The sequence below is a fragment of the Silurus aristotelis genome, assembly GCF_946808225.1.
Source record: "Silurus aristotelis genome assembly, chromosome: 9".
Taxonomy (NCBI): domain Eukaryota; kingdom Metazoa; phylum Chordata; class Actinopteri; order Siluriformes; family Siluridae; genus Silurus; species Silurus aristotelis.
In genome coordinates this window covers 2,861,893-2,999,392 of record NC_139582.1, presented here as the reverse complement: position 1 = coordinate 2,999,392, position 137,500 = coordinate 2,861,893, and the positions used below count along the sequence as shown (strand labels likewise).

At 39.9% G+C, this 137,500-nt stretch overlaps 5 protein-coding genes and 2 long non-coding RNA genes across 11 annotated transcripts in view; 4 read left to right on the top strand and 3 right to left on the bottom strand.

The window, feature by feature from the left end:
* Positions 1–1,558, bottom strand: part of adamtsl5 (ADAMTS like 5) — a 27,745-nt gene extending 26,187 nt beyond the window's left edge. The window contains exons 1-2 of one of the 2 annotated variants that reach the window (XM_083549991.1): positions 1,320–1,558; positions 721–1,229 (exon numbers count right to left, since the gene is read on the bottom strand). In XM_083549991.1, the coding sequence (XP_083406117.1) occupies positions 721–740 (20 nt within the window). In that variant the 5' untranslated portion in view covers positions 741–1,229; positions 1,320–1,558. The remainder of the gene's footprint in view (positions 1–720; positions 1,230–1,319) is intronic. The other variant, XM_083549992.1, reaches the window with a different exon arrangement.
* Positions 1,559–12,588: 11,030 nt separating this feature from the next.
* LOC310730870 lies at positions 12,589–17,828 on the top strand. The gene is made up of 2 exons (XR_014534992.1): positions 12,589–17,233; positions 17,275–17,828. It is a non-coding gene; the product is annotated as an uncharacterized lncRNA (long non-coding RNA).
* A 128-nt stretch (positions 17,829–17,956) lies between these two features.
* crtc3 (CREB regulated transcription coactivator 3) lies at positions 17,957–50,179 on the bottom strand. Of its 4 annotated transcripts, XM_083549946.1 has the most exons (16): positions 48,627–50,179; positions 44,465–44,575; positions 42,310–42,441; positions 39,197–39,258; positions 32,925–32,987; positions 31,854–31,957; positions 27,618–27,656; positions 27,008–27,093; positions 25,685–25,734; positions 25,346–25,563; positions 23,139–23,350; positions 22,120–22,263; positions 21,772–22,008; positions 21,031–21,114; positions 20,536–20,734; positions 17,957–19,905 (listed from the first exon to the last, which is right to left on the bottom strand). In XM_083549946.1, exons 1-16 carry the CDS (start codon positions 48,759–48,761, stop codon positions 19,700–19,702), a joined length of 2,082 nt encoding a protein of 693 aa, XP_083406072.1. In that variant the 5' UTR covers positions 48,762–50,179; the 3' UTR covers positions 17,957–19,699. The 4 variants fall into 4 exon arrangements, with proteins under 4 accessions (XP_083406072.1, XP_083406069.1, XP_083406070.1 ...); XM_083549943.1 differs by having other exon boundaries at positions 21,772–22,263; XM_083549944.1 differs by having other exon boundaries at positions 20,536–20,731; positions 21,772–22,263.
* LOC310730877 lies at positions 24,585–27,439 on the top strand. Its single transcript, XR_014534999.1, has 2 exons — positions 24,585–27,124; positions 27,179–27,439. It is a non-coding gene; the product is annotated as an uncharacterized lncRNA (long non-coding RNA).
* A 5,872-nt stretch (positions 50,180–56,051) lies between the features above and the next one.
* iqgap1 (IQ motif containing GTPase activating protein 1) lies at positions 56,052–107,620 on the bottom strand. Its single transcript, XM_083549850.1, has 37 exons — positions 107,314–107,620; positions 103,447–103,549; positions 84,598–84,754; positions 84,433–84,510; positions 82,681–82,757; positions 80,922–80,989; positions 78,945–79,058; positions 78,172–78,350; positions 77,996–78,083; positions 77,750–77,913; positions 77,583–77,667; positions 77,338–77,501; positions 77,056–77,216; positions 75,371–75,495; positions 75,106–75,269; positions 70,039–70,129; positions 69,785–69,952; positions 68,702–68,844; positions 67,050–67,220; positions 66,880–66,963; positions 66,712–66,783; positions 65,243–65,312; positions 64,759–65,123; positions 64,497–64,660; positions 64,173–64,397; positions 62,960–63,100; positions 62,663–62,747; positions 61,463–61,695; positions 61,244–61,376; positions 61,048–61,150; positions 60,480–60,615; positions 60,108–60,195; positions 59,808–60,017; positions 59,329–59,492; positions 58,919–59,041; positions 58,291–58,399; positions 56,052–57,313 (listed from the first exon to the last, which is right to left on the bottom strand). Exons 1-37 carry the CDS (start codon positions 107,357–107,359, stop codon positions 57,200–57,202), a joined length of 4,965 nt encoding a protein of 1,654 aa, XP_083405976.1. The 5' UTR covers positions 107,360–107,620; the 3' UTR covers positions 56,052–57,199.
* A 5,404-nt stretch (positions 107,621–113,024) lies between these two features.
* cartl (cocaine- and amphetamine-regulated transcript-like) lies at positions 113,025–114,996 on the top strand. Its single transcript, XM_083551205.1, has 3 exons — positions 113,025–113,218; positions 113,487–113,561; positions 114,418–114,996. Exons 1-3 carry the CDS (start codon positions 113,087–113,089, stop codon positions 114,523–114,525), a joined length of 315 nt encoding a protein of 104 aa, XP_083407331.1. The 5' UTR covers positions 113,025–113,086; the 3' UTR covers positions 114,526–114,996.
* A 20,487-nt stretch (positions 114,997–135,483) lies between these two features.
* On the top strand, positions 135,484–137,074 carry cart3 (cocaine- and amphetamine-regulated transcript 3). The gene is made up of 3 exons (XM_083551203.1): positions 135,484–135,675; positions 135,795–135,878; positions 136,774–137,074. The coding sequence occupies exons 1-3, from the start codon at positions 135,511–135,513 to the stop codon at positions 136,879–136,881; spliced, it is 357 nt and encodes a 118-aa protein (XP_083407329.1). The 5' UTR covers positions 135,484–135,510; the 3' UTR covers positions 136,882–137,074.
* The last annotated feature ends 426 nt before the right edge of the window (positions 137,075–137,500 follow it).

Genomic DNA, 137,500 nt, shown 5'->3' with positions numbered 1-137,500 from the left:
GCTATAGAGCTCCAAACCTATTGAACAAAGAATTGGAATGCTGACTGCTCTTCAGGCTTCCTCACATCACCTATTTTTAAATTCATTTTCCTTTGTAGAGCACTTTTAACAATGGACATTGTCTCAAAGCAGCTGTAAGTTGGTCCCTAATTAGCGGACCAGTGGCGTCTGTTGTGAAGGAAAAACTCCCTGAGATGGCATGAGGAAGAAACCTTGAGTAGAACCAGACTCAAAAAGGAACCTCATCCTCATTACAGTTACTTCATAGTTGAGGTGTTCAGTGATGGGAGTTTGAATACAGAACTGCTCAGAACCGGAGTCCTGAACTAATGGTGCAGACTGTTGATATTAAATAGAGTCTCAAAGTTCTTAAGTTGCTCAGTAACTTCATGGATCTTTAGGCTGTTCATGTTGAACCATCATCAGAAAGAACATCAGCGTCCACGATAAATAGTTGAAAATTGGAAACGTATTTCTGGGAGTTCATGCGATGAGAGAACACACTAGCATTGCAATGAGGAGGTGAAAAAGAAACCTATATACATCTTCTGGTGAACTGGAACAGTCAGCTCAATTCATACCTTTATGGTAGAACAGAAGCCACATGTGCTGGACTGAAAAGAATATCTGGACATCTGGATTGATGCTTCATCTCTGCTCACTCCAAGCATTTTCTTTATTATATCCAAATACAATCAAAAAGCTTTTAAACACACTTACCTGCAGTCCTGTTTTGGCATCCTAGCTCCTTGGCAGGTCAATCACAATGTCATTAATCTTCTACACATCAAACATCGGTTAGAAGTTCAGAGAATTGCAGGATCATGGGATGGTGTTTCTTCTCCACCAAAAACATTACATCCATAACGCATCCATAAACACGTTTCTTGGTGTTTGGTTGGACTGAAAGTCCAACATCTTCTCAGTCCAGCATCTGAGGGTGTACATGAATGTAGAAGATCCAAAACAAGGGGAGGTGTGCAACCAAGTATTTAGGAGGAAATCATCCTAGGTTTTTTTAGAAGGTATAAAAATGCCAGGTGCTCTTTTTCCAGTCGATCTAAACCAGTCCACCTTCAACTCCCCATGACAGCAAGCAGCTGATCAGTGGAAAACACCAGATGGAGCAGGAGAGGAGAACTTGGCATCAGGACCACCAACAGATCTCCTTCCGAATCTAGTGGTGCTTTAATTCTCCTTAGCTGGAGGGTGTGTTGTGCTGTATGGATCTGAGGAATTGAAGAAATTGGTTAACATCAACACAATTCAATTCAATGCTAATACAGAACACATCTGTATGAAATAGAACTATCACTTACAGATGTTCATTGTTGAAATTCAACCTGCTCCGTACAAGTTCTGTACCAAAACGATTTTAACAGGTAAAAAAAAGTTCATAAATCAGTAATAAAGACATCCAGCTCTTCCAAAGGATTTCACCAACGTGTATTCCGTGCACGTTTACCGGCAGTGAGGAACTCAGAGCGCCGCCGCTCCTCACCTGAAACTCCGCTCACTGCTACTCGGCTCCACTCCGGGTTGCCAGATAAAAGCGGTTTCACCCTAACCTTCCCTTAAAGTGGCGGCCCGTGCATTACACACCTATACCTTCAGTGGTGTCCTACCTGAACAAATCCACCTCTTAATAGCATAATTATTATACCACGGCTATAGAAGCAACAGAATGACAATGGCATTATTAAAAAAAAAAAAAAACCTGATAAACTCAATTCAACACGGCTCCTTTCACTGTAGCCGCAGCCTCATCACCTACATACAGTGGTGTGAAAAAGTGTTTGCCCCTTCCTGATTTCTCAATTTTTTGCATGGTTCTCACACGTTAATGTTTCAGATCATCAAACTAATTTAAATATTAGTAAAAAAATAACACAAGTGAGCACAACATGCAGTTTTTAAATGCAGGTTTTTATTATTGAGAGAAAACACAATCCAAAACTACATGGCCCTGTGTGAAAAAGTTAAAATTGTGGTTTATCACACCTGAGTTGAATTTCTCTCGCCACACCCAGGCCTGATTACTGCCACACCTGTTCGCAATCAAGAAATCTCTTAAATAGGACCTGCTTGACATGAAGTAGACCAAAAGATCCTCAAAAGCTAGACATCATGCAGAGATCCAAAGAAATTCTAAAAATAATGAGAAAGAAAGAAATTGAGGTCTATTAGTCTGGAAAAGGTTATAAAGCCATTTCTAAAACTTTGGGACTCCAGAGAACCACAGTGAAAGCCATTATTCACAAATGGCAAAAACATGGAACAGTGAAGAAAGTGGCCGACCGACCAAAACTACCCCAAGAGTACAGCGACAACTCATCCAAGAGATCACAAAAGACCCCACAACAACATTCAAAGAACTGCAGGCCTCACCTGCCTCAGTTAAGGTCAGTGTTCATGACTCTACCACAAGAAAGAGACGGGTCAAATATGGTCTGCATGGCAGAGTTCCAAGACGAAAACTGCTGCTGAGCAAAAAGAACTCGTTTCAGTTTTGCCAGAAAACATCTTGATGATCCCCAAGACTTTTAAGAAAATATTCTGTGGACTGACGAGACAAAAGTTAAACTTTTTAAAAGGTGTGTGTCCCATTACATCTGGCGTAAAAGTAACACCGCATTTCAGAAAAAGAACATCATACAAACAGTAAAATATGGTGGTGGTAGTGTGATGGTCTGGGGCTGTTTTGCTGCTTCAGGACCTGGAAGACTTGCTGTGATTAATGGAACCATTAATTGCTGTTTAGTAAAAAATCCTGAAGGAGAATGTCCGGTTATCTGTTTGTGATCTCAAGCGAAAGCGAACTTGGGTTCTGCAGCAGGACAATGATCCAAAACACACCAGCATGTCCACCTCTGAATGGCTGAAGAAAAACAAAATGGAGACTTTGGAGTGGCCTAGTCAAAGTCCTGACCTGAATCCTGTTTAGATGCTGTGGCACGACCTTAAAAAGGCGGTTCATGCTTGAAATCCCTCCAATGTGTCTGAATACCAACAATTCTGCACAGATGAGTGAAGCAAAATTCCTCCACAGCGCTGTAACAGACTCAGTGCAAGTTATTGATTGCGGTTGTTGCTGCTAAGGGCGGTTCAACCAGTTATTAGGTTTAGGGGGCAAACACTTTTTCACACAGGCCATGTAGTTTTGGATTTTGTTTTCTCTCAATACGAAAAACCTTCATTTAAAAACTGCATTTTGTGTTCGCTTGTGTTCTCTTTTACTAATATTTAAATGAGTTTGATGATCTGAAATATTAAAGTGTGACAACATGCAAAAGAAATAAGAAATCAGGAAGGGGGCCAACACTTTATCACACCACTGTATAGCACCAGATTGCAATAAAAAGAAATTAGTGTACAATGAACTCCATATTTTTTGACACACAAAATAAAAATCAATATGAAATGAATTTCTACTTCATTGCTGGGAAACATTTTTCAACATTTTTAGGATACTTTGACTGTGTGTCATCCAAAACATTTTACAACCATGCAATTTATACAACTAAGAAACTCAAGGGCCTTACTCAAGGGCCCAGCTGGACAGCTCGGTGGTGCTGGGATTTGATCTCATGACCTTCTAATCAGAATTATACCACTTCCTTCGATCTGGCTGATGTTTGGGAGAAGGGAATATTAAATTACATAACTAATTATAGTTTTCATAGATCAGTATTTTTGCATTTAATTTTAAGTTCAGTTTTTTGGAGTCATATTAAATCATGAGATTAGCATTTAACAATAATCACATCCGCCAATAGCATGATGTTGCTGTCTTAGACCTTCAGGTCCCCTGTTTGATTCAATTCTGACCCTGGATTCAAATCTGCACGAAGTTTGTGTGTATGTTCTCTTTGTTTTCTTATGGGTTTGCTTCAGGTTTTTTTTATTTTCTTTTACCAAAACAGAGAGAGAGAAAGAGAGAGAGAGAGAGAGAGAGAGAGAGAGAGAGAGAGAGAGAGAGAGAGAGAGAGAGAGAGAGAGAGAGAGAGAGAGAGAGAGGGGACAAGCCATAAATGAGATTTCTTTACAGCACGTGATTACACACATTTGTTTGGGGAGTTAAAAGTACCAATCTGGCAACCCGTCCACTACTAAACACGCCCTATTCAAACGGTGTAATTTAACCATTAAGTAAAGGTGCAAGATGTAGATACTCTACGTGGACAAAAGTATTGGGACACCTAACTTTTTCAGTTAGATATGGTTCCTCTACAAACACAGTTGTATTGGATGTCTTTGAATTCCCTTCCCCTAAACTAGGAGACCCAAACTTGTTCCAGAACGACAATTCTCCTGTGCACAAAGCAGCTCCATGAACATCTGCTTTACACTGGTTGGAGTGAAAGATCTTTTTTTGGAATGTGTAGATATCATTAAATCCAAAATGAGCCAATATTTGGCATGACATTTCAAAATGTCTCACTTTCAACTCTAATTTAATAGCAGTAGTAATAATAATTAAAAATTCATTCATTCATTCATAAAATGTATATACATATATTTATGAATTATATATAGAGATTTATAATATACTTTATATATATATATATATATAAAATCAATAAAAAAATATCTGGATACAGTGGTAACAATAATAATAATAAATATATAAAATAAAAATTTTATAAATACAAAAAAATTTAATGAATCATGAACAATAAAAACTGACATACAGTGGTAATAATAATAATAATAATAATAATAATAATAATAATAATAATAATAATAATATAATAATAATAATACAATAATAATAATAATAAATATTATTATTATTATTATTATTATTATTATTATAAGTACAATTATTAAAAAATGGAAAATAATTCAAGACAATAAATATATATGACCAAAGTAAACTTTTATCATTTGTCTCCTGTTGTAGGATCTACTCTCAATCTGACACACAAGATACCACTCTCCACTTCCCAGAAACTTTAATCAGCCAAAGGACAAAGGAAGGGCACTATTATAAATCAGTGTTTTTCTAGATACTCAGTCGCTATTTGTAGAAATCAGTGACCCGCCTGCCTGATATATTTCACTCCTGCCCGTAAACACCACAACAATTGACGGCCAGCATGCAGGCTTCTGGCAGCTGTTCCAGCAAATCCTCAGTCATGCCTGATCTCCAGCCATGGAAACCATTCTCAAAATAGACCGTATCAGCCTCAATTCCCCGTCAGCCCCTCAGCGAGCGTTCTCATGTCTATCTTTTTTTTTTTGTTGCAAAAACAAGACTAAGTGCTTGAAGCGTTTCTCCAAGGAGAGAGATTGCCGAGGCACCTGGGCACATCTCCCGTGACCTGTTCCAGCTTGTGAGTGTAGGCTATAATATCTGTACGCTTCTCAGTGAGTACATTTCAGACTGATACCATTCTTAACATCCCAAGTCCTGAAGATGAGTCACAAAACCACACAAATGGCAATCCCTCAATATCAGAGGTCCCCCATTTCTTTAATGGGGGATCTTTAACAAGAAATGATCAAGCTTAGTGACTACCGGTATTATTTGGAAGACTTTATTATGATTTAAAATGTATTCAATATAAAATAAAATTGTTTATATTACAATAGATTAGTTTATTACTTTGTTCTGTACCGAACAGACAAACGAGTTTTGCTTTTCAAGAAATATATCGCTTATCATACTATCATAATAAAACTTTTTTATATTAATTGCTATCGAAATCAATATTGATCTAAATCAATGTGAATCTAACAGTTAATTAGGCTACGTTAATAACTAGAGGTCTAGTGGATTTTACCGAAACTGATAGCCAAGTCGGATCGTACTTACCGATAACCGATCAATCTACCGAACATAACACTGATAGTGGACCAGACCCGGAAAAACTATTGGTATGGATTTTTGATAGTTCCTGCAAAATATGTCTCTGGCATTGATCAGAGGACTGTTCCAAATGTGGAAAAATGAAGAAAAAAAGATTTGTTTGGAATCAGCTTCATGTTGACATTTGCAAAAACCTTTCAAAGAAAACAAGATGATGCCTACTGTGACACATGGAGGAGGTTCCATTATGTTTTGAGGCTCCTTCACTGCGTCTGGCATGAGGACTTCTGAATCTGTGCAGGGCATTAAATCAATCTCAAGACATTATATGGAGAAAAGTACTGTGACACCTGACTTCATACTTTGAGGTTAACAATTGTATAAAATGTCTATTGGATGCTCTAGGAGATACAAACCTGTTCTAGCATGATAATGCATCTGTGCACAAAGCCAGCTCCTTGAAGATATGTTTAACATGGGTTTGAGTGGAAGATCTTGAGTGGTCTGCTACAAAGCTCGAACCTTATTCACCTACATCAGTACCTGACTTTACTATCACCTATGTGTGTCTGAATGAGCACAAATCTCCACAAAATCGAGTGGAACATCTTCCAAGACAACAAGAGTGGAGGTTATTATAGGAGCAAATGGGCAGTTAATGTAGAATGATCGTGTCCACAGATTGTTGTTCTTATTCTGTAGTTTAGAATGGTCTAATATGGTCTAATATTGCTTCCTTTTTTATTTTACAGGAACGTGCCTGCATTGATCACACTTTACTACAGCTGCTGTAAATAGAGCTTAGTTCCAAAAGTGATGACGTGATGAAGTGATGACGAAAGTGAAGAAAATGTAATTCCCCCCCAGGTGTCAATCCGAATTCTTCCTGACACTGAACTAACTAACTAGAAGCTCCACAATCCAAGTGGAGCAATCCAAGACAGTCTGTCATTTCTTCTCCCTTGTATAGAGACCTGGTTTGTCTGCATTACTAATCCTCTGACACTGACAGCTGTCCTCACCTTCTGACTCCAGGAACAGAATCCTTTCAATAATGTGCAAACATCACCCATCACCTCCCTTCACCTCCAAACCACCTCCAACCCAGTCTCAGGGGAGCTGACTGTTTCAACACGAGCACAGAGCCCATGTTTCATCTCGTAATCCTGACGCCTTTTCAGATCAACATTCATGTCATAGTTGGTATGTGTGTGTGTGTGTGTGTGTGTGTGTGTGTGTGTGTGTGTGTGTGTGTGTGTGTGTGTGTGTGTGTGTGTGTGTGTATCTGGAGAGTCTCAGGCATAGGCTGTATTGGGAAAATGCATAATTTGAAAGCAGATCACATTAATATGTTTCTGGTGACTAACAGAAAGACACGAGTTGTTCAGAAAAGGTAGCACAAACTCTATATAGCAATAATAAATTATTTAATATTTAATTTACATTAACTGCACATCTGCACATCTGCATATACCATTTATCAAACTGCATAAAATCTTTTGGATCATTTTATTAACATTTTTGTTCTTTGATTTCTTGTCAGTTCTATTTTCTACTGTTTGATTATACCGTATATGAATAGACGAATGAATAATTAAATAAATATATGAACAAATAAAAGTATTTAAATTCTATTTTATCGCATATTATACAAAGAACAATTTTTTCTTTTTTTGCTCTTTAATTTTTGTCCTATTTTTTCCCATTTTTATGAAGGTGGTCGAAGCCTTTCGCTGATCGTCGTATCGTGGATGTGAGATATGAAATATAAATTCAAAGGCATTTAATGTCCTTTGTGATCGACTGAAAATGTTTTTAATAATATTGAAAATGTTTCGAATAAATAAATAAATTAAATCGAAAAAAAAAAAACGTACTAAAAAAAACAACAGCCTAAAATGCTGTAAAAATGCTGGGGTTTTTTTTGGTTTTTTTAGCTTTTTGGAAGTTCATTTGGAACATTTGCAACTAACAACAACTTACCACAAACTTTGAGGCACACGATTGGACGTCTGTTCCAGCATGACAATGCCTGTGTGCACAAAGCAACTCAATGAAGATCTGCTTTACACTGTTTGGAATAGTGTGGAAGATCCTAAATGGCCTGCTATCGAGCTCTTTAACTCTATGAAAATGGGGACTAAATGTGGTATTAAATAGAATAATAAATAGAAGCACACGCCGATCTTATGATCAGATGTCCACAAAATATATACGATTATATAAGAATCATACAGTTCTCATATAGTTTTTCATCACAGTCTTGTTGACAGTTACATGGTCCCAAAGTAGTGGAAAAGGAAGTCTGGGCGCGGTCAAGTTCCATCCCTGTCTTGGCTTAACGATAAGAAACAGACAGAAAAGACATGGATAACGAGAGCGGACGTCGTATCACCGAACTCGCTCTGATATTTCAACTGCATTATCTATGAGCAGGAACAGCCGACGGCACCAGTCCTCGACATCCTGCCATTCGAATGACTACATAACTTTGAGAAATGCAGAGTTTTATTTAGTCTTAACAGAAATGCATTAATCATCTCAACAGCAGCCACACACGTCTGCCAGTTTATAAACTGTGGATGTTAACAGTAAGGGTTTGTAAGCCTGACATGCACACGATACACACTGTCCGGTGCACGAGCATTCCTCCAGGCCTGATCTCATGCAGGGTTAAGATTAGATGTTTAGACTCAGACAAACATCCACCCTATGCTGAAGTACCCGCAGGTCTGATAGGGTCAACAACCTAAGCGGCTCGAAGTTCACATACAGTATATATTCCTGTATATAACCACATATTTATATATATTGGAGGTAACTGAGGTAGTGTTTGCACCCTGGAGTCAATCTTCGCTCTGTGGAATATAAACACTACATGGTGAACACTTTGTGGAGACCTGACCTGCTATAAGGTTGGTATGTAATCCTATTCAACATTTAGTCCCAATTTACTATAGACTTATACTTTAATGCCGCTTGCGATCCTAAACCATTGTAGCATGTTGATATTAATTACAGCTCAAATCCATCCTCGAAGGTTTTTTGCGTTGCTCAGGAACTTCATGAATCTTTAGGCTGTTTATGTGGAACTATCTTTATATGCACAGCATCCAAGTCTCCAATCGAAGTGGTAGAGCGTTGGGATGAATCGGGCAGATCCGAAAAGAGAAACAGGGACAGGAACTCTGGTCAGTGGTACTTCAGAATAAGGATAAGGATTAAAGACACTGTACGGTGTGATCAGGGTGCAGGTTGGGACTCCAGTAAGATTAGCTTTGGCAGTATAACTAAGACAGAAAGCCATGAGCCAAACACAGACTTGAGGAATCTCTGGGATGAGAGACAGCCCTTAACACCACCGTCACCACATTGTAAAGCATATTGTCATGAAGCCGACTATGTGCACAAGAGCATCATCATGCTGGAGCAGGTTTGGGTCTCCTAGTTGGAACGAATGGAAAAGTTCACATTACCGTAATCAAATACACAATCTTCAAACTCGCAGGCAACAATTTGGAGAAGAAGCACGTACGACTGGAGACGTCGGGCGAATACTTTTGGCAGGGAGCGCACGTAAAAAAAAAAAAAAAATCATATTAAAAGACACGATCGATAAACTCGGAGCGAGCGGGAATTTCGTCTCGGACGATTCGTCAGCTGATTCGGACGATTCGGAACAGCTGCATGGTAGCTGTAAAAACATGCAGTGCGGAAGCCCATCGAGCAAAACAGATGGTTTCCTCTGTGTTTTGTGTCAAAATATGTGTAAACACCACGACAGGACACGGTGCGAATCATGAAATAGGAAACACATGAGCATCTTAAGACCATTTATCCTCCACAATACTAGTGGGATTATGTAGAAAGAAATGCTTCACCTAGAGTCCAAGCATCACCTGGCCTTGGTCTGTACCTTCTCATCTCCTTTGTGGAGCTGAAAAAACATCAAAAAGGGTTAATGGTGTTAATATACATATTGTAGATGGGTATCTTGGGGTCTGTCTGAAGAGATCAGTGCAAAAAAACCCCACAAATAAACCACAGAAACAGAGAAATAGAGTTACACAACACCAGCGCACTCCCCCTGTAATTACAGCGTAGCGTGAACAGCGTTAGTGTGCAGTAGGAGGCGAGTGTTTTGGTCGTAATGAGATAAAGAGATAAAGCTGAAGGCTTTTAACTCGATTCGGATTAACTGCTGGAAAACAAGTCGAGGAAAAAAAAAAACACGCAGGAATGCTGCTCCTTCCCGAGTTCTGAGGTCATTCAGGGAGGCAAAGGGAACAGAAAAACATTTCGGGAGTAACATTATAGTGAAAGACTTTTCTCGAAGGCGCAGAGCGAAACGTGTATAATTTACCACAAACCGCTGAATGTCAAGTGGAAGATGATGCCACGTGGTAACCGGCAGGTTTCAGAGCAAACGTCTTGGGGGGGACGACATGCTAATATTAAATGACCCATTTGCGTTCAACTTTTGCATTTTTTATGTATTTATTCGCTTTATTGAAAGGTGCAAATGCACATTTGCTTGGTTTGGTAGATGCCATTTATCCAGAATGACAAAATTATCTAATTTATACAACCGAGCAGTTGAGGGACGTTGCTCTGGGGCCCTTATTAATGTTAATTTTTTTTGCGTATTTGTTCAGAAAGCAGGGTCAGTCATGAAACAGCGCCCCCTAGAGCACAAAAAGTTAATAGTGCAAGATACTGGGGCTCGGACCCCCGAAGAGTAACCCAGAGCCTTAACTACTGAGCTACAACTTCATTATAATAGTTAAGGACATGGTGCAGTTGCTCAGACTTTACTGTATTTAATGCTGATAACACAATATTAATAATCAGGCATTTATTTAGATTTTGGAGGTTCCTAGAAAGTCCTGATCTGCTCCTCTTAGAAAAATAAGTCAGTGTAAACCGCCATGCACCATGGTGTTTATAAAGACCGGATGACAAACGTGTAACAAAGTCTGCAGCACTTCGGGACACAGGACATAAATCGGGAAATAGTTTACTTCACACTCAGACTTCTGAAGAAGGAAACGGCATTCATCAGAGGAGACCCCAGAGTGCAGTGAACTTGAAAAACCAGGTGCTGAAGTAAGTGATAACCTGAGCCAAGGTCACAACAGCAATGCATCCGGCTCACTCCTGCCCTCATTATACAAAAGAAAGTGGACAAACCATCAATCCTTCAGCAGCCTCAGCAAGGTCGTGTCATATGCTGGTTTCCCAGAATCCCACCCAACCAGATCTTCTGATAAGTGTAGCTCAGAAGGTGTTGGGATGCTGCTAGGCAACTAGGAATATGAGAAAACTAATAGCTGGACACAATGTTCTTGTCCTTGATGCCTCGGCTACTCATCTGTCCACCCTGAAAGCCCATAAATAACATTTCACTTCAGTGTCCCGTCTCCGTAATAATAGAATTCGTTTTACCCCAGACGTCTAGACGTCTCTATTCCGCCTAAAATTTTAAAGATCTGCCCACATTTACAGAGTTTAGTAGACACCCAAATCAAAAGCCACTTGTAATTAATTTATTTATCCAATGGACAGGAGAGGGTTAGGGGCCTTGGTTAAAGGTCCAGGAGTGGCAGCTTGGTGGAGCTGGGATTTAAACTTATGACCTTTCGATCAGAAGTCTAACATCTGGACTGTCTAGACTGGCACAGACACATACACACTTGTACTGCATTCTTAATTACCTCATACCACTCCCATCCAACCATCCTTCTACCATACTATTCCATCTATTCATTCATTAATCCTTCCATCCATCCATCCATCCATCCATCCATTCATTAATCCATCCTTCTTTCTATCCATCCACCCATTCATCCTTTCTTTAATACATCCATTATTCCTTCATTTCAGCCATTTATCTATCCTTGCTTCATTCCATCCATCCATACATCCATCCATCCATCCATCCATCCTTTCATTCATCCATCTGTTCATCCATTCTTCCTTCGATAAATTTATCCATCCATACTTAATTCCTTCCATTCATCCATCCACCTCTATCCTACCATTTATCCTTTCTTCCTTCCATCTTATCATCTATTTATTCATCCTTATATCCTACCATCCATTCTTCCTTCTATCCATCATTTCTTGCATCCATCCTTTCTTTGATCTATCTATCTATCTATCTATCTATCTATCTATCTATCTATCTATCTATCTATCTATCTATCTATCTATCTATCTATCTATCTATCTATCTATCTATCTATCTATCTATCTATCTATCTATCTATTCATCCATCCATCCATCCATCCATTTATCCATTTACCCACTCTTCTATCCTATCATCCTTTTTAACTCCCATCCATTTATGCATTCATTCATCCTTTCTTCCACCTATTCCTTGATCAATCCTTTCTTCCTCCCATCCACTCACCCATCCATCCATCCATCCATCCATCCATCCATCCATCCATCCATCCATCCATCCCTTCTATCCTACCTTTTATCCTTTCTTCCTTCCATCTTATCATCTACTTATTTATCCTTCCTTCCACCCATTTATTCATCCTTATATCCTACCATCCATCCATTCTTCTATCTATCTATCTATCTATCTATCTATCTATCTATCTATCTATCTATCTATCTATCTATCTATCTATCTATCCATCCATCCATCCATCCATCCATCCATCCATCCATCCATCCATCCATCCATCCATTTACCCACCCTTCTATCCTATCATCCTTTTTAACTCCCATCCATTCATGCATTCATTCATTCCTTGATCAATCCTTTCTTCCTCCCATCCACCCACCCTTTCATCCATCCATCCATCCATCCATCCATCCATCCATCCATCCATCCATCCATCCATCCATCCATCCATCCATCCATCCATCCATCCATCCATCCATCCATCCAATTCGTTGAGTGCTGCACCACTGCTGCACATGAGCCGGAGGTTAAACAAGTAGATTTACTAACAGAAGAATGTGGACACACAGCATAACTTTGACTTCATACACGTTTTATGCTGCACTAACACACACACACACACACACACACACACACACACACACACACACACACACACACACGCACAAACACAAACACAATTGTTTAATAATGTCGACTCAGTTCCTGTTTCCCCTCTGCATCGTTAAATGGCTTCATTTTTCTGATTAATTGCTTTATCTGGATGATTTACAAACCCGGGGCCTCAGACAGCATGTGTCATCACACCATTCCTCAAAGAACCACAAGGAAACAATCATCAATTACACAATTATTACAGTTCGACTCCTGCAGGTCTGAACTGTACTGATGACCTACAAAGTGACTCTTCCTGTTTATTATAAAACACTGGATCGGATCCCAAGTCGTATATTTCTTTCCCTCGCCTTGTTTCCGGCATCAGCAAGCCTTTTTTTTTTTTTTTTTTTTAACAAGGTTTACTTAATTTTCTATATCAAAGCCTCAGACATTAAAAGGCCGTCGTGGTACTTAACCATTTTCTGGTACTGTTTTCCAAAAACCCAGAGGATTTACTGTAAATCTGGAGCTTTACATCCCTGAGCCGGACTCGAGCTCGGAGCTGTCAAACAGCTTTCTTCCTCTTGTTTTAACAGCCCTCACTAAACCTCTCCTCACCAAAGAAGGACTTGTTTGATTAAATGCACTTCTCCGAGATCTCAGGAGAGTTCAAGGGAAGGGTTACTTTCATCATCGGAGAGACGTGAAGTGAAACAAATCCTCCAGTAAATTCCCTCGCTGACTTACGACACAAGATAATGGCATCTGAAAAAAAGGGTATAAAAAAAAGGGAATAAAGAAAAGGGACAAAACCAAAAATGGGCAAAAGTATTTGGACACCTAATAGGTGTCTTCAGACGCATGAAATTTTTCCATCACTTGATCTAGCAGACCCAAACTTGTCCCAGCATGACAACGCACCAGCTGCATGAAGATTTGCTTCACATGATTCCTGCTAAAGAACTCCGACCTCAACCTCCTCATCTCACCTACATCAGTACCTGAATTTTCTGACACCCTTGTGTTTCTGAATGAACACAAATCTCCACTAAATCTTCCCAGAAGAATGGACGGTATTATAGGAGCAAATGAGGACTAAACGTGGAATGAGATGTTCAAAAAGAAGCACACAATCTAATGACCAGGTGTCCATCAATTTTTTTGTCTATAGTGTATTTCAAAAGCAAAAACAACAATAATAAAACAGATGTCATAGAAAATAATCAAATTAAAATGGAAATGTATTTCTGTATTGAAATGTAAATTTTTACCATATGTGCAAAGTTTGGTGCAAAAGTTTTATTATGTAAATTACATACTAATTTTAAAGCTTTTTTTTAATTTATGTGTAACACGTCCGAGTAAAAAAAAGTGGTAGCAACATGATCAATTAAATGCATTTGGACTCACGGTTAGGACAATAAACATAATCATCATAATTCAGTGTGTATTTTAAAAACGCATACTGAGCTGAAGGTTTGGAAAAAAGAGGGTCAATGGTCTCAATGCGTCGTCATTTAAGACACTCGAAAATGCAAATACGAATATTATGGTCAGGTGTCCACAAACTTTTGGAACTACGGCGTAGCTGGGAAGAAATGAATGTCGCCTTTCATGTGATCGGAATTGTGTCCCGAGTTTTTGTTTTTCATAAATGCGTACACACACACACACACACACACACACACACACAGACAGAGTAGGGTTTAGTAGAGTTCAAAGCATTTAAGTGAAACTGGAGATCGTGTCTTATGAAAAGAGAAAACAGGGTTGGCCATGAGCCACGGCCTGCTGACGCTTTCAGAGAATACCAGAGCAGGCGAGTGTCAATAACCTCCTCCTTTTCCTTCCCTTCCTCATTCTACTTCTTTTCCTCCTTTTCCTTCCCTTCCTCCTTCTACTTTTTTTCCTCCTTCTCCTTCTTCTTTTCCTCCTTTTCCTTCCCTTTCTCCTTCTTTTCCTCATTCCCCCTGCTCCTTCTTTTCCTCCTTCTCCCTACCTTCCCCCTTCTCCTTCTCCTTCTTCTTTTCCTCCTTCTCCTCCCTCTCCTTCCCTTCCTCCTTCTCCTTCTTTTCCTCCTTCCCCCTGCTCCTTCTCTAACTCCTTCTCCCTACCTTCCCGCTTCTCCTTCCCTTCCTTCTTCTACTTCTTTTCCCCCTTCTCCGTCTTCTTTTCCTCCTTCTCCTTCCCTTCCCCTTTCTCCTTCTTTTCCTTCTTCTCCCTACCTTCCCCCCTCTCCTTCCTTTCCTCCTCCTGCTTCCTTTCCCCCTGCTCCTTTCTTTCCTCCTTCCTTTCCTTCTTCTCTTCCTTTTCTTTCCTCCTTCTCTTCTCTCCTCTCATCTCGTCTCAATTCTCTGCTTGTGTGCCATGTTATTAGCAGTTTTCTTTATTTGACACTTTGAAGTTCACACACTCCATTTTTCATATGGGGGAAAAAACATCACCAGACGCATCATTTCTGTACACAGGTTTTCTAAATGAATCTGAATTTCCGCACTCGACTGAGGGATGTAACCAGATGTTTTCAAGAACTCCCCCCTCTAATAATCAGATTATCATTCGTATTTCAGTTCATAAACCTCATCATAAAAATCAGCATCCGCGAAAGGATAAATATTATCGAAAGCAAGGAATTCCTCACTCCATTCTGTGGACACCTCAGCAGAAATTTTATATTTGTCTGTACGTATTTTTTGAACTGATAAAACGCTCATATGCTCTACCTCCACTGAAGATGTTAATCTTACCTTTTTCATTCAGAAACACGCGTTGGTAAAGTCAGATAGTGGTGTAGATGTGGTGAGGAGGCCTGGAGTGCAGTCAGCGTTCACATTCATGGTTCAACAGGGTTGAGGTCAGAAAGCAGGAGATCTTCTACTCCAAACCATGAAAAATCATACATTCATGAAGCTGGCTTTGTGCACAGGAGCATTGTCATGCTGGAACCATATATGGCTGGAAAAGTCAGGTGTCTCAATCGGTGAATTTTTAATGGAGATGCAGATATTGAAATATAATAATCGTAGAGAATAAAAGTAAATCAGTCTGCTGTAACTGCGTCTTTTTTAAAAGTAAACAACAGCGAGTATATCTGGGGAAGAGACAGTCAGGAGGTTCTTGATTGTTTTTGTTTGACAATGTATATTTCCTGTGTGTCCCTCACTGGAGCTACCGCTGAGCTGAGGATCCGACACTGAAAAATATTGAGCAAGCAGAAGGATTTATCGGGCAATGTCGAATAATCTTCTAAATTCTAAATATCGGCAGATATATCGGCGATATCGATATATCGGTCGACCACTAGTCCCTAGTCCATATCGGGTGTATGATGAAGAAAAGCCTGAAAGCTACAACCTTCTGCATCCATGAACAGGTGAAACATGTCTCGCTGCCGCCATCTACTGGCGACACAACGACAATAAAATACTTTGTATCAGATTCTCAAGAATTCAGCAAAGTGCGTTCGACACGTCATAAAGAGACAAAGTTTTTATTTGTTTATATTAAATCAAAGCACTATACGTCACAAACCAAAAGCATTACGATGTAATAATCGATTTTAATATCTGGAAAAAGAAGAAGAAGAAAAACAATGCTTAAAATGGCATAAAAAAAAAGAAGGAAAAGTAGTAACACTAGTAAACAAGACATCAGTTTCTTTTTAAATAACAGAGCTGTACATTTTTTAAAGGTGACTACGAGTAATAAAAAAAAAATATATATAGTAAAACCACCAAAAAAAAAAAAAAAATTAAACAATTTTTTTTTTCTCTACAAACATTAGAAATCTACCACTATGAATTGTAGTACAGACCAGTAATCTTTTTTATATATATAAAAAAAAAAAAAAAATTTTTATAAAAAAAATTCAGCACAGGGCTTGGAATCGGGGAGACATCACAGTACAATCAGAAGGGACGGTCAAGAGGTCAGAGCCCAGCGACAGTAAGGCAGAAGAAGACGAGGACGAAGGCGTCCTCTATAAAGCAGAGGGTCGAAAGAACGAGCCGCTGAAAAAATACAATCTTCCGTTAAAAGTGTAAAAGCATCAACCTGCATACAAAGTGTTAGAAATGCAACGACGGGCAGTGAAAGCTATAATATGCAGTGTATCAGCAAAAGTATTCAGACACCCAGCTTTCCCAGCCATATGTGGTTCTTCATTGAGGCACACACTTCCGAGTTTACATTTATGGCGTTTTGGAGATAAAAGCGACTTGCATTTATCTTATTTATAAAGGGTTGAGAGCCTTCCTCAGGGGCCCAGGAGTGGCAGCTTGCTTAGTGGGAGTGGGATTTGAACTCACAACATTCTAATCCAAAGTCCCTAACGGCTAAGCTAGCAGTCCCCACACACAGGAATTGTAAAGGACGTCTTGAGTTTTTCTCTGAACTACTCAAACGAGTTCGACGACAGCATGGTGATGATCCTGTGCACAAAGGCAGCTCTGTGAAGATATGCTTGACACCAAATCTCCACAAAATCTAGTGGAACATCATCTCAGAAAAGTGGTGTAAAGAGGTGAGATGTAGAACGGGATGTTAAAAAAAAAAAAAAAAAAGGAAAAAAAAAAGGGCACTATGAATCATATGGTCGGGTGTCCGCAAACTTTTGCCCCCCAAAAAAGAAAAAGAGAAGGAACACTATGCAGTAGAAGAGGCAGTAGAAAGCCTGACCTCTGAGCTGCATCATGCTATAAAACAACAATAAAAAATTAGAGAAATAACCATTTCTTCAAACACAGGTGGACATCAGAATCTGTTTGCCTGCAGGATCTGTCCGGCCGATTCTTCCTTCAAGTGCACAGAGCGTCAGAGCGTGAAATTCCAACTGAACATGGACATGGTATACGCATAGAAGTGCTTCTTCTTATTAATAATCTCTTTTTTCGTTTAACAGAACAAAGCTGAGAGACATGATTTATGATTTGAATGATTTGATCCTAACAAAGAACATTCATCATTCCTGAGCATCATTTCTGCACAGAGACATTTTTTTTTATATATATATATATATATATATATATATATAAAAAAAAATAAAAAAAAAAAATAAAAAAAATAATTAAAAAAATTGGTCTTTTTTTTTGTGGCATAAATAAAATAAAAATGCATACATTCCAAAGGCTTTAGTTTTTTTTTTTGCATACGTCATGTGCAAAATCACAGCTCAAAGGGACTTGAATAAACGCGCTTCCTTCAGACGGATCAGTGCAAACGTTTGACGTGGGCAACCGATGTGTGTGTGTGTGTGTGTGTGTACCATGTCCACGATTAGACCATCTGACCACAGAGGGAATATTCAGAGCCGAGAGTTCAGAAAAACCATCACATATCATACACCGGATAAAATTCTAAGCCTGACAGATGAGAGAAGGAAAAAAAAAAAAAAGAAAAGAGACAGACAGCCAAGACATATTACAAGTCAGTATAAAATGTATAAAGTGAATATATAGAACTGTTTTATAGTATTAAATATACAAGTAAAAGAGTTCATTTGCTCATGATTCTGTGACTCTCACTCAAGTCTTGAGTGTACCCCGATAATAAATTTCTGCATAGCCAAAAAAAAAAAAAGCGCAAAAACGGCTTCACTCGCCGCCGTTCAGACTGGACCATTAAACAGTACAAATATACTCTTTCCCAAAAAACAAAACAAAAAAATAAAGAATTATTTATATATATATTTTTTTCTTAAACTTAATTTTTTGTAAACAGGTTTCCCTTTTTTTGTAAAAAAACAAAAAAAGCAAAAACAAAAAAAATGACGAGGCAATTAACTTTTCTTTCACTTAAAAAAACCCAACAAACAAAACAAATAATGCTCCTTAAAGAAAAACCCTTTTCCCATTAAACTTTATGTAATGAGGGAAAGAATTCATGGCTCGTGCGATGCGGTGTGAAAAAAGGCTCGAACTCGTCCTGCTGGTTGCACAGACACGGCGCATGTGGTGCATCAATATGAGCTGCGACCGGGCAGATTGCTGGCTCCTTCTGTTCCATGGTGGTGTGTATTCTCTTTATCTCTTAATATATATATATATATTTATATACAATCACACACACACTGCAGACAGTCACAGTGCTGGATATCAAGAATGGAGAAAACGCTTCCGTCGAGTCGTCGTGCTCTGAATGCATGCGCGGGGTTTCTGTGGGTTCGGTTGGCGCAGGCGGAGACGTGCGATGCGGTGCAGCTGATTATCACTGATTATTCCGCTGGATTCCTTTTGTAATGAAGGCAAGAATGAAGAACCTCACGACAATGTCAACCACACGAGTGCTGCTGGTGTCGTGGATGAAATATTCAAAATCATATGTGTATAAAACAATGAGCGTCGATGCGTTGATGCACACGTTCTCCACATGTACAATCCTGGATGGATCGATTCCCAGATCTTAAACTGGCCAAAGATCTTTGTTAAATCTTAGACCAGGCTGTTTGTGTGTGTGTGTGTGTGTGCGTGTGTGTGCGCGCATGTGGGGGGGTGTATGGAGCGTTCAGATAGAATTCTGAGCGTGCTCAGTGTGAACATCACGATCATCAGTGTCTCGAGTGGCAGATGGAGGACACGGAGTGAGAATGGCCCCTGAGAGACGACGCTCCTGTGAGTCATAGTAACGTGTGAACATCTCACCAGTCACTGTACATGAAGCTGTAGTGTACTGAATGGCTGATGGGGAAGGGAGGGACGAATGTTTTCGCTGTATGTGTGTGTGTGTGTGTGTGTGTGTGTGTGTGTGTGAGAAAGAGAGAGAAAAACAGGATAGGGTCCTGCTGTGGGAGATTTGCATCGTCAGCACTGGACCAGACATCTCGAGCGAGTTTGTTTGTTTGTGTGTGAGAGAGAGAGAGAGGTGACGAGAGGCTTCAGAGCCTGTCGCTGCGGAAGCTGTCCTCCACAGAAGGGTCCGGGAGGACCATGTTGGGGTCACTGAGCATGCTCAGACCATCCAGGGTGAGAGGTTCTATGCGAAGCTCGTCCTCCAGGGGGAAAACCCCCTCCGAATCGAAGCACTCGGGGACGGCAGACAGGACGCTGCTAATATCCTTGGATAGGTTCGGACTGGACTCATCTGGAAGCAGTAGACAGTAAAGTCTTCGTTTAATACAGTTTACAAAACGGCTCTGCATCCACAGACAGATAGCTGGATAGACAGACAGTCAGACAGACAGACAGACAGAGAGAAAGATGGACAGACAAAAAGATAAACAGACAGACAGACAGACAGACAAATAGATAAACAGACAGACAGAGTCAGACAGACAGACATATAGAAAGCTAGACAGACAGACAAAGACAGTCAGATAGATAAACAGACAGACATATAGAAAGATAGACAGACAGATAGACAGACAGACACAAATAGATAATCAGACAGACAAATAAACAGTCAGATAAATAAACAGACAGACAGAGTCAGACAGACAGGCAGACAGAATCAGACAGACAGACATATAGAAAGCTAGACAGACAGACAAAGACAGTCAGATAGATAAACAGACAGACATATAGAAAGATAGACAGACAGATAGACAGACAGACACAAATAGATAATCAGACAGACAAATAAACAGTCAGATAAATAAACAGACAGACAGATGGTCAGACTGATACAGTATAAACAAACAGATAGTCAGACAGACAAACAAATAAAACGACACAACAGCTGTCTTTTATGGTGGGTTTCTGTACCAGACGTTACCTGTGAGTATGATATTGGGCACTGCACCTCCACAGTTTGAGTACAGCATGTTAGACTTCATCGGCAAGGGGTCATGAAGATTGCCGTGGCTACCGCTCAAGCCCATAAGCGAAGACTGGGAGCAATAAAGGTTGGAGGACGGGTCGAATCCTCCAGCCATGGAGCACATTGCGTGGTCCAGCATATTATACTGGTCCTGCTGCATGAAAAACAGAAAACGCAAATACATATTTACTCGGCAACTGGACAGGAGTTCTTCACAGCTAATGCAACGCAAAAAAGAAATGATCGAATGACATGGATCTATTTTTTTATATTTACTAATAATGTGAAGATATGTTCTTATTCGATACGGAGCACCTGCTTTGAGAAAAGGAAATCTGTGCTTTTAACTGGCCAAAAAAATTTATAAAAAATTGAGTCCAATGGTTTATCTTTGTGATGGAATTTTATTGTGTACGTAAAAAGCCGATGGCACGGGGTGTCGGTTTGCACCTGATAGGGCGGACACTTGGACTGACGACCGGAGAACTGCGACTCCATGAACGGATCGTTGAAGAACACGCCCATGCTGTTATGCTAGTAAGAGGGGAAAAAAAAAAAAATCAGGTTAATTCTTAAATCACATAATGATACATGAACAAAAGTATTGGGACGTCTCACTTCATTTTGTGGTTCTTCACCTAACTGTTACCCCCAAAGTGCCTTTGGATATGGTGGCATTACATTTTCCTTTTACAAACCTGTTCAATGCCCCTGTACAGAAAGCCAGTTTAATGAAGATATGCTTCAACATGGGTTGGAGTGGAAGATCTCCTTATAGAGCTCTAACCTTAACCTAGAACACCTGTGGGATGGGTTGAAACGTTGACCGCATCCCAGACCAGTCCACAAACACCATGCAAAGCATATCTTCATGGAGCTGGCTTTTGTGCACAGGGGGCGTTGCCATGCTGGAGCAGGTTTGAGGCTCCTAGTTTGAAGATAAAATATTTATTTTTGTGAGGTATCTGTGTTGTTTATTTTGTTTGCTTATTTTTTTATTTTATTTATTATTTGTCATTTGTTTTCTATCTTTATGCTTGGAAAATGCTTCAGATGTTACTTTTAAAGCCACTATATAAAATAAAGATTATTATTGTTGTTTTTCATTTAAGACGAAAACAATCGTTAAATATCAATAAATTGTCCCTCTCCCACTTCTTAGTGGAGAATAAAATCATGGGAGGAACTCACAACACTAGAGTTGAAGTCTAGGGGAATGTTCTGCAAAGGAGAAACCGGTTGCTGCCGCTGCTGTTGCTGTTGTTGTTGTTGTTGTTGTTGCTGCTGTTGTTGTTGTTGTTGTTGGTGCTGCTGCTGTTGTTGTTGGTGCTGCTGCTGTTGTTGTTGGTGCTGCTGCTGTTGTTGTTGGTGCTGCTGCTGTTGTTGTTGGTGCTGCTGCTGCTGTTGTTGGTGCTGCTGCTGCTGTTGTTGTTGTTGGTGGTGTTGGTGCTGCTGCTGTTGTTGTTGCTGTTGTTGGTGCTGCTGCTGCTGCTGTTGTTGTTGTTGTTGTTGTTGGTGTTGTTGTTGGTGCTGCTGCTGCTGTCCTCCCTGAAGCTGGCGCTGTTGGAGGCTGGACAAATGGGACTGGGTCGACTGCTGCTGCAAGGTCTGCTGTGATTGCTGGTAGAGAGGGTAGGGAGGCGGTGGCTCCATTGGTAGGTTGCTGGTGTCCAAGGGGACCCCCTGTAGAGAGCGAGAAAACTTCGCATTATTGCGATTTTGTGTGCAGTCTCGCATGTCAAAACAAACAACACGTGGTTTCAGTGATTCACCTCTAGAGGTCGCTCTCGTAATGACAGTGGACTGGAATCCAGGAAAAACTATCGGTATGGATTTTTGCCGATTTTGATTGTTACGCATAAATAAATGTTATGATATTTTTAACAAAAAAACGTTAAATACTGATATCTGAGATTATAAAAAAAAAATGAGAAAATACTTTTAAAGCGAAACTAAAACCGCAAGTCAATAAGCGAATCAAAGCGACTGAATCGAATCATTTATGCAAGTGATTCACTCAGGAAAGCGGTGGTGTTTTACAGAATTATTTTTGTTGGCAAAATAGAGCAAAAACTATCTGATCTAAAATGTAAGTCTCCTGAGACGACCTTCTCGTTTATTCATCTGTTGTATAAAATCAATATCAATATATGATTTCCGGAGAGGAAAAAAATATGACACTTTTTCTGGGATATTGATTAACTAATAAAACAATAAACATTTTCTGGCCACATATCTTGAGTTTCGTGATCATTAGAATAACTCTAGATGTACACGCACGAGTCTAACCTACTAGACTCCATACGTGATGTATCCCTGCACATGGTAGGTGTGTTTTGTTTGGGTTTTGCGATATACTCGATAACGTCAAATCGAAAATCTTTAAAACAACAAACATGATATTTATATAATTCCATACTTTTCCAGACTCAAATATGCAGACTTCACTAAAGATTTTAAAGACCATATTTAACCCGACTATAATAACTTTAAATCTAACATGCGTAGGTTACACACCTCGTTACACCTGTTTATGAGTTGGTGTGAAAGAGCTGTACCTGTGTGATTGGAGAAAGGGATGGAGACATGGTGGGTGAGAGCTGCTTCCCCAGACTGCGGCGCTGCTCAGAGCCAGGAGAAAGGGTCAGGGGGCTGATAGGAGCCGGTCGCCTCCTGGGAGAAGTGGACATGCCCCCTGCAGGAGGGCTGGAGAGCGAGGAAAGCCGCAAAGAAGAATGGATGGAAGGGTTGCTCAGAGAGGACGATAAACCTAAAAGAAGCAGAAGAATATTAATCTCAAGCGGAAAAGAGAAAAGCCACTCCGTTTTGCGGGCTTTAGCTGCATTTCCATTAAAACTACCATGAGTAGAATGTGATCATGGTCCATGTTTGCTGAGCTATTGTGCTTACGAGGGACGTTCGAGTCCAACCGGGACTTTTAAGTTTATAACAGAGTGGAAACTGCGTTTATTTTTCCGACACACTCCCCTGCTACATTTACGAGGTGGTATCCAAAAGTTGAGACTAGTTTTGTAACATGCCACCAGATGGCAGCACAAGGCTGCACGCACAGTCACAGGGAGCACAGACCTTCATTAAGTCAGCTTGCCAAAAGACATCGTCCTGCTATTCTGACCACGTAAGTTACCCCGTCTGGGATTTCAGCAAGTTAGAATGATGAGGGCGAGTCTACCACAGTGACGCTTAACGTTATTCGGCAAGTTTACTGCGGCGTTGCTGCAACGAGTCGTTTAAAGCGTTTTCAAGAGCGGAAGATCGGCACTGGAAGACCACGAAAGATCAGGAAGACATTCGACGAGCTCGACCGCCGAAAATGTCGCCATCTTGTGCATGATGATCGTCGGACATCTTTCAAACGTTTACACCGTTCAAATGTCTTAATGCGGCCGAGCGTCTTGAAGTCTTCTGAAAAAACTTCGTTCGCAAGAAACTTCAGCACCACACTTTGTTCCACGCAACCCACAAACACTTTCGTCTGCCATCTTGATTAACGTACTCTGCACTGGCGCCACCTATCAGTAATAGGACACGCTAGTTAGTACTGCGTGTAGTACTGCCACTCTAGCAGCCATTTTTATTCCTGTACAAATAAAAGTCCCAGTTCGACTTCAATGCCCCGAGTAGGGTTTTTTTTTTTTTTTTTTAAGGTTGAAAAGTTCAGTGCGGTCCTCGCTCGGGATTGACCCGGAAGCCATTAGAATCTTCAAACGGCTTGGAAACGTTGACTGAAAGCGAACAAATCTTAGAGCTCTGCAGTCTCAATCTTTCCCTACTTACTGTCTGAAACACAGGGATCGTTTGTGAGCCACTGAGAACAGGAAGGAAAAAAAAAAGCTATTGATAGCAGTTTAGGAGATGTTGTCTTGGAAATGACTGCGCTGTCCCTCTGTTCCTGCCATGAGCCTGAATGGAAGGTCCAAAGATCGAGAACTAAAAGAGAGCAATCAGATTGGATATTGGGGTAATTGTTTTGGGCTGGGAGGGGGTTGGGGGCAGGAGAAGAGCAAGAGTCTGGCTGCTCTTAGGCACGGATGTGTGCCTGTGCAGAGAACAAGCTGCATTTATTCATCACACTATGTCTAAAAGAACCACGGAACAAAGCGTGAAGTGTTCGTTGGGGCACTTGGGCTGCATGACTTCTGCCAAGTTCAGCCAAGGATTGTGCAAGGATTGGTCACAGATGAGCCTCAGTTTTTTGAAAAAAATCAAAAAAGCTGTTTCGCAGTTCGGAAACAATGTATCTCAGATTACGCTTTAATAAGGTTTTCACTAGAGGTCGACCGTTTTACAGATTTTGCCGAATAATCGTCATAAAGTATACTTTTCTTCAAAAATCCACGTCGTTAGTTTTTCCAAATTGCGTCCGATCCTGGAGCGGCTGAGAAATTCGGCTCGTTACGAGAGCGGCCTCTAGAGGCGAATCACTGACAACACGTGCTGTTTGTTTTTACAAGCGAGATCGGCGCTGCACGGAGAACGCTATATTACATTCATTATTTCTAATTGAAGATTATTTATCTAATTGTTTTGATTAATATAATAATTTTTCCTCATTCAGCACATATTTATGATTCAATACCTTTTTTTTTTTTTTTAATAATAAAGTTCAATACTATTTTTTTTACTATTACTTTTTTAAAATCCAGTATACATTTTAAAAACTAGCGGTTGATTAATCAGTGAGAAATCGGTCGACCTCTAGCTTTTGGCATGTGATAAATTTTACCCCGTTCAATGACCTCACCGTGAGAATTTCCGATTCCAAGATGCATCATGGCAGCGGGCAGGTTTCCTGTACTGCTGCCTCCGCTCAGGTTGGGGTAGCCCCCCTCCTCAGGGTCAAGTGGGGTGGGAAGAGGAGATGGGAAGTGCAGGTTAGTGAGGTCCGGGAGAGAGCCGCCTGTATTTAACGTGCCCTGGTAGTGAGAGAGACCGATGTTCTGCTCTGGAGATGGGTATATACTGGAAGGAAAGGATCAGACACGACTCAGAAGAAACAATTGTTTTACGTGGCAAATAGAACAAAAGTGTTCGTAAAAATCACTATTGAAAAAATGATACAAATTAAGCTCTTCAGACTTACTTGATGCCAGGTACTTCACAAGATTTGGGCCGTGATGAAAGGGACTGCACCTGTCACAAAGAAAGTTTTAAAATGGTTTATATTTTGTTTTTAGTGCAGTAACATACACCAATACAGTACTCCCTCACCGAAAAGCCCAAAAATGCTTTTTTTTTTTATTGTATAAGCCGTAAATCATCCTCCCACACACTTTAAACACACAACGAAAACATTTGTAATTATATTTTTATGAATAAATTTCATTATTTCAACATAAAACTTTAAACCGATTCCCTATACGTTTTTTTTGGTCTATCGTGCTCTCCCGAGAGACCGGGAAAATCAAGCAAATGCAATTCCGCGATAAAACCAGGGGGCGCCAGATTTCAGAAAAAAATTAAAGAATAAATAATTGCCTAAAAGAGATCAGTTATAATTTTTAGAATTTAGCTCCTTATTAAAAGTTGATAAGTTTGCGGTATATCGTCCTTTCTGAGCTCGCCGGAGTTCGTTAAGAAAAGATCGCAGGCCAACTTCGGAGTCATTTTCCTAGTTTCGGGGATGAACTCCTCAAACTACTTCTGCTTCTTTGCCTCCCTTTCGAAAAAAATTTTTTAACACGTTCATTGTTGTACTACTTGTAGTGACCTCTTTTTCCATTATTATGCAAAGTTTTCACTAAGGATCACAAAACTAACATTATGTGGGGTCGTTTTGTAAAACCGTTGGGGAGATTAAAAATTAAGATGTCATCCTCTAGGTGGCGCAACTGAAAACCCTATCCTTTTATAATTTTTTTATTCAATTTTCTTTAAAGATTGGAAAGAGCACTGACAGAAGCCTGGGTGAGAATGGAGCTCAGGAAGATCAAAGCGAGGAAGGCTGCAGGCCCAGACAGCATCAGATCCAGGGATAGGAGTATAAGATGCGATCATCTTCCTCCTTAATATGGCCCTCCTTGAGTGTTTAAAGGCTCTGGCATGGAGAAGCTGGTGTTGGATCTGTGATGATCTCAAATGTTGAGCTATTTTATGAGTTGCTCGGTAGCTCCTGGTTCCATAACTTCAAATGATTGTAGAAAGATCATCACTCATAATCACACACTCCAGTGCTCATGTTAGTTCTCACTCTCCAGTGTTTTGTTTTAAGACAATAATCACACTTTTGATATCACCCAAATAAGGATAGTTCCTCTTTTGAGTCTGGTTCCTCTCAAGGCTTCTTCCTCATTCTGCAGACACAGAGCTGGAAACTGTTCGTTGCTCTCAAACCATAATGAAGCATCATGCTGTTAACAACATATGATGTACTGTGAGGCTTGAATGCATTCACACACACACTCACCTTTTTGGCCTCCCACAGCTGCCTGGGCAACGGCTTACTCACACCAATAAGACTCTCCTCGTTAGGAACCGCAGGGAAAGAAAAGACTGCAGGAAAAAGAGAGAAAAAAGGCGTACAGTATGCATTTGAACAAAGAGGAACACTCAACACAGGGGGGATGTTGATGTGGAGAACATTGTGTTTGTTATAATCCTACAGTACAACTATTTAATGCATTCGATATTTAGAAAATGCATGCGTGTATTATACAATATAAAGATGGGAAGAAATCATATAATTTGATAGACAGAAGTCATTCTCACTGTGCCTGACCAATCTCGCCAGTAGGGGGCACTAACAAACATCACACAAGATCCTCAGCACAGGAAACAACCAAACTGTGGTTATGTAGGTCGTCAAAACCGCTGGGTATTTTAAAATGCAGGAGGGGGGAGGGATAAATAGAAAAAAAATTTCATTCCCATGTAGCAGTGGTTTGGGGTCAAGAAAGTTTAGTGAAGGTTGTGTACAGTGCAGAATGCCACAAGCAAGGTCAGTAACCTAATGCAGCAACATTACCTGCATTGTCCATATTCTGCCCACACACACACACACACACACACACACTTACCATCTCCTGTGCCATCCACCTCCGCTTCATTCATGCTGGCTGCATCGATACACCGACACGGGAAGGAAAGACAAAACAAAAGATCTTTTACAATGCAAATCAATACCTCACTTATTTAGTGTCTCTATATTAGGGCTGTCAATCAATTACAATATTTTAACAATATTGTCATGAGTTAACTTGGACAAATATGGACGCTTTGTCTATTATTATTAAAACCAAACTCGAAATGAAGACAAGATTTTCTTGACACCACATGGAACTTTTGCTATGTTTCCACACGGACGCTTTTTAGTGCCGGATCTGTGCACCATGGCGGATTATGGTGCTCGATTTCACACTTGCCGCATCGTTAACACAAATGTTTAGTGATTACAAACGGTTTTCCGGTAGAGTTTATTATTATTTTTATACCCGAGTAAAGAAAGGACGGCGTGAACAGATGCGTGTTGCACTCAAGGTTTTAATTTCGCAACTTTTATATGCGTTTATATTTTGAATTAAATTGTGCACTGCGTTGATAAAATCTGTGCCGTTAAAACTCATTTTGACAGCCCTAAAAGCCCTGACTTTTTTCCGTCATATGTTTTATAAATGCACGTTAATTCCACAAAAGATTTCCATCTGAATTGTCCGACTGTTCATATAAAAGCACTTTATAGCATTATGTGCTCCATAATCGCTGTTTAGAACCAGTTCAAGGTTTTTTTCTCCATGCGACACACACACACACACACACACACACACACACACACACACGGGAATGTATTTGTATTCGTATTTGTGTTTCTGCAAAAGACGGCTTTAGAGCTTAAAGCCGCATTGGTGGATGTTAATCCTGCTGGGATGGTCCTGACTTCCCAAAGCGCAAATATTTGATTCATACAAACAGAGTCACTCGGAGCGCACCCTTGGCTCCACCCGTTAGAGAGTTCGGGCCTTCCGCTGCAGCCCAGGCCGATTTCGGAGATCACGATACAATGCTGTGTCTCTTCGAGGGGATTATAAGAGGAGCTGCTGTAAGAAGAGGAATGAAGAAGGAGGTTGGGGGGGGGGGGGGGGGGTGTGAGGCTGAGTGACTCCGGGCAGTGTGAGAATCAAAGGAGAGGCATTGTTTAGCATGCAGCAGAAAGAGTCTTTGAAAAACAGGCCTTCTTTCTCCTTCCCCTGTGTGCACTGGGCTAATTCTGGCTAAGTGCAGGATCACCTCAGGCTTTAGGCCAAAACTGTCCAACAGCTTGAGAAGGCTCAGGTCATCTCTGCACCCCAATCAACAAGAACATACACTATATGGACAAACGACAAGGAGTCACCATTTCGTCTCTTTTCTGGTCTCCACTAGATTTTGTGCTCATTCAGCCACAAGGGTGTTTAGCAAAGTCAGATATTCACATTCATTGTTCAATAGGCTTTCTAGCTCTATAGCAGGAGAACTTCCACTCCATCCAGTATTGTCATGATGGAACAGGTTTGGGTCTCCTCTCTTTAGTGCCCTTTGACTTCTAACGCATGGCCCTTTCACAAACAGGCCTCTGTAGTGCAAAAAAAAAAAAATGAAAGAAAAGAAAAAAAAAATGAAAGGAAACCAGACGTTCTTTTTCTGTTCTGTCTGCAGGAAGATGCAGCTCTACCTCTGCCATGTTAATCTGTATTCTATGTGACTCTCAGGACACGCCTCGGTCTGCGTAGTGATACGCCACAGTCACATAGATAGATAGATAGATAGATAGATAGATAGATAGATAGATAGATAGATAGATAGACAGATAGACAGATAGACAGATAGACAGATAGACAGTTTATGTGAAAATGAATCAGTTTTTACAGATACAAATATGTTAAAAACAATTTTTATGTATACACTTTTTCAAATCCATGCATCGCATCGTTAACTTTTATGCCAATGCACCAATAAAAAAAAAAACAATTACAAATATTTACCGACAGGAGCTGTTCTAAGAACAGAGTGAAAAAATAATTCCTTGACCTGATGCATATGCTTGATCAAAGGCTCCGCCAAAATCAACTCTACGATCCTCGGCCCCGAGCCTAAGCCCTAAAGTAAACACCAGCTATATTTACAGGATGCCCAAGTGCCTCACATCTAGTGGTGAAACTTGATAACATAATGAATATTGCTCTAGAGACGCTCGTATAAATAGAACAGCAATCGTTCTTTTTCTATGGGGACGGATTTCACGCGCCGTGAACAAAATCGGCTGGTTTCACTTAACGCCATCTGAAACGTACTCAGTTCTAGCCGCCAAACAGATCTATAAGCTTCTCATCGGTCAGCAAAAGAGGAGAGCTCTGAGCTGCAGGCTTTCAGTCTCCAGGCTGCCCTGGATACTTCACCAAACATCCTGCTTCGACATGTAGACTAAACGGCATTCACAACGCGCTCTGTAAATACTCTTCCTTCATGTCACACAGGAAGCCACGAGTGGTCAATCCACCGGTTTTTTTTTGTTGTTGTTGTTTCAAGCTCAAAAACACTACGTTTGCATTTACTCAGGTTGTCGAGCCAAAGCGATTTTAAATCCAAGTACACAACTGAGAGTTAGAGGTCTTTCTCAAGCGCTTACCACAAAAGATTACTCTTCGCTTTTTTGAGAACAGAACTTCGCTGAGCTTTACCTCAGGTAACTGCTGGATAATGGCGATGGATTTGGACTGTGATTAATATCAACAGCCTGCTATAATGGGCTCAGGATCACAGTTTGCATGAGCAGGTATGCATTTAAGCTCCAATCACTGAACATCTCAACATTGATGGAACTGTTTGTCGACTGTTCCCTTTTGTGTCTGGTTCCTCTGGTGAGTTTCTGGTGCTGGGATTTGAACTTCTGACCTTATGATCCGATGCCTTAACCACTGAGCGACCAGCTCCCCTGATGGTACCCAGGTACTGATGTAGGTGAGAAGGTGAGGAGACCTGGAGTGCAGTCACTCACATTTATTGTTCAATAGGGCTGGAGCTCTATAGCGGGAGATGTTCCACTCCAACCCATGTGAAGCATATCTTCATGGAGCAGACTTTGTGCACTAATGGAACAGGTTTGGTCTCGAAGTTTAATTTAATGACAGCACATCCAAAAGACGTCCTATACAGCTGGGTGCCTCCAGCTTTGTGTTAACAGTTCGGAGAAGAACCACATACAGCTTGAAAAGTCCGGTGTTCTAATACTTTTGCCTATATAGTTTAGCAGTGACCTTTTATGGTCCAGGGTTACAGTAAGGTTACACTCATGGCAGCTTTTCTAGTCTAATAAAAAAAAAGCATTCTGTTGCACAGAACGGCAGAGAGCCAATCAGATTGCAGCGTTCGGGATTCTGATTCTTGTGGCCAGAAAAGTGTGCAAAATCATCAGCATTTTTTGTCAGTCTTCAGAGACTAAACATAATTGTCTGAATAGCCGTTTGGGGCAGCTCGTGGTGGCAGGATAATTTACTCAGACTCTAATTGTGTAAGGTCCTCATGCACGCCATCACTTTTTTTGTTCGCTTTTATTCCCCCCCCGAACGTCTAATTAAAGCCCATGAAAGGTTTGATAATTATCTAACAGCTTGACTCCGGGTGTGTAAAAGCGGGGAAAACAAAGGGATAGTGCAGTGCAGAGGATTCTACTGTACTGTCGTTTTTTGTTTTTTTTTTACCCAATAAACACCGTGAACACGGAAACCAAGCGTTTCCCAGAGGGCCACGTTTGGAGGGATGGTACACGGCTGGGATTTCCATGTTACACTAAGCAAACTTTTTTTTTCCCTGTTAATCAGTAAACCATAGCTTAGTCAATAAACACACACACACACACACACACAAAATGGAGCAAAAGTGTCGGGACACGCATCTGACGCACCAAACCGTGTCTACGTTCTGCTCTTGCGTGAGAAAACAGAACTCTCCTTCACCACCAACAGGTGGCAGTAGTCTGTATTCGACGTCCAAACAGAAAAACCGGAAAAGCAAGGACTGTAAATATCCAAAAGAGAGCGGCGTTTTCACATTCCACGATCGTTACTAATGGACTCGTGTAGCATTTTTCAATCGTGTCTGCTAAGTCGCAAAGGCAAGAGCAAGAATGGTTTGCTCATCATCCATCCACCCACCCACCCCCACACACACACACACATCCCATCCTGAATGCCACCCACGCGATGTTTTTGTTTATTTTGAGTGCTTGAACAGACGTATATTAACACAATAGATTCGGTTTACAGTGAGAAGGTGCTCACCATTGCGCTGAGGTGGTCCTCGTCCTGTCTGTTGGTTCCCGCTGTATGGATCCTGCTGGTTTGGGTTCATCGCACTCGTATGCAGAGCCGAATCCGAGTTGGTTCTGTGATGAGAAGGAAGAGGAAGGAAAACGAGAGCAGAAAATAAAATATATATATAAAAAAAAGGGCATTGGTTATTACCATGTTAGGTCTAAAACCATATAAAAATACATGTGAGTCTCGAGTGAGTCTCATGTGCATGTAGGAGACACAGTTATCCCTGGCTTCTGCTCACTGTTCTTTAACCAGTTACACATGAGATCAACATCGAGGGCTCTTCAGAAAGCTCAGGTGCTTTTCTGGCCCCTCTTCACCGAGCAAACACTGAATACAGAGCTCGAACACTGATCGTTACACATGAACGCTGAATGCGAGGCATTTTGCTTTTGACCGTAGGGAATACTGGAAGAAAAAAAAAGAAAAAAAAAAAAAAAAAAAGGAGTGGAAACATCGAGAATGGACTCGAATCGCAGTTCATTTCCTAATTTAGACCCAATGCTGCAGATAAACCAATTTTTCAAGACTAATATACTGTGGCTGCAATTCAATTAACTGTGAATAAAAGCAGAATTCGTGTAACAATCGGCACAAATCTCACTTTCGATTCGAGAAAAAAAAAAAAAAAAAAAAAACCACACAAAAAAAACCCCGCATTTATCATCACTTACGTTTTCAAGCTCATGCTTTCATTTGCAGCAGAAAGATTCAAGTCCGGTGTATTTAAAAGAAACAAGAGATTAGTAGAAACGTAGAATTCAGGTTCAGGTCTAATTTCAGGTTAGTTTAGTCTAGAAGTGTCTGACATTCATTTATTACTCTTCGAAAGATACAAATATATAAATATTTGAAGCGGTAGGGAAGAAAGAAAAAAGAAAAAGGGCATCATTAATGATTGGGTTTGACTTTGTGCATGGAGACATGACCATCATAATAAGAGGCGTGTGTGAAGAGAAAAGAGGAAAAATATATGAGACAGAAATCCAAAAAGAGCTGATCGGTGAAAGAGGGAGTTCGAAGATCAAGGGTCACCTGTTGAGCTGCGATATTAATCTAAACCCGGGCCGTTTCTCTTCGGTCCATGGCTGCTGCTCCCTTTGGAAATGGAAACAATCAGGGGGTTACTGACCACCACATGTACAGGAGCATGGAGCTCGGGGCTCAGGGGGTTAGTAGAGGGCGAAACAAGCAACAGGAAAGCGAGACGGGGCGGAGAAAGAAAGAGATAGAGAAGCTGTGGAGAGGAGAAAAAATAAAACATAAAATAGAAGAGTGGCAGACTATTGTGGCACTCTGCAATCAGCAGGAACCTCAACGGGCCTGCGGGCACACACACAAACAGAGCCACGCTCGGTCCCCGGTGTTAGCGCTTCCCAGGTACACTTCGCTGATTTACTGCTTCAATTATACTACAGGGATGACCACGTCTGGGAACAGAGCAGAGAACAAACAAAAGTGCTGCAATATCCACACTGAACGGGAGGAAACAAAAAAAAAAATCTAATCCTGTTCGTCGTTCATCTAAAACCTCGAGCCGACGGAACAAAACAGCTACAACAGAACCTCGAACGCACCCATTGACACGAGACCAAACGAAAAATCCGTTTGCATTGCAGCAAATCGAGCATGCAGAGTTTCTACACCAGATGCTGAAGCCATGATGAGGCCAGATGCCAAAACAACAGCTGTATTCACTAAAGGTCGACCAATACCGAAAGCCGGGTTGGATCGTACTTGCTGATTAAATCAACCGAGAGTTTTTAAAATGGATACTGGAAAAAAAAAAATAAAAAAAAACACTCCATGTAAAATAGACTGAATATTATTACAAAAAACAAACAAACAAACAAACAAAAAACAGCACTGAATCACAAAAGTTTTATAAAATGTAATAAATACGAATATATTAATAAATGTAATTATATAATTCATAAATAATAAATGCAAACAGCGAATGGTTTTAGAGTTTCGCCCCTAGAGGCCGCTCTCGTAACGACAGTGGACCGGAACCCGGAAAAACTATCGTTTTGGATTTTTGCCAATAGCCGAAATCTATCCCAGCAATCTAACTATCGTTGCCAAATAATCCGCCAAGCTAATTCATCGGTCAACCTCTACTATACAGTCAAACAAGACAAGCTGTGGAAATATTTGATACCGCACGATTAATTGCCACATTTATGCACGACTTATACATTTATGACATTTGGCAAAAACCCTTATCCAGAGTGACTTACGTTTATCTCATTTGTACAGCTGAAACATGCGGAGGATCCGCTGTGGCGACCCCTAACGGGAGAAGCTGAAAGAAAGTAAATTTTAAATTGTGACCTTCGGATCCAAAGTCCAAAGCTTGAACTGCTAAGCTAACCCCGCCTCCAAAAGGATCTTATTCTCTCCGAACTGTATCAAGACCGTACTTGCAAGAAGGGACATTTGGAGATCTTCCATCTTTTTTCAGATACATTATATAGTCATAAGTATAATAAGTACATCTGACTTCCATCCATATGTGTGGTTCTTCACCAAACTGTTGAAGGCAATCATTTGTTTTGGACATACTTGGATGTGGTAGCATGACATTTTGCTTTCACTTGAACTAGAAGACTCAAATATATTCCAGCATGGCAATGCTCCTGTGCATAATGCCAGCTCCATGAAGATATGGAAGATCTCCTGAAATGTCTCCTGTATGTGAACTCTGACTGCACCCCAGGCCTTCTCACCTCACCTACTGAATGAGCACAAATCTTTTAAAAAATCTAGTGGAGCATCATCTTAGATGAGTGGAGCTTATTATAACAGCAAATGGAAACTAAGCATGGAATGGGATGTTCAAGTAAAGATAGCACACTCAAAATAGATGCAGGAAAAAACCCACGAACGATTGGATAACCAGACAATGATTACTTGGAATAAAAATGATTGATGGCTTCAAAAAGACCCACCAGAGAGCAATTTATTTACATTTGTTTTTTTTTAGTGTCGTTTAAGACCTAAATGCTTGATCGCTACAAGAAAACATCAGAGCCACTAAGGCACTAGACGGATTGTTGAATGAGTGAATGTTGCTATTGGAACGCACTTCCAACACATTATTTCTGAGTTAGATTGCTGTTTTGAGGGTGCCCTCCCACGAGAAGCCTGGCTAATAAAACAGTGAGAGGGTGGAGGGAGCGTGGGACCTGGAGAGCATTCCCGGCCCTGTGATATGACCCGGTCCAGCTGGATTCCTTTGAGAAACCATATAGCCCCTGCCCAGTCCTCCGAACCCGGCCAAAACCATTTAGAAGCCACACTTCAGAGAAAATGTGTTTCCCTCAGGAGAGTTCAATCCTTGCCTACAAATAAAAAACTGGACATGGGCGATTCTGTTGCGTTGAAAGGCTTTAAAACTCACGCTACATCAATGTTCTCATTAAACCGGACTTGGAAGCATCGTGGACTGTTTATCGAAAGCATTCTGGCAAAAAAAAACATAAGAAATAGCAGTGGGTCAACAAATGCTATTCAAGAGCTTCACAGAGGCCTACTCGCTGTTCGGTACCAAACTGAAAAGCCGCAGCAAACCAGGCTTAGATCTCAGAAGGAAAATGAAGAGCCCTCTACATTCACTGAGTACAAACATCCACAGAGTACAAAAGAACCACCCACATTTAGTGGGATGGACCGGAACAGCTTGATCCTGGTCCGTGTATAGACTGCTGATCGGGACTGATGGGGTTAAACGAGTACATCCTGCCTCTAACATGTCCTGAAGTAATACATCGCAGATGTGGAAAAAGTTGTAAACATGTCCGGCTCTCTTTTTTCCCCCCGAGAGGCCGAGCATTAGCATCTTTTTCCCAACTGGACAGAATTCTCCACCTCTGCTGGCCAAATGTTGGTCTTCACTATCCTGGCTATGAAACTCATAACCCACCATCGCTCTTATTGGTACGCACTGGAAAATGTATCCCCTCCTCAGAGAGCTATTATCTCCTCGCTCATCCACAGTGGTGGGCGAAAGCAGGGATACACTTAAATATGTCTCCATTAAAAGTCCCTTTAAACATTTACTTCAGCAAAAGTACAAACGTTTTTGCCTTCAAATGCACTTAAGTATCCAAAATACTGCGATTTTTTACATTTTTGTATCTATTACAATGATCACGAGCCCAAAATCGCAACTTTAAAAAGATCGTGTAAATGAGGTCACGTGTGTTGTGGCGAGTTCGAATCTGGAGTTTCTTCCTCTCTCAATATTCTGTTGAACCGACGCTAAACTGTATGTTGGTGATCAGTAGATTCCACCGAGCGCCAATCAAGACAAGTTTAAAACAGAGGGAGCGCTCGACCTTGATTGGTGGATAGCTGTGTGTTTGACCGGTTACGTTTTTATCCTCGTAAATAAAAAGGCACGACCGATTTCGCAAAATGCAGTCGAGTAAAAATGTAAATATTTGATTCCCAAATGTAGTGAAGTTACAGTAAAAGTCTCCCCAAATGGAAATACTTTACTAAATTACAGATACGTGAAAAAGCTACATTTACTTCCTAACACTATACCACTACTACTGTTAACATAGAACTTAACCACAGCTCATAAAACACTGGCAAGTTGCAGCAACATCCAATCCATTAAGTATAATGCAGATCAAAATAAATAATCGCTGAACTTTTTGCTTCTCTTTTGGCCTTTTCCATAACCGGCTGCGAAACAGTCAGAGCTCGCAGTAAAATATAAACCGGTTACCCCGAGCCTCTAAACAACCATGTCTTCATAAACATTCCCAGCATAGCATCTTTCCTCCTGCCACGCTAAATACGTCCCAATTAATACAGTCATCCCAGAGAGAAGGGAAATCCCCAAATCACCTTCATTTGATATTTGTATCGGTGGTTGCAAAGGGTCGGAAAATTTCTGGTAGGTTTCTGTAAAGTTTCCATGGGAACTGCATCTACGGAATTTGGGAAATCTTCCAAAACATTTGGAAACTTACCAGGAATTTATGAGAAGAAATTTGGGGAAATGTATATAAAACGCATCATAAACAAACATAAATAGAAACATCTTGTTTGAGCTGACGCATGCAAACTAATATAGATTATTTACAACTTCGATTTGATTGTTTGTATAAAAGTTGACGCTGCGATCCGATTCGTCAGAAGGACAAACGCCATTCTGACAGTCTTGCTATTGTTCAGACAAAAATCCCAGCGTTTTCTCAAAACACACACAGCGCCGTGCTAGTTCTGGTCCAATCCTGAAGGTCCTGGGCAGAAAGGAAGTAAACTTCGAACATAGCGAGAGTGCAATCTGTTACGGGAGGCAGCAGACGGCGAAAGCTTGGCGGAGGGCAGATCTGGCAGATTTAGTTAGTGCTGGTCGCTCTGGGGGAGCACACACACACACACACACACACACACACACACACACACACACACACACACACACACACACACAGGAGGAGTAGCTACACACTGATCCTTGAAGAAGAAAGACATGGTTAGATCAGCAAGTGAGGTTTAGTTAGTGCTGAAACTTCCCCAGGAGCTTGTGGAAAAAACATCATCATAAACATCAAAATTACATCTGAAATGATATAAAATGAAATCGCCATCACATGTTGATAAAAGTCACATACAATCAAATCATTTTAATTTATTTTTTTAACAGAAAATACCTTCAAAAAAACGGATGTGGGGTTTGGAGGAAATATCGTTTGTGCACAATTTATCCCAAAAACGCCGCGTGCCTCCTTTGACGCACGACCGTACGGAAGATCGTGTGATTGCAGGCGCCAAGTTGGCCAATGATTTCATGTTCGGTAGTTTTCTGCCTGAGAGGAGATCTCAAATACGGCCGGAAACCACGTCTCGGTCTGCCTCGTCACATGGAGTCCGAGGTGACTAATGAATCCACAGCATTAAACACGATATGGAGTTTTTGGACACCTGAACATACACTAGATCTCCTGCTATAGAGCTCTGATCTTAAACCTACTGAACACCTTTGGAATATATGTGAAGGCTGATTGCACCCTCGGGCCTCCTCACCTTCATCTCCACAAAATCTAGCAGAACATCCTACCAGAAGAGTGGAACGAATTATAAGAGCAAGTTGGGACTAAATGTGGAATGCAATGATCAAAAAGCACACACCATCCTTATGACCAGGTGTCCGCAAACTTTTGGCAATATAGTGTATAATCTTTTTTTTTTTTTTTTTTTGAAGATCCCATTCCACGTTGAGTCTCCGTTTGCTGTTGTAATGAGCTCCACTTTTCTGGGAAGATGTTCTGCTAGATTTTGTGGAGATGTAGGTGAGAAGGTGAGGAGGCCCGAGGGTGCAATCAGCCTAAACATTCGTTGCTCGATAGGTTTGGAGTTATATAGAAGGAGATCTTCCACTCCAAGGGAACAGGTTTGAGTTTTCAAGTGAAGGGAAAAGTTCATGCCACCGCATCCAATTGTGTGGCTCCAAGTTTGTGGGAACAGTTTGAGAAGGAACCACATACGGCTGGAAAAAGTCAGGTGTCCCGATACTTTTGTCCACATAAATAAATAGCGTTAAAGGGGAGGAAAAAAAACCAACCTCCTGGATCTCTAGTTTGTTCTGTAAGCTCATAGCTGTAGCGTAGCACATGGCCGCTACAGCTCTGGTGGAACAGAAGGTCGGGACTGAAGCTGCACTCAGGTGTAAATAGTGAGAAAGGGCGTGGACTGGTTTTGCTTTACACCGTGGAGTACAGTGTGTCACGCAGGTTCACGGTGGAACAGCAACTGAGAAAGAAAGCCGTCCTGGCTGGAGACCAGACCGACATGCAAAACATGTCTGTACAAAAAGGGAGGAGCGGCGTTCAGGTTGTTTTTGACAAGTCACGGCATTTTACTCACTGCTACACATTAGCAGTTTTTTTCTACCCCGGAAACGACGTGCGAGGCAGACACGTTTGGGTTTATTCTACTGAAATTTCGGTAGAAAGAAATACAGCGAGTGCGGCGCTCGGCCGTGTCGCGGCGTCTCGAGTCGGGCGGAACTCGGTGCCCTAATAAATTGTGCCATTGTTTCATATTCCCAAAATAGAAACAGTCAGCGGGTTTCCCTTCGGGCGAAATGAAATGAAAACCTCGTTCGCTCGTGCGTACGTGTTATTAGAGACGACGTCGCAAGAAAACACTCGCATTCCACCCGCCTGCATGACATTCTATACCACACCCTCTGCGTCTGACGGCTTTCGGGTGGGTTTTATTTGTGCGTGTGTGTGTGTGCGCGTGTATGTGTGTGTGTGTCATTAAGAGACAGGTCACATGGCATTCACCTTCTCCAGCTGTTGTCCGGGGGAGGCGACAAGTACACTGTTCCATATGGAGAACTCTCTGCGTACTTCTGTCAAGGTACATTTCTAAACAAACGTGTACTCTTAGTCTACTATTAGACAGACAGACAGACAGACAGACAGACAGACAGATACAAACACACAAAGAGACACAAACAGACAGACAGACAGACACTGACAGATACAAACAGACACAAAGAGACACAGACAGACAGACAGACAGACAGAGATAGATAGAGACCGACAGATACAAACAGAAAGACACAGATGGATAGACAGAGACAGACAGACAGACAGACAGATCATGTAGATGAGGTTTTATTTCTTTTAAACAGTTCACTTTAGACACTTGGAAGGATTAAAGTAAACTCTGAAAGCTCATGAAGTCATGACCGTATGTGCCAAATCCTTCTGTCTGAGATAGGCGGAGATGGAAGGAGAAACAGAGCAGAGTCTGGCACGTTCTGTTTCACATCTGCTGAAGCCTGAAAAAGCAGAGTCATCGTTTCTGCTCGGAGAACATGAATATCAACACTGCGAGTATGAAGACCACTGTGTCCGGTCCTCGCCCCCCCAAGAATCGCCACTAAAACCTGACCGCACAAAATTTCCCCTTTGCCCAAAAATAAACGGTTCTGGTTCAAGGTTCCCAATGCAGCACTTTCACAGGTCTGCCTCGTGCTTGTTATGAAGGGAGGGTGGAGCGAAATGCAGCTTCGACTTGGCAGATAGATTTCAAATCATTTCTGGGAAAAACATGAGTCGATGCTGTAAAAGGCATCGGCAAATTCACTCGAAATTCGAATCCTTTTCTCTCAGACAGAATTTTAGAATGTCATTTATCCCAAAAGAGCCGAGATGTTGAGCTCCATCAAGGAGCAGAACATTTACTTCTGCAAAAAGTAAAAGATTTTTTTTTATTTTTTTTTAAAGGCGCTAAAAAATGCCTAGAAGCGACCCCATTAAGTTGTATAGTTCAACATTTTTACTGTTTTTATTAAATGTACACTTTTTTTAAAGGACATTTGACTTCTAAACATCATCTAAATAAGACGATATTTTTAAATGTTTGAGCTTTAAAACTATTTTTTTTAACCTCATTACTTGACATTATTTCGGTGTTTTGTATTTTGGGGTTATTTAGCCATAGCATGGTTGTTTTCACATTCATACCGCAGGGGCTAATAATTCTGCTATACAAGTTGTTTAGGTTTGAGATCCAAAGATGATGTGTTGATCAGAATTTCCGCACACGGCACCTTTCGTATGACCCTCCAGACATCGAGCAGGTTGGTGATGAAAACCAACAGCAGCTGACAACATCATTTTAACATATGGATGTATATCAGGAAATAAAAGCTGAAATTCTGATTAATCACCCAACAATTGATCTCAAACCCAAATATCTAAATGCCATTTAGCAGAAACCCTCATCCACAGCGAGTTACAATCATCTCAATTATACATCGCGCAGCTGAGGTCATCTATCTATCCATTCATCTACCTACTAATCAATCTACCTATCCATCCATCTATCTACCTATCCATCCATCCGTCCATCCATCTCCCTACCTATCCATCCATCCATCCATCCATCTACCTACCTACCAACCTATCCATTTATCCATCCATCCATCTACCTACCTATCCATCCATTCATCCATCTACCTACCTACCTATCCATCCATCCATCTACCTACCTTTCCATCCATTTATTTATTCATCTACCTATCCATCCATCCATCCACCCATCCATCCATCCATCTACCTACCTATCCATCCATCCATTCATCCACCTACCTATCCATTCATCCATCCATCTACCTACCTATCCATCCATCCATCCATCCATCTACCTACCCATCCATCCATCTACCTACCTATCCATCCATCCATTCATCCACCTACCTATCCATTCATCCATCCATCTACCTACCTATCCATCCATCCATCCATCTACCTACCTACCCATCCATCCATCCACCTACCTATCCATCCATCCATCTACCCATCCATCCATTTATCCATCCATCCACCTACCTATCCATCCATCTACCTACCTATCCATCCATCTACCTACCCACCCATCCATCTACCTACCCACCCATCCATCTACCTACCCACCCATCCATCTACCTATCCATCCATCCATCTACCTATCCATCCATCCATCCATCCATCCATCCACCTACCTATTCGTCCATCCATCTTTCAATCTAATTTTCAGCATTGCACTGGTTTTGGTTTATAATAATGAGAAAATTACATTTGTCTATCAGTCTCTGTGGACGGAAAATATTTAACCCATAAAAAAATGTACCTAAAAACAATTAAAAATTAATTTAAAAAAGTGCAAAAATCACAAAAACAAATGTTAAAGATTTAAAATGATAAGAGTGTAAACAAATCAATTAAAACTTTTGTTATTATTATTATCTTTATTATCTACGTATTTAGATGAGATTCAGTTCCTGTAGTTGCAGCTTCCTGGTTCAGGGCAGTTCATTCCCGCTTTACGGTAGTCTCGAATTTGTGACTAACATTTGTTGCCATGGTTACGAGGAACGTTTCTACTGAAACTGTTACAAATTGTATTAGTTCAGTCTTTTTTTTTCTTTTCATGTTACTGAATTTAAGTCATTAGTCTTGGAATGAATCAAACTCATAGGCGAGGTGTTTATGTTCTCATATTTTACGAGTAAGCATGAACTTTATCCGCCCCTACACAATACCAGAAAAATGTGTATACTGCGACCGGAATAATGGCGAATTCGCCATAAATAGTTGAGATAAACAGCAAACATTACTTCAGCTACACGACTCACCCAAACCAACACCAACATACTTCTGAACAGCGAGACACAGTCAGGACCAGCAACAGACCCTACAGCGTTAAAAACAGCTGCCCACATGAACAAAGGTCAATAAGCACTCATGCATATCACCATTCGCTTTCTCTCTCACACACACACACAAAAATATCCGTGTTCATGCCTAGAAATCTAAAAATCTACGATTCTACCTTTCACATCAACGAAATACCCCGTGATGCCCCCCTATGCTGCACTGGTCTGGAAAAGGCATGTAAAGGATATTTGCCGGCCGTGTTTGTCGATCGGTCTGCGATGTGGCGAGTTGATACGGTTGCGGTCTCTTTGGACCGCTCTCTCGACCAGACCATGGTGCCTGGTGCCTCTCACAGAGTCCAGAGCGGAGGGAAAGTTGCCCTAAAAAATAAATAAAATAGATATTACACTGTTGTTATTCTGAAAACGGTGAAACAGATGGTGAAAGTCAGACTACAAGGATACAGATAAACGAGTTATTGCACACTCTTTACTATTGAGGAGTAAATAAAGCCAGCCAGTCCTTCACTTCTGCCACTATAGAGTTCTCCAGAGAAGAGCCTGAGCCTCCTAATTAAACTGTAAAGTAAAGGCAGCCCTGATGATCCACCTTCCTGTAAGAGCCTGGAGGAGAGTGAACTTCCTGATATGCACTGCACACTTCATTAAGGCCTGTGCTCATCCTCCAGCTCAGCTTCTCCACCCTGTTACAGCTGTGTCATCAGAGAGATCGTGCAGATCAGACGACTCAGTGTCATACCTAAAGTCTGAGGTGTCCATGATAAACAGAATACTGAAAGCCTGTAGTGTTCATCATCAACATCATCAGACACACACACACACACACAGCTGCAAAAAGTGTGTTTGTCAAAACGCCACGACACACTAATCCTAGTCAATGCACATAAATTACCCTGGAAAGGCAAAAGTATTGGGGGACCTGACTATTCCCCTGTGTGTGCGTGCGTGCGTGCATATTATATATATATATATATATATATATATATATATATATATATATATATATATATATATATTTGACCAAGAGTTTTCTTTATTTTCATGACTATGAAAATTGTAGAGTCACACTGAATGGGGTGCTGCGCCAGATGACCTGGCCTCCACAGTCACCGGACCTGAACCCAATCGAGATGGTTTAGGGGTGAGCTGGACTGCAGAGTGAAGGCAAAAGGGCCAACAAGTGCCAAGCATCTCTCGGGGAACTCCTTCAAGACTGTTGGAAGACCATTTCAGGTGACTACCTCTTGAAGCTCATCAAGAGAATGCCAAGAGTGTGCAAAGCAGTAATCAAATCAAAAGGTGGCTACTTTGAAGAACCTACAATATGACATTTTTCAGTTGTTTCACACTTTTTTGTTATGTATATAATTCCATATATAATTCCACATGTGTTAATTCATAGTTTTGATGCCTTCAGTGTGAATCTACAATTTTCATAGTCAAGAAAATAAAGAAAACTCTTTGAATGAGAAGGTGTGTCCAAACTTTTGGTCTGTACTGTATATATATATATATATATATATATATATAAAAAACTGCTTGATTGCAAGTTCCAACCTCCGGCTTTTTAAGCTTCTGAGAAGATGTGCTACAAGATTGCATGGAGATTTTGCGCTCATTCATATACAAGTGTGTTAGTAAAATCGGGTAGGTGAAGTGAGGAGGCCTGGGGCAGGTGCAGTCAGTCATTAGACCTTCATGGAGCTGGCTTTGTGTACAGGTGCATTGCCTTGCTGGAACAGGTTTGTATTTTAAGTGAAGGGGAAAGTGTCTACGATACGATCGAGTGTTTGAAGAACCGTACACGGCTGGGAAAGTCGGGTGTCCTAATACTTATGCTCCTTGGAGGACGAACTCGGATTGATGCGTTTACACTGGTATTGTGCAGCAGAGTGGAATGTATCAGGATGCAGAAGCATGGACAGGTGAAGGCTTTCAGATGGAAGATCTATCCATCAATAGATTTCTCCCAAAAAAAGGAGATGGAGATGTGCAACCATTTTTCCAGCCAGGTTCTTTTGCAAAGCACAGGTTTACCTCAACTGGATTCGGTTTCTGATGACCAGTTCGTCAAAAGAAGCTTTATTCTGTGCAACAAGAGCACTTTCACTCAAAGCTACACAACACTTACTCTCCTGAGGGAACCTAAACAAATACGGTTGTTTGGCTCTTGGAGCACGGCGCCAGATCGGGTTTATAACCCAGATAGTCCGGCTCCGGATCGAGGAAACCGACTGAGATTTGAGTGAACGAGGGGGGAGTTCATTCTTTGCTTCTTTACATGACAGAGATTTGCATTTCCTAAGGTACTATTGAAGCTTCTCCTCAACATCTTGTTTAACTTCTTTTGACTCAGTGAAGTAGAGCAGCGCAGGCCGTTTACCTGGAAATCGACGCTGGTGTTGCCGATCTGGTTGACGTTGGGCAGGGAACCACCGTAGTACTGGGCTCGGCTCTGAGACAAACGGAGCTGCTGGAGCTTTTGGAACTGCACCTACAGAAGAACAAAAGTCAGGCTTTACTGTCGGTGGCGTTACAGGTTTTTTTCGTTTGTTTTCTGCACAATTATAAACTTTGTTGTGCAAAACAGTCAATGCACACGATTTTAGATAATGAGTTTAATTGTGTAAAAAAAAAAAGAAAAAAGAAAAAAGAAAAAAAAAAAACATGGTTTCTGCTGTTTCACCGAGTCAAATTCAAGACCTTTTTAAAAACATTAGGAATTAAATTTAAGACATTTTTCACGACATCAAAAACACACAAACACCTTGTTGTCATTAACCGAACCATAAATTCGTTTTCTTCAAGCCAAATGTCGCTCCGATAACAGAAAGCTGATTGGCTGTGGTCTAATTTGTAGTCGTAATATAAATAAAATAAATAAATAAATATAAAAAGGAGGGACTTCTATCATTCGGATGTGGTTTGGGTTCAGACATTGTCCAGAAAACGGTCGTTTGTAAGGTGTGGTGCAGACAAGCCAAGAATGTGTACGGTTTGCATAGCTTCATAATATTGTCAAAAGTTTGTGGACACCAAAGCGCAAGATTCGCATGCTTTGTTTTTTTTTTTGTTTTTTTACCATCCCGCCCCAAACATCGCAAAGGGTCTTCTCTGATTCCACTGTTGTGCTTTCAAGTCTTGAATAGTCCCCTGGACTAAGAGACGTGTTTTGTGGCTTCAGCAGGTTCCCACCAGTGAAAAAAATCACCTGCGTTTTCTTCAACCCAGACGGATTTCCTGTTCCTGAGTGTGTATTAAAAGGCTGATATCATGCTCACATACACCAGATCTGGAGGAACCTTCTAGCTCCTGTATATTGATATCTGAACGTATACCAAGATCTGGATACTTGATTCCGATTGGCTTGAAGGAAGGTGGTTTCTGTTTCTCCCCTAATTAATATACACTATATTATCAAAAGTATTAGGACACCTGAATTTTTCCATCCATATGTGGCTCTTCTTCAAACTGTTGAATTGTATAGTATCTCTGAATGCGGGAACACAAAATTGTCACTTCAAATAGGAGACCCAAAACCTGCTCGAGCATGACAATGCACAAAGCAAACTCCAGGAAGATCTGCTTTACATGGGTTGGAGTGGAAGATCTTCTGCCATTGAGCTTTAACCCTACTGAACAATAAATGTAAATGCTGACAGCATCCCAGGCCTCCTCACCTCACCTTCATCAGTACCCGACTTTACTCACACTCTTGTGGACGAATCTCTAAAGAAGAAGAACCCAAAGATGTTGGTTTGGAAACCCAACAAAAATTCGCTGATTCTATGAAAAGATTTTTTCATTGATCGAACTGGAAACAAACATGTCGTGCAAAGCAAAAGAACAAAAAGACAGAAATACATCAATCGAGACGTTCGCTCAAACTCCATTCTGTCATCTTGCCTTCATAACCAACAATCAGTAACCGTCAATCACGCCGTCTCCTCTCGAGACAAGTTTCAGTACATCGCCAACCCACGGAGAATATTTTTATGAAAAATTCCTGTCATGCAGAAAAATTGTTCGCTACAATGTTGAGTATCTCGATGTACATGCAGCACAAAGCCATTCATTCTCCCACCTAAACCCCTTTAAGCCCCCCAATCGAGTGAGATAAAATAGTATCCAGCAAAGAAAGGGACGCTTTATAAAAAGAGAGAATCTCTGGAGTCTTGCACGTCTCCTTCTCCCGCGCTCTTACATCGCAAGTGTGAAGCGACGAAAAGGAAGGTTGTGGCCTGGAGGACTTTAAAAGATCTGTGGGGTTTGATAATGTAGCGATTGAAACATTTATATAACAACAAAGCAATTTAAAAAAATTACACTGTCCAAGAGTTTGTGGACACCTGACCATAAGATTTGCATGCGCTTCTTTTTTGAACGTCCCGTTCCAAATAGGGTTGGAGCTCTACAGCAGGAGATCTTTCATTCCAACCCATGTAAAGCAGATCCTCATTGGGGCTGGCTTTGTGCACAGGTCTGGGTCTCCCTATACGATTGTTTACATTTTGGTAACAGCTTGGTGAAGAAAGACATATGGCTGGAAAAATCAGCTGTCCCAATACTTTTGTCCAAAAAGTGTGTATATAAAATTGCATGCGAATGGAATGAAAGTTTTGCTTCTACTTAAAAGTAGAATGAAACATTTTATTCGTTTAATGATTGTTACTGCTCCATCAGCTGTCAAGGTTTATTCGGAAAAGACCGTTACTAAGGAGGATCGTTTTTAGATGAGCTACAGAACGTCAGGTGCAGCTTCGTGGACCACAATGTGGCAGAAACAGAATGTGATAGTAGAAAAAAGCTCAAAATCAATAACTTGCCATTCGCATTACATCATCACACCACAAGGTTTCATTGACGGCACAACGAGAGCGACGTGACGCCCCCTGAATGCCTGGTTACAGCAGCCGTCTCTGAGACGTGCACTCCCTTCGGTGTAACACTAAGGACGGGAAGTCGTTCAGGAAGACCAGACATTAAATGGGAGTCAGGTTTAAAGTGTGCATGGTGAGTTGAAGTGCTTGTTGTGGAGAGAATGTCTCTGTGATCCTACTTTCTCTCCGAATAGAAAAAAAAAAGCACGAAGAAGGATGAGAGTTTAATTGTGACATTATACAAGACCCGAAGCAAATCTGGGGAAATGTTCATAGCGTCTGAGAGCGGAGTCTGAGGAGGATAACAGACGCCCCCTGAAGCAATAACGGAGCTATAATGCAGATAATTTCCTTCCTTTTAGCGACTAAGTGCATGTTTCACATCCATGAACATGATGCATGGTGAGAAGTGCACGCACAGTTACGCTATAATCTGTTTCATTGCATGGAGATCTATGGTGTATGGTGAGAAGTGCATTCACAGTTATGCTGCAATCAGTGTTTATGTGCATGGTGTTTGCTGAGGGGTGCATATACAGTTGTGCTATAATCGGTGTTTAGTTGAATGAAGATGCATAACGCAGAACTTTAGTCAATGTTTAGAGGAATGATGCATTGTTTATTGTAAGAAGTGCATCCACAGTTATCAGTTAATCAGTATTTAAATGCATGCACAATTATGTCCTAATAAAATTTTGGATGCATGATGCACAGAGCATGCATTAATCAGTGTTTGGGTGCATGTTGATGCATGGTGAGAATTGCGCACGGTTCTGTCCTAATCAGCGTTAGGTTGAATTGAGACGCATAATGCATGATGTATAGTTTGAGATGCATGCACAATAATGTCCTAATCAGTGTTCAGATGCACAGTGATGCATCCACAGTTATGCTTTAATCAATGTTCATATACAATGGTGATGCATGGTGAGTGACTACATAGTTATGCTATAATCAGTGTTTAGATGCATGGAGATGCATCATGCAACTCTTAAATCAGTGTTTAGACAGATGATGCATGATGTATGTTGAGGAGCGTGCATCCACAGTTATGTCCTAATCAGATGTATAATGCATGGTGAGAAGTGCATACACAATTGGTGTTTACTTGTATGGTGATGCATAACGCAAGTGTTTAAATGCATGATGCATTTGGTGAGGAATGCATGCACAGTGATGTTTAGATGCATGGTGTAGAGTGCATATACATTTATGCCCTAACCAGTGTTCAGATGCATAATGAAAAGCCCAGATGGTGTAGTGTTTAGATGCATGGAGAATCATGCATCAAGATGCATAGTGCATGGTGAATCATACATGCCTCACCATGCACTATGCATGTGGATGGTGAAGCATGCATTCACAGTCGGGTCTTAATCAGAATTTAGATGCATGCACAGTTATATCTAACCAGTGTTCAGACGCATGATGCATAGAGACGTGCATAGAGTTGCGTCCCAAATCAGTGTAAATAATCATGGTGCACTTTTATACTGTAATCAGTGAGCAGAAATTGTCTCTGAAATGCGTCATTACGGTAAACAGTAACTCCTGGCAGCTCAGGTCCCGGGCGGCACCGACTCGAATCAGAACCAGAACCCCTGCAGGACCTATTTAAAAAAACCTTTACACCAAAATACACCAGATTGCTCCTACACTATTTACCCTTGAGACTGTGAGATCCGTCATGAGCTGCTCGAAGGCCCGCGTTTCCTCCGCTTGTTTCTGGTTATGCAGCGCGATCTTCTCGCTGAACTTCCTCGGGTTGGAGGAGCTACTCGAGCCCGGGGATCCGGACATGATGTAGGCCGCAAGAGTTTTTGAGCAAAGAAAAAAAAAAAAGGAAGAAAAGAAAGAAAACCACAACCAAACCAAGGAAAACAAATGTCCAATGTTCAGCTATTTTCCAGCTCGCAATCCTGAAGAAGCTGTAAAATGAATCATTTTTTGTAAAGGAAAAATAAAATGATCATCAAAATAGTGAGACGTCGTCAGCTGTCAAAAAGTCGGTCCAGGGAGGGAAAAAGTGTTAAAACTAAATTTAAAAAAGAGACAGAGTTAAGCTAATCAACGTGTTAATGGCGTATTGACGTGAAAAATAATTACCATTTATATATTGATGTTAATAAAAAACGAATAATTAAAAGTATATAACTTTTTCCACCAAACTGCGCTGATTAGCTAGCCGGTTTAGCCGCGCTGGCTAGTTTGCTAGCTAAGTCGTATCCGAGCCATTTTTTAATTCATTTGGGGTTTCTTTTGGGTATTTTATATATAAATATAAAAGTTAAGATTATGATTTGGTACTAAATATTGATTATGGCGAAGTAATTTGTGGGCAACTTTCGGAAAATTAGCTTTGAGTCGCAGGAACTTGCTTAAGCTAGTCAGATAGGTACAATTAGTATTAATGGATTATTGTGTAACACCGGATTGAGGTGTGTTTCGAAGATTTATTAATTAATATATTTTAATTGGTTTTGAAATTATTGTTCTGTTTCTCGGGGGGTTTTTCACCATCCAATCGCACCGTGAAGCGCCGCGGATCCGCGGACAGAGCTAGCAGGCAGGCAGCGCTTGGAACTCGGTCAGAACTACCGCAGCTCCGCTCCTTCCTGCGTGAAGTTCTTACGCAAGATTCTAGCGAAATAAAGCGACACTAAACTGGGGAAAAATAACAAAAAACATTCAAAATGTCTTTTTCCGTCTCCGGAACTGCCGAGGATGAACTTTTGTTTCCCCGAAATTTCTTCAACAAGTGGTCCGGGCTGCGTCTCCGGAGCTCCGCCGTGGTCCGCCTATTAATTACCCCAAAGCCCGAAGTCCCGACTCACTACCGCGCTCCAATCCCCGACTTCGATCCGACCCTGGTGTCCGATCGATCCGCTGTCATCTGGAAAAAAAAAAAAAAAAACAAACGCGCGCACACACTCTGTGAAGTGTCAGATTGTCAAATCCCGGCCATCCGATATAATGAAATCTTCCCCCGATCAGCACCGCCGTGGTCACATCCGTGCGGACTGTAAGGCGCTGGGACGCGGGGTTTCGGTTCACACAGAGCCGCGGCCTCACTTCGGGTTCACTCCGGTGCCTTTTATTCGCCGAATGAAATGGAGACAAAAAAACAAAACAAAAATAAATATACACGCGCGCGCTCGTATACACTCGAGCCTTCTTCCGAAGTGGATGTCAGTTTTGTATAAAAAGTTTGTCCGCAAGACGGCGGTGGAGCTTCCTTAAAGAGACAGAACTGTCCAGGGGCCATTAGAGTGAGTGTGTGTGTGTGTGTGTGTGTGTGTGTGGAATCATCTGGGGTACAATACGGTGGAGTGGAGGAGATAAATAAGGCTAGATTGGGCACGGTAGAGTGGGATACAGGTTGGTAGGGTGGGGCAAATTGAGGTAGGGTAAAATTGAGTAGGAAAGGGTGGAGAGGGCTAGAGTTGGGTAGATTTGGTTAAGGTAGTGTAGGGTGGCATGGGGTGGTGTAGATTGTGATAAAGTAGAGTAGGGTGGTGTTGAGTAGAATAGGGTAAAGTTGGTTAGAGTGGGTGGAATGGTGTATGGTACAGTAGAGTAGGGTGGTGTAGATTAGAATAGGGTAAAGTTGGTTAGAGTGGGTGGAATGGTGTATGGTACAGTAGAGTAGGGTGGTGTAGATTAGAATAGGGTAAAGTTGGTTAGAGTGGGTGAAATGGTGTATGGTACAGTAGAGTAGGGTGGTGTAGATTAGAATAGGGTAAAGTTGGTTAGAGTGGGTGGAATGGTGTATGGTACAGTAGAGTAGGGTGGTGTAGATTAGAATAGGGTAAAGTTGGTTAGAGTGGGTGGAATGGTGTATGGTACAGTAGAGTAGGGTGGTGTAGATTAGAATAGGGTAAAGTTGGTTAGAGTGGGTGGAATGGTGTATGGTACAGTAGAGTAGGGTGGTGTAGATTAGAATAGGGTAAAGTTGGTTAGAGTGGGTGGAATGGTGTATGGTACAGTAGAGTAGGGTGGTGTAGATTAGAATAGGGTAAAGTTGGTTAGAGTGGGTGGAATGGTGTATGGTACAGTAGAGTAGGGTGGTGTAGATTAGAATAGGGTAAAGTTGGTTAGAGTGGGTGAAATGGTGTATGGTACAGTAGAGTAGGGTGGTGTAGATTAGAATAGGGTAAAGTTGGTTAGAGTGGGTGGAATGGTGTATGGTACAGTAGAGTAGGGTGGTGTAGATTAGAATAGGGTAAAGTTGGTTAGAGTGGGTGAAATGGTGTATGGTACAGTAGAGTAGGGTGGTGTAGATTAGAATAGGGTAAAGTTGGTTAGAGTGGGTGGAATGGTGTATGGTACAGTAGAGTAGGGTGGTGTAGATTAGAATAGGGTAAAGTTGGTTAGAGTGGGTGGAATGGTGTATGGTACAGTAGAGTAGGGTGGTGTAGATTAGAATAGGGTAAAGTTGGTTAGAGTGGGTGGAATGGTGTATGGTACAGTAGAGTAGGGTGGTGTAGATTAGAATAGGGTAAAGTTGGTTAGAGTGGGTGGAATGGTGTATGGTACAGTAGAGTAGGGTGGTGTAGATTAGAATAGGGTAAAGTTGGTTAGAGTGGGTGGAATGGTGTATGGTACAGTAGAGTAGGGTGGTGTAGATTAGAATAGGGTAAAGTTGGTTAGAGTGGGTGGAATGGTGTATGGTACAGTAGAGTAGGGTGGTGTAGATTAGAATAGGGTAAAGTTGGTTAGAGTGGGTGGAATGGTGTATGGTACAGTAGAGTAGGGTGGTGTAGATTAGAATAGGGTAAAGTTGGTTAGAGTGGGTGGAATGGTGTATGGTACAGTAGAGTAGGGTGGTGTAGATTAGAATAGGGTAAAGTTGGTTAGAGTGGGTGGAATGGTGTATGGTACAGTAGAGTAGGGTGGTGTAGATTAGAATAGGGTAAAGTTGGTTAGAGTGGGTGAAATGGTGTATGGTACAGTAGAGTAGGGTGGTGTAGATTAGAATAGGGTAAAGTTGGTTAGAGTGGGTGGAATGGTGTATGGTACAGTAGAGTAGGGTGGTGTAGATTAGAATAGGGTAAAGTTGGTTAGAGTGGGTGAAATGGTGTATGGTACAGTAGAGTAGGGTGGTGTAGATTAGAATAGGGTAAAGTTGGTTAGAGTGGGTGGAATGGTGTATGGTACAGTAGAGTAGGGTGGTGTAGATTAGAATAGGGTAAAGTTGGTTAGAGTGGGTGGAATGGTGTATGGTACAGTAGAGTAGGGTGGTGTAGATTAGAATAGGGTAAAGTTGGTTAGAGTGGGTGAAATGGTGTATGGTACAGTAGAGTAGGGTGGTGTAGATTAGAATAGGGTAAAATTGGTTAGAGTGGGTGGAATGGTGTATGGTACAGTAGAGTAGGGTGGTGTAGATTAGAATAGGGTAAAGTTGGTTAGAGTGGGTGGAATGGTGTATGGTACAGTAGAGTAGGGTGGTGTAGATTAGAATAGGGTAAAGTTGGTTAGAGTGGGTGGAATGGTGTATGGTACAGTAGAGTAGGGTGGTGTAGATTAGAATAGGGTAAAGTTGGTTAGAGTGGGTGGAATGGTGTATGGTACAGTAGAGTAGGGTGGTGTAGATTAGAATAGGGTAAAGTTGGTTAGAGTGGGTGAAATGGTGTATGGTACAGTAGAGTAGGGTGGTGTAGATTAGAATAGGGTAAAGTTGGTTAGAGTGGGTGGAATGGTGTATGGTACAGTAGAGTAGGGTGGTGTAGATTAGAATAGGGTAAAGTTGGTTAGGGTGGGTGGAATGGTGTATGGTACAGTAGAGTAGGGTGGTGTAGATTAGAATAGGGTAAAGTTGGTTAGAGTGGGTGGAATGGTGTATGGTACAGTAGAGTAGGGTGGTGTAGATTAGAATAGGGTAAAGTTGGTTAGAGTGGGTGAAATGGTGTATGGTACAGTAGAGTAGGGTGGTGTAGATTAGAATAGGGTAAAGTTGGTTAGAGTGGGTGGAATGGTGTATGGTACAGTAGAGTAGGGTGGTGTTGAGTAGAATAGGGTAAAGTTGGTTAGAGTGGGTGGAATGGTGTATGGTACAGTAGAGTAGGGTGGTGTAGATTAGAATAGGGTAAAGTTGGTTAGAGTGGGTGGAATGGTGTATGGTACAGTAGAGTAGGGTGGTGTAGATTAGAATAGGGTAAAGTTGGTTAGAGTGGGTGAAATGGTGTATGGTACAGTAGAGTAGGGTGGTGTAGATTAGAATAGGGTAAAGTTGGTTAGAGTGGGTGGAATGGTGTATGGTACAGTAGAGTAGGGTGGTGTAGATTAGAATAGGGTAAAGTTGGTTAGAGTGGGTGAAATGGTGTATGGTACAGTAGAGTAGGGTGGTGTAGATTAGAATAGGGTAAAGTTGGTTAGAGTGGGTGGAATGGTGTATGGTACAGTAGAGTAGGGTGGTGTTGAGTAGAATAGGGTAAAGTTGGTTAGAGTGGGTGGAATGGTGTATGGTACAGTAGAGTAGGGTGGTGTAGATTAGAATAGGGTAAAGTTGGTTAGAGTGGGTGGAATGGTGTATGGTACAGTAGAGTAGGGTGGTGTAGATTAGAATAGGGTAAAGTTGGTTAGAGTGGGTGGAATGGTGTATGGTACAGTAGAGTAGGGTGGTGTAGATTAGAATAGGGTAAAGTTGGTTAGAGTGGGTGGAATGGTGTATGGTACAGTAGAGTAGGGTGGTGTTGAGTAGAATAGGGTAAAGTTGGTTAGAGTGGGTGGAATGGTGTATGGTACAGTAGAGTAGGGTGGTGTAGATTAGAATAGGGTAAAGTTGGTTAGAGTGGGTGGAATGGTGTATGGTACAGTAGAGTAGGGTGGTGTAGATTAGAATAGGGTAAAGTTGGTTAGAGTGGGTGGAATGGTGTATGGTACAGTAGAGTAGGGTGGTGTAGATTAGAATAGGGTAAAGTTGGTTAGAGTGGGTGGAATGGTGTATGGTACAGTAGAGTAGGGTGGTGTAGATTAGAATAGGGTAAAGTTGGTTAGAGTGGGTGGAATGGTGTATGGTACAGTAGAGTAGGGTGGTGTAGATTAGAATAGGGTAAAGTTGGTTAGAGTGGGTGGAATGGTGTATGGTACAGTAGAGTAGGGTGGTGTAGATTAGAATAGGGTAAAGTTGGTTAGAGTGGGTGGAATGGTGTAGATGGGGGTAGGATATAATAGGGTAGAGAGGAATGCGGCAGGGTAGACTGAGGTAGGGTAGAGAGGAGTAGGGTAGGGTGGAGTGGGGTATTTTGGGGTAGGGTAAAGTAGAATGGATTGGGGGTGAGTGGGGTAGAAAATTATAGAGTGGGGTGGAGGGGGGCAGCATAGGGTAAAATATTGTAGAGTGGGGTGGAGGGGGGAAGGGTAGGGTAGAATATTATAGAGTGGGGTGGGGGGGGGGGAAGGGTAGAAAATTATAGAGTGGTGTGTGTGGGGGGAGGGGGGAGGGTAGAATATTATAGAGTGGGGTGGAGGGGGTGAGGGGGTGCAGGGTAGAATATTATAGAGTAGGGTGGGGGGGGAGGGTAGAATATTATAGAGTAGGGTGGGGGGGAGGGTAGAATATTATAGAGTAGGGTGGGGGGGGGGTGAGGGGGTGGAGGGGGTGGAGGGGGTGCAGGGTAGAATATTATAGAGTGGGGTGGAGGGGGGGGGCTGTAGGGTAGAATATTATACAGTGGGGTGGAGGGGGGTGAGGGGGTGCAGGGTAGAATATTATACAGTGGGGTGGAGGGGGGTGAGGGGGTGCAGGGTAGAATATTATACAGTGGGGTGGAGGGGGGAGGGGAGGTAGAATATTGTAAAGGGGGGTAAGTGGACATCACTCATTAGGAGTGATGAGGATGGACAGGGAGGATGGAGAGCCCTAAAAGAAAGATAAATGACAGGAAAAATGACTAATGAATGCAGAAATGCTTAAATGTACTGATCTAATTCCAATGCTACTGTAGATCCTGACAGAAATCGACCTTTAGTGGCTCCTTTTAACCTTCCAGCTCTGCCTGGTTAATTCTCAATAAAATATCCAAAAGACGTGTCAAAGTTTAGGGAAGAATCACGTATGTGTGGGGAAAAGAAAAAAAAAAAAGTGTTCCAATTCTTTTGTCCATATAATGTTTTAGAACGTGCTTCTGATTAGAGTCTTCTATTGCTATGTTCAATTTATTATTAAAGATGTTTTTTCTAAAAAGCTTAGGACTAAATTTCTATTAACTGGGGGGAAAAAAAGAATAAAAGTTCTCAAAGGGGTAAAAGTTTTACAGTCCAGACATTGGTCATTGAATTCCAACAGGGTGGGTATTTTTTGGGGAATTTTCTTCTGATAATTAAAGTGTGTTAGTTTTCAGTGTCCTATCCCGGTATCGTGTGTAAATAATTGAATCCCTGTGATTGTTAAACTGAAATTTTTGTTCCCAAAATCAAGATTTATTTAATTTGTTGTTTAGGCACTGATCCCATTTATCTTCGGTGTATGCGGTGATGGTCTCAGATCTGTGAAAGGTATAAAGCATTTTTCTCGTTCTGTAGATAATTTTTGCCGGCTCTGTCTGCTTGATCCTTACCAGAGATCCCTGGATGTCCAGGTTGACCATGGGATGGTTTTCAGAGCTGCTTTGAGCATTCCAGAAACTGTTCCTCACCTGCTATTTTTACACAACAACAATCTGTAGCCATTGTAGCACAAGAAATGGAATGAAGATAAAAACAAATCGTCCAGGGTACATAAGTTTTGCAGTCCTTGTCCACGACAGAGATCATAATAGAATCCCAAAGCTGGATTGAGCTGACAAGAGGGCTACGCTAACTCAAACAATCACTCTGTACAACCGTGATGCATCTCAGAATGCACAGCACGTCCATGGTGATAGAACTGGCTGCAAAACATAGGACGTGGGTATTGGATTCAGGGAGGTGGGAGTTTAGTGGTTAAGGCATTGACCTCTGGATTGGAAGGTCACAAGTTCAAAACCCTCAACCATTTATTTGTAAGCATAATTTGTAATGCTAGAAATGGTTCTGAGAACTTTAAAAAAAAAAAAAAAACCCAAAAGAACAAGCAGGAACCAAAGCAAAAAATTCAAGAAAGTAAAAGAATTTACAAAGATATAGTTATTTATTTATTCATTTATTTTCCATCCAGCTTTTCAGTGATTGTCCTATACATTTTTTTTTATTTTTGGTGCTGAGGGCTATGCAGTACCCGCTTCTTCTTCTTCTTTTTTTTGTTTTTTTGTTTAAAGGCACAAAAAAAAATAATAATAATCACACTTCTCACATCTTACACATTTCTGTAATATCAGCGATTCAAGTGCTTCTGATTGTACAGTAAGTCTTAAAGGGGGAGAGAAACAAAAAAAAACAACAAAACAATAAACAAAATCTCAAAACACCAGCCTACCATGACGCCATGCAGAAGGATGGAGTGTTCACACACCACCGAAATTCTTTGAATTTTTTCAGGTGTTTGGGCGGTGCAGAGGGAAATAAGGGTAAGAAAGAAAAAGTGAGCCGATTTATATGATCGTGTACTGTAGAATTTACGTCTATAGTCCTTCCGATATATAATTAAAGGAAGTAAAAAACCCAGACTCCATGTTTTGCCTTTGGCTGTCATTAATACGATCGCTGTGTGATATCTGAGCACTTTACACCCAACAGTCTATTCGAGTTAAGACAGTATAAAATAAATGCAAAGGAAAAAAGAAATAAGCCGAAGAAATCCATAAATCCATACAGCATCTGATAGAGGAGAGGGGAGAAATAGGTACATCGATAGATATCTTTTCCAATAAATTACAACTCTTGACAAAAACAGTGACGTTGCAATTCCCGAACGTGGAGAAAAAGCCAGTTGATGTGGATTCACTGTGATAAATATCATTTTGGCTGCATTTTTCCTCTATGACAAACATAGTGAGAAACATGCTTTGTCCTCTCAAGGCATAAAATTTAAAGGTAACCCAAAAATCATTCTCTTTACAAATTCAAAACCCGTCGCAGGAATTTTCCTGCTGCGCAAATCGGACTAATGGATGTACATTTATCCCTTTTAAACCGTTTGTAGGTACTGTCGCCTAGCGACACGTTTCTTGACAAACAGAGGAGTATTCGGAGTAGTGCAGGGGGATAACAGGAGTGTATGCGGGGGGGGGGGGGGGGATGGTGTATTTGGGGGCAGATGATGTGGACTCTGAGCACGGATTTGCACGTAACAGTTTATAAGGTCCTCTTCAGAGTCTCTTCTATTTGCCGTAGAATTTCTTATTAAGCAGGAAAATGAGCAGGTTGACGTTGACAGTGGCTCGATCGAACAGCTTCATGACGGCCACACCCTCGTACTGTAACTGCAGAAGATCCTGCGAATGAAGAAACAAACAGGGTTTGAAACAGCGATGAAGATTATGATCCACGTGCATGTGAAAAATGATATAAAGAACAAGCTGTAGTTATCGTATCGTCTTTCAAAGAACAAGGAGTGAAGTAAGTAAATAAATGAAAAAGAAGTATATGAATGAATTAATAATCAAAGAATCATACCAGAGAAATGATCAGGAAAACAAAGAGCAAAAAAATAAATGAATGAATAAATAAATTAATTAATAAATTAATTAATAATAATTAAAAAAAAAGGGGATGAGGAAAGAACAGAGAAAAAAAACAAAAAAAAACCCAGAAAAGGTGAGAAGGAAAAAAATAAGATAAACAACAAAAAAACAAGAGATAAGAAGCAAAAGGAAAAAAAGGAAAAGGTAAAGAAAAAAGGTAAAGAAAAGATCGGAAAAAGAAAAAAGCAAAGCAAGAAAAAAAAGACAAAAAAAAGAACGGAACAAAGAAAAACAGAAAATAGGAGAAAAGGGGGAAAAAGAAGAACAGAACAAAATAAGGAAAGTCAAGTAAAGTAAAAATCAGAAAAGAAGAGAAAGCAACAGAACAAGAAAAGGACAGCGAGAAGAGAAAAGACCAAAAACATGAAGACAAAAAAAACCCCAAAAAAACAGAACAGATGAGGATAGAGCAGAGGAGAAAAAAGAAAAGAAGAGGGGGAGAAAAAAATGCAGAAAACAAAAGGTAAACAAAGAAGATCAAAAAGAAAAAAGAAAAAAAAAAAAAAAAGAAAAGAGGAAAAATTTTGAGCTGGATTTCTAAAACTGATGTATCTTAAAGCGTATACAGGATTTAATGGATATAAATGTACATTGTTCATCTAATATTGTAAACATCACAAATAAAAAAAAATTTTTGTAAAAAAATGATATAAAAATCCAAATAAATTAAAATACAGTAAATAAAAAAAATGTGCACAGGATTTTATTATAAAGAAATTGATCTCTACCTGGTATTCTAACATTAGCGTCTCCAAATGGACTCCCATGAACTTGGCTTTAACATCGAACACTCCCACAGCCTCTGACGGAGAAATCTCGAAAATCACATTCTTAAACCTGTAAAATGTAAAAAAACAAAAAAAACCAAACATGATTTGTTGCACGTTTGGCATAATTACTCTGTACGAGCAAAAGTATTGGGACACCTGACTTTTCCAGCCGTATGTGATTCTTCCCCAAACTGTTACCACCAACCTAGAGGTCCACAATTCTATTGGATGTCTTAAACAGAATGAAATTTTCCCTTCACTTGAACTACAAGTCCCAAACATGCATGACGATGCCCTTGTGCACAAATCCAGCTTCATGAAGATATGGTTTACATGTGTTGGAGTGGAAGATCTCCTGCTAAAGAGCTCTGACCCCAGTGAACAATGAAACTGAATGCTGACTGCATCTCAGGCCTCCTCACCTACATCAGTACCAGACTTTACAAACATCCTCAGGTGTGAATGTGCACAAATCTCCACAAAATCTAGTGGAACATCCTCCCAGAAAAATGGGGTTTATCCACATACAAATCTCAGGTGTCCACATATTGTGCGTATATATTTGTAAAATCGGGTGAATACTGACTGGTTGGTTTGCAGATCCTCGATCTCGATCAGCACTCCCTTCTCATGCAGACGTGCTGCTGTGTACTTCTGCGACGCCTGCTTGCTCTTCTTAGCCTTGTTTTCTCCAGGCTTCTTCGACACTCTGGGTAAAAGGAAAAAAAGGGTCTTGTGAGGTCCGAATAGCAAAAAAGTCTACTTTTATGTTGATTAACATTACTCTTGGCAACAAGGTGAACTACCTCAGGATACTTTGCATACACCGCGTATAAAACGCACACATATTTCTATACAAAAGGACAACTACTACTTCTGAGCTCAAGCTGTGAAGGACCTTGCACATGCATATCTTCCAGGATTCAGAATCAATTTCCTGTTCATATGACACAAAACTCTTGGAGGAAATGAAAAATCTAACCAAAATCCACTTACTTGCCCTTGGCCAGATTGTCCATGCAGGTTTTGATGTACTGGTTGTAGTAATCTATTTGTACATTGTAGAAACTGGTCTTGGAGTTCAGGGCAGAGTTCGTCTGCTGAAGTTTCACCAACTCGGCCTTCCTTCTCTGCCGATATCTCCTCTGATTTCTAATGTCCTGCACAAATAACAACATTTTCACTTTAACACCAGGTATAACGATCGATTACGAGCATATGCTCTCTCAGGTGTATAGTATATATGGGCGAGGCTAAGGATTTGAATAAGAGTCGAGGACTAAATTGTGACGTCTAGACGTCTGGGTCAAAATCTCCAAAACTGCAGCTCTTGTGGGATGTTCCCGGTCTGCAGTGTTCAGTATCTATCAAAAGTGCTCCAAGGAAGGAACAGTGGTGAACCGGCGACAGGGTTGTGGGTGGCCGAGGCTGGAATTATACGGATTCGCAGGTCTGATATTGGTCTGATTTGGTACCTTCGCTATGTCATTGATGAGATCCTGGTATCGGTTCTCTGGCTGTACTTTTCCCAGCTCTGCCAGTCTCTGCAGGTTGCTCTTAATCTTGTCCTTCTTGCCTTGAAGTGTGAGACTGTCGTCCACCACCGGTTTGGCCTGCTTCATCTTCTCAGGGGTCTTAGCGTCTCGGATGGCTCGCCGCTGCATGGCCCGCTGGTACTCCACCTCCTGTAGACCACACAAATCCAGAACAAGGCGTCGGTGAACATATCTGTCCAAGTAATCTTCCATACCTGCTGCATTTCTGCTGTTTATTACCTGCTCCTGAGTTGCTGCAGTGTCCAGGATCTCAGACAGGGTTTCTCCAGGTTGGAATCGAATCACATCCACAATCAGCCTCTTGGTGCTGAAAAGAAAATGTTTGAGGGAAGATTTTTAAATAAGAGTTAAAAAGTTTATTACGGCAACTATGACTTGGAGACAGTCAGAAAGAAAGAAAGGATGAATGGAAGGAAAGAAAAGCAGATGGGAAAAACAAAAGAATAAGAAAGAAAGATGATATTTTGAAAAGAGAGAGAGAAAAACAGAGTTTTTACATTTTGAACTAAACAAAGAAAAGTAAGAATTATGTTGAAAAATTTGTACGATGCAAAATGTTTTTACAAAAAAGACAGAAAGAGCAGGACTTACTTCAAAAGGAGAGTCTTGGCGTCAGTTTCGGCGTTGGCTTCACCAGGAACGTCAAATTTGTTGGTAAGCGTGAGTGAGACTTCTGTCTTGCCCATCATTTCCTTGTTGGGGTCATCAGGCGGCAGTGGATTCTCCCCTGAGTGTGACGGAAAAAATCCCAACAGAAGTAAAGTTCAGTTACTATCTGAGGTCGAGGCACCGATAGCTGATTGCTGGAACTATCTGCATAAAATCCATACCATAGTTTTTCCGGGTTGCGTTATACAGGACAAGAGCGGCCTCTAGAGGCAAATCACTGATGCCACGTACTGTTTATTTAAAGTGTCTATTTTTTTAATTAATTTTGGATGTAACTGTTTTTATTTATTTGGAAAGTTACTTTATGTTTCAGTTGTATGCACATCTTTTTTTTCCATCAATATTTATTAATATAATGAATATATCTGATATATTTCATTTATCACATTTTCATGATTTTTATATATTTTATTTGTAATAAACTTCAGTAATATTTTACATGGAGTGTTAAATAATACAGCAAGTACGATCCTTTTCCTCGGTAACTCACCTATCAGAGACTCGATCGTCGGCACCTCTCCCAAATCCTCCAGCAGCTCGTGAATGGGATCGTTGTGCTCGGGAGCGATGGCGTCCTGATGATCTAGTAAGAGCTGTGAGATGAGGAGAAAAAAAAAAATCTCTGGTGAGTCACGAAAACAGATCCTAAAATGCAGGAAAGTGTGTGTGAAGGAGCAAAAACAAACCGTGTGGGTGTTGATGATCTCGCCGATGGAGATGTAAATAACAGGTTTGCTCACGGTGACCAGGTCAGAGTACTGATCCACGTTAAATCGATCCTCCAGCGACGGGACGTCACAAGCGGCCAAGAAGAAACGTCTGAGAAGAAAGATTAGAAGATGTCAGAGCAAACCCAGAGAACAGAAACATAACCAGAGTTCAATGTATAGTGGAAAATGACAAACCTGAATTTCTGGTAGGAGTTGGTTAGGTACTCGTTGATGGGGTTCAAATGGGCGTTGTCGCCAAGGAACATCTTGTTCGACGCGGCGTGTTGCAGCATCTTGGCGATGGAGCCCAGGTTCCGCCGCTGATCGGTGGTCAGCTGACCTCCGGCTGACATGTCGATGATGTCAAAGGCGTCCGGAGCCACGATGGCAGGATTCATGTAGCGATAATACAACAGGTTTCCAACAATCTATAAAAAAACAAAACAAAAAGACACTATTAGATTGTGTCTGTACATAATCAGACTGACCGGCAATGAAAACGTTTGCAGTTTTTTTCACGTTTTAACAGGGCCGAACAGAAAAAAGGAAGAGAGGATGAAAGATCGAGAAAGAGAGAGAGAGACAGCAGGTGCGGCTCACCTGGTGTGCACAGGAACGAAGAAGCACGAGTCTCGAAAGAGGAGTGAAGGCAAGGGCAAAGAGGGCAGCTGGAGCCAGAGGAAGACAAAAGAGATAGAGCTAGCACTCAGGATTCAAAAAAGCGAAGAAACCATGCACCACAGATGAAGGTTTTCTTAGGCACAGGTTTCATACAAATAATTGATTATAGCTGATATTTATATTTGATGCCTTTGGCAGACACCATTACAACTATTTCAATTATACAACTGAGCAGTTGGAGCTTAGTGGTGCTGGGATTTAAACTCATGACCTTCTGATTAAAAGTACAACATCTTAACCCCTGAGCTACCCCTTCACCTACTAATCATGTACTCCATATACTCTATATAGACAAAAGTATTGGGTTCTTCCCCAAAATGTTTTCACCAAGTTTTGACACACAATTGTATTGGATATCTTTGGATGCAGTAGCATGAAATTTTCCATTCACATGAACTAAGAGACTCAAACCTGTTCCAGCATGACAATGCCCCTGTGCACAATCTAAACTCCATGAAGATATGCTCTACGTGGGTTGGAGTGGATGATCTCCTAAACTGCAAATGCTATTTTAACATCTTTGGAATGAATCGGAGCGCTAAACGCCTCCGCAGGCCTCCAAAAGGAAAACGGACCCAAGCTAGTACCTCTGTGGGCTTTAAAAGAGAAACCCGACCACCCAGGAAAAAGGAAGAAAACATGCACACAACAGTCAAAACATCAACATCAAGACTGGAGGGACAATTGATTTATGGGCCAATTTCAAGCACAAACCTTCAAAATTTCGTCCTCTGTGGCATCGGGGAACTTTTCGGTCAGCGTATCCTTCAGCACTTTGGCAATGAAACGCATCCCGTAGCTGCAGACGAACAAAAGTCGATCACAGTCAGAAAGAGTGGAGCAGGAACACTGGCGCTTTAATACTGAGGCGGATAATTTAACAGGCCGGCCGGCGATTGAATATTTAAATCCAAACATGTCGAATCGGAGTGTCTCTCTAAAACTTTACTGATAATATATAAATATTCCCTAAAATTATTTGAGAATATCTGAGAAAGAGGGAACTTTTACGGGATTTTGTCAACGGAGACTACGATGGCTGACAGGAATTTGTCCGTCACTGTCCTCATGTTCTTAATGGAAGCTTCCAGGCGTTTTCGAACCTCTTCGTGGCTCATGGCTTGCTCTGGAGTGACATCGTAAGGCAGCTTGCTATAAAGGAGAAAAGATAAATATGTTTTAATAACTTGTGTTGGAAAATATCCAGCTTCTAATAAGGACAAAGTCTACATGCGTGAAACCACCAATATGTGGTTCTTCCACAGACTGTCATCACAATTATATAAGATGTCTATGGATGCAGTAGCATTGAATTTTCCTTCACTTGAATAATGAGACTCAAACCTGTTCCAGCATTACAATGCCCTAGTGCACAAAGCCAACATTATGAAGATATGATTTACATTGGTTCGAGTGGAAGATCTACTGCTCTAGAGCTCTGAACGCTGACTGCACCCCAGGCCTCGGTTTTCTGAATGAGCACAAATCTCTACTAAATCTAGCGGAACATCTTCTCAGATAAATGGAGCTTATCATAACAGCAAATGGGGACTAATATAAATCCATACCGATAGTTTTTCCGGTTTCCAGTCCGCTGTCCTTACGAGAGCGGCCTCTGGAGGCGAATCACTGATGCTATGCGCTGTTTGTTTTTACATGCGAGACTGCGCTGCATAGAGATCGCTATTTAAATGTATTAATTATTAATTATATAACTATATTTAGGAATTAATATATATGTTTTCATTTAGCACATTTTCATGATTCAATACTTTTTTTTATTTTTGTAATAAAGTCCAGTACTATCCTACATGGAGTATTTGTTCGGTTTTTATCCAGTATCCATTTTAAAAACTATCGGTGGATTTATTGGATTATCGGCGAGTACGATCCAGCTACGTACACATGCATGTATGTATTTTCCTGAAAAAAAAAAAAGAAAGGTGTCAATACTATAGGCTGATATACACAATTTGGGCCAAAAACTGATTTTTCTTCGGCAAGAATTCATCAACAACAACAACATTGAAAGTGTTTTTAGATTCATTGCTTATATATCTCTTGCACATTATCTATAGTAACAGATAATAAAAGGTCTGGTATAGCCTAGAAAGCCTTGATGATTTCATTCAAAGATTAAATGTTCGCAAATTAGAAAGAATTTGCAAGAAAGTCCCAGTGTTAATTATTTTTTTTTATTTTCGAATAATGCAGCAATTCGAACCTGGCCTCTCCAGTCTGGGACTCCATCTGGTTCACCCAGGACTTGTAAATATCCACTGGGTCGGTTTTGATGTTGAGCGTCTTGTCGTCCATGATTTCCTTCACGACCGGAGACAGGATCTGCCTCAGAGCATTCTGACCTCGAGCTCCTCTGTTGAAGCTCACCACCATTTTGATGACGGTGGGGTTTCCGGTTACAATCTCCTGGATCTGGTCAACTTTGGATCTGTTCAAATAGGGTTCAAGCTTTACTCTTGACCAATCAAAAGACTTCATGACACTACAAATATGTGTGTGACAGAAAGACCTGGATGTTGGACCTTACTTGATTTCCTCTTGCAGTGCTGTTTTGAAGAGTTTCAGCAGAAGGTACTCTTCACGCTGGTTAGATGCGTAGTTGTACAGTGTGAAAATCACAGAGTCCATGAATTTTGTGGACTTGTTCTGTGGCATTTGGAAGATCAGCTTGGCCAGGTAGGTAGGATTAGTCTGGAGAACAAAGACAAAAATAAATAAAAATAATTCCCCCCCCCCAAAAAAAAGCAAACGGTGTCTAAATAGCAAAACCTTCATGAGAGAGACGGTACCTGCAAAAGGTAGAAAAGGTACTGATAGGCTTCCAGCTTGTCTCGCTTTTCTTTGCTGAGAGCCTTCAGGCCTCCCTTCTGCTTGTTCATCATCATGAGGTTGGACAGCTCGCCCTTGTTCTTCTTGGTCAGCTTTTTGCTGTGCGAGACCACCTCCTGCAGCGTGATCTTGTTCTTCACCAGAAGGCCGATCTTGATGTCCATCAGGTTGAGATCGTTCTCCAGCTGCTGGTTGGAGCGGATGTTGGTGATCACTTCCTCCTTCAGGCGCATCAGCTCCAGCTCTTCTTGGAAGTCCTGATCACTGTGGTCCAGCAGGTGCACGAATTTACGCACAACCGCCATCGGGGGATCGTCTGCGTTGACTTTTTGACGAAAGAAAGAAATGAGAAAAAACGTTAATATTATTGAAAACTAGAACAAAGTCTAGAAGGAAAGATTTCCGATCTGGGAAAGAAAATCCGTGTCGAGATGTGGTGCTTACTCAGTGTCTTGTAGTCATCTCTTGCTTTGTTGGCCCGGATAAACGCCTGGATTTTCACCACCTCATTTATCTGAGATTTCAGAAGAAAATGGTCACAGTTTAGATCATCACGAATGGTACTTAAATTTAAGACCAAAATAGCACACATCAGAATGAGGACTTCATACAAGAATGTATGAAGAATGTAATACATACGCGGTTCTTCCCCAAAACTGTTTTTCGGAGGCAAACTATTGTACAGGAGATCTTAGGATGCAAAAGCATGAACCTTTCCTTCACTCAAACTAAGAGACCCAGACATGTTCCGGTATGAGCGCCATGAAGATATGCTTTACATAAGTTGGAGTGGGCCGCGATAAATTGGAACACTGACGGCACAAATCTCCACAAAATCTAGTGGAACATCTTCCCAGAAGAATTGAGGTTATTATAACAGCAAATGGAGACTAAATATAGAATGGAATGTTCAAAAGGAAGCACATACCAATCTTACGGTCAGGTCTCCATCAACATTTTCCCAATATCTGCCTTAAATGAGTGTTTTACTGCAAACTGCAAACTCATAGAATATACAAAATCGAGTTCTAACTTAGAAGCTTTAAAATGATCAATAGTGTGGATTTTTATATTGTTAAATAAAAAAAAAAACTTGCATTATTAATTAATAATTATTAATTATTAATGCATTAATACTTGCATAAATAATTCTCCTATTGGATATTTATTGCAATATTCTAATACATACATCACATATAATGCTTTATTGTCATTTTTATGCTGTTTGCTACCTTTATGTTGCACCTTGTTAGATTTGACATCAAAGAAAATTTAATTTTTTATCCACGATTTGTTTTCAGGCTTAATTGCAAGTTATGGAGTTTAAAGGCACTGAGGTTCTACTATGGCTGTAACGTAACGGCGCACAGAATCCACAAATAAAAAACAAATTAAAAACAAAAATGCCTGCTTGGTTAAATAATATATAATAAAAAATATAATAAAATTATATTTTATTATATTTAAAAAAAAATTATATCGGGAAAAAAAAAAACAAAAAAAGACTTCAATATACTTTATTATATTCAGTAAAAACACAAATTAAATTGATTAAATATAATTCAATTAAAAAAACATTTAATAGTTTACATTTGTTGGACCCAATTTGGGTAATGTGTATGTAAATTGGTAATTAAAAATTGTGCAAATATTATATATTTATTATATAGTAATATATTTAGATGTGCATATATGTTGTATATTTTAAAACAATTTTTTTGTTATTTAATTTTTTTTTTAACACAATTCTCACTGTCTTCTAAAGATTAAGATATAAATAAATAAATAAATAAATAAATAGAACCATCATAATTCAGGGACCAACATTTTTCTGAGGAAGTATGAACTTGAATACTATACAGGTATGGCATGTCTATATGTTCAATATAGATGCTGAGGAACCGAATACTCACATGGTCTTTGAAATACTGTAGGCGATCTCTATACTTCTTGCGAGCTTGGTGCATCCTCACCATCGACTGGATCTGAGAGATTCCAAAGTGAGAACACAAACATGAAATTCCTAGAAACATTCCAAAGTTTTCTGCTGATGCTGGTGAACATCAATAACATAATCGAACCTTCACAGCATCTTCAGTGTGATCCTTCAAGTACTCCTTTCGCTCATTGAAGGCCTTTCGCTCTTTGTAACCCTTCCAGTGGGCCTGTGGATCAAACGCAAAGCAAAAATCACACACTCTGATCCCACGCCAATCCTAACAAGGACTGCTATACGGAGTCCAGCTCTCACCTGGATGCGTCTGATGGCCGGATCCTGCGACTCCAGGAAGCCGATGCGCTCTTTCAGGTTCCGCCTCACCAGGAAACCTCTGCATCGCGCTTGCAGCTTGGCGATCAGACTCTCATTAGCCAGCCACAACTGCTCCCGGTTGTAGGCTGCCGTCACTCCCGATACGACCGACTAGGCATGATGAGAGACGTGAATACGTGAGACGGTTCATGAATACTGTGATGTAGAGGCGGAACGGTACACAAATTTCACGCTTCGGTACGAAACCTCGGTTTTTTAAAATCACGGTTTGTTTAAATTTTGATCGTTTAAGTTGTACATCATGAGTTAAATTTTTTTTTTAAATATTTAAAATAAATGAAATTATTTACACTATGATCATTTGAAATAGAATGTTTGGTTTAAATAAAAAAATATATATAAAAATAAAATCGAATCAATTATAGAAGATCTCCAATAAATAAAATAATTCTCAAAGCAACCGGTTTTCTCCGGTTTCACAAACTTCAAGCCAAAAAACTGAGCCCCATAACATTAATCGGGCCGCACCACATCATAAATATGGATGATGTTCCTCTGACGTTTGACCTGCCGCTCACTCGGACTGTCTACAGGAAATGTTTTTCATTCGTCATGCTGAAAACAACCGGGCATGAAAACACACATTTCACCTGTGTTCTGAGCTGCACTGCATCGGGAGAAAAGCTTCACCGGTGGTGATTTTTAAACACACGACGATGCCAAAAGATAAACTCCAGAGAGAAATAGTTGTGAAAGGAAGGAGGAAGACAGTGAACAATGACTTTCTTGGTAGGCTACTGTTTAGATACAAGCCGTTTAACAGACACTGTCTTTCATTAAAGCCTGTGTAAAGTTCATTAGTTTCAGTGTAGACCTGCGGCTTATAGACAGGTGCGGCTTATTTATGTTCAAAATGAAAAATCTTTGTCAAATTCAGTGGGTGCGGCTTATATTTGGGTGCGGCTTATATATGGGTGCACTTAATAGTCCGGAAATTACGGTAAATATAAAATAGTAAAAAATAAATAAGAATAATGTATGTAAAAATAACTATTGATTACAGCGCAACATTAACAATCTCCGCTTGAGTGTCAGTTTGGATTTCTTTAAAAAAAAAAAATAATAAAATAAAAATAAAAAAATAATTCTTTTACACATTGACTAAAGTAAACCTTTAGAATTTCAGCTTTTAGACCTGTTCACTTTTATTCGACTTGTATGTTTTTTATTAGAAAAATGAGAGGTGGTGCTGTAGCTCGGTTTTCAAGATGTTGGAGTGCTGATCAGAAGGTCATGAGTTCAAATCCCACCACTATGCTGCCACTGCTTGGTCCTTAAGGAAGGTCTTTAACCCTCAACTGCTCAGTGTATAAATGAGATCATTGTAATTCGTTGTCATAATTCAATAGGAAACTAAAATGTTCCCAAACAGGAGACCTTCTAGTTAAGAGAGGGCTTTAATATATTCGTGAGGAAACTCCGCACGTTAAACAAGGATTCCCCGATTCACAAATTCGTGTACCTCTACACCCCTACTGTGATCCCATCAGAAACGAGCTGCGGTGGAAATAATACTGTATCATATCACATCCCATGGAGTTTAATGCCATAAATACTTTCTATATTCTCACCTGGATCTCGTCCTTGTTCAGATGCGTATTGTTTTGTTCGAATCCCGCAGGCTCGCCCCATGTGCCCTGTTTTGTCTGCATGTTGTAGTAGTAGTTGTAGCCTCCTTTCACCCAGTGCTTCATCCATTCACTACCGTTATCACCTAGAAAACACAGCGACGAAGATTCAATGCTTCGGTAGGAGGAGCCTGATTCCGCTACCAATCTCTAAAGCTACGTTGAGGTTTTATGAGACAAGGATCATACCATTTTTTTTTTTATATGGGGGTGCTAAATGTCTGATTTCGCATAGAACTACCGGTTTTCTCCCAATAAGTTAGCCCATTATGATAATGCTGTGAATAGAAAACATTTTTACAACTATTTTTGATGTGTGTGAATAAATACGAACTCCTGTTACAGAAACAGGAGCATCTCAACGACAAGGATTTCAATATTCAACGATGTCTGGGAGATTCTGTAAGTGGTCTAATTCTGTTCGAGTGTAATTCTGTAAAATCAATTTAAGATCGTTTATCAATGCATCGACGTTGCGCTGTACTCCGAGGCGATTTATAGCATACAGTAAATTACATTACAGTATATTATATTTACAGCCGATATTCTGTCATTTGATTTGCCGACATAAAGATGCAAATCCTGTCTGCAATGTGGCCTTTCTGCACTTATTTCTGCTCTTTTTTTTTTCTCTTTTTTTTATTGATCCAAAATGTGAACGAGAACTTCTGTATATTTGTGTGATGTTCTGAACATCGTGGCTTTAAAATGTTATGAGGAATTGTTTAATCCACATCGCCTTTCATTTCAACGTTAAAAAGATAAAAAGGTATCGTTAGTTCCGTCTCTCATTCGATGGGCAGTTTTGGGCGCTTTGTTAGAAAGTTGTTTCTTGTGCTGAGTGTGTAAAGGAAAATAAAACATCTTACTCACTTGTTTACTTACTCTTTTTTTCTCATCACACACACACACACACACACACACACACACACACACACACACACACACACACACACACACACACACACAAATCGAGTATCAGTTAACTATTAGCAAAACTTGACGGTTTACTCTCGACATTCTCACCCTCGATCTTTTTGTCGTTCTTGATCTTAGCCAGGTCATCCTGATAGGTCTGGGCGCACTCCGGCGTCACGCCGTACAGACTGGCTCCAGGTGTGCGCAGAGCCGTCAGCGTCTGGCTCGCATCCCCGACGTCTACAGCCTCATTAATGGCTTGGATCGCTTGAGAGACTGTCAGAGTGACACCAGGTTAATGCCAAAATGAACGAAGGCTGAAAATTGACGTAAGGGAGAAACTATGCTGAATCCTTTCTTACACTGCAGAGCCTCTTCGGTGTCTCGGTTAGCTTGGAAGATGGCCTCCTGGATTTCGTCCAGCCAGAGCACTGCTGATGGATCCTGTGTCTCCTGAAGCGAGAGGAAAGCAAAATAAAGATCTGAAATGAGCATTGAAATGAACTTTTTTTTCTGGTAATAATTCATGGGGATATTAATTGCAACAGCATTCTAGGCTTGAAAGATATTCCGAACGATAAATGCAAGCAGCAATAAAAAAAAAAAAAAGAAACACAGCAGTATTGTGTATCAAGTCCAGAACCACTGCTGAGGTGGACATGAGCACAACACTTTCATGCTAATATGTATGTTTTTCAATCAACAAGTATGTACAGTAGGGATGATAAGATCAGTGAATAAAAGTTAACGATGTGATGCATTGAATAAAAAAACAAACAAACTGTGCATCAGATGATGCAAATGAGAGTCACATAAAATACAGATTAACATGGCAGAGGTAGAGCTGCATCTTCTGGTTTTATTGATTCTTTTTTGTTGCACTTCAAAGGGCTGTTTGTAAAGTCAGAAAATTACGTCACTTAATTAAAATGATGATTTGCTGTCTGTCTGAACCCAAAAAATTTACTTTCTGCACCGTACTGAATTGCATAGAGTCATGAGACGTTACTGCATCGTAACAGGGGTGAATCGTATCGCATAGTATCAGTAGCTGCTTTACATGTATTATTAATGTATCGTATCGTTGCTATGCTTTGAGATGCGAATCGCATCAGCCTCAGTTATGGAGATGCGCATCCCTGATGTGCGCAATCAGGATCTAATTTATAAAGCTTAAGAACAGCGTGCAATTCATTGAAAAAAGGGATATAAAATACAATTTAATGTATTATTACAACTAGGAATATTCCTTCATCAATACACAATATTGCCACTACTCCTATTAAATGTCAATGTCCTTGTTCATACTGTAGATGCATCTCTTTAGTCGACACCAAAGGGGTCTTCAGTCTGTATTTTCTATCACAATTTTTTTTCCATCTTAATGGCATTAGGTGTTTAAACGTAAAGATGCCGTTGTGGAGATGTTGGAAAATACTTGTGCTTCTTTTCAAGGCAAATCCTGCACACTTCAGCGGCATGAGTGTAACATGAATGTTTCCTGAGTGAACACTAACGACCAGACGTCAGCCGAAGAGGTCAAACCAAATAATCCCCACAGCATTTTCCCTCTCAACCATGTTGAATTTGGAGTTGTTACCACCAGGAGGCTCTGTTTCTTCATGATGTCAGGGCAGCCCGCGTTTTTTTTTTTTGTTTTTTTTTTTTGCTCTCCCGCCGGTTTTATCAGCACGCTGCCCTGTGATTGGGTCGTCTTACACATAGTTCTTACACGTAAGCTGCTCCGTGATTGGATCGTGAAGCTATTTATGAACCAGAGACGTTTGAAGGCACAGTGAAGTCTTTTTCTGAGGGCTTCAGGGGAGTTCTGTTCAGCAAAAGTCTAAAAGAAACAGCCGTAAATCATGGCACAAAACCGATTTGCAAATGATGATTTGACTCAAAACAAGACGATAAGACTTCAAGACAAGTCCAGACACTGACCCTGCTGTAATTACTGCACTTTTAATCCTCAAATGAATCACTTAAGCTGAATTTTCTGAATTTATAATCTACTGTTATAATCTTGCGATACAATGGATGAAAGGAAGTGGGCGGGGCCCTCGTGGTTTCCGCCGTGAGCACATCTCGTCACCGATTGGCCAACAGGGCAGAGCCCTCCCCCAATGGCCTCATAGTGCTGGCGGTTCAACAGAACTCGAGGGTGTGGTGGAGAGCTGCTAAACCACTGAGGAATAGAAATGTGTAGTGTTTTTGCACCAAAACATAGAGGAATTATGAGCGTTTGTGATGTTAATTCTATTTAATTATGCCAAGATTTGTGTTCATGTTTATTATTACATCTGGTATTATATAATAATTTGCATCTGTATTGTGACTGGCAGGTATTTTGACTTACTAAGCATTTAGAACTGCGCCCGAGGCGCTATTTATGGAAAACCTCCACCAAACTTCTCTAACATTCAGGGTGTAACAACAAGAACATCTCTAACAACAAAAACAGCAACAAAAATCATAAAAGACTGCCAATCATAATTTAAGGAAGTAAAACAGGGTGGGGACAAATAGCAGTGACTGGGTTTCAGTCTCCTCAGGGTCTGCCATAGAACTCGGTTTGTTTTTTGCAAACTGCATACTTTCTTTTCTTCTTGCATTTGTGCTTCTGCAATGTCTTTTTTTCCACATTTATAATTTGTCATCGGCTCCTGGAGGATTGACAGAGTTTTAATTTCATATGATGTAGCAGACGGTTTTCTAGTTTTCCACATGACGATAAATCCTTGAGATTAGAACAATAAAGAGGCTTCCATTTTTGTCACGTGATAACGTCTCCAGGCAATCCACGTGACGCAGACACTCAAACTCGTAATGGTAACCCAATACATGTATAACAGAGATGCTAAGATTTGGCGATTCGCATCGAACCTTTTGTAACATCGATGATTTGTGTAATTATTAATAGATGTGTGATACTTTTATTATTTAGAAAGTGACCAATATTTTATACGTCGATCGATATCTCGAGCGCGTTCGTTCTCTCAGCGCCGCTGCTGCTACGTGAATATGACGCATCACAAAACTACAGAGACCGAGACGTGTCCTGAGAATCACATACAATACAGATTAACATGGCAGAAGTAGAGCTGTAACTTCCTGCAGACACAACAGGAAAAGAACGGCTGGTTTTATTTAATCTTTTAATTTAATCTCTTTTTTTTGCACTATAAAGGCGTGTTTGTGAAAGGGGCCATGTGTTAGAAGTTAGAATGCGCTCAAGTAAATTGATGATTTGCTGTCGGTCTGAAGCAAAGAAATAAAAGCGAACTGTCTGCACCATATTGAATTGCAGAGTAACAAATGAATATATATTTATATATATAAAATCGTTTTATTTTATATTGCATATCAGCTTCTATACACTTTACCTTGCACATTTTCGTATACAAGACACGTCACCCTGGCTGTGTGATTATTATTTTTCTCTTTAATTTATATCCTGTACCTATAAACCTCTGTCACCCATATATATATATATATATATATATATATATATATATATATATAAAAACATGTTTATAATGGGGGGAAAAAAAGAAACAGCTCATACAATGCTTTCTAATTCTACTCGACTTCTATCTTAAAAGGGCAACAGTCTGGTTTCCACCTGCAGACGGAGTTTGAATCGAGTTCTTCGCTCGCCTCAGCTGCACAGCACATGACTTTGCAGAAGTCAAAAAAAAAAATCTAAAAAGAAACTTCCTTCCAAAGCCACTTCCTATGTCCCGAGAACATCTGGTAGACTCGAGGTTTAAAAAAACAAAAAAAATAAAAAAACACACACACACACCCAGGAATCTTCAGTCAGAATACGGTCATAGCTGAAAAATGCGCAGTGTAATTCGTGCCGTTGGAGGAGCAGAGTTTTGTCCTTTTAAGGCAGTGACGCAGTCATCAGCCTGTTATTTCCTACTGTTGTGAAAACCATCATATGAAGGAAGACTTTGTTTTCATTGCCTGTTTTTTTTTCCCTCATCCTGTGCGATTCACAAGTGAGACCAAGCGACGAATAAACCCTAGAGAACACGCCAGATATAAATCGGAGCACCAAAATGGACAAGTGTGGTAGAAAAAAGAACCAGGAACAGCCTTTCCATCTGATTACAGCCAACAAAAAAACCTCAAGACTTGTGCAAACTTTCAGCAGCCATTGAGCAAAGTTGGAATGTTTCTTCATTGCACCTACAGCCTGATTACTTCACCCCCTCCCTCACTCCCTCACTCTGACATCTGGAGAACGTTAGAAAAGCAGGCCCAGGGATGAGTGGTATTGGGAACTTAAACATTCATTGCATTCTGAATTCTCACCTGCACTGTCAGAACTTTCACTTTCTCTCGCTGACAGCCTCATGACGAACGCACTAGTTTTGGCGAGGGCTGATAAATGCATACTGAGGAACGTTTATACACACGATACCTTCTTACTTTCCTCTGAGGGCGTTCATGAGTTACAGAAGAAAGAAAAAAAAAAAAAAGGGAGGGTGAAGGAGGAGATGAGACAATGAGCATCGATGATGTGATCTGTCTGAAGTCATGGGTTACAGAGTCAAATGATACGTGGGGTTAATAAAAGAACAGCACTGTTTTTGTTCGACTTACAGAGCGAGAAAAAGAAAGTGATGTCGTTTCGGTTTTAAGTTCGTATTTTAGACTATTTTTTTAACTTACAAAATAAGTGCTTTATACTTAATACATATCACATGTACAACGTACAGCACAGTCTTCGCTGAATTTCTGGGGTCAGAGCATAGGGTCAGCCATGATACAGCACCCCTGAAGCACAGAGAGTTAAGGGCCTTGCTCAAGGGCCCCAAGCATGGCAGCTTTGCAATTCCAGCGCTTGAACCCATGACCTTTCAATCAGTAGCCCACAAGCTTAACCACCAATCTACCACTTCCCCAGACCTAATAAAGACCAGGTTATTTGGTGCATGCGTGCCATAAATTGCATCTTTGGTTGATGACTGGTGATCTCACATCACGTCACGTCACGTCACGTCTATAGATTCCTAAAGGGCAAAACAACGCACGATAACTAATACAGAGTCGAAACAACGCACGATAACTAATACAGAGTCGAATCTATAGACATGTTCACGACCCGGTGAGTTTGAGGATAGAAGACTGTTTGAATATAAACTGAGTTTGAAAAAAAATCATTTAGAAACCAAAAAATCCCCCTATAAATTTTCCCCAAACGTCAGGAGTTTTGAAGAATACGCAGCACATTTCAAGGATAAATGCCCCGTTTTTCTCTTAGGCAGGTTGATCAATAAAAGCATATCGACCGAATGTTTTAAAGTATACAATAACTTCTTGAAAAATTCAGTAGGATGAACAGGAAGTTCTGGAAATGATTAAGGAATGCTATACTGCATGCATGTGGCATGTACAGGGAAAAAAGAACCTACGTGAGCTTTCTCTCTCCGTGCCTCCAGGAGTTTGTCAAAATAATGCTGAGCTATTGACGGATCCACATCGGTCAGCTTGGCCGCAGGGTGCTGCAGGGCTTCCAGAGTCTTCCTTGGGTCTCCCTCGTGGAGAGCCTCATTGATCAGGCCGATAGCAGCGATTCCTGAGGGCAAGACGCGTCAGAAGATCGTGAAAGATCAGGACTGAGGATCAGGAATGAGGTTAGCGCATCAGCATTAGGACTGTAGTGCGTACGTGACTCACTCTCATGCTCTTCCTGAATAGTGCTGTTGACCTGATCCACACACGCCTGGATGTCGTTCCACGTCAGATAATCGCTGCCTTGTTCTCGCGCCGCAGCCTTCAGGCGCATCAACTCGTCCATGTACCTGGAAATAAAAACAAAAGCCTGCATGAAGAATCATACGATCACTCACTGTGTGAGAACTTGAAAGGAATTAACGGTACAAATTCTTGCATAAGTATTTACCCCCTTCTTAACACCATGGTCACAAAGCCCTAATATACATACACAGTATCTCACTAGTGTGAGATCAGAAACCATTTTAGTATAATCTTCAAGGGACAATGTGCAGTTTGTACAGCAGTACAGATTAACTGTCCTCTAAAAAATAACTCCATTATTGTCTAAATAACTGGCAACAAAAGTAAGTACACCCTCAGTAACCATGTCAAAACTGTGTCCAAAGTGTCCATATTTTGTGTGAACATTGTTATCTAGCACTGCTTTAATCCTCCTGGGCATAGAATCCACCAGACAGACAGACAGACAGACAGATAGATATAGATATATTTGCACTGTGCAAAACAACTCTCTCCATGTGCGGTATGCATAATCTTATGCAAACAAAAACCCGATGGTAATGGCAGCATGGAGCCTGAAGTCTCACTATTCGTTGTGTGCGATATCAAAATGGCAAAACTTTTTTATCCGATTCCATCGGTCTGAGCCTCCCCTCATGCTCACGCATCAAAAACGTCTCATAAAAAAGTCACTATTGCTGCCTGTAAGCATGAACCATTGTTATATTTGATTTCTGTAAGAAAAGAAACAACGTGCGTGACCTGGCGCATAGAACCTTTTGCATGAGTTCAGATCCTTTGAGCAAAAACAAGAAATTGCATTTATTCGACACTTAAATGTTCAAAATGTATTTCTTCATCCACCTACTTTTAGTCATCGAAATAAGGATGTATCATCTCACACTAGAGAAGATTCGGTACTCCAATTAGGGCTGAAATCTTTTTTCTTTATTTGGCAGCCAGAGCTGTTCCCTTTTACTTATCTATTTTATATACATATATAGATATATATATATATATATATATATATATATATATATATACACACACACACACACCCACCCACACCCACACACACACACACACACACACACACACACACACACACACACACACACAATCTCGTGGGTGACCACAAATAGTGGAAGATTCAGTGATAGGAGGAGTCTAATACGACTACCGATCTCAAACTCGAATCTTCGCAGAGGTGTAAAACGAGGGTTGTACCATTTTGGTTACATGGGGGTGCTCAATGTCTGATTTCACATAGTAATACCGGTTTTCTCCCAGAAGGTTAATATACAGTGTGTGATGATTATACTGTAAATAAAAATGTGAAAAGAAAGAAGCTTTCGAAGATTATTTTAATGTGGGTGAATAAATCCGACCTTCCCTGCGACAAATTTAAGTTCCAGGATCTGGAGCGTCTCGGCAGCATGGATTTTAATATTCAACAATGTCTGGGATTTCCTGTAAAAGGTCTACTCTGTTTCTAATTTAATTCTGTAAATTAATTGTTATATTATGTAAAGTATAAAAAAAATGGGCCATTTGTACTAATCAGTGTTTCTATTGTTTCATCTGTAAAGAAAAAAAAGATAAAGAAGATAAGTTGCATGCCTGACCTCTGTGAGTAATCTCCCTCCACGTTGCTGAGGCCTGTAACTGCGCTGCTCAGCTGTTTCCACAGAGCCCCTCGATCTCCAACATCCAGCGCCTCGTTTATCAGGACCACTGATGACAGCATCTCCACTGCAACCAGCAGTTCCGGATGTGTGAGCGAACCCTGAGAAACCGGATACACACCTTAATCAGGATCAGCACGTGTACAGTACGTGCTTGTGCGTGCGTGTGTGTGTGTGTGTGTGTGTGTGTGTGTGTGTGTGTGTGTGTGTGTGTTTTCCGACCTCTGGGCTTTGCTGCTGTAGGCTGAAGAGTTCTCTCTGGTAGAGCTCAGCAGCTCTTGGGTAGACGGTCGGGAGCTGAGCCTCTGGATTCATCAGCTCGTTCACCGTGTCCTCGGCAACACCTTTCCTGATGGCGGCGTTGATCCTCTCGACAGCCTGAAGCACTGAGAAAGACAGAAGTGATGCATAAGGAAAAGAGAAATTGGAGTGCTGTGGACAAAAAAGACCAGAAGGAAGGTTCATACTTCTCTGATAGCTTTCCGCAATGCCATTGGCCGAGTCCACTCCGCACTGCAGCTCTTCTTTGGTTAAAGGTTCTCCTGGGGTGTTCTGGGCCAACATCAAGCATAAGTTAAGAAACAAGCAGGTAAACAGCCGATCTTTATCTTTTTTTTTTTTCCACCCCCAGTACCTGCTCCTTCGCATCTCGGTCAGCCATGAGCTGTTTGAGGTACCAGCCTTTGTTTTTTGACTTGAGGGACTGCAGACCGAGCGCTGGGGATGAAAGAGCCTGGAAGACCTTGTCCTCGTCGTTGCTGAACAATGCCTGGTCCACCGAAGTCAGCGAATTGGACACTGAAGAAAAAAAAAAGCATTGAAATATATCAGGTTCTCTCATGACCAAGACGACTGAAAAGCAGAACCACAAGGAGCTTACCATTCACTTTATTGACGTTGCCCTGAATTTCAGCATGGGTCAGCAACTCCTCGTAGACGTCCCTTTCTGCGTCCACGTTCTCCCCGATCTACAGGACACAAATTTTAGTCTTGTCTTGTGAAATGACACCATTGGATTAGGAATAGATTTTGTCGATTCTCAGCTTCTTCTCATACCCTTTTCCTGGAGTTGGTCACTTTCTCAGCTTTGGCCTGGAACAGCGTGTCTTGGTAGTCCTGTGCCCCGCTCTCGTCCAGGTTAAGCAGCATGGCGTTGGGGTTACTCATGGCTGCCAACGTGCCCACAGGGTCTCCGTGGACTATGGCGTCGTTGATTGCGATCACTGCAGCGTGCACTGAATCAAAGCGATATTAGGATGGTCTTGTTCACTCTCTGCTTCACATCGTTTCTTATCTGAACACTAACTTCCTGCCATTGCTTCCTAAGATTTTTGTCAGTTGCCTGCTAAGTGTACGTATAGTTTGCATATAAATGTGAGCCAAAGTTCTAGTGTAAAACCTTCGCACTGTAATAAGGAGTCATAAACGGATTTATTCCCTTATTTCCGTTTGTTTTAATTGGAAGAAATTAACCAATTTATTACACAGTCACTTCTCCTGAAATGACCTTCGAAGCATTTCTTAAATGCTCTCGTTTATAATCGAAATCTAACATCTCTACATTCTTTTTAAAACACACTATCTGTCCCAACATCCTGCAGATTTCATAACAGTGTCAAATGTCAAAAGATTGTACAAGAAGATATGCCAAAAGCAACAGTGTCGCCTTCTACAAGTCATGTCTGAATACTCAGAAGGTCATGGCAAAACATCTCCACAGCTTGCTTATGAAATAGAGTTTAAAAACTTTGCCCACAACCATACTGTAATCTATACTTGGTCATCGTTAGATCGTAGAATATAAGCAGGGAAATTAAAACGAAACTCACAAGCCGCCTCATCAACAGATAACTCGTTGGCCAGGATCCCGCCGATTTTGCTGAAAGCCGGCATCTGGATGTTGTACTTCTCCAGCTCGATCTTCATGTTGTTAATCTCCTCCTCTGAAAGAACCGAAGGGTTAGGTTTGGAGTTCAAATCAAAGTTCAGGGACAAAAGAAATCAAGAGCAATTAGCATTAAAACATTGAGAATACAAATATAAATTCCTCATGCACAATGACTGGGCCGGTGATGACGGTGCTACAAAAAACCTGAGACACCAGACTCATTCCTTCCTCATTTGGGTTTCATCCAGAAATCAAATCATTATACACCATGTGAACACAAGTTTGTGGAAACCTGTATTTGCTTTTTTTAAACAATCTATTCCGCATTTAGTCTCCACTTGCTCTTCTAACAATCTCCACTTTTCTGGGAAGATGTTCCACTGTGGAGATGATGTGCTCATTTAGAAACACAAGGGTGTTAGTAAAGTCAGGTAGTGAAGCAGGTGAGGAAATAGAATGGAGCCGTACTATTCAATTGCGTGCCTTCGGCTTTGTGTCGGGGATGAACCACATATGGCTGCAGCTCTACCTCTACCATGTTAATCTCTATTCTCTGTGACACTCAGGACACGTCTCGGTCTCCCTAGTGCTGCGATACGTCATATTCACGTAGCAGCAGCGGTACTTTTATTATGTAGAAAGTGACCAATATTTTACGTATAAAATATTGGTCACGTTATACATAAAAGTACATATACTAATAATTATATAGAAATAAATCAGTTTTTTTTCTACACAAATATGTAAAAAAAAAAAGAGAAGAAAAAAAACCCTTTTTAAATCGATGCGTCACAGCGCTAACTTTTATATGCCAATCGCTGAATCTTACCAGGTAAAAATGAACAATATGGTGCATATCAGCTAAATGAAATTAAACAAACAAGAATGGGGAAGTCGCTCTGGATAAGTTCGCCTGCCAAATGCCATAAATGTACGAGTGATTATGGCAGTATGATGAGGGATATGTAATAGTATCATTACAATACATGCAATATGATGCAGCCAATACATACAGTGGATGCAGATGTGCAAATTGCTAATGTCTAATATAATTTGTTGTGTATAAATGATCCAAATAAACCAGTGTAAAAAAATTTACAGTAAGTCTTTTTGTTCAGACGTACAAATTGCAAAATGTATATGACTGGGACAAAAGGTGTCCTTGATAATACCTCTCCTCCTTCCTCTCCCTGTTCAAGGCTTTCAATGAATAAGTATCCGTATTGTCTGGTCGCGGTGTCCAAATTAGAGATGCGCAGGTGTAAAATGTCACTCGTCACATGTGAGCTTCACTTTCCACCAATAGAGTGCAAGTGCTGATCTGCACCCCAGGTCTCCTCACCTACATCAGTACCTGCCTTTCATAACACCCTTGTAGCTGATGAACACAAATATCCATAAGCACACTCCAAAATCTAGTGGAGCATCTTCCCAGAAGAGTGGAGGGAATTATAAGAGTGAATTGGGACTAAATGTGGAATGTGATGCTCAAAAATCACATACCATAATTATGACCAGGTGACCCAATACTTGGAACAATTATCTTGTACTTTTTTGGGTCAGTCTTAAACCAAAAAAACTGGATAATAAACTCAAGCAGTTATTTCCGAACCTTACTAGATCCTTAAATGGCATTAGGAGTGAAATTATGGTCCTGGGAAAGTGGTGGTGGTGGGGTGGGTGGGCGGTTGTTGTGGGGGGGTTACTGAAGTCTGGACATTGTTCTTAGAGTGTGTGTTGAAAATCATGATCCCCTGCCATGATCTTGGCAGTCGGAGCCGGTTGGCTGAAGTAACAGGAAAAGCTCGGACAATCACAAATGGCTTATACACTGAAATTCCACCGAGTTCTTGATGCTTCCTGCTGTGACTAGAAAACAACTTCAGAGGGTCACTGAAGCAGAGTTGGGGTCGCTCACCTGTGAAGGTCACTTTGCCGTACAGGTCCGAGATCTGCGGGGCCAGGCCAAGCTTGAACAGGTACAAGCTGTTCGGAAAAAGAAGAAGGAGGTTACGGGAAAGGGGTCGGTTATATTTCTGTATGTGCTCGACAGGAAATAATCACTGTATGCAGTGAAGCATAGCTTTCGACTTTCAGCACCTCTTTAAAAAACAAAACAAAAAAAAAACAAAAAAACAACATGCTTGTGTGATACGACGTGCTGCGTTCGGGATCCACAGGGGGGGGCGTTAAAAACAACCACGGGTGAGATACTGCTGTGTTTCGAAACTAAACCCCACCCCTTGCCTTTTATCCTACAGCAGAACCAGGCCTACTCTTCACCCCGCCACACTGCGCAAGGTTTCCTGCTCTTACGAGGGAAGATTTATGGCTTGTGGGCTGTAGATCTACTCAGCACAGGATTGGAATGAGCTGTTAAAACACTGCGCTTGCACCAGCTTTTCCAGTGGAAAACGCTATAAGACATATGACACGTAGTAAAAGTCTCCACATCACACTGCAGCAACGTGAACACCTCCTTCACAAAAAAGACCAACTTGGATCTATCTGTGCCTCTAAACTTGGAAGATTAGTATGCAAATTATAAAACACTATAAAAGCTCTGAAACAGTGAATGCACAATACACAAAAATACAATCTACCGTACAAGAAATGGACCTGGAGCATATGCTATATAGACAAAAATACTGACACCTGAATTATGTGGTTCTTTACTCGAACTGTCCCCACAAACTTGGAGGCACAAAATTGGATAAAACTTCTTTGGGAGCTGTAACATGAAATTTCTCTTACACTTGAACTAGGAGACCCGAAAATGTTCCAGCATGATGATACCCCTGTGCATAAAGCCAGCGCCATGAAGATATGCATGGGATTTACATGAGATGGAGTGGAAGATCTCCATCTAAAGAGGTCTCCTCACCTCACCTACATCAGCACCTACCTTTACTATGTATCTGAATGAGCACACATATTAAGCTCCACCCTTCTGGGAAGATGTTTCACCAGATTTTGGATATAACAGCAAGTGGGGAGTTTTATACTCATCTAGTATTTCTAGTTTAGGTCCATAACATGTAGATATTTAATGGATATTTTAACAAATCTAACAGCATTTATCAGCAATGCCATTTATCGCTCTGTATGCTAGCATGCTGAATTAGCATATATGCTCACATATACACACATTGGATACAATATATATGATTGCAGAGATTAGAGATTAAGCAGCCCTAGAGTTTACAGAATATGGTGCGAAAAACAAAAAACAACCTGGGTGCACATGGTGCACAGGCTGAAACACCTTGATGATCTAAACCTGAAATGATTAGATTTGTCTGAGTTTAGAGGAAGTCTACAGTAAATCAATGCACCACTCTTTCCAACTGTGGTGAGCAGGATAATTTTTTTGGAGTGGGAAAAAAAAGTCAATCTTTAAGCGTCCACGTTCGGTGAACTGGATGTTTGTCGTGTTCCCGCACCCTTTTTGTTGCAAACTCTAGCAACCGTGTGAAACTTCCAGGATCGAGCGAGCCTGTCTGGCACTGTTCATACACGTTAAATAGAGGCTTATTTCCTGTACAAGTGATGAATAATAGACAATGTTTATATTCTGATGTGAAAAGGATTCCAAGTGAAATTGTGTGTAAAACTCCCAGAACCAGTTTTAACAGACAGTGGGTAAAGAGTGTGGGTGTGAGGAACACATGTTGTACCTGAGTGCATGGATGCAGTAGATGCAGCGTGGCATGTTCTTCCTGTCGTAGATATCTGTGGTCTCAGGATAGAAGATCTGAGGAGGGGGAGGGAAGAAGAAGAGCCTAAGAGTGAGTGAGTGAGCGAGTGAGTGAACACTGCAGTGAGGGTTACACCGAAAGCTCGCTATTGTCAAGACACAAACACTGAGCTTTTAGGCAAGCTGGATCATGTTCTCGAGGCTTCTGAAGGCTGATCTGCACTCTGTAAAGGGACGTTAGTGACTGTACTGTGACTGAGCAGTTCAACCCGAATGAAAAAACCTGTAGTATAGACATGAGATAGGATATCGGTTTCTACATATACATTACATATATATGTGTCACAGCATATGGGTGTGGAGTTGTAAAATATACATGTAAACACTTTTAGTAGATATTAAAACTAGTATTGGGTCTACGGAAACAAGCTACTTACAGGATTAGATATATAGTGCATGTGATTTGGACAAAAGTATTGGGACACCTGACTTTTCCAGCCATATATAGTTCTTCTCCAAACAGTATACGATGTCTTTGATTGTGGTAGCATGAAATATTCCCTTTACTTAAACTAGGAAACATGTTCCAGCATGACAATAAGCGCAAAGCCTTCTCCATGAAGATATGCTTTACATGGATTGGAGTGGAAGATCTCCTTCTACAGAGCTCCGACCTCATTTTGAACAACGAATGTGAATGCCGACTGCACCCCAGGCCTCCTCAACTCACCTACATCAGTACCTGACTTTACTAACACCCTTGTTTCTGAATGAGCACAAATCTCCACAGACAAAAATCTAGAACATCTTTCCAGAGAAGTGGAGGTTTTTAACAGCAAATGAGGAATAAAATGTGGAATGTGATTTCCAAAAATGACATAAATCTTATGCTCAGGTGTCCACAAACTTTTGTTCTTCCTCACTTAGGTCAGTGTTCTGGTTGGTGCTGCACTGTTAGTTATTATCTCATTGTATTGTGTTGTTTGCACACATTTGTGTTCAGTCCTGTGTATAGTTCTGCATATTCTACTTAGTTTTGTGTACTCTAGTGTCAATGTATATTATTCTATGGAGCTCCCGTTTCAACAGTTTCATTTTGATGTGTATTGGGAAACGGTATGTGGTGGAAATGACAATAAAAGCCACTTGATTTGACTTATAGCTGCTTTTCTGCTTTATTTCCAGGACAAAAGCCTTTTTTTGACCTTTATATTTAGACACAATTTTGGGCTTGACCAGTGGAATGGATCTGATCGATAGCCTGTTAACTCATTTTTCAGCAAACATGTTTCGTATGTGTTTTTTATTTGTGTGCTTGTGTTGTTTTTCCTGCTTTTTTCCAGTTTATTTATTTTGAGACGGTGGAATTCTCAGGAGCTTTATAATGCTGGAATATGTTGCTTCCTCAACCATAGATCCAATTCCAATCATTAGACAATGTCCTGGGTTCTCCATCAAGTTCTCTGTACTTCGCTTGTTCTTCTTCACCCAAAACACAATCAGGCTGGGTTTGCTGGCAGTGAGCCATTTCCTAAAGCCATTTTCCTATTGGATATCGAGTCAGTTAAACAGGCCTAAGCGCCGTCACTACGACTTCCTCGTTCGGAAAAAAGAAATGTGTAAATTTACAGAAATTAGAATGCAAAATCGTGGATGTGTAGTTATATCGCTGGAACGCTAAGCATTTCCCATCAGCCCCCTGTTCCCAAAAACACAATCATAAATTATTTACCTTGGGAAGGCCTTTGTCAGCCATAGCATTCAGCCACTGTATCACATTGTCTGTGTGTCTGAAGTGGAGCCCAGTTGCCTACAAGAACAACAACAAAAAGAAAAACTTATGAATTCCTCAAAGGTGATATCAGTATGTTGTCACCTTCTTGTATTTTTGTTTCACCTTGTAGCGTGTCTGCTCACGGTCATATATTCTCTTCAAGGAGACGACATGTGGGGCGAAAAAGTTACCAAGCTTTGCCAGGTAGACGCCATTTCGCAGGCCTTCCTCCAGTTCGGTGGTGGGGGGAAGCTCCTCGTCCAAACAGGCCTCTATCCAGCTGTGCGCACACACACACACACACACACACACACACACACACACACACACACACACACACACACACACACACACACACACACACACACACACACACACACACACACAAACAGGAGAGGCCGTAAGAGAGAAAATTCGGACTGACGCCAATAACGCAGGGTGCTGCTTTAAATAATTTAAATAAGAGGATTGTAAGCTTAGGGCTTTAACGGTTTACCCTGAGTGTGTGAAATATAAACACCGTGTTGGTTTGTAATGATCGGATTACATTAATGTGCATAACATTTGCACTTGGAGCCGCATCTGAAACGTGCAAGTGTTACAGCCTGCATGGATTCTCTCATGTTCTTAAAGATCATCAGAAACGTTTCATTATATCAGGACTTACATGGAAACAAAGAGTCTTTTATAGTTTTTAAGACACATAGATGTTCCTCTTATGTTTCTACACAACAATCTCGGTAAAAAGCAAAAACACTCAATAAATAGACAGTGAATGAGTACATAACAGTTCTGTGGAGTCCGAATGGGACATTTTTGTCTCCGGCATGAGGAACTTGTGTAAGACTGAGAACAGGTGAGAAGATGTGATCAGACTCCCTCACCCCCACAATCACACATGGAGGTGGAACCTTAATGGTTTGGGGTTGTTTTGGAGCACTGAAGGTTGGAAACTCCAGAAAGTGTATGGAATCTTGAACCAACATGTCTCCCATTCCATACTTCAACTCACCACACATTTCCATCGGACTGGAACCGAATTCACCGTACAAGACGACGATGATGAGGCGAAGCGACAAATACGCCCGAGTTCTGCAGCCGTTATTTAGAGAGCAAACAGTTGTCTGAAGTGACATCTATCATGGAACGACCTGCCCAGTCACCACAAATAAATCCTATTGAACTGCTCTGGGATGAACACAAGAAAGAAATCTCCTAATAGTGAAGAACAAATTTGAAGTGTTTGAGATGAATGTTTGAAGAAGTGCATAAAGCTGTTCTTCATGCTAATTGAGGATTTTTTTCGATGAGAATAAAGTGGAACATCTGGACATTTATGTATTCCTTTGGTCAAAGTCAATCTTCATATCATTACATGACCTGGCTTGAGAACATTGATGTGTCTCTCAAAAAACTATTAAAGACCTGTGGTTTCCTACATTTCCTGTACATTAAAATGCTCTTGACGATCCTCAGGGACATTAACATTAATCTACAGAAAAAGGGTAAATATATGCTGAACTTGCTTTAACCCTACACTGAATGTCATCCACATACTTTCATTATCGCAACAATAGCCATTCGACGAAAAACTACATTCTTCTTTTATCACTGTAGTCTCCTGTGAGAGCCTGGATCTTCAGTGTTTCCATGACCGAGGTGGAAAAATATGTCTATTGTTACCTCAAACGCCTGAGGTGTTCTCCGATCACGTTATTTCACTGTGATCAAGTGAGAATCCAGAAGCTCAGTCTGAACTGGATCCTGTATTTTATTATCCTTTGAAAATGTTATGTGGGAGGATTCATCAACGAATCAGAGCAATTTAACGGTTACAGTTTCACAACATTTTACAATATTACACAATAAGTGCTGACTCTGCAAAAATAACCTTCGAAACTAAACTTTTGCTGATGGACTGAAAATGGGACACTAAAAATAAAGACATGACGGTTCGATGTATGAAGGACTTTTGGTACATTAAAAGAAAATTTATGGGAATTTATGGAAATTAATTAGAAATTTATATAACTTGTATCATATACAAATATAAACATTTGTTTGGTCATAAGCAGACGCGTGCAAACTAATGCAGATTTTTTTTTATTTACATTTTTGACATTGATTTTATTGTCGGTATTTTGTTGCAGATTATTTTACACACAGCATAAGGAAGTTTTAAACAAATATTTCTGTAATATTGATGTAATTTACGTAAATACGCTGCAAGATGGATATGTTTTGAGGTGCAAGATTGTAGAAATGTGTTATAGAGGAATGTACAGTGCATGTAGGGGGCGTGATTGATGAATGTGTAGGTAGAAATTCAACTTAAATTGCATTAATTTTGGTTAAAACAACCAATTTTAATGCAATTTAAGTTGAATTTTAAATTCCAAGACTGGAAATGTTCCATGGGAATGAATGGGAATAAACTGGGATTTTTACAAAATTGCAGGTATCCCAGTTTATTCCCATTCATTCCCATGGAACATTTCCAGTCTTGGAATTTTTAATCCTACTCTGGATAAGGGCCTCTGGCAAAAGCCATAAATGTAAATATTTTTTGGAGAATTCCTATGCATACATATGCGCAAACTTCAGAACAACCTCTTACCATACTTTTCCGCAGCAACTCCACATCCTTGGCCCAAAAGGCAAGTGAAATGGGTTGTACTTACACCCACTTTACACACAAACCACTGTTGGCTCAGACCCTCCACCCAGCGAGTGTCCAACTCACACACAAACAGACTTCACGCTCAGAAAAAACAGCTCCAGGCCTTTCAGCTGCCCTGAAAACAATCGTCCTTTCACTCTTATACAGTGACTTTTATACATTGGTTTTTATTACCACTATCCCTGGCTAAATCCACACACACACCCAAGAATTAGTCACTCCTGTGAGCATGGCCTGGAAAACCTCAACGGTTGGAATTCATCAGGAAGACACGTGCCAGGAGCTTCAACCGTGGCCGGGCCTGTTTCTAATTACTGTTTGTCTGACGAGAATGATATCAAAGAAGACAATATCAAGAGCCGGCTGTGAAACTACATCTGGTAAGCGGCTTTCTTTTTGTGTGAGGCAGGAAAGCCATTAGTCACAAAGATCATGGGTCAATCTAATAGGAAGAGGATGGAACGTTTTGAGGAGTTCGCTCGAATTATCACTCATTCAGAAAGCAGAAAAATAGAGAAGATCAAACTCAGTCAGACACATTCAATAGAAGTAGTGCTGCATTTAAGGAGTATGAAGATGTGAAACCAAAGATCATCTCAGGGATCACTTAGGGTTCAGGTTCAGAGAACTTCACTACGGTCTTATGGAAGGAGTCTCCATTGCCAGTATCATCTGTAACAGTCGAGGACTTCGGCTTTCACAGTTTCTCATAATGCATTAGTTAATGTAATTAAGCAAAATAACAATGTTTGTGGTATTGAGGAAAGAAAATGGCGGGCCTTCAGAGCCAGCATGGACGTCTCTGCTCGCCTAAACTTTCTCAGAATCACGGACTTGCGTTTGAATATATCTTTGTTCATGAATATCGATATTTCCAATAGTCTATTCTCTTTATTTCAAACGGTTTTCTCTCAAGTGTTTTTGATCACCACAAAGTGCAAGTTTCGGTTAGAGTTTCTATCCAATCAGATTTTAGCCGTCACATCACGTACAGCAGAAATAAACAGAATAGGGTTTTCTTAGATTCAAATCTTTGTTGCTTTAACCAACCAGACTGCAATTTGGCCACTCTAAAGCCCTCTAGACGGCGTCCAGACATGTTTGCATTTTCACGTCTTTTGATTGGACAGTCAGAGAGCACTTTAGTCAGACTCTCAAACACCATCTGTAGCAAACTGCACAAGCTCAAATATATTTATGTGATTTCATAGCTGTTTTATTCCACAACGGCTAACAGAGGAGAAGAAACCGATTCGGTCGCGATACACTTACAAGGACATTTACAAGACTTTATAAGAAAAGTCAGCAACAAATAGGTCAAAACAGTAGTTAAGCTTTTTCATGGATCGTTTATATTGTAGAATTTTCTCTCCTGTAGAATTTGCACACAAATTGCCTTTATTTCAAATCCCTAGGAAAACCGTAATGCACAGAAAAAAATGCAGGGGTCATTTTATGAGGTTTATATCGATGCTTTCGCTAGAGATGATGTATGCGGGTGTGGCTACAGTAAAAGGAGACTTGTTGAATTGTGTGCATTGGGTTTCTTGCTTTAGTAATTACATTCATTCTCGCTGTTTATTTCTCTCTGTGATGCAGCGCGCTGTTATACTGCATTTCTCTATAATATTGGATGGTTTCTATATCCAACGTGTCATAATGAAGGAATTAAAAGGTGGAGGTGGAGGAGGAGGAGGCTGCATATTCTGTTGGCAGACGTTTGCTTTACTGCTAGCTCAGCGATACTGATCTATTTAAGCGTCAGGATAATATAATTCACCATACTCATAAAACTATTTGTTCATTGGAGCGAATCCATTTTTGCACTTTTGAGGCAAATGTGTGAGCAGAATGGTGGTGGGGAGACTGAAGCAGCAAACTTAGTGACAATGTGAGATCACTGATTTTTTTTCCATGAATCCTATTTTTGGATGAACTAATGCTTTTCTGCACAAAACTAGAAGTAAACACACACACACACACACACACACACACACACACACACACACACACACACTCATTTCTACAGCATTTCATTGCCATGAAAGTCATTTCCTTGCTTATATAAAATATACTCGACCAATCAGAGCAAAAGCCTGGCGGGAAAAATTGTAATTATTATGAATTACAAAAGGTGATAAAGTTTGCACAGGGGTGAAATATTTCCGGTAAATTTTGAGAAATTTTCCATGGGAACTTCAGCTGTGGAATTTTGGAAATATTATAAGTTGGAACTTACCAGGCGTTTATGGGAATTTATTTTAAATTCGAGAAAACATTAATTTTTTTGACTTTGCAGAATAGTTTGTTCCCAGTTTATTTTCATTAATTCCGATGGAAATTTTCCAGTCTTGAATATTCCTGAAATCTGGCAACCCTAGTAATAACACGGACATGGGCGTGTCCCGCGTCTCTGCGCGTCTTCATACGGGCGAACACTTGAGGAGAGGCAAATCTGTGGCGAGAGTTATGCGACTACATTGAAATATCGAGGTGAAAGCCACACCTGTACTGCTGTCTCTCCTTCTCTAATCTCTTTTCTTCTCTTTCTCCTGTTCACTTTAGAAATGTGCAATGCTGAGGTTCGGGTTGTGTATGAGCAACTAAGTGGAAATTACTACGGAGACGGGAAAGGAAAAAAAAAAACAATTCCCAAATTATCTGTCAGAATTCCTGAACGTAATGTCGTGCCAAACATCGAGCCACACCCCGAAGAGAGAGAGAAAAAAAAACAAAGAGGAAAATAACAAGGCATATAAAGAGAGCACACAAATACAAGAGCTCAAAAAGAACAGAAAAAAGAACGGAGGAGAAAGTATTGGGCATGAGGCAATCCTCGAAGCTTCACACTAAGGATCATCTCCTAGCAGGATCCTGTGGTCTTATTTGAACCCGTTCTCATTGCCTAACTCCTGTCTTTATCAGAACATTAAGTCACAAGTCACTTCTCTAGAGATGTTGCAGGTTAACACTTGAAAAAGGAAGTTGGGTAAACCAAATTCACAAAATTGTTTCCACAAAGTTGGAGGCACACAATTGTAAAGGACGGCATTCAATGAGGTAGAATTTCCCTTCACTTGAACTAGGAGACCCCAAACCTGTTCCAGCATCACAATGCCTCTGTACAGAAAGCCAGCTCCATGAAGATATGAAGGCTTGTATCAAGGATAAACACATCATTCAATTTGATTCTTATGTTCTCCAAGGCTGCTTTGAGAATTTCCATTTTGAAAAGCTCTATAAAAATAAACTTGAACTTAAATTTGAAGATATGCTTTATATTGTTGGAAGATCTTGAGTGGCTCCTAGTCCTCTTGCTCTTGTGTTTTAAGCTGTTGAGACACCTACCACACTCTACCCTACCCTACTCAACCCCAATCAACCCACTCCACCCCAGTCTACCTTACCGTACCCCGCCCCATCTATCCATTACGCACAACTGTACCCTACCCTACCGACTCTACCCTAATCCACCCACACTACACTACCACAATATACCCCACTCCACCTCAATCTAGCCTACTATACCCTCCCCAATCCACCTCACTCTAGCCAACTGTACCCTCCCCCAATATAACCCACTTCACCAGACCTTATTACACCTCACTTTACCCTACACTACACCACCTCACTCCACCCTACTATACCCTCCCCCAATATAACCCACTCCACCTCACTCTAGCCTACTGTACCCTACTCCACTCTACCATATCCCACCCGAAACAACCTAGTCCACCATACCACCCCCACTTTACCTACCCCAACCCTCTCTACTTTACCCTACCCAAAGCTATCCCACTCTACCCTACCCAACCACAATTTACTCCAACTCACTCTACCCTACTATACCCTTCCGTAATCTACCCCACTCCACTCTACTCACAGATAAATGACAGACTTCTACATACATAATCTAAGGCAACAGTTAAGGTAACAGTTTTATAAGCATGTTATTTAACAAACAAAATGAATGTGGTGAAGCTTTCGATACAATTTCTGACACTGGGAAAGCTATGTTCAGGTCTGAGAACTTTGGCTTTTCGCGTTTTCTCAGAAACATGACATCACCACTTCAACCGAAACAGATGAAAAAAGTTAGTTCTTGTTTATTTCACACTACACTGGCAAAAAACTAAAATTTGGCAATTTCATGAGTAAGTACAGAGTGATAAAAAGTATATGTTCAGTGAAAGTCATTCTTGTCTGATTGCTGTGGTATAAAATAAATAAAACACTTTGGCACTTTCTAGCTGTGTACCACAGGACACCATAAAAGGTCGTCATCTACAAAGGAAATGGAGAACCATGGAGATTCATCTAGAAAAGGACGTCCCTTAAACATGTATAAAAAAGGCCAGACAAAAACTTTTGAGTAAAGATTCTAAAAGACCTATGGCAACATTAAAGGAGCTGCAGGAACAAGTACTGATTATGCTCGGTCTGTTGCTGTACTCTCTCAATACTCACATCACATGTCTACAAGATCAGGTAGGGCGTCTAGACGGCAAGTCTTTCTCACAAAAAACAAACAAAATCAAACCCCAAACTACGCGAGACCATTTATGCTCTAATGAAACCAAAAAGCACAATAATTCCAGAAGTCCAAAGTGTAAAAACATTTTATAGCATGGTGGTGGAAGCATCATGCTTTACAGGCTTTTTTACATCCAGAACTGAGGTCTTAAGAGTGGAGGGAATCATGATTTTAGTGCAAAACCTTCAAGTACCTGTTAACAGAAGATAAAAAGAAATTTCAGCTTTGAGCATTGTGCTAGCTAAATATACTAATAGGACTATAGTGTTTCTCTTTCTGAACCCAAAACAGATATTCCAACCAAAAAATATTGACAACTGATAGAAAAATCCATCTGAAAACCAGTACGTTCTCCACACACAACTGGAACTGCAGAAAACATTTATTTCCAAATGTTTCTTTTAAAAAAGGAAACCATTTTTTACACTCAAAGAACATATTGTCCAAATAATATGGTGACTTTTCAGCTCAATAGACTGCGGGTCTGTTTTTTCCCCCCCAAGATCACCAACACAGCTGTGTCCTGAGCGCTCTCAAAGATCAGTAACACAGCTGTGGTCAGAGAGTACTGCAAAATAAAAAACACAAAACCAGTCACTGGATCAGAGGGGACACTATCTCATGACCACACGATGCCATGCAGAAAGAAACAAACGATAAACTGAAAAAAAATTTGACACTTGAGGTGAGGACAAGCAGATCAGCCCCTTAACTGAACAAGTCAACCTGAGATTCACACATTTAGCAGGCCTTTCCCTCGCTCTGGGGCCAGGTGGAGATACCCGACACAGCCACTACAGGCCAGAGAGAGAGCGAGAGCGAGAGAGAGAGAAGGATGAAGGGATGAAGGGAGGGGGTAGACAAACACAAGGGTGTGTGCCCTTTCCTGCTCAAACAAGCGAGTGTGCCCTGGGGAATTGAATGTGCAAGCAACAGAGCAGCAACGTTTCAGCCACAAAGCAGACACAGCAGAACTGGCAAGGGATACATCTGCTAGTAAGGCAAAGGCTCTCTCTCTCTCTCTCTCTCTCTCTCTCGCTCTCTCTCGCTCTCTCTCGCTCTCTCTCGCTCTCTCTCGCTCTCTCTCGCTCTCTCTCGCTCTCTCAGAGCAAAATGACATCAGAATTATTCTTGGTATCCTCAGCCACTTTTTTTTTTTACTGTGAGAATGATTCTCATTATTAAACTTGCTTTTCAGAGAGCATTACATACATAAGAATTGCTGTCTAGTTACATTTACAGTATTTGGTAGACGGTCATATCCATAGTGACTTACATTTTTCTAATTTCATACAACTGAGCAGCTATGGAGTAAAGGGTCTTACTAAAGAGCCCAGGAGTGTCAGCTTGGCTTGGCTACTTCATGGTATTTATTAAAACATACTATATGCACTATTGGGACACCTGACCTTTCCAGCCATAAGAGCTTCTTCCTCTCCGGATGCATTTAAGCAGTTTCCCTTCACTAGGGGAACTAGTAGACCACCAAACAATGCCCCTGCACACAAAGCCAGCTTCATGAAGATATGCTTTACATGGGATGAAGTTAAAGATCTCCTGCTATAGAGATTTGACCTCAACCCTATTAGATAATGAATGTAAATGCTAACTGCACCCCAGGCCTCCTTACTTCACCTACATCGGTACCTCAACTTTACGAACACATTTGTAGCTGAATTAGCACAAATCTCCACAAAATCTAGTGGAACATCTCCCCAGAAGAATGGAGGTCCTTATAAGAGCAAATAAGGACTAAAAGTGGAATGGGATGTTTAAAAAGTGTATACTAATCTTATGGTCAGGTGTCTTGGTGTCACACACACACACACACACACACACACACACACACACACACATACACACACACACACACACTCTGATTGGTAAGAAAGTGTTGGGTCATAATGGTTGGTTCATAGCAAACCACACTTGTCTTTCTCATGAACACACTCAAACACAATGCAGTTTCTAAGGTAAAAGATAACGCACAGAGCCTGGCTGATATACCAGATCACTTTATATCGATTCATCAAGTCAAGAAGCTTCTATTGTCATTTCAACCATATATAGCTGACGCATTACACAGTGAAATAAAACAACGTTCCTTCTGAACCCTGGTGTTACATACAACAACAATCACAGAAAACAGGGCTAAGGACCCGTGTCCTCGCAACATAAAGTGCATCGTGTGCAACCTGGTGCAAACAGTGCAAAGACAACACAAGACAGTGCAAGACAAATACACAAATACACGCCGCCAGTAGACCTGTTGTATATTGCACACTGTGGTATGTAAGAGACGTAAAGTCATAATCTAGCATAAAATGATCTCACATACTGGTTTGATATAAGCTTTGTGAAAGATCATTTACATTTATGAAAGGAGTCTCCAGTGTTTCCAGTGTCTGCAGGTTTTCTGCCATGAGAGTCTTTGGGACAGTTTGTGTTTTTGGGATTTCTTAGTAAGCTCTAGGTTTTGTTCCCTCAAGAAAGGGAAAAAATGGTGAGTGGTGTGAGATTTATCACTTTTAGCTTCTCTTTACAGGCGGTGGCTTAGTGGTTAAGGCATTGGACTTTGGATCGAAAGGTTGTGAGTTCAATTCCCATCCACACCAAGCTGCCACTAATGGGGCCTTAAGTTTTAAGTGTCTGAGTAGCTTTTTAGCTTTCTTCCAGCAAGTGTACAGTATAGAACATACACACACACACACACACACACACACACACACACACACACACACACACATCTATATATCTATATCTAATATATACACATACACACACTTTAAATTCTAAATCTTTTCTTCATATCAACATGCATTTCTCCACCATAATTCATGATTTGTATTATAACAAATATCCAAATGATCACACCCAGGTGTCACTCTGAGGTGTACAGCTGCAGTCTTTCCTCCAAGTGCACCCAAGACCTTGCATCATCCAATAAAAAGATGAAACCGGAACGGTAAGCTTGGGAGTTTCGTTTTTTGTTCTAAGCCGCACTGTTTCTACAGGCCCAGGCTTTACACACACTCCCTGCTGACCTGCGCTCATTTCTCTATCCATGCTTCAGGAAAAATCTCCATGCACAATGTTTGTCATCATTATCATTATAATAATAACAACGTGTTTATGGTTCCAGTATTCCATGGAAACTTTTTTTCCCCCCATAAATATTTACACAAGAATTAAACGGAACGCCGTTACGCCACGGGCAACAACAGAAGCTTAATTCGGTGTCGAATCTAATCTTGAATACGGCGCCATGAAAAAGTACACATCCTCCGCATTGTACTTTAGAGAGCCATACTACTTTTAGCCAGTCACATCACATGACAGGAAATGTTTTTGTAATAAGAGTTAATGCTCTCAACAGAGAAATGGAGCAACAGGCTAGCCAAACGCTGACAAAGTTCCCCTTTTATTATCATAAATAAATTGTTTGTTTGAGTGTTGAATTCCTCTCGCATCAGACAGGATCATACAGCTTTTCTATAGTTTACTGTTTAATCCACTGTTGGTTGATTATATATATATGTACATACGTGGTAAAAGGTATCTTAATAATGTTTCAGGCTACTACAGTATAATTTAAACTGTGCAGTAACCTAGTGCAATTTGTTAGCTCGTTTCATAGCGTAACTACTCATTGTTTATTTTTATGTATTTATACACTGTACTGTATATATTTGTACTGTGTCTCTGCTTCATATTTGCTGCTGTAACATGAAAATTTCCCCACTGTTTGACGAAGGTTTAGCTCATCTCTATCTTACCTTATCTAACTATCATTTTCTTTAAAATCTCCTGCTTATACAACTCTCTGGATCGTTCATGGATCCAAACATATTCCCTCAACTGGTGTTCTTACAAGCATGGTCCACCAGAGCACACTCAATCTTCCTCAGGTGTTCAGCTGGGTCCATATCAGCTCCGTAAAGACCTCATCTTCAACCAATTCAATTGTATATGTATAGGGCGTTTAACAGCTTTACAGAAATAAATGAAAATTAGGAATTTGTAATAGACTATATGAGGAAGAAACTTGGAGAGGAACCATATTCAAATAAGAACCCATCCGCACCCTAATCCTAACCTGAAAATCATTACAGTTCCATCATTGTTCAGGTTATTAGCTGTTCACTGGTGGATACTTGAGAGCAGAATGGTTGAAGTGGAACCATCCACAGAAATCTCAGGTACCTTTCAGCTGTCCATGTGAAGCTATCTTTGGGTGCAGCAATGGGTTTCCAGTAGAGGTTGACCGATAACTACGTTGGATCGGACTCGCTGAAACCGTTTAAATTGATACTGGATAAAAACTTAACACTATGTAAAATTGTACTGAACTTTATTACAAACATGAAAAAATTTAAACAATTCCTAATTATGAAAATGTGCTAAATGATATAAATATGAATAAATAATATAAATATATAAATTAATACATATATTTATATAGTTAATAAATTATACATGATAAATAGATTATGGCACTCTCCATGCATCACGCAGTCGCGCATGCAAAAACAAACAGCACGTGGTGTCAGTGATTTGCCCCTAGTGGCCGCTTTCGTAATGACGGCGCACCGAGGGCCGGAAAAACTAATCAGTAGAGATTTGTGTCTCTAGGAATCAACTAGCCGTGACAATTAACAACCAAAATCCGATTAATCGGTTGACATCTAGTTTCCAAAAAAAGGACAGAAACCAATCAGCACAGGAATGATTTATTAAACAATATGGCGTGATCCATCAGAATAAGTTTGTGCTGATTTACTTGAAGCTCTCTTATACACCTGGATCGTGGCAGATAAATAAATGCTCTTAAATCACAACAAAGCCATAGTTTGTTTTATTTTTTTCCCCCCCGCAGGTCAACCATCTGTATACCAGAGATAAATACATTTACAATGCAAACTGCTGGTTATCTTATCATTCAAAGATTCATCATACAATAGAGTCAGTGAGAGACATGGCACGTCTCTATAAACTCTCAGAAATAAAGCACAAACACAACCCCATGTCTGCGACAGATTTACGAAAGCCAACCATGCAAAATGTATAGGAATACAGAAAATCTCAGCGAAAACTCGATGGAAAGAAGTCGGACCTCCCATAATTACTAAGAAATAGCTACAGAGAGTAATGCCAGTAACTAAGAACATGGTATTTGCCTCGATACCAAGACTATCATTAAAAATTAGAAGCATTGTGATTGAGCTGTTTATTTTGAAAGGCCATAACTCACTCTTTATTCGAACGACAAAGAACTTAACAAAATATAAATAAGAATACAAGACAAAATTATACTCAACGTTACACTTTAATAATAGAAATAGGTGAGACTGAATAATGATGCTACTCCTGAACCCACCCCCATTTCCAAGCTTGGCATACTGCACTGTTATGCACTCAGACAAACCTGCAATTAGCAGCAAACTAAATGAAAGGTCTACTGAAATATTTTGACTAGTGGGTGGCCTGGCTACCAAAAGACCTCACGTCGCATGCTAAAACTACCCACCAAACAAACCAAGCAAACCACCCGAGAGGATTCTTGATATGACTTTCACCAAGTTGGTGGTGTGGACACATTCTCAGATTCAGTCCTACTGCTATTTACATCAGCAGTATGGAAACTCAAGTGGAGCGTCATAGTAGAGCCAAGCGAACTAACCATGTGCTTGCTCGTTTGAGTAAAAGTGCAAATTATTTGCCTTCAAAACGTACTCAAGTATCCAAACTACTATGATTTATTATAGCTATAATGATCTTATTATCATTTTTATCACAAGACTCTTTACTTAATCAACTCAGTTTATGTGAAAAGACTCGAATGTGACTCTCAGAACACTGATCTATTAATAGAATGATATTACTGACTCAAACACTGATTAATTTCTATTTCAATGATCGTAAGGCCACGGGTGTTGTGGCGAGTTTGACTCAGGAGTTTATTCCGTCAATTATTCCTCTCCGAATGATCTGCTGAACTGACGCTAAACTGTATGGTGGTGTAGATTCCAGCAAGCAGCAATCAAAACTAGTTCAAAACAGAGATCCCCGATTGGTGGATTGTTGCGTGTTTGACCAGTTACATTTTTATCCTCATAAATAAAAAGAATCGACTGATTTCACAAAATGTAGTTGAGTTAAAAGTGACATTTTTAGTAATATATTTGAAATGTAGTGAAGTTAAAGTAAAAGTCTCCTCAAATTGAAAAAAAGTTAAAGTACTGATACGCAAGAAAGATACTTAAGGGTAGAGCACTGCTGAATTCTGATCAGTTAGTAACTGTTAAACCTTAATGTTGGATCTGGTCGGATTGCGTCATTCGTCATTCGTACTATTGTCTTGGCAACAACTTAACAGACATGATGACACGAATCTGTTAGTAATGATCGCAGAAGGTGTAAACACTGCTTGCTTTAAATATTCACACAGTTCTAGTTTTTCCATTTTTCCTGTTCGACGCCAAATACACACTACTGCCACCTGCTGTATGGGGGAGTTCTGTTCGCTCCCGCGAGTGCAGAACGGACGGATTTAATTGCCGGAATTTGGTGCTTGTTTTGAGACTTGCCGCATCGGTAAAACAACTGTTTAGTAATTCAAAAGTTATTTTTCGGAAAGGTTTATTTATTTATTTATTTTTTATATATCTGAGTGAAGAAAGGACGTGAATAAACGTGTGTTGTGTACTGTGTTATTTATGTAGTTCTTATTTTGAAAGGCTCACTCTCTCGTATGAAGGAACATTCAGTTCATTTTAAGGCCTTTTTTTTTTACATTTAATTTTAAATGAAAAAGTGTGATTTAATTGGCTGATGCACACTTCTGCATATTTACTGAATTAATACTGAAACCTTACATACCACGACACAGACACTGTCAACAGTGTGGAGTCTTTTATGTTTTTTTAGACACGTGTATGTTCCTTTTGTTTCTGTGCAACAAACTAGTAAAAGGCAAAAGCAGACAAGAAAGTGGACTGTAAATGAGTGGAAGAAAGTTCTGTGGGGTCCAAATGGGACATTTTTGCCTCTAGCAGAAGAACTGATGGAGAACAGGTGAGAAAATGTGATCAGGCTCCCTCACCCTCACAATCACACATGGAGGTGGAAGCTTAATGGTTTGGAGTTGTTTTGGAGCACTGAAGGTTGGAGACTTGTTCTTTAAATTAAAAAAGAATCCTGAATAATCATGGCTCCCATCCCGTACTTCAACTCGCACCATGCAATTCTATCTGACTGGAACCTACTTCACCGTACGATTAGAAGATGGGATGAACTGGATCACAAGAAAGAAACTACAACTTTGGCAAGATTTACAAAGTATTTCAGCTGAATGTCCGGAGAAACGAACTGTCCATATGCTGGGAGTGTGTAATGCTGTTCTTCATGCTAAGAGAGGATTTTGCAATGTAAATAAAGTGGAACATCTGGACGTTTATATTTTTTTTTTGGTCAAAGTCAATCTTCATACAGAATTGGTTGTATAGGAACCAAAAGTAACATGCCATATGTCTTTCAGAAACTAGAAAAGTCTAGGCATTCCCAAACTTCTTACAGGTAGTACATATAGAAAGAGACGGCAGAAAAACCACTATTCCTGCAGGTCATGCTAACACCACAACGTCTGCTGTAATGGCTTTTGAGCATCATGATAATCATGAACGTTATTTGAGAACCACATCTAAACACATTCAAATATTTCCATTATCAAATACTCGAGTGTTTTCCCATTCAACAACACATGGAAAGAGAAATGATAACAAAGCTGTTTGATTTGCATGACACACGGCTAGTTGACAAAACGCTACATTTCGAGGATACAAACGAACAACAAATCAGTAGACAGACATCAGATTACTGCAAGAAATTCCGCACCTGTTTACCAACCCGGCTTACAGCGAGCAACGTGGCATGCAGGCATTTTGTTTCTCATTGTTATTGCACCTGTAGGTGAATTCTCTTCATACTAGAGCATTACGCATGACTACATATTGGGTGCATTCCAGATTTCAGGGCCAAGCCTTAGTCAGAAAGTTGACAGTCTGCAGACGCCCGATTGTACTGACAGCAAAACACTGATTGTTTATGGTTGTGAGGTAAAAATGTATGCAAAACGTTACTTCATTACTTACACTTACATGGTCGGTCCGAATACTGTATTCTCATTGGCTGGAAGTGTGATAAGCGTTACTAGCTTACTGAGCTACACCGAGCATTAACATATATGTAACATATACAAGGTGGTTATAAAAAAGTTGAGACTAATGATGTAAACTGGTGCTATTCTGACCACGTGCAATTTCATCACGGACAGCAAGTTAGAACAAAGAGAAAACGTGAAATTCCGCATGGAACTGGAAAAATCTGCAACAGAGATATTTGACATGGCATACGGTTGACATATGGCGATGCTGCCTCGAGACGTTTGAGGCGCTTCAAGAGAGGAAGAACATCACTGGAAGACGATGAGAGATCAGGAAGACCTTCAATGAGCTCAACCCCAAAAGATTTCGAAACTTGTGCGTGATGATTGTCGGAGAACAATCTACATGATCTTACATCCACACCTACCCTACTCGCCAGATTCGGCTCCTGTGGATTTTTTCCTCTTCCCGAAGATGAATATCCGGCTCAAAGTTCGCCATTTTCACACCGTTGCGGGGATCCAGCACGAATCGCAGAAGGTGCTTGACGTACTTCGAGAAGGGGACTTCCAGTATACATTCCAGAAGTAGCAGAAACAGGGGGAGTGCTTTATTGCTGAGCAAGAGGACTATTTTAAAGGTAATAAATGTGTAAACCTAGATAAATAAAGTACTTTTTTGTAAATAGAGCTCGTCTCAAAACCTTTTAATACCACCTCGTATGGTAAATACGGCGATAAATGGCTCGAGGCACAATAATTTGACAAACTGGAGAAAAAAAACCCATACTGTAAGAATGAGAAATAGAAAATGAAAAACAGCACCAGGTGTTAACTCCAACAGCTGTCTTTCTAAAAACTATTCCTTAAAACTAAAACCATACAGAAGGTAGGGTGGTTGTGAAACATTTGGGTCGTCATAGTCATAGTCATAACCACTCGACGTGACTGATAGAAATTTTTCTTCAGTTTTTAACCACTAGCAGAGACAGAGATATGAGATTAATGTATGTTTTATACACATAATAGATGTTTATCTCAAACCAAATCCACTGGTGAAGAAACATCAAGAGGACTTGCTAAAGCTAACAATGTGACTGGACTCATATTTACGTCATTTGGTAAGTGCCCTTTTATAAGTGACTTAGAATGAGCACATTTATACAGAGGAGGTTTGAGGTGTTGCTCAAGAAACCTGAAGTTTTAGCTTGGTGATGCTAGGATGAGTAACATCTCATTCAGAATGAGCTCATTTCTACAAATGAGGAGTGGGTGGTTCAGGTTCTTGCTCAAGGGCCATGACGTTGCAGCTCGGTGGTGCTGGGATTTGAACTTGTGACCTTCCAGTCAGAATTCGGACATTTTCTATCCATCAATTTCCTACTAATTAAAACCTGCCATTGCTGGGCCCTTGAGCAAGGCCCTTAACTCTATGAGTGTCTGCCAAATGCCACAAATGTAAATGTACTGTCTCAGCCCCAACCAGTACAAAGTTTGAAGAAAAAATTGTTTCAAATAAAAGATGGTTCTCAAAAAAAAAAACTATATGAAGACTCAGGGTATGTAGCTACAGAAGAGTTTTTAGCCGAGACAGACACCACTGATGACGTTGGCTTGGTGTTAACCTCTGGTGTAAAACCAATTGACGGAGGTCATGTGAACGGCAAAACGATCCTTTCATTTCTAACATTTAGAACTAAATAATGCTAGAATACTATGCAGTCTCTTTCATTCTTGTTTCTTCTTCCTACTCACTCACTACCTCTGAATTACAGACACCGGAACAGGTCTCTGTGGCAACCAAGGTTTCTATGGTTACAATGAAAGATTCTGAAAATCAACAGTATGACTCACTTCCTTTTGAGTGTGTGTGCGTGTGCGTGTGCATGTGCGCGTGTGTGTGTGTGTGTGTGTGTGTGTGTGTGTGTGTGTGTGTGTGTGTGTGTGTGTGTGTGTGTGTGTAAAAAGACCTTGCACTCCACACGGAACTTCTTCAGAAGTATACATGATGTGTGACGATTTGCTATTGCTAGCATTTACTTGATGCAATCACCAAAATGATGATACTTAAAACACACACACACACACACACACACACACACACACATACACCCCCCCCCTTTGGTTTATATAAACTGCTGAGGAATAACAGCTGAAGCATATCAACTCAGAGATCATGATCAGGCTTTTTTACATGGTTTTGAAAGGAAATATAGCAGCCATGTTGGATCACTCACTCCAGCACATGCTGAAGCACATGGGTTCCAGCAGGAGGTGTGGCCTAAACAGCCAAGATCTCATCGTAGTAAAAGTGATCAGGTGATAACATCCAAATCAGCGATCTGTCCATTCTTTTCATACGAACTGAACTGAGAGGTCTGTTTATGGAATAATTATGTAACCTGGACGAAACATGTCTTTCAATAATAAACTGGTCGATAAAGCTGCTCTTGTTAGCGACACTAACGGTAAGCATTAATGCTCCAGAGCTTACATTAACACACAAACTATTTCTGAGGTAATTTTTTTCCAATAGATAGAATGAACTCTCATTCACAAATCAGTCTCTCTTATCTCACTCACAATCACAATCTCACTATCACAGTCTCTCTCGATCACAGTCTCAATCTCCACTCTCTATCACATTCATAAGCTCTTTCACAGTCTCAATCACTATCACAGTCTAATGCTCTCAATCAAAGTCTCACTTAATATCAGTCTCACTCTCTCAATCACAGTCTCAATCACTATCACAGTCTAATGCTCTTCATTACAGTCTCATTAAATATCAGTCTCACTTTCTCAATCACAGTCTTACGCTCTCAATCACAGTCTCACTCAAAGTCTCACTCACTATCACAGTCTCAATTACATTCTCACTTTTTCAATCAGTCTCAATTACTCTCAATCACTCTCCATCAGTCTCACTTACTATCATAGTCTCACTCTTTCAAATAGTTTCAATTACTCTCTCAAGTACTCTCTCAATCACAGTTTCACTCACTATCATAGTCTCACTCTCTCAACCAGTCTTATTTACTCTCTCAAGCACAGTCTCACTCTCTCAAGCACAGTCTCACTCTCTCAAGCACAGTCTCACTCTCTCAAGCACAGTCTCACTCTCTCAAGCACAGTCTCACTCTCTCAAGCACAGTCTCACTCTCTCAAGCACAGTCTCACTCTCTCTGACACAATTAATCTCTCATACATTTTTACTCTCTGACACATGGCATGTCTCTCTTATTCACAGTCTCACGCACTGATATACACAGAATCTCCTATCCTTTCACACACACTCTTTCAGACCAATTTACAGGACCAGCATATTTTATGAGAAAAAGTAAGAAACTATAAAAACCCTGTAATTGTGACCTTAGAATCCAGTACTTAAAAAACCAACAATCCTCACTACCCAAAATCACAAACACTGCCACATGACAAAGTGCTGCTGAAGACCCCACATCCAGCAGCAAAAAAAAAAAACTCTTCAGTATAACTCAGACGTTTACCATGGACAAAACAAAGCAGGAACAGCGAGCATAAACACAAACCGCTACGCTAACCGCAACACAAAATAAACATTAAGCAGATGGTTACCGTTTAGCCTCTTCCAGGTGGCACAGGTACTCGTAGGCCATGTTCTGCTGCCGTCGTTCATCCATCTCCTCGGCCGTGAGACGCTCCATGCCATCCAGCACGGCTGCAGGAGAGAGCAACAACTCATCACATGTCCGCATGTACAAAAAAAAAAACACGAGTACACGCATAACAAGGGTGCATACAGCAGTAAATACAACGGAGAAAGAGGACTGGGTGATATATCAATATCATGATACATTTTTATTTCGATATCGTCAGGACAGTGATGTATGTTTTTATGATTTATATAATTGCAGATCAAATGGTACTGAATGGATGTCAAATTGACTTTAATTTTAGTCTATTTACAAAAAGACACAGAGAGAGACAGAGAGAACCAGAGACAGATGCTGAAAGTAGGAGTGTAAGAGCACATATTCATACCAAGATTTTTCCTGTACAGGGTTTTCAGTTCGGTGCACACGTGTACGGAATGCAATCATTTTTACGAGCGGAACAGAGTTAAAATCTGTGTTCCCTCAGGAACGTATTAAGTGGCGGACCACAAGTTTGTTTAGTTTCCACCTCACAGTTTTAAGGCATTTTATTATTATTAAACTAGAAAACAGGTGTATTAAAAGATACTAAAGTTAGCGCAGTGTCACTGTGGCCAGAAATACAATTTATTTTGCGCATACATGAAAACGCTAAGGAACCCATAGCATTAGCCGTCAACCATGAAGTAGCTAGCCGCTAACGCTATGGATTCTTTAGCGCTTTAAATTCAGCTTTAAGAATACGAAAATTATAAAATTCTGACAAGTCGAAGGAGTGAATGAATGAAGAATGAAATGAATTTTGATATTTCTTAAAGTGCGGTGTAACAAATATAAAGTATTACTTTTTTCTATTTATTAAATTTTATTGAATCAGTTTATTTTGTGCCACTTTAATTGATTACTCAGTTTAATAAATATAATTTAAAAAAAGTGTTGCATTAATTTGATTTATTAAATTTTATTGTTTAAACTGTTCAAATGTTGATCCCAAATGTTATTAATAATAAACGCCAATTTAATGTTTTGCATTTCTTCCCCCTGAACGTACCGAAATTGTAACGAATCGTGACATAAAAATCGAGAAACGTACCAAATCGTTAACAGAGAGCGAAAAAAAGAGAGAGAGAGAGAGAGAGAGAGAGACAGACAGACAGACAGACAGACAGAGACATATAGGGAGACAAAAAAAGACAGAGAGAGAGAGAGAGAGAGAGAGAGAGAGAGAGAGAGAGAGAGAGAGAGACACACACACACAGACACAGGGAAGTAGACAGTAAGAGAAAGACGCATAGGGAGACAGAAAAAAAAAAAGAGACGGACACAGAAACTTTATCCACACTCTTCTCTTTTATAATTCTGAGAGACATGTATTCTGAAACTCAACATAAACACACATCGTGGTAACTGATACATATTATGTATCGTAGGACCATAATGCGATATTAGATCTGTCACATTGTCCCGCCCTACAGACATTTGCATAATCCTGTCTTGTCTTCCATTTAAGACGATGATGCATTTTCTCTGCAGGATTGACACTGGAATGACAGAAGGGCTCAAGTAACGCCAGTGAAAATCTTATTTATTACGCTGTTACTTGAACTGCAGTAACACACTGATTATCAGACACACACACACACACACACACACACAAAGCGTAATGGATTTGACAGAGATTAATTCTTAAAAAAATCAAAAGGAAAAATATTAATAAGATCTTAAATAATTATATAATCATTAGGATTACTAGTATAATCAATAATATAATTATATAATCAATATGTTCTGAGATTCAGGATTTGTGTTGACTGATACTCAGGTTACTGTAAAAAGCTTTTCATGCAGGTCAAACATCGAGAATGTATGAGTGTGTGATGATGATGTGAGCTCCTGAGACACATACACGGGAAAGTGAGACAGACGGACAGACACAGAGAGGCGGAGAGATTCAAAGACACACAGAGGCCTAGAGACACAATGACACAGAGAGAGACACACAAAGAGGCAGAGAGAGACAGAGAGACACAATGACACAGAGAGGCTGAGAGAGAAAAAAAGAGGCAGAAAGAGATACAAAAAGGCAGAGAGACAAGGACACAGAGAGGCTAAGAGAGACAAAAAGATACAGAGAGGCTAAAAGAGAGACAGAGAGACACAATGACACAGAGAGGCTGAGAGAGAAAAAAGAGGCAGAAAGAGATACAAAAAGGCAGAGAGACAAGGACACAGAGAGGCTTAGAGAGACAAAAAGATACAGAGAAGCTAAAAGAGAGACAAAAAAGAGGCAGAGAGACACACTAGGACACAGAGAGAGACACAAAAAGGCAGAGAGAGACACAAGGACATAGAGAGGCTGAGAGAGACAGGGACACAGAGAGAGATACAAAGAGGCAGAGAGAGACAAGGACACAGAGAGGCTGAGAGAGACACAAAGGCACAGAAAGACAAAGACACAAAGGCTGATAGAGACACAAAAACACAGAGGCAGAGAGAGACACACAGACACAGAGAGGCTGAGAAAGACACAAAAACACAGAGGTAGAGAGAGACACAAGGACCCAGAGAGGGAGAGAGAGACACAAGGACACAGAGAGGGAGAGAGAGACACAGACAAGGAGAAAACAGAGACAGATAAAATGTAAAAACAGACACAAGGCGAAGACAGTGACAGGTATACAAACACAAGGACAAGAGAGAGACAGATACAGAGAGACTGGTATTATGAGACGAACCCAGATAAAAGAGTGAAAACAAACGTCCATGCCCCTTCCTTAGTCTTCTTCACTTCAGTTCAGATCACTGAAGACAGGACGCAGCTTCATCATTTTACACCTGCACCGTCAACAAATCTGCTGTACAAACCTCCAGAACTCAGCAGATTGCAGAGGTAAGAGTTTCCTTTCAGATCTGTAGATACACTGTACGAGACCAAAGTATTGACTTTTCAAGCCTTGTGCTTCTTCTTCAAACTGTCACCATGACATTGCAAGCACACAACTGTATAAAATGTCTTTGGATGCAGTAGCACGAAAATTTCCTTCACTTGAACTGAAAACCTGTTCCAGCATGACAATGCCCCTGTGCATAAAGCCAGCTGCATGACGATATGCTTTATCTATAATGGAATGGAAGATCTTCTGCTATAAATCTCTGACCTCTTGAACAACGAATGTGAACGCTGACTGCGCCCCAGGCCTCCTCACATACATCAGGACCCGACTTTACAAACACCCTTCTGTTTATTAATAATCTTCAACAAAATCCAGTGGAACATCTTCCTAGAAAAGTGGAGGTTATTATAACTGAATCTTACAGAATGGCTCATGTGTCCACAAACTTTTGTTCATAAATGTGTGTGTACATTGTTTATAAAGTTACACTCCTTCATTTAGACAAATAAAGCACCCTAACTGCACTGTCTCGAGTGTGTGAATGGCACAAATTGTAACAAATAAACAGCACTGTGACGTCACAACACGGTATTCCGCTATTATTAAAAATCCGCAGTTAAATTGATGGGGTTATTTTATGGAGATTACGGAGATTCATACACACTTGTGCATGTCGGATTAGGTTAATGAAAAAAAAAAAAATGCGGAAGTGCTTCACCATGCTGATGCAGTCAGAAACCCCGAGAAAGGAGGGGGAAAAAAAGATGAAACTTAGTTAAAGAAAAAAAAAGTTACAATTGTGAGCCAATTTTACCTTCCGGATTGGGAAAAACATATTAATTGTTTTTGTGGTTCCATAAAAACATCCAGAAAAAAATATACAAATAAAAGTGAGATCATAATAATAAAAGCGCAGGGAATAAATGCGTACTCACAGCCATATCGCGGCCGCAGCCCGTCTGCTTCATCAGATGTTGACATGTTTGCACAAAATCCTCAACTTTCCGCCCCCAAAAACAAACAAAAAAAATCCGCTTGTGTTACTTTGTATTTCCTTCAAACTTCTTAGCTTCTCTGTCTCCTCTGGTCTCAGGACAGCCTAAAAAAACTTTCTTCCCCTCTCCACCTCTCTCTCTCTCTCTCTCTCTCTCTCCTTCTTTCTAAACCTCCCTGATGTCCTGGGTGTGTATATGAGACTGGGTTCCTGCCTAAATCCTGAAGTTATGCACTCCAGGAAACACCCATACAGCAAAAAAGTAAATCTACAACGCCCTCTTCTGCCCAAAAATCTCTTCTGCACCTGCACATGAAGAACAACCAGGACGTGGTCATACAGCAGGGGTGGTACGATTCACCGATAGAAGTTAACGATGTTTAACGACGTTTGTAACATATTTGCATCGGTAAAAAAAAATAGATTAATTTTTATTAAATTTTTAGTTCATGCGTTATCATTTAATTATTTAGAAAGTGACCAATTATTTGTGACAATTTATTTTCTCTAATAATATCACCACTGCTGCTACGTTAATATCACAACACTGCAGAGAGCGAGGCGTGTCTTGAGAGTCACAGGGAATACAGATTAACATGGCAGAGGTAGAGCTGTGACTTCCTGCAGACACAACAGGAAAAGAACGTCAGGTTTTGTTTGACCTTTTTTTTCTTTTTGCACTACAAAGGCGTGTTTGTGAAATGCGTAAGAGGTCAGTAAATTGATGATTTGATGATTGTCCGAACCAATGAAAAAAAAAACGAAACCGTATTGAATTGCATAGCATCGTGTTTTTCCATTGCATCGTATCGCATCGCATCGCATCGGAATCGGATTCCGATCACACTGCATCATAATATTGGTAAATCATATTAGTAGATGCCTCGTTTGAATCTTTAATGTTTTGTATCCGTGGCTAAGCATTAAGATGCGCATATTATATTATGGAGATGCGCATATTATATTAATATATGCACAATATTCTGACAAAAGTATTGGGACACCTGATTTTTCCAGCCATATCTGCTTTTTCCCATTAAAAAAACACTGTTATCCCAAAGTTGGAGGCACATAATAGTACTCACACACTTTTTTATTTGGAGAGCCAAACCTCTTCCAGTATGACATTCTACATTCATTATTCACCCTAAAATACAGGAACGTAAAGATCTTTGTCTCAAAAGTTTTGGTTAGACTTGGTAAATGAAGAATCTTAAAAAGGTTATTTATTGGTAGCATGATTTTCATCTCTGTAATACTATAAGATCTTTTATGTATGGTTTGGACATGTGCAGAGGAGGGACATGAGGTATATCAGTAGGAGAATGCTGAGGATGGAGCCACCAGGAAGAAGGAAAAGAGGAAGACCAGGGAGAAGGTTTATGGATGTGGTGAGGGAAGAAATGCAGGTAGTTGGGTTGAAAGAGGCAGATGTAGAGGACAGGTGGATATGGAGACGGATGATCCGCTGTGGCACCCCCCAATGGAAGAAGACAAAAGTAGAAGAAGATGTAAGCTTTTATGCGAATGCAAAGATTATATTGTAGATCTTCAGGTAAGTAAGCCACACCAAAAAAAGGACCTCAAATGTGCCATAACAGAAGCAAACAATGAAGTCAAGTGTTTAAAGGAAATGAACAAATAATTGGAAATAATGTGGGTGAATCGTATTGAATAGGAAGACATGTACACATATGTAGGAAAAATGATCCTGTGTCATTTTACTTGTTTAGACAACTGTATAAGGGCCTCATACTGAACCGTGTGTCTAATGAAGTTAAAGACCAAGGCCATTAGTTATTCCCTGGTGTCTGTAATAGACTCTTAAGCAACCACTTGTAACCTTGATGAGAAGAATTTATCAGCTGATTGCAGGAATCTGAAGAGTTACACTGTACAGATAACTGGACTTTGAATGGAATGAAGAATGTGCAGTTCTTTTCTTTCTCATTGTCAACACTGGGACACTACAGTCTCTCCATTTTTTTCAGTTGTGAATCAATCTACTGAAGTCAAGAATGACCTGAGATTTTGTGATCCCCTCATCCTTTCTTTTCCGTGGAATGAACGTGTTGGATCAAATGCTTCCTTGAATGTAGACTCCATTATATATGCAGATGACTTGCCTCCATCTGAGTACTTCACTAGGACTAGAGCTTTTACCTTTTAGAGAACGATTCCAGAGCCAAACCGCCACAATCATCCTGATTTACCCACATTCTTCTTCTCCATGGTCAAGCATTTGTGTAAAAGGTCTGGGGTGCAGTCAGTGTTCACACAAATTGTTCATTATCATTAAGGTCAGAGCTCTAAAGCAGGAGATCTTCCACTCCAACCCATGTAAAGCATATCTTCATGGTATGGTGTATTTTTATTGTCGTTTAATTTTTTTATTGTCATTACTTTTACTTACTTTTTTATAACCAGTACATCCTAAGCAAGTGATTAATTGTAATTGGTATATTCATCATGAGTGATTCATATATGAAAATGTGTGAGAGCATTAGTCTATTTACCAGGTGCAGCTGCAATGACTTCCTGTTTGGAGGTCACAGACAGGTCAAGGCCTGGACCATGCTGAATCACATGATACTTTTGATCTTTGATCTTTTTTTTTGTAAATGGAGATTAATGGGAATTACCACCATAATGTTTTCAAAGTAAAAAGTAACAAAACGTTTGAAGTGAATGGTGACAGATGAGGTGACTGATGTCTTAGCAAAGCTGTAAGAAAGAGTATTTTGGACACTTCTATGGAACTGTCTGACTTTGTTTCTGCTGAAATAAAACCTAATTCTTTGACACTAAAACCCTGGAGTCTATTAATTTCTATTGGAGTCTTTACTTTTTTGCTGAACTTGTTTATTTTCTTTTCAGATTTGAGTTCAGATTTGAGAACAGACTTGAACTCCTAGTTCAAGTGAAGGAAAAATTCTACTTTACTTCATTCCAAAGACGTCCTGAACAATTGTGTACCTCCAGCATTGTGGGAACAGTTTGTGAAAAAACCACGTGACTGGAAAAGTCAGGTATCCCTACACTTTTTCATACAGTGTGTGCATGTATATATTTTGACACCTTTGATTAAAAAATAAATGAATTCTGAGCAATAGCGTGTACAACTGGGGGGAACATCTCGAAGATGAGAATTTCTTGTCCTAAGAGCACTACATAATAAAAACCAACCTTGTGGCTTTCCATAATTAGTTTGCGTAAAGAAACATCTAAAAGTTTACCAGTATCTATAAACTTGTTCCACGAGAAATGCTTTTTATATTACAGAAGGGGGGAATTGGGGCTCATATAAATTACAGAAAGAACATAATAGACTTTTAAACTATTTGAGCGTCTATAAAGCAAACATACTTCTCAGCCATAGGGAAGTATAAAGGTGATGAAAAGGCTTAAATCACACTGCATGTGATTGTACCTCAGGTGTAAGCTTGGTAAAGGGGAAGTGAATATGATGAAGAGATACAGAATGCTCAGTGTCGAGGCAGCCATGTGTAATGATCTGTATGCTAAGTGGTGAAGACAGAATGCAGTATGATAAAAGTTTGGTATGTACCGCCTCCCTTGATTTACAGGTTCTTGTGTTTCGCAAAGTCTTGAACGGTTACCGTTGCAGATTACACTGCTTACATTGGAAAGTTATTGACAGACAAAGCGATTAATTATTAATCCTATCTGGGTTATTGTGGCACCTTTATTGTTTCTTCCTTGCACTAAGCTTTCCTTTGACCTCACAAATCCATGTTGGTATGCGAATAAACTGCTCTAGCTTGACGATGTGTGTGAAAGAATCTCTCGTGTGTATCAGTGTTGCTGTAATAGTCTCTTAAACCAATACATTCCTACTCAGGAATAAGGCACCAACTGAAGAGTAAGTAATGAATGAATGTCAGTTTGAGGGCATCTGTTTAGCACAGAAGATGCAAGTGTGAGCTCAGGACAATCAGAAGAATTTGAAATTCAATGACAGAATATACCTGCGTGTTGTCTACGTCTACAGACTCCATATCCCAGAAAAATGTTTTTATTTTATTTTAATCTGATAGACACTATATGAACAAAAATACTAGGACACCTGACTTTTCCAGTCATATGTGCATCTTCTCCAAAAAGCATTTAATTTCCTGGAAACAATTCCCAGAACAATTCAGTTCTTAAAAATGTTCATCTGTCACCTGAGATTTAAACTTGTTTTTTTTCCACTGCATCATTGAAAGCATGCTGACCATCTCCATCACGCTGTGATACGGCAGCTCTGCAGTGTGTGAACGGAAAGCCCTGCGAAGGGTGATTAAAACCAGAGCATTATTATCCAACTACGTGCAACCAAGCACCTTCATTAAAGTAGATGTCTACATAGAGCCCACAACAACATTTGGGACTCCTCATATGCCGGTCTCAAACTATTTAAACTCCTTCCATCAAGAACATATGAAGGAACATTTGCACCAGAACCTGCATCGGTTACTGCCAGTAACCATCTTGTATGTAGTTCATATTTATATAGTTATATTTTCCTATAAAAATCATTTCTATGTATATTATTTTTATATAAAAATTCTGGAAGTTCATACCATCCATACCAACCGTCATAGAGTATCTTCTATATATCTGTGTATCATCTATATCTGTACAAAGATTCTGTTGTGAGAATAATACCTATCTATCTATCTATCTATCTATCTATCTATCTATCTATCTATCTATCTATCTATCTATCTATCTATCTATCTATCTATCTATCTATCTATCTATCTGTCTATCTGTCTGTCTGTCTGTCTGTCTGTCTGTCTGTCGGTCTGTCGGTCGGTCGGTCGGTCTTTAAATCTCTGGATTACTGGTCAGAAGTCGGAGGTTCAAGCCACAATCTCGCCAATCTGCCACTCTTGGGGCTCCTAAGCAAAGCTCTTAACCCTTTGTGTTCCATGGGTGCTGTATCATGTTTGACTTTGCACCCTGTCCCCAGCTTCCTAACATCATTGGGATATGTAAAGAAAGAATATTACTGAGCTGTACTGCATATGTGACATGTAATAAGCCCCTTTATAAAGAATAGGCATGTAGGGCTCTCCTCCAAGCATGTTTAATGATCTAAAATGTTAAATGAGCAGCAGGCTGAAAAGATGAACTGCTTCAAACAGTCTATATTTGATATTTTCAGTGAATAGACTGTAATAAAATACAGAGAAATATACAAAACCCCACTCAGACTGTAACCAAAGCTCGGGACACTATCAGGATTTATGGAAATCAAATATTCTATAATGCAATACACAATTATTTAAAGCATTATCAACCAGTATTAAACATATATCATGTCGACACAGTGTTCATGGCAAAGCAACTGTTGTGTTTCCAGGCTTTATTTAAAGACCGAGTTATATACATTTATAGTTACATTTATAGTATACATTATATATAATTAATAAAAAATGATTTGTTTTAGTGGAATGAATGGATTTCTGAATCCTACAGAGCTGTAACATATCGTGTGTTGCACAGGAAAAAAAATAAAGAGCAGTTTTACTTATTAAAACCCATTAAACAACCCTGGGGGAGGTGGATGTCTGAGCTTATTGGTCAGCCTAGAGGGCAGGACATCGGTGGATATAAAGCCGGCTTTAGTTTAGTTCGAGCATAACCGCGGTCCAGGTTCCTCACTCGTCCGTGCAGCTGTGCAAACGAGACACCGTCTCAGGACCATGGAGAGCTCAGGGATTGTGATCGGAGTGTTGCTCATCACTTTGTCTTTCATCACGTGCGAAGGACAACGTTTACCCGAGACGTCTGCAGAGGACTTACAGAACTCGCAGGTGAACCCTGACATGGATATGGTGCGTACAGGTGGTTTTAATTTGGTAATGTTGTGAATTTTACAGTGTACAGTATACAGTCTGGCTCTTATATACTGTATACAGATTCTTTACATTCATACAAACGCTATGTTGACTTTTTATATAGAGTATATTGTAATATCATATATAATACATGATATTATCATATTTATTTACTATGACGTCACACATTTAGAAGATTTACAGTATGAAACAGTAAGTGGATCTACAGGGAATAAAATAGAGAGATGTTTTTTCATTTGCACAGGTTGAAGTGATGGAGGAACTTCTGTCTAGGCTTCAGAACAGATTTCCATCCACAGAGAAACGCGCCATTCCAACGGTAAGTCCTTTGCTTCTTCTTCCTTTTCTTCTTCTTCTTCTCCTCCCCCATCTTCTCTTTCTTCTTCTTTTTTTATTTCTGCACTTCTTCTTCTTCTATTTCTTCTTCCCCTTTCCTTCTCCTTTTTGCAAATTTTTGTTTGTTTCTTCCTTTATCTTGTTCCCTTTCTTTTTCTGCTTCTTTTTTTTCTTTCTGCTCTTCTTCTTTTCTTCCTTCGTCCGTTTCTTCTATTCTTCCTCCTCTCCTCTTTTTGCTACTTTTTGTTTTTTCCATAATTCATCTTCTTTCCTTTCTTCTTCCTCTTCTTCCTTAAGTGTTAAATAATTTTAAGTCGCCCTGGATAAAGTCTTCTGCCCAAATGCCTGAAATATAAATGTAAATCATCCATCACCATCATCATCATCATCATCATCATCATCATCATCATCATCATCATCATTTTCTTCTTCTTCGTTTTCTTTTTTTCTCTAATCTCACACAATCATAAATTCGACTGTTTTAATAACTCTGCAGTTTGTCATAACCTTTCTGCTGGAACCTTTCAAGCGTCAATGGGCAGCTTGAATTAAGGATTCTAGTATGTAGGATCATCACATGTTGTCATAATAAGGTGTAAACATGTAGAATGTATAAAATTGGCTCTAAAGTCTTTTAGCGCCCCCTACAGTGGTATGGAAATTTTGTCTAACAAGCAGTTTTGTGATTTTTTTTTTTTTATTATTATTATTTGTATTAACTTCTTTACATCATGGAACTCATGCTTCTAAGGAGGTATTAAAATATATGCATCTGGTTTTCTTTTCGTTTTTTCTTTTTGAATGTTGTAATAAACAATTGTTTGTTTTCCCCTCTTCAGTGTGCAGTCGGCTCCCGCTGTGCAATGAGGTTTGGTCCTCGCTTTGGGCAGCTGTGTGAATGTAGCCGAGGCTCCTACTGCAACTCGTACCTGCTCAAGTGCATCTAAAAGAGAAAAAAAAAGAGTAAAGAAGAGCTGGTGTGATCTCTTGATTCCATGTTTTCACAAATATGTCGCTCACAGAGGCACAAAAATGCTGGAAATAAAGTCAATTTGAGTTGATAAGTAATGATTGAGTTAGTTAGCATGAAAACTGTATCCCTTGATAACATTGTGTTCATATTTTTTTGTTTTTCGTGACGTAAGATCTTTCGTGCGGTTGGAAATGAGAAATCATAAAACTTGAAAATGCAAATATCCTCATGCATTAATTATCCCTAAGAGCCTGTTGGATAGCTCTCGGTCCCAAATTACGCAGTGTTAATTAATGGATTACATGGATGGTGAAACATTTCACTGTTTGCAGTTGTGTTGTTTTTGTTATTATAGTAAAATAGTGGTCAGTTCATACTGAAGCATGCGCTGAACCATGCCATATATTATTATTACATGCACAATAAACTTATTTGAATTCCCTTATTAATGTTTAATGGTTTGCCAAGTCTTTCTTTCGAAATTGTATATTCACTGCGTATTCATTCCCATCGTGGTTGCGCTGTATTTACCAGCTGCTCTGGACAAATTATTCATGCATTGGAAAACCTATTATTCCCTTATAGTCAGTATTGGTAATCTGCTGAAACAGCATTCACCAGCCCCAGGATTTTATTTTATTTTATTTTATTTTGAACGCATAGTAAACTGCAGTTTATTGTGTAGTGCTGGAAAAAGAAAACTGTTTAGAAGCCAATTATTGGTATAAACTCCATAAGTGTTCAGGCGTTCTCATTTTTTTATAGGCATTCTGTTGGTACCCGAGTCTAATTCTGAATCTGAAACATGAAAAAAATGCCCTTTCATCGTCTCTGGCCATTGAGCTGCAGGTAAATTATACTGTAGGAAAAGGAGTAGCAAATCTTCAGAAGCCAGTAAAAAGCTTTATTTCATTAATCGTCAGTGAAAATAAAAGAGGAATCAATACAGTAATGAATCTTTTCTTGCCAAATCCAAGAGTGATGCATGTTGGACATTAAAGTTTATGGTTTTTTTTCCTTCACTTCATTAATGTTTATCACCAGGAACCCTAAGGGCATGGATATAAAGTGTATAATTGTGCTCCTTCTAATCATTCCCCAGCAATTAGTGAGATTGTCAGGGCTAATAAGGAAATGTGCAAAATAAGACTGTAAATCACACCATAATGGGCTTCTACGTGATCAATAGGTTCATATGAAGTGTTTGAGTTCAAGTGGAGTACGAGTGACAGTTTAGTAGTGCTCCTCTAAGACATTAGATCCCTCAGGTTTACATCTCATGGTTCATCAACACCTCTCACCTGGTGAAGAAAGCACAATGCAAGCTATTCTGGTAGAAACTAAAATATCCACAGCTCCAGCTTTCAAGGCACCACAGAGAGCACACACTCATCACGTACAGTATCATCAGCATAAACCAAAACAACAAAAGCCAGCAGTCTCATAAACCCCTCTATTTATTCAGGGCACAAAATATTGGCCCCTTACCATCTGGAAACAGATACAAGTCCCACCAACCTTCTTTTTCCACAGTAAGAGAGGTGGTAGCACAGTGGTTAAGGTTTTGGGTCCATGAACTGAAGGTTGTGGGTTCAAGCCCTGGTATTGCCCAGCTGACACTCTTGGGGCCTTGAGCAAGGTCCTTAGAATTTTACTGTGCTGTACATGTGAAACTCCCCCCCCCCCCCTTTATCATTTGCATACAATATGTCTGTACGAGGTGGTATCAAAAAGAATCAAGACCAGTTTTTTGTAACACACCAACAGATGGCAGCACAAGGCTGCACGCACAGTCACAGGGAGCACCGACCTTAAGAAGTCAGCGTGCCAAAAGACATTATCCTGTGTACATCGGGAGCTGTACAACTGGTGCAATTCTGAACACATGCATTACCATGTCTGTGATTTCATCATGGACAAAGAGCAAACGTGAAATTCTGCCTGAAACTGTGGCAAATCTGCCACAGAGACATTTGACACGAGTTTTCTGCGACGCTGAGACAAGCTGTTCGAGGTGTTTCGAGTGGCACACTTCACTGGAGGACGATCGGAAAGACCTTTAACGAGCTTAACCCCTGAATATAGGCCACCAATAGAGAGTCCTACTGACAGGTTTTAAGATGTATGAGGGACAGTGATGGACAAAGTCCATTTGCCATGTGGTCGAGTTAAAGTTATTACTCCAGTAAAAGTGCTTTCATATTATATATTTATATATATTTATATTATATTATACAGAAACTAGGAAGCTGCATGTATCGGGAAACGGGTATATTCCGAAACACAGGTAGTCCAGGGATGATTGCCGGAATGAACCGTAGATCTAACGGTGAGTGAGTGCGAACGGGGGGCCTTATAAAGAGAGGGTGTAGTTTGGAGACAGGTGAAGGTGATTAATATAAAGTGTGCTGAGTGCTGAGGGGGGGGGCGTGGCCGGTGGGTACCTGACAGTACTACATCAATAAAGAATCTTAAACCCAGAAGTTCCTCAGCCTCCAGGATTACCTGAGTAAAGACTTAAAGAAGATAATGGCACGACCGTTCAATACAATATTACAGAAACATCAGGGAAAGAGAATGGAAACGGATGAATTAAATGCATATTGCAAATAAATGCAATTTTTTTTAAATGTAATAATATTTAATAAAAAAAGAAATGAATGCAAAAATAAATAAAATAAAATAAAATACAATAAAAACAGTGACAAAATTGGAAGGTGTCACATGGGTTACAATAAATATGTACAGTATAAAAAAAAAGAAAAAAAGGAAAGAAATTAAACCAAATGAGGAATATGGTAACTAACGCTTTTCTCTTTTTCGTTCTCTGTTTCAGTTTGAGTTTTTTCAGCTTTCAGGTGCCATGTAAATATAAGTGTACATGTGCATTACGAAAGCATGTACAAAGGGAAGAAAAGGGGGGGGGGGATGAAAAATGACAAAATAAAAGACAAATGAAAATTTAGTAATTATAAAGTGGATATTGTGCAAATAGTGTTAAAAAAAAAAGATTAAAAAGAAAAAATTTAAAAGCAAAAAAATAACATTTAATTAAAATAAAAGATAATAACAATAATAATAATAATAATAATATTAATAATAATAATAGTAATAAGAGGCACTAACCTAACAGGACAAGGAGTTTTGTGTGTGTGTGTGTGTGTCTGTGTGTGTGTGTGTGTGTGTGTGTGTGTGTGTGTGTGTGTGTGTGTGTGTGTAATTTTGAAGATTTTGAGGTCTTTTATGTATGTCTCAGGTGTGTTTTGGTTGCAGTAGAGACTCATTTCCTCCTCCGGTGTCTGAACGTTTCTACTTCGAGGTTGTGTGCACCTGCAGTCTGTACCTGGTCGATGTGTTTCTTATGGTTTTATCAGTCACCGTATGCAGGTAGTCTGTCATTGTGTACCATGTTCTCCCTCTCTCTCTTTTCATCTCTCTCTCTTTCTCTCTTTCTGCATCTATTTGTCAGATATCAGCCCATATGTTAATGTTAATTCTTCCCAAAAAGTAGTTCAATAGAACCAATTCAATAGAAAAGCTTAATTACCCAAGCTGCTCTGTTCCAATCTTCACAATAAAGCGGAGGTGTGAAAGCACCAATGTGAAGATTGAATTTTGTATTTTCTCTTGACGATCATTTCTCCTTGTTTTCTTGTTATTTTTTTTATTTTTGACTGTGAGAGGTTCTAATAATTGCATCTGAGGGCACCCTCTACTGACCTGATGCTAATATGGGGTTTAATTAGACCCCAGAGAAACCCTTGTGCATAATTTATATACTGTTAAAAAATTTTTTTTTAATTTTGTCATTTTACAAAGTGAAATTTACAAGCAGGAATGAACTAACCAGGGGCATGATTTTTGCCTTTTGTATAAACCATTCTTTATGTAGTACAGATCACATGTTTGTGTTTGCTGTGTAAACCTGAGAACAACTGTAAGGATAAAAACGAAATGCACGTATCTATCTGTTTTCTAACAGGGTCTGTGGAGAATTGCATCCTTCTAATGAGCTGAAGAATACTGAGAGTGTCTGTTTTAGAGTCCCTAATGACTGGCAATAAATTGAATATTGGAAAGAAAATACAGGGCAAAAAACAGGGCAGTGTCCAAGCAAGTAGAACCATGTACTATAGACTCTTATTGCAGTCTAAAGGGAATTGTTTTTTTTTTTTTATCACATAACCTTAACACACACACACACACACACACACACACACACACACACACACACACACACACAGACACATACACAAGACCTTTAATTTTGTGTTGATTTGAACTTTGATTGCGCATTTCTTGACATGCTGCTGGAGACGGTTAGTATTGTCCCTCTCCCCTGTCAAACACTAAGGGGTTTGATAAGCATCACTATTAACTAATGAACACAGTAAAGTGTGTTTCCTCAAAAATTCCTCACTGATTGTATAATATAAAAGGGGTCTAATGGTACATACATTTCACATTTTTTTAAGTCACAGTTCGGTAAAATTTCGAGTAAATACGAATTTTAAATAAAATGCATGTTTGGATTAAATAATATATAAAATAATGTTTTATAATATTTTATAAAAAATAAAATAAATACAAATCAAATAGAACCAAATGAATGCAGTGCATTTTTTATTATATTGATTAAATTGAGTCATTTGAGTAAATTGGCACAAATTAATTGATTAAATACAATTAAATAAATGGAAGATTTTTATTAAATATTTTACATATGTCAGAGAGATGTGTATATAAGTGTGTGTGTGTGTGTGTGTGTGTGTGCTTTACCTGTAACATAAAATTTTCTAAAGATATGTTCTGCTTAACTGTTCCATTTATTTCAGCATAATTTAACAAATGTCCTTTTTCCTTCCATCCTTCATTCATTCACTCCCTCGATATGCGAAATTGTCCAGATTTTATTGACAGAATTAACAGAGAAAAAAAAATAATAAAAAAAAAATAATAAAAAACAGTGACTAAACCAACTTGTGGTCCGCAACTTAACGTTTGCGAGGGAACGTGTGATTATGTTCCACACGTTAAAAAGATTGCATTCGGTACACCTGTGAACCGAGACGAAAGTCCTGTACCGAAACCTTTCAGTACGAATATGTGTATCGTTATACCCCTAATGTGTAGTGACAAATGAAAGGAATGTTTAAGAATATTCAGAAAAAAACAATAACGCAACCTATTTAATGCAAAGTTTGTAAGTAAAATTTAAGTCAAAATTATGCATTTCGTTTAAGTGAACATTAAGTAACAATTGGGTTCAGAAACGACCACTGAAATGAGATCGTTTTTCTCTTTGGCTTTCCTAATCAATATTTCAGCATCTTTTACCACTTCCCAATTTGTATTATGTGAAAATCATCCATCACTGTAGAAATGTGGATAAACAGGCATCAGAAAATCCCATCAATGACTATGTAGAGGTCAATAGCTGAAGCTTGAGGAAATAAATGTGTCTTAGGCAAAAAAAACAGTGAGAAGGAAGAATGAAATAACACTGGTGCTACAGGCACATCATGAGATAATGATACAACATTTAAATTTTATAAATAATTAACAAAAAATGCCCTTCTATGTGGAGCTGAAGTGTCACGAATCAAATCTAAATCTAAATTATTACCTCTGTTATACAGGAAAGTTGCGAACTTTTTATCTCCCCACTTTGTCCAAGTCTCTCCAGACGCATCATATTAATAATTACAATTACAAGACTTTGGAGTGTTTCTCAGATCAGAAATAGAATTTGTCAAAACTGCTTGTTTCTCCACATTATTTAATAATTTGTGTTCATCATAAGAACATTTCTTGTTGCTTTGATCAAATTGCGAACTGATTGTGTACGAGTGTCTGCTGTTTCCTACATTATCAGTTGTTTATGTTCACGTTGATCAAAATATATGATACTGGTTTCACCTGAAAAGTCTCAACCCCCGAAAACATCTGGGCATCAGTTTATTGTGTACGTCATTAAATGCGAAATGGTTAAACCAGTGGTCAGAATCTTTCATCTAAAATTCCTATTGAACTTTTTCTTTGAATTGATGAATTGTGCAGACGAATCTTGAATGTCGCTAATGAAGGCGAGCGAACGGCATCAACCGATGATCAACCAGTTCACTGAAACAGGTCAAAGGTGAACCTTGAGAGCTATTAATTGGAAAGCGTATACAGACAGAACAAAACATAGAAATATAATTTCTGAAAATGGATGAACAACTAAGAAACATACAAACGCTGCATTTTCAGTCACTGTAATCCAAACTTCCTTATCATTCTTTTTTCCATTGTTCTTATAACCGTCTTTCCAGAATCTCATGATCTCTCTGATCCTAACTTCAGTCCCTTGGAAGCCTTAAGAGTGAATTGTGCCATATATGAAGTTTGGAGCAGCAGGGATAATGTTCATGCTTCTTACTTCCAGTGAAGGGAAATCTTAATCCTTTAACATACCAAAACAATGCTATTCTTTCAGCTTTTGTGTAGACAGTTTGGAAAAAGCTTTGTCTATTCCAGCACAAAGCATGTTCATAAAGACATGAGTGGATACGTTTAGTGTGAAGGAACTTGACTGGTCTGCACAGAGCCTGGACCTCAACACCATCAGGTGGTAGGTCATGTGGGAGGTGGTAGCTCAGTGGTTAAGGCTCTGGGCTACTGATCTAAAGGCCTCTGTTTTGCCAAGTGCTCCAGGGGCATTGTAAGATGTTTGAACTTGTGCTCCTACTAATTGCTGCGATATGAAAAGAACTTCACCATGCTGTAATGTGTATGTGACAAAAAAAGGCTCTTCTTAAAACACTGTTGAGGTGAACTGGAATGGAGAATGCAAGCCAGGCCTTCTCATCCAACAGCATTGCCTGACTTTGTAAATGCTTTACTGTATAAACAGGCAAAAATTCCAACAGAAATACTCCTTCCCAGAAGAGAGGACCAACCAGAAATATCTAGACATTCATGTCATTGTCTGTATAAGGCTATGGTTCCACTCATTATACTCATCCTCAGATGACTACGAAATCTGCAATGAATGTTCTACGATCTCATTAGACATTGCAGGTGGCTTTGAAATGTTTTGGCTGCAGTTTTGTTACTGATTTTTCAGCCTCCTGTCAGTGAGCTCCAATTCCATCCCAGGGCAAGTTGTAGAAAATATACTGTTCTTGGTTTTTACGGAGCTCTTCCAAGCTTTACAGTGGTTCTTTTGACATCTTAGTTTTCTGATATTTCCTTTTTTTCCCTTTCTCGGTCCAGACATGGTCTACACTATGCTGCCACTTTGTGGCCAGTAGTATGTGATACATATATTAATGACCCAAAACCGGTCTGTGTAACTGTTTAGAAGTTCTTTAAAATCTATATTAGTAATCTACTATGACTTTTTCCAGCCATATGCGGGTTTCAGTGGTGGGAGAAGTACACAATCCAGTTTACAATAAATAGGTTGCTTTCCTTTTTATTGAATAATTAAGAATATTTTTCTTTCTTTTTGTCACTGTACATCAGAGATGGCAAAATTACACACTTCCCTTCAAGCGGAGATCAGGAATGTCTCTGTTCTCAGTCATGTTTCCATCACTGACTCCCTCTGTCTCCTCCACATTAACCCCGGACTTCTTGTTGCCTTCTGCCGAGCTCGTTGTGAGATTCGTAAACAAGTCTACATCTGTGGTGTGTGAGAGACAGGAAATGATGCACCAGTAGAAGGCTGAAAAAGCAGCGCAATGACAAGAAACAGGTTGATGTGCTGAAAATGGTGCGCAATGAAAAGGAAAATGATTGATCATGCCAACAAATAGATTAAAGCTAAAGTGTCTGTTTTCAAAAATGTAAAAAGGAGGAAGTACAGATATTTGTGTAAAAAAATTTAATGAGTGAAAGCAAACAATTGTCCGAAAAAATAAACAGTGAAGTAAAATACTGATTCCAGAAAAATCTACTTCAGTACAGTAACAAATTACATTCACTTTATTACTGTTCACCACTGGTGAGTTTTCTCCATACTATTACAACAAAATTGGACCATTCTCTAGAATGTCTCTGGATGCAGCAGCAAAGTGAAGTGGAAGATCTCCTGCTGTAGATCTCTGACCTCAACCCTATTAAACAGCTTCGGAACGCTGACTGAACCTCACCTACCTTTCTGAACCTTTCTGAAATCTCCACAATCTAGTGGAACATCCTCCAGGAAGAGTGGAGGTTATTATAGAAGCAGATGCAGGTGATTACTATACCATTCCCATATTAGCATAGTTGTTCTATTTGTGAGACGATTCGTCTTCCAGAACAGGGAACAGTGTATTTATAGCTTAATTACTATTGTTCCAATAGACATACTGTGCATGCTGCTATTGAGTGTGTAAAACAATCAGCATATTACAGTTCTGTATCTTTGCCTGGGAGCTTAAAAGGGACCCCATCTGGAGATCTAATGAGGGGATTATTGGTTTATAATTGGATTTGAGAAACAAGTTACCAGGTTCTTATTAAACGCAACGTTCTCACCATTCAGAACATTAACAGACTGGTTTCAATTCCAATCGAAAGGGTTGCTGATTAATTGTGAATGATTTGTCGTTGTGTTCTGAGAGTAAAATTAGAAGAAGAAAAAAACCAGGCTCAATAGCTCTGAGGGCAAGTCAATGGGTGAGTAATGCAAATCATTAACTTGACTGCAGAAAACACTGGTTCCTTCATTATTTATCTGGTTCAATCGCAATCTCCTGTGCTGTTGCTGGAGGACGAGAATGGCGTGCGGTTTAATGGCCTTTCCAGATCCAAGCACCAGGTTAAAAGACGCAGGTCCCATAAATAGACCAATTGTGAATATTTGTATTGAGGGTTAATTAACAGTGTCTAGGAGTCGAAATAAACAACATGTGCTGTACATTTCCTGGCAACATCCTTCAGTGGTAATTATACCACTGTGGCCTTGTATCTGGGTGAACCTCTTCTTCTTCTTCCTCTTCTTTTTGGCTGCTCCCATTAGCAGATCATCCGTCTCCATACCCCCCCTGTCCTCTACATCTGCCTCTTTCACACCAACTACCTGCATGTCTTCCCTCACAACATCCATAAACCTCCTCCTTGGCCTTCCTCTTTTCCTCCCTCCTGGTGTCTCCATCCTCAGCATTCTCCTACTGATATACCCCATGTCCCTCCTCTGCACATGTCCAAACCATCTCAATCTCGCCTTCCTCACCTTGTCACCAAAACGTCCTACATGCGCTGTCCCTCTAAGAAACTAATTTCTAATCCTGTCCATCCTCATCACTCCCAAGGAAAACCTCAACATCTTCAGCTCTGCTACCTCCAGCTCCACCTCCTGTCTTTTACTCAATGCCACTGTCTCTAAACCATACAACATCTCAGGTCTCTCAAGATATCTTAAAAAGAAGCCTTCCTTTCTAAAAACAAATTGCTTGCCAAAGTCTTAATAATTGGACTTTTCTCAGGTAGGGGGTGTATCAAAATCTGTCTGACGAGGTTTATATAACGTAATTCACAAATATATGCGTCTCTTTCTTTTATTCCAGCAGCACTTGTCACCACGTGAAATGAAAATGTCATCTCTCCCGGCTGTCTAGACTCATTTAGGGTCTGATCTTATGATACGCAAACATTTGCAAAGCGTCTACATCCTCCACCAGGGCAAAACCTCCTGATATTCATCACTATTATTATAGGACAGGATAAAATAAATGAATTGGAATATTGTTTGTTAATGTGTTCAGGACCGATTTGTTGAATCACATAACAGCCAGGAATCGAATTCTTCCTCTACCCTGTTTTTAATGTTAACACAGAAGACTAACGAGTTTAAGAGGTTTATGGGGGCGGTTGTATGTGTGTGGGTGGAGTCTTTTCTAAATATCCTAGCAGGATTTGTAGTTATAAAATAAGCATGCGCTTTTGTTACAGCTGTGTAGGCTGGACGAATGCCTCAGCACTTGAGGACGACTTTTTTAAAAGACCTTTAATTATCTCACAGTGACGCACAGTGGCTCGAATGCGCACCCTGACATTGCTACACTGCAATGTGGATGAAAAAACCAACCAACCAAATAAATAAATAAATAAAAAGTCATGGCAGTTGCTTTAAGTCAGAAAGGAAAAAGGAAAAGGCAGAGTTACTGAAGGCTATAAGCATGAGATATGAGCTCCATGATCACATCATAACTTGCTTATATGATGTGTTAGATGGATTAGAGTTTAAATTATTTTGAGAAGAATTCATGACCTACACATGAGATAAATATGTGCTTTTTGAATATCTCATACCATCTTTAGTCCCCATTTTCTGTTATAATAAACATTTCTGAGAAGATGTTCGACTAGATTTTGTGGAGATTTATGCTCATTTAGATACAAGAGTATTAGTAAAGTCAGGCAGTGATGTAGGTGAGGTGAGGAGGCCTGGGGGTGCAGTCAGTGTTCACATTCATCCCAAAGATGTTTAATAGGGTTGAGGGCTACAGCAGATGATCTTCCACTCCAACTCATGTAAAGCACATCTCATGGAACTGGCTTTATGTCATAGTGCCTTATGTTTATGTGGCATTGTCATGTTTGGAACAGGTTTGTGTTTACTAGTTCAAGTAAAGGGAAACTTTTACGCCACTGCATCCAGAGACATCTTATACAATTGTCATCATACCTAACCTCCAACTTCAAAAACGTCAAACAACTCAAACAAACAAATCAATAGCACAGTTAGCACCGGCTTCTATTACTGCATCTCATCGATTACTGCATCTCATCGTATCTCCTTAACCGCTCTCCTCAATTAATCGCATTTAGATACCACATTACATCACTCCAGTTTTACCTTCGTTGCACTGGTTGCCAGTCTGTAACCTTATTGATTTCAAGATCTTAGTTTTTTTTCCCTTTAAAGCTCACTGTAATCAATCACTGAAACACTCCTCTGATCTAATTATTCCTCATAACACATCAACAATACTTAGATGTTGTCTTGTCCCATGAGATCTTGTATGTCCCACGATCTCTCCTACATCAGAGGAGTTTGAATTTATGCTTAAAACTCATATTTTCTCCTGTGTTTTCAATGTTTTATAATTCCATTCGTGGTATTTGTTTTACTTTTTGATTTTTACTATTATGTACAGCACTTTGTCCAACCAAGGTTGATTTTAAATGTGGTTCATAATTAAAATTTTAATTGATTTGATAATAAGTGCTTTACTTCTATTTACTGTTTGTATATAAATATATACAATAATAAAAAAATATATAATAATAATAATAATAAATCTTTTCTATATATATAAAGCTCAAATACCACTGACTGACTCACTCACTCATCACGAAATCTCAAAAAACACTGAACGGATTGCAATGAAATTTGGAACATACCTTCCTCTTGGGTCTTGGGTGCTCACTAAGAAAGGGTTTTGAAAAATTTGCCCTGGATCGCGGCTAACTCGCGAAAAACTTGATTTCTCACGCATTGTAAATTCTTTGAAATAACATTACGGATCCTAATGAAACTTACTACATTGTTTCTTATTAGATGTTAGATGCACGATAAAAATTATTTTCAAAGTAGTTTGCCCTGTATCCGTACTACAAAGGGGTAGTACGTTATTTGTTGACGTTACGTTCTGATCTCTGATCATCCAGTCCTGCTCAGTGCTTACTGCTTATTGCCATATTGCTTAGCGTTCTGCCTTCCATTGCGAAGCACAGGTACTTTCAGCTAGTATATATATATATATATATATATATATATATATATATATATATATATATATATATATATATATATTACTGGATTTGAATACATTGTTGGAAACATGTTGGTTTTTATCCATCTATCATTTTTTGCATAAACCAAATGCAAATTCTTTCATTTCTTATCTTTCACAGTGTTTAATAAGCTAGAGGCGAAATTTCCTATGCTGCTACCACATCCATCATTTCTTTCAGCATTTCTGATTAAAAAAAAAATCTAGAAAGAAAGATTCAATATCATTTAATTGTTCCACCATTTATATTTTCCTCTGCTACTTTATGTAAGAGGTAACATTTCACCTACATACTGCATCTGACATCCAGGTCCAAACCACCAGCTCATATCTATTCATGATCCCACTACGTCTTTAATGCAGCCTCCACATAATAGCAACACCATTACTATTATCATATTCATGGAGTAGGATCAAAAGTGAAGGTCAAAATGATTCACTGAAATCTTACCATTCAGATGAAATAATCATTAACGGATCATCGACATGAGCTTGATGCATTATATTATGATTAATCTGTCCCACAGGCTTGATTATGCTAAAATAGTTTCTCTTCCAAATGATGTGAAGGGGATTAAATGCTGGTTTAAACTCTTGTCTGTGTAATTAAAGCCGAGCATGTCGTTCACCTCACACTGACGCACAAAAACTCTCCACTGCACTCACACAGGCATGGGGATTCAAACAACAACAACAACATCAAACTGTGGTACTTAATATATAAAATACATAATACAGTACTATATTGTAAATGTTTTCAAGTTATACTAAATAACATAAGTATAACAAGGATTGCCATGAGATTAGCACTGCCATTTCAGTTGGGTAATGTTAGCATAACAATTGTTGGATGATTGTTAACGCTAACACTATTTGTTACTATAATTCAGATATCACACAAGCACCAAACTGTTATAATTGACCACAATTAACCTCATGTTATATGTTTAATAGTGTGTAAGCGGAAGACTTTTCTAGCATCCAGATTTCAAGCTAGCAAAGAGTGTCGCTAGCTCTCAATTTCTTCCATTGCTCAGTCTGGCATTTGGTAACTGTCACTAAAATAAGTTGGAATGATGCTTATTTGTTTCTGTCTTCGGGTTTAATGTATTCAGATTGCATGGGGAGCTGGATCTCACAATTTTAATATCCGGACTTTGTCAGTGTTGTCATCGAAATATGCAGACATATTGATACAATAAAGCCTTTAAACGCATTGAACTTCAATCGAATTTAGTAACAAAGCAGTTAACAATTACCCTAAATACATAAACGCATTTCCCTAATTGCTTAAATTGAAGGCAATTTTCTATAAAGCAGTATGAAGGAGTGTTATATCATCAGCTCTGTCATGCATTGGTATGATTTCCATTTCTATCTAATTATAAAGTTCATCTCTGGTGGTCCCCATGTGCTCCCTTTAAACCCGAACTGGACTTCTCTCTCTCTCTTTCTCTCTTATTATCTTTCTCTCTGTGTCTCTGTTTTCTGTTTTTCTCTCATAATGAGCAGATTGTTCCTAATGAGGTATTGGTAACAGACCAACATGACGTTTGCTCGATAATCTCACGGGAGAGTTTAAGCAGGTCAAATTGTGGTCTGGTACAGTATGTCTGAATACCGTTTTCTGATTGGCTGGAAGAGCCGTGTTGAACACACAGGTAGTGTGTATAATCAATACTTTTAAACACCTGTCACCATAGTAACATCCAGTTTCAGTTCCAGAAACCGTATTGTGGACTTTTCCTAATGACCTTATTGAAGCTTTTGCGTGTGGTGGGATGTTTTTGGTGAATATGGTGATTTTGATAAATGGCTCGAGGCAATTTGGAGATGAATTGTAGAAGAAATACAACAAGTATGAATTAAAAAAAAAACAGCATCAGGAGCTAACACCAATAGCTTCATTATTAGTAAAGATATGGTACCGGCACATGTAACACACACACACACACACACACACACACACACACACACACACACACACACACACACACACACACACACACACACACCCAGCTAGGTGTGAGGCCTTACACCATTTTAATGCATTGCCACATTATGCATTAATCTCTGTAATTCTTCAACCCCAGCAGTGAATAATATGTATATATTAATATATGTATCTATATTAGGGCTGTCATTAAAAACGCATTAACGCAAATTAATTTTAACAGTACGCATTTTATTAACGAGTGATTAATGCATTTCTATTAGATTTTTATTAAAAAAAATGAATGATAAAAAAAGAAGCAAAATAAATAACTTTTACTTAAAAAAAACTTTACATTTATTCACGACGTCCTTTCTTAACTCAGATATAGAAATAAATAATAAACTCCACCAAAAAAAACATTTTTAATCACTAAACATTTGTTTTACCAATGCGCCAAGTCTAAAATCGAGCACCAAAATCTGCCATGGTGCACAGATCCTGCAATAAAAACCGTCCGTGTGGAAACATAGCAAAAGTTCTCCTGTCTCCTGTGTCCTGATGATATACGTAATTTAAAATATTTTGTCTTCATGCTCTATGTTAAATATACTTTCACTAATGATAAACATAAGTTTGCATAAAGCATCAATATTTGTTCATGCACATGTTGATTAGAGTATTAAAAACTTAAAAAGTCTTAATTTAACATAAATTTAGAGCAGATAAAATATGTGTGATTAAGGTGTGATTAATCGTGAGTTAACTCAATCACTCAATTAAATATTTTAATTGGTTGACAGCCCTAAGACCGTAGAAATGAAACGCAGATATATTTTAGAGTCAATGTACAGCTTGTATGCCAGTACAGATTTACTGTCTTCTGAAAATATTTAAAAAATATTTAAAATATATAAAAGAGTTATTATATGGAATTCACCAGAGCTGCACAGATTGTTGCTGGGATCCTCTTCCACTCCTCCATAATGGAAACACAGAGCTGCTGGATGTTAAACCACATGGCACTTCTCCACCTTCTTGTTGAGGAGCCCCACAGGTGCTCAATAGAGTTCAGGTCTGGAGACATACTTGGCCACTCCATCACCTTCACCTTCAGCTTCAGCAAGACAGTTGTCATCTTTGGCGGTGTGTTCGGTCGTTATTATATTGAAAGACTTCAGTTCGGCCCAGTTTTTAAGAGAGGGCATCCTGTTCTGCTTCAGATGTTGGAATCTATGTTTGATTCCCTTAGGGGATGGTTCCAGTAATTTGTGCTCTTGAATAGGTTGTTCTTCAGCAAACTGTTTAAAGGCTTTCTTGTGAGCCAGCTTTAGAAGAGGCTTCCTTCTGGGATGAAGGCCATGCAAACCGACTTATTGCAGTGTGTGGTGTATGGTGTGAGCACTGACAAGCAGACCTTCCAGTTTTGCATCTTTTGAAGCAATGCTTGCAGCACTCATGTGTCTATTTTCTGAAGCAGCTTCTGCACCTGATGCACAGCACGAGGACTCAACTTCTTTGATGGACCCTTGCGAGGTCTGTTCGGGGTGGTACCCGTCTTGGAAAACCTCTGTATGACCCTGACCTCTGTACTGTAACTCAGTTTTAGGGTGATACCGATCTTCATATCGCCTCGGCATCTTTGTGGAGAGCTACAATTCTAATTCTCAAATCCTCAGAGAGTCTTTACCATGAGGTGGCGTGTTGAACATCCAGTGGTCAGTATGATAGAATCAGACTCGAAGCACCAAATTTTAACTGCTCTAATACAAGATACAAATTTGTATGGTTTTGTTAAACAGACAAAAACATGAATTTGATGAATAGAACATGTGGCTTTGCACGTTTTCACCCCGTGTCACTGTTATTACAGTAAATCTGTACTGCTGAACAAAGTGCACATTGACTACTCTAAAATATATCCAAGTTTTATTTCTATAGTATTGTCCTTTAAAAAAAAGGATGAAGTAAAAGGGTTGCTGAAATGTGAGTGGTGTACTCACTTTTGTGAGATAATATATATATATATATATATATATAAACTCACTAGGGTCCTCTTATACACACACACACACACACACACACACACACACACACCTCAGAAGTGTCCTCAGAAGTGAAATCGTGTTGTTTCTGGTAGAAACTCACGAGGACTAGGGTCCTCTTATCATGTACAGTAGATGGAAAGTAATCAGGACTGCAGCCTACATCTATAGTACACCTATCGATGAAATAATTAATAGACAAACCAGTAAATAAAAACAGATGGCAGGAAAATAACAGCATACACCGAGCGACCAGGTATTTAGACCCCAGAGCAGCAAATAATAACCAGGTGTAGTAAATCAGTGTGAACCAAAGAGTTCCTGCATTAAATAAGGATTCCAGAGGTCAAAATAAAATATTTCCTCTGCGTCATTGCCATCTGGAAAAAAAACCAGCCAGGAATATAATTACACACCCACAAGAAATCGATTCCAAAGCCAAGCTTCTGTCAGTTCCTTTAATTGGACTTCCTTTGTGTGTGTGTGTGTGTGTGTGTGTGTGTGTGTGTGTGTGTGTGTGTGTGTGTGTGTGTGTGTGTGTGTGTATGTGTGTGTATGTGTGTGTGTGTGCGTGTGCGTGTGTGTTTGTACACTGAAATACAAAAACAAGACAGACCCTGCACACGTGTTTGGAAGCCACTTTCTGGGATAATGATTCTCATTTGAGATCCAGAGAGCCAAACCCATATCTCCATTATTGTCACAAACACACACACACTCACACTAACACATTTTCTCGGACTCCATGGTGTGTAGAGCCCCAGAATTTAAAACACAAGATTTATCCCGGAGCCTGAAACACACAGCTGTCGATCTTTCATTATTCAGGAGATTACGCTTATTTATGCCGTGGAAAGTAAATGAGATACTTCTGTGATTTTTTTCTGCAATAATAATTAAAAGAAAGTCAATCAGATGTTCCTCAAATGGAATAGATGATTCATTCTTGTAGAACATAACGTTCTTTGTTAAATAATGAATGATATCACATTATTAAAACAGTGGAGAAAAGGCGCCCATATGTCTTCTATGTGTCCTACGTGTTCTCCCACTGCTCTGAGTCACCCTCTAAAGTCTACATTATTCATCCGGTCCGAGTTTGTCTGAAGTTTTTCTGACTCATATATTGTATGTAATCATGAATTAACAAATTAGCGGCAAGAAGTAAAGTGCAGGGTTTCTATTTTCTTCTTGTCAGGTCTTTAAAATCCTGAATCCTCATATAAGTTGGTTACATACTCTGCCGTCCAAAGCCACCAGACTGTGTAACAGTTTCTTCCAACAAGCTTTCAGACTAAAGTACTTTATTTATCTAAATTTACACACTATCACCTCCAGTCCTCTTGAACAGCAATATAGCACTCCGATAATTCCTGCAACGTGTCCTTGAAGTCTTCTTTTTCGAAGTGTGTCAAGCACCTTCTGCGATTTGCACCAGATCTCCAGAACAGTGTCAAAATGGCATACTTTGAGCTATAACTTCATCTTCGGGAAGAGGGCGAAGTCCGCAGGAGCAATCTGGCGAGTAGGATGGGTGCGGAAGTGAAATCGTGTTGTTTCTGGTAGAAACTCACGTGTGAGGAGAGCTTGATGAATAGCAGACGTGGTAATGCATGTGAACAGTATGATGTCTTTTGGCAACTGACTTATGAAGGTCGGTGCTCCCTGTGACTGTGCGTGCAGCCTAATGCTGCCATCTGCTGGTGTGTTCCAAAAATAGTCTTGAACTTTTTGATACCTCCTTTTAAGAGACAAAACTGATGTTGTTTGCACACGTCTGCATGTGCTCTGTGTGTATTCCTGTGTGTACCTCTGGTTAGTTTTTCGTTATCTTGTGTTGTTTTATGTAACACCTCCATCCTTGAGGAACATTATATTCTACATCTACATTTACAACCTTCAGCAGGCGCCCTTATCAAGAGCAAAGTACAAAAGTGCTTCAAAGTCTCTATCAATGAATAATCAACAGTGGTTCATTAGGTAGCAGATGTAGGATCAATTCAGCCCAAAACTCTGTTAGAATTATAGCACACTTTTTTTGAATCCATAAAGAAATCAAACAAAAAGGGAAAATAAGTGCTAATGTAAGTGTCTGAGGAAGAGGTAGGTCTTCAATCGTTGTTTCTGTCCAGGTGATCTAACGGAAGTTCATTCCACTCCTCTGTGCCAGAACAGAGAAGAGCCTTGATGTATAGCTACCTCTTACCCTGAGCGATGGTGGGACCAGTCAAACACTGCTAGAAGATCTGAGGGAGCATGGTACAGTGCGTGGAGTGACAATAAACAAGATACAATAAAACACCCCTTTTCCCCCTTTTCTGCTTTCAGTATCAAATCAAACTAAAAATAAAGTCATCATTTACATTATTGCAGGTATGAAGGATTGTAGTTTAATAAAAAAAAAAAAAAAAATGAAACAAAAAAGCAAACAATTGGGTAAACAAAAAAACCCAGGAAATCACCAACTTCTCTACGATGAGGACTTTTTCATGTTGGACATCCTACTTCTACAATGTTACGCTTTACAACCAATGGAAACTTCTGCCATCACAGTTGCATTAAAGTTGCTTTGGAGCGTTTCTCAGATCAGAAATGAAATTCTCAAAACTCCTAAACGTCATTTAGTCACTTGTGCACGTCATAAATTGTGAACACCGTGTTCTCGTTGCTTTGATCGAATTGCGAATGCTTTAGTACATCCGTTTACAGTTTTTCTCAGCTGCATTAATATTTGCAAACCGGTATGTAAGTACTGGTACTTTTACTTTACGGTACTTTTTACTTTACAGTACTTTTTACTTTTTACGGTACATGTAATTTACTGCACTTCATACTGACAACATGATGGAACATTTTAATGATCTTGTTTATGAACAATGACAAAGGGACTTTTCATTCCGATGCGAATGAGATGTTCATTGAAACAAATACTTACATTTGAGAGATGAATTGAGGATTTTGGTAAAAGTACTGACTTTTAAAAGAAGTCCAATGTGTTGTGCGATTTGTACACATTGTTTTGAGAAATGCATTTAGTGGCTGGCAAACAATTAAGGATGATTTGAAAAACGCTGAAAAGCAGCTGAGAAAATCTGTAATATAAACCATATTAACTATTATACCTGTTACTATATTATATATATCATAGTTCATTCTTATTATTATATGGAAGGTGGTAGCTAATTTATTACATAGGGAGGGAACATAAGTGCTTGGGTTACTGTTCAAAAGGTTGAGGGTTCAAGCACCAGGATTACAGAATTTGATGGTGCAGATCTGAATACTTTTCACCTACATTGATGAAAGGTTGAGGTAGATGATCTGCTACTGCCTCCTTTTCTGTTACAGGTTTATACTGGGAAGTGGTGGCTCATTGGTAACGGATTGGAAGGTCGGGGGTTCAGATTGCAGCACTGCCAAAACTGCCAATGTTGGACCCCTTGAGCAAGGCCCCTAACACTCTGTCCTCTAGGAGGTGCTGTATCATGGCTGACCCCCAGATTCCTAACCAGCTGTGACATGCAAAGAAGAATTTCACTGTGATGTAATGTACATGTGACAAGTAAAAACCTCTTTCTTTCTTCATGCTCCTTTTTTGTCGCTCTGGGCATCACATTGTGCTTTATAAAGATAAATATCTTTCAGCTCTCTCTCGAAGCCACTTTCAGTGTAGATTGTGGTTTGCTTAGTTGTTCTTGACTGCGACTGTTTAGCACTTAGTTAAGAACGAACAGTGAATTGTGTAAAGCAGGTGAAACACATTATTACAGCGGCTGGAACGTACTCGTGCTGATGGGGAAAAAAATGTGTTCTTGTGTGTGCTGTGTTTCAGGAAAATAATTGGAGCTTGATGACTCATGTTGAAGAGTTTTGCAAACAGGGTCACTTGTTTGTAGCTAAAAATGGCTGCGAACGTACCTAACGGAAAAGTGATCCAAGACGAAAAAAAAGGCAGAATTTTATTTTATTTTAATAAACGCTGATTTGGAACAATGTTCCTGATTAAACTCGCAAGAAGACCGTCAATCCGAAATAAGTGATTGAGTCAAATAACAAAAGGTCGTTGAAACACGTGCAGTTTATTTATTTCTATATCTATATCTGTACCTTTATATATTAATAGTGATATCGATATCTGTCTGTCTGTGTGTGTCTATCTATCTATCTATCTATCTATCTATCTATCTATCTATCTATCTATCTATCTATCTATCTATCTATCTGTCTGTCTGTCTGTCTGTCTGTCTGTCTGTCTGTCTGTCTGTCTGTCTGTCTGTCTGTCTGTCTGTGTGTGTGTGTGTGTGTGTGTGTGTCTGTCTGTGTGTCTGTCTATCTATCTATCTATCTATCTATCTATCTATCTATCTATCTATCTATCTATCTATCTATCTATCTATCTATCTATCTGTCTGTCTGTCTGTCTGTCTGTCTGTCTGTCTGTCTGTCTGTCTGTCTGTCTGTCTGTCTGTGTCTGTCTCTGTGTGTGTCTGTCTGTCTGTCTGTCTGTCTGTCTGTCTGTCTGTCTGTCTGTCTGTGTCTGTCTCTGTGTGTGTCTGTCTGTCTGTCTGTCTGTCTGTCTGTCTGTCTGTCTGTGTGTGTGTGTGTGTGTGTGTGTGTCTGTCTGTCTGTCTGTCTGTCTGTCTGTCTGTCTGTCTGTCTGTCTGTCTATCTATCTATCTATCTATCTATCTATCTATCTATCTATCTATCTATCTATCTATCTATCTATCTATCTATCTATCTATCTATCTATCTATCTATCTATCTATCTATCTATCTATCTATCTATCTATCTATCTGTTACACTGTTGTAGTGCAGCACTGCCAGTACACATGTATTGTATCAGTTCAATCTGAACTGAACAGTGATGGATATCAATCTGAAAGAAAGAAAAGATGCCCAAATCTAAGAATCAGGTTTTTATTTATCTTCAGGATTTTATCATAGCAGCCTTCTGAGCAAACAAAATCATTGAGTCCTGCATATTTTATTTGCCTTCGCAACAAATTTCATCAAGTGCGAGAGAGCAAATGTTTTAAGACTCAGATGCAACAGCCCTCCCCAGCAACTTTTGCAAAATGAGTCACATTGGGCGTTTCCTTTACGCATGAACTCCATCGATGGAGAAAGGTGGAGCAAAAAGAAACCCCCGACAGAGACGGATATAAACTGATGGCGTCACTGAGAAGCTTGTGAGAAGCTGAAGAGCATGGAGAGCTGCAGAGTGTGCGTGATGGTGTGTGCCGTGCTGCTCTCCTGCGCCTTTGGAGACCAAATTTACCAACTGGATGACGAGGAGGTGGCGGACTTGGACAGAAGAGCCTTGAGGAACTTCTACAGTAAAGAGCCTAATTTAACCAGCCAGAAAGAGCTTGTAAGCTCAACTCTTGTTGTGCATAATGCAGAAAAATGATATGCTAATGTGTCTCGTTGGTTAGTGATGGAAAAATGAGTTGTATGGGGTCGAATTAAATCACTGCATCATCTTCACAGCTTGGGGCTCTGCATGATGTTTTGGAAAAGCTGCAGACCAAACGGATCTCACTTTGGGAAAAGAAGTTCAGCCGAGTTCCCACGGTGAGTCAAATCATCACAGATATTTACATAGAACACAAATATGTGTAATATTGTTCATATGAAGTGGTTTAATGTGTAATACCAGTTGCAATACCGGATCAGAAATCTATAGACTTTAAATATAAATCTACACAGAAGGTGTTCAGGTGTTCAGGTGTTCATTCGTTTATGGGGTGTACTTACTTATTATCAGCAATGAATTCATAAATCCATATTCCAGCTCTGATTATATGATTATAATTAAAAACAAATCCTAACAAGAACCATAACTCGGTCTGGATTAGAAACCTACACACTAAGTATGGGTGCAAAAGTTTGTGCACCCCAAGAAATATAAACATTAATATGTTATTTTATAAATACATATATACATATACACACACACACACACACACACACACACACACACACACAACCCATATTCCAAAAAAAGGTTAGGAAACTATGCAAAAAAGAAAAAAAAATAATTTGATGTTGAACATTATTCTGAAATTGTTACACAATTTGTAGAGTCTTTCACACATTTATGATAATAAACACACACACACACACACACACACACACACACACACACACACACACACACACACACACACACACACACACATTATATATTTTCTAAACAGGATTTTTGAGTATCATATCTCTGTTAAAACTATAAGATTTCATACACTGCAAGAAAAGTCAGCTATTGCACACTATTTTCTCTCCATTATTATAATTATTATTATATTATTATTATTATTTTCTTACATCTTGAATTGTTGCTTTGTTTTATACACATTTAATATCAATGTGCATATGTTCTATATATGTTAGGCTGCATGAAGACACAACCTTTATTTCCTCTGTTGTACATGAAATTGATCTTTTATTTCTCATTGTGTAAATGCAGTGTGGGGTCGGGCAGCAGTGTGCCGTGCGGAAAGGTTCACGGATCGGCAGGATGTGCGACTGTCCGTCCGGAGCGTCGTGCAACACCTACCTGCTTAAGTGCTTATAATCGTTCCATCACGTCTACATTGGAAACAAATCCATTGAGTTATAATCGATTTCATTTTCGAGTTTGTTCGCTTGTGATGTACATATGCACATTTTGTCTCCAGGCGGCCTGTTGGCATTGTTTTGAAGAAGCACAATATCAGTTAATTTATTCGTTCATTACATAAAAATATAATAAAGTTATTTATGTGGGACTGAGTTGCAAATACCAGTGCAATCTTTGTCATAAGTGATGTTACTATTGAAAATATTAATACAGCTGAGTCATCATGAAATGATTCATCCACCTAAGTGGATATACACTGTTTAGACAAACGTTTGAGGACACCTGACCATAAGATTTCATGTGCATCACATTCTACATTTGGTCCACATTTTTCCCTTATAATAACCTCCACTTTTTTGGGGAAGATGTTTTCGGAATGTGCTCGTGGAGATTTGTGCTCATTCAGAAACATGAGGGTGTTAGTAAAGTCAGGTCGTTCCAAGCAGGCCACTCAAGATCTTCCACTCCAACTCATATAAAGCATATCTTTATAAAGCTCACTTTGTGCACAGGGGCATTGTCATGCTGGAACAAGTTTAGTTTTTCTCGTTCAGGTTTTCATGCTACTGCCCCC

Coding starts and splice junctions, on each gene's coding strand:
- crtc3 (XM_083549943.1), bottom strand. CDS start 48,761: ATGTCCGGATCCCCGGGCTCGAGTAGCTCCTCCAACCCGAGGAAGTTC. Junction 31,958..32,924: donor TTAATATCGCAGCTCAACAG/GTGACCCTTGAT, acceptor TTCTCATCACAG/AACCAACTCGGATTCGGCTC. Junction 21,115..21,771: donor TAGACTTCAACTCTAGTGTT/GTGAGTTCCTCC, acceptor CCCTCTTACTAG/CATAACAGCATGGGCGTGTT.
- iqgap1 (XM_083549850.1), bottom strand. CDS start 107,359: ATGTCAACATCTGATGAAGCAGACGGGCTGCGGCCGCGATATGGCT. Junction 61,696..62,662: donor CAGAGGACGAAATTTTGAAG/GTTTGTGCTTGA, acceptor GTTTTTTTATAG/ATTGTTGGAAACCTGTTGTA. Junction 60,196..60,479: donor GCCAAGACTCTCCTTTTGAA/GTAAGTCCTGCT, acceptor TTTTCTTTTCAG/CACCAAGAGGCTGATTGTGG.
- cartl (XM_083551205.1), top strand. CDS start 113,087: ATGGAGAGCTCAGGGATTGTGATCGGAGTGTTGCTCATCACTTTGTCT. Junction 113,219..113,486: donor TGAACCCTGACATGGATATG/GTGCGTACAGGT, acceptor TCATTTGCACAG/GTTGAAGTGATGGAGGAACT. Junction 113,562..114,417: donor AGAAACGCGCCATTCCAACG/GTAAGTCCTTTG, acceptor TCCCCTCTTCAG/TGTGCAGTCGGCTCCCGCTG.
- cart3 (XM_083551203.1), top strand. CDS start 135,511: ATGGAGAGCTGCAGAGTGTGCGTGATGGTGTGTGCCGTGCTGCTCTCC. Junction 135,676..135,794: donor TAACCAGCCAGAAAGAGCTT/GTAAGCTCAACT, acceptor TCATCTTCACAG/CTTGGGGCTCTGCATGATGT. Junction 135,879..136,773: donor AGTTCAGCCGAGTTCCCACG/GTGAGTCAAATC, acceptor GTGTAAATGCAG/TGTGGGGTCGGGCAGCAGTG.